Genomic DNA, 130781 nt, shown 5'->3' with positions numbered 1-130781 from the left:
TGTAAATCATATTGTTATTGTCTGCTTTTATTGTAGTGTTTTGTTTATGTATTCATGATGGGTTTATTGTATGTGTTGTAACCCACGTATTTATGTGTTTTTGTCAAGTTTTTTATTGTGCGTTTGTGTTAGAATAATTGTTGTTTCATTTTTTTGATTAGGGGATGGGGTTATGCGTAGAAGAGTGGGATTGGGGTCTCTCAAGGGCAGTCTGAGTGTATGCCTGTGTATCTGTTTTCATAACACTGGGCCAAATAATGGTCTGTATGTATTACTAGTGCAGTGCCCGTACCCCCCAAAGCACCCCCCCCCCCGCACACCCATATACACTGCACTCCGTCAGGTCCCCCCTGAAGCGCACTCCCCAAGTTTGAAGTCGATCCAACAAACGGTTCTCGAGATACGCGAAGGACAGACATAGTGAAAGTCCTGGAATTATTGTATAAAGAAGATATATATATATATATATGCAGTGCCCCTTCCCCCTGTCAACACCCCATGGGCGTCCCCCCCCCCCCCCCCACTGCACTCCCGTCAGGTCACCGTAAGTGCATTCCCCAAGTTTGAAGTCGATCTGACAAACGGTTCTCGAGATCCGCGAAGGACAGCCATCCAGAAGTCGATTGGACAGACAGTCCTGGAGGTACCTGAAAGCTGTGATGTTGTATGTAGAATTGCACAAAATTTACGACTGAAATATCTGGCGTTCCCAGTAACGCACGCGACAAGTTTGAAGTGAATTGGACGAATGTTTCTCAAGATAAACTGCTTTTTGTGTTGACACTAGGTGGCGCTGTCAATTTGCAGGAAATTCATCTGTTGCGTCCCCCTAAGCGCACTCCCCGAGTTTGAAATTGATCAGACGAACGGTTGTCAAGATAAACCACTTTTTGTGTTTCCAGTAGGTGGCGTTGTGCCAAATTGTATGAAATTCGGCACTGCACTCCATCACGTACTCCTTAGTACACTCCCAAAGTTTGAAGTAGATCCGACCAACGGTTCTCGAGATCCGGGAGGAACACACAAGGAACACACGCACAGACAGACAGACAGACAGACAGACGCACTGACAGCGACAATCTCACACAGAAACACACAGAACACACGCACAGACAGACAGACAGACAGACGCACTGACAGCGACAACACACAGAACACACGCACAGACAGACAGACAGACAGACAGACGCACTCACAGCGACAACACACAGAACACACGCACAGACAGACAGACAGACAGATGCACTGACAGCGACAATCTCAAGACAGACAGACGCACTGACAGCGACAATCTCATAATCTCCTGGCGGAGATAATAAAATATGTACATTGCAGCTATCGACATAGAGTTGTAGATGTTTATTGCAAGCAGTCTTCCCTCAGTCTTTTCCAACTCTGAGCTGTCTCCGTGGCTAGAAAACAACGTTGAAATTGAAATTGAAAATGAAATTGAAATTGATGACCGCAAATTCGCAGGTCCCAGCTAGCTATAATGGAGCCCTATGCTAATGCTAGCTACCTAGGCTAGCCGTAGCGCTCTGGATCTTTTGGGAAACAATGCGAAATAAGCGCTTTGCCCGTTTCCTCTGCTTCTCTCCTCTTCTTCTTCGAGCTAACTACACATTTAACCCTTGCCATTATCGTTTCATGAACAAACAAAGTAAAGTTGAGTAGTAGCAAGATTGCGTGAAGAATGTTGTTGTTTTTCACGACAGCCAAGCGCCCCCAGGGCCAGGCGACTCAAGCAATGAGCGGCAGCTAGCAGTAGCCTAGCTGCTGCTGCTGCTGCTGTATTTCTCTCTCAACTCGCTCCAGTCTCCTCAACTCTCTCTCTCATTAGGTTCAAAAGCCCACGCGAATCTAACGTTATATCCGTCAGTAATTCTGTCAGTTTTCTGCCAGCTAGTTAAATTCAACACACACACACACACACACACACACACACACACACACACACACACACACACACACACACACACACACACACACACACACACACACACACACACACACACATTGTTGGTCAGGATATGTAACGTTAACGTTAGCCTATTTGTTTTGTGCCGTTCAATATTGCTAGTGCTGTATCAACTTCAACTTTCACTTTGGAAACAGGCGAGTTAAATTCACAGTTGAAGACTTGTACTCACTTTGGGTTGAAAACAGGAAAGTCTTGTCTTGTCTTAAAAGTGTTCACAACAAAATAACTGACTTCTCATGCGCGGGGGACGCCCCGGCGACATTAAACAAGCGCACCCAGTGCAGAGAAGCACTAGCGCCGGGGAGGGGGAGGGAAGGCATCTCTGAGTCTGAACTGGTGCGCTCGTTTAATGCCGCCGGCACATCCCCCACGCGTCACGGTAAGTGGACTTGGTATTTTTTATTATTAAAACGGCAACAATTTAATTCAAACAGATAATTAATCACGATGATCCGATGTAGAAGGCTCAGAGGTCGATGGGGAGTCGGCCAATCACGATGGTCGATGCCATCGTCCATCGTGCCAACCCTAGTGTAGGCCTATCGACTGTATATATTATCCCTATCTCATAACGACACCATCACATCATATACCTGTTAAAAACAGAGTTTTGATCCAATTCAGGTTATTTTGTTGACTGGGGTGGGACAATAGAAACGTGTTTGCAGCGGGTAAACAGCGGAGACAAAAGAAAAGATTGGAGGATTTACAGTGGACTCAATTAAAACTTGGTGAAACACTGAGCTGCCGCCGAGGACAGAGAGAGATGGAGAGAGCTTGTGACAGATTGGCTGTGATGCCAACGACCCTCCGGGTTATAGCAGGTGAAGGTGATTAGCCTATTGCAAGTAGGCTACAATGTACAAGTTTTCTCAATTCATTTACCATAACCCCTCCTTGCGATGTGATAAAAGTTTCTCAGTGAATTATAGTTGATTGCCTCACCGCATAATCTGCTGGTTACCCAATTTTAGCAGCAGAATTTGATGTCCTGACGTGGCACGTCCGTGCGTAATGACGTTTCTGCGCTGCGCAGCGCGGAGATTATGGTGCGCTCAAGTGCAGCGAGTGTTTTAGCGCCTAAGAGGTGCTTTTCAAAGCTCTTAACGCAAAGTAATTGCGCGCTGCTGACGATAGGATAATGCCATCTATCCCCACATTTTAGCGCTGAAACGCCTGCTTTGGCATGTGACACGCCTATGCCCAGTACAATTATAACAGGCATGCGCTTGTGCCCACCCCCAATTACGGCGTTAAACGAGTGCAAACGCTAAATTACCGCTTTTGCAAGATAGGGCCCATGCTCTACTTGGAAATCTCAAAAATGTTTGCGGGCAATATCTGACGGTAGCCTAAATGGTACACAAGCCAAATAATGTGTTTTCAGAGCACTTTTTATTTTAACGATAAAAGGAGCTGTCCATCAGGGCTGTCTGCAATAGGCTAATTAACAAATAATAATATATATAATGAATTACAAATTAAATAACAGTATCATTCAACAATGGAGAAATGCATTCTCACAATAATAATAATAACAATAACAATAATAATAATATATTTTCCCCGCACAAAGATCATAATGTTTTGCAAATGATTTGGCGGCCCACTTGTACCTTCGTGGCGTAGCAGTGGGCCCTGGCCCACAGGTTGGTAATGGCTGGCCTACATGTTTTGACAAATAAAGCTCATCTTAATTAGAAACCCTTTATCATTTTAGGTTTTATCCTTTCTAAGGTCGGCTACTAGTGATGCGCGGGTCAGGGTTTTTTAAGGCCTGCGCCAACCCAACCCATCATTGGAGCCAGCCCGTCCCGCCCGGCCCGTTAAAATATCTGAAAATTCCGAACCCAACCCAACCCAGGAGCCGGCAATGGCCAATTTAATGTAATGTCTCCGCAGCAGAGCTCTCCAAGGTGTGCAAAGTAACTCTGTCTCTCTCCCCCCCTCTCTCTTTCTCTCTCTCACACACACAGACACTCACATGCGTGCGCGACAACAGTTGACTGCTCTGGATGCGTTGCGCGGCTAGTAGTAGAGATCGTAGATAGTAGTAGAGAACCTACTCACGTTGCAGTAAAGTTGACAAATAGATCACAGTCGAGTCCACAACAGAAAATCTGCGGTGGCATTCGTTTTATGGAGACTTCAAATAATAATTACAGCAAATAATCCTTCCAAAATGTTTGTTTTGAGAGCATGGCTACCTCATTGAAGCGTTTCTTTACTCCATGTAGGCTATAGGGTGCAGCAGGTGCAGATGGCTTCAGAGTCACCTTGTCTGTCTGATTGTGTGTAGGCCTACGTGTGTGAGAGTTCACGTCTTAATAAAGGGTTACTCTGCGTGTTTCACTGCTCTAAATTATTTAATAATGTTGCTTTGTCACGTTCTGAGCCTGCCCTGCGCGCCGCGCACCCGCGATATTTTCATAATTTGCCTGCGGGGTTTTGGGTGCTTTTCCTGGGGCTCAGAAAAACAACAAAAGAATATGAGTCATTATTAGGCCAGTTAGAGCCAACCAAAGTAAGCATGGAGATTCATAATCAGATTGACGGTGTTACAGAGAGCCAAGGTCACGCCCTCTTCCGAGTTAGGCCAACGGATTTCATCCACCATTTATTTTTCCATAGGCATTTCATAAAATGCTTATAAAAAACAGTTTTACTTGGTCAAACCAAGCGATTCAGCTATATTAAAAATCAGCAGAGACCATATAACATTTCAGTTGGACCAAAAAAGAATAAAAAAATAAAAAATTGACGTTTTATTTTTAAGTTTAGGTCCAAGTGAAGTGTTCTATGGTCTCTAATTATTCTAAATGAATTGCTTGGTTTGAACAAGTAAAACTATTTCTATAAGCATTTTCCGATACGTCTATGGATAAAAGTAGGGCAGATGAAATCCCTTGGTTTGGATGCCTGAAACGGAAGCGGCCATGACTTTCGCTCTCTATACAAATGAAAGCAGGCACTGACCTGGCACCCGGCCAAAGCCAAGGTAATAATGATGATGATAGCACTCAGGATGTAGTTTAAATCAGCCACTGCCGGCTCTTTCAGCTCCCCGCCGAAACGGAAACACTGGTACGTGTCTGTGGACGTATCATTGCTGCTTGCTGTCGAGCCATACTCCATGATGGCCATGGGCAGACCCACGATCAGCATGAGCAGCCACACCGCCATGCTAGCAGCCACGGCGTGCAGCGTCCGGTAGAACTCCACGCGTTCTCTCTGCTTGTAGAAGGCCAGGTAACGGATGACCAGGATGATGATGTAAAACATGAAGGCCAAGTACATGTGGGCATGGATCATACCACTCACCACCCTGTAACAAGGAACAGCATGGGTCATACCACTCACCACCCTGCAACAAGGAACAGCATGGGTCATACCACTCACCACCCTGCAACAAGGAACAGCATGGGTCATACCACTCACCACCCTGCAACAAGAAACAGCATGGATCATACCACTCACCACACTGCAAGAAGGAACAGCATAGATCATACTGTAGCACTCTCCACCCTGTAACAAGGAACAGTATGGATCATACCACTCATCGCCCTGTAACAAGGAACAGCATGGATCATACCACTCATCGCCCTCTAACAAGGAACATTACAGATCATATCTCATCGCCCTGTAACAAGGAACAGCATGGATCATACCACTCATCGCCCTGTAACAAGGAACAGCATGGATCATACCACTCATCGCCCTGTAACAAGGAACAGCATGGATCATACCACTCATCGCCCTGTAACAAGGAACATTATGGATCATACCACTCATCGCCCTCTAACAAGGAACATTATGGATAATATCACTCATCGCCCTCTAACAAGGAACAGTATGGATCATACTACTCACTACTTAGTAACAAGGAACATTATGGATCATACCACTCATCGCCCTCTAACAAGGAACAGTATGGATCATACCACTCACCACTCTGTAACAAGGAACATTATGGATCATACCACTCATCGCCCTGTAACAAGGAACAGCATGGATCATACCACTCATCACCCTGTAACAAGGAACAGCATGGATCATATCACTCATTGCCCTGTAACAAGGAACAGCATGGATCATACCACTCATCGCCCTGTAACAAGGAACAGTATGGATCATACCACTCACCACCCTGTAACAATAAATGGCATGGATCATGCCACTCAGCACATTTAGTAACAAGGAACAGCATGGATCATACCACTCAGCACGTTGTAACAAGGAACAGCATGGATCATACAACTCACTCAACATACTCATCATACATACTCACTCAAGGAACAGCAATTACTGTTCTGAAGCCATTGCTCTCTTAAAGGAATAGAGTATCACTGGAATGAGCCTGGAAGACCTGGATGCTAGCACTTCCGGCTCATAGGTGTAAAAGGTAATGGGGCTTTATGCATGGGGATTTCAGTTAAATGCATGAAATAAGGTATGTGGTAAAGTTAATGAAACAGCGAAGTTTGTGTTCAGCAAGATAATCTTTACAAATGAGGACCGCTCTTACTGTATGAAGACATTTGAAAATCACATCTACATCAATCACATCTAAAAAAAACACATCTACGCTTCAAAAGTAATAAAAGTGGTCCTCATTCGTGAAGCGCCCCCAAAATTCGGTAAATGCCCCCAGTTTGTAGACAGTGGGGGGAAAAGCCCCCAAATATGTTTTAAATTTCTTACACTGGACAGTACCCACCTACAGAAGCCTTCACCTAGTCTCCAAGACCCAGAGGCATATGAGTAGATCCTAAACGGCACGGTGAGGAGGAAGAGGCTGTGGATGATGAGCAGGTTGATGACAGCGGTGGTGGTGACGGACCTAACATTGGACTGCATGATGGTAATCATCAGAGACATGCTGACGCTGCCTCCAGCTAGCACCAGGCTGTACAGAGCCAGCAGAGCCCATCTGTAGCTGTCAGGCAGGGGCAGGCTGGAGCTGTTCGAGGTAGCAGACCCCTCCATGTCACCCTGATGGTCTAGTTCAGTTGTGTTGTCATCTCTCTTCTCTTCTCTTCTCTTCTCAGCTCTCCTCACCTCGTGTCCCTCTCTTCTCTTCAGGCTCTAAAATAAAAGACAAAATATTGATGTTGAGATGTACTGTGTTATTTGATATGTACTGTGTTCTTTGATATGTTTGATATGTACTGTGTTCTTTGATATGTACTGTGTTCTTTGATATGTACTGTGTTCTTTGAGATGTACTGTGTTCTTTGAGATGTACTGTGTTCTTTGATATGTACTGTGTTCTTTGATATGTACTGTGTTCTTCGATATGTACTGTGTTCTTCGATATGTACTGTGTTCTTTGAGATGTACTGTGTTCTTTGAGATGTACTGTGTTCTTTGATATGTACTGTGTTCTTTGATATGTACTGTGTCACTGAGAGCCAGTGTTGGGAAAGTTACTGAAAATTGGTAATTAGTTACAGTTACTAGTTACTTCTCTCAAAAGGTAATTTAATTACTTTATAGTTACCAGTTACTTCAAAGTAATTAGTTACTAGGGAAAGTAACTTTTGCGTTACTTTTAAAAGTCCGCTTCGATTGTTATCAATGCACACATTATGTTAGTGTTGCTGTGCCACAGTGTGGCATTGAACCTTCGCTTATTGGGGAGGCTTATAGCCTATCAAGGTCATTAGCCTCTGGGGCTCTGGCTGCAGCTCTCTCCCCGGACTAGGTCTGAGGATCAGAAACTGGGTAATCCTCTGAAGTTGTCCGTTATTTTCATGTCCTAAAGTAACTAGTAACTAGCCCAGTTACTATTGTAGTAACTGTAACTGAGTTACTGAATTTGAAAAAGTATTTAGTTAGATTACTAGTTACTGAAAAAAGTAGTTAAGTTACAGTAACTAGTTACTTAGTAACTAGTTACTCCCAACACTGCTGAGAGCAATGCTCTCTTTTTCAGGAGTGCCCTGTTCACACTCACAAACACATTCACACCTGGAAGCTGACCAGTACAACCACAGTCTGAACTGCTGGCCACTGAGTGTGCCTTGCACGCTTTGCGTAATTATATAAAATGCGTCGTTTGGAGACGAAAGTGCCTGGAATGAACTGCAGAGCCCTCGACGCAGGAAACTGAAAGTGCATAAATTATGAAAAGCCCTCCTTTAAGGGTCTTGCTCAAGGGCACCTCAGTGGTGGTAATGAAGGAGGGGCAATCACTGCTTTTCTCTTCCCCATCCAGATTTATCCTGCCGGTCCCGGAGATTGAACAGACAACCTTCTGGTCACAAACTTGCTTCTCTAAACTGCCCCTCGATTGTTAGAGCCATGCACAAAGCCTGTTCTTTTTATGCCTCCGCCGGCGAAGCCAGGCCGAAGGCATTATGGATCCGGGTTGTCCGTCCGTACGGCCATCCGTACGGATGTCCGTCCGTACGGATGTTTGCTAACGCCATATCTGAGGAACGCCTTGACGGAATTTCATCAGATTCGCCTTAAACATTCACTTAGGCTCAAGGATGATCTGATTAGATTTTGGTGGTCAAAGGTCAAAGGTCAAGGTCACTGTGACCTCTCGAACGCCATTTTCAAGCTTGTTAACGCCATATCTGAGGAACGCCTGGACGGAATTTCATCAGATTCGCCTTAAACATTCACTTAGGCTCAAGGATGATCTGATTAGATTTTGGTGGTCAAAGGTCAAAGGTCAAGGTCACTGTGACCTCTCCAACGCCATTTTCAAGCTTGTTAACGCCATATCTGAGGAACGCCTGGACGGAATTTCATCAGATTCGCCTTAAACATTCACTTAGGCTCAAGGATGATCTGATTAGATTTTGGTGGTCAAAGGTCAAAGGTCAAGGTCACTGTGACCTCTCGAACGCCATTTTCAAGCTTGTTAACGCCATATCTGAGGAACGCCTGGACGGAATTTCATCAGATTCGCCTTAAACATTCACTTAGGCTCAAGGATGATCTGATTAGATTTTGGTGGTCAAAGGTCAAAGGTCAAGGTCACTGTGACCTCTCCAACGCCATTTTCAAGCTTGTTAACGCCATATCTGAGGAACGCCTGGACGGAATTTCATCAGATTCGCCTTAAACATTCACTTAGGCTCAAGGATGATCTGATTAGATTTTGGTGGTCAAAGGTCAAAGGTCAAGGTCACTGTGACCTCTCGAACGCCATTTTCAAGCTTGTTAACGCGATATCTGAGGAACACCTGGACGGAATTTCATCAGATTCGCCTTAAACATTCACTTAGGCTCAAGGATGATCTGATTAGATTTTGGTGGTCAAAGGTCAAAGGTCAAGGTCACTGTGACCTCTCCAACGCCATTTTCAAGCTTGTTAACGCCATATCTGAGGAACGCCTGGACGGAATTTCATCAGATTCGCCTTAAACATTCACTTAGGCTCAAGGATGATCTGATTAGATTTTGGTGGTCAAAGGTCAAAGGTCAAGGTCACTGTGACCTCTCGAACGCCATTTTCAAGCTTGTTAACGCCATATCTGAGGAACGCCTGGACGGAATTTCATCAGATTCGCCTTAAACATTCACTTAGGCTCAATGATGATCTGATTAGATTTTGGTGGTCAAAGGTCAAAGGTCAAGGTCACTGTGACCTCTCAAACACCATTTTCAAGCTTGTTAACGCGATATCTGAGGAACGCCTGGACGGAATTTCATCAGATTCACCTTAAACATTCACTTTGGCTCAAGGATGATCTGATTAGATTTTGGTGGTCAAAGGTCAAAGGTCAAGGTCACTGTGACCTCTCAAACGCCATTTTCAAGCTTGTTAACGCGATATCTGAGGAACGCCTGGACGGAATTTCATCAGATTCGCCTTAAACATTCACTTAGGCTCAAGGATGAACTGATTCCATTTTGGTTATCAAAGGTCAAAGGTCAAGGTCACAGTGACCTAACAAATGCCATTTTCAAGCTCGGTAACGCCATATCTCAGTAACACATTGACTAAATTTCTTCACATTTGGCTCAAATATCCAATTCTGCACAGAAACGCCTTGATGCAATTTCTTCCAATTTGGCTCCAACATCCACTTGGACTCAAGAATGAACTAATGGCGGAGGCATAAGTCCGCGTTGCGGTCGTTCTAGTTTAGACTTGACTCTTTCCCGGCCATTGATGAGATGTTCCCTCATTTATACGACAACGCTTCTGCCTGTTATCTACTATTATACAGTAGAAGGCGCTGTTACACACCTTGTGAAATAGTACAGCACTTCCAGGTAAAAAAATAAGCGAAGAAGCTCCGTCAAAACCCGGAAGGAGAGGATAGATGGTTTCTCCCTTAGGATCACATAATGATACTGGCTGGTAGGAGTGGGCGATACCACAAAATTCAGCTTCGATCCAATACCAGGTACTATAGGGCCAGAATCACCGATATCGATACCAATACTTTTTATTATTAAATGCAGCTTCTGTACTTTCATGTAGGGGAGAGCAGTGTGTCATGATTTATGAGGTGAATGCATCTTCAGTAGGCTAAATCTGAATTCATTTATCAAAGATCAAGGATCAGGAAACTTTATTGTCATATGCAGCAAGCTACAGTACAATGCAAGTTAAAAGCCCCGGGCCATAACTTTGCTGATAGAAAATAAAATACAAAAAGAAACATGGTAAAAGTTAAAACACAAAAAAAACACAATAAAAATGATAAAGATCGACACAATAGAGGAGCATTCTAGTGGATGTGCAAACTGTGCACGTCAGAGAAAAAGGAAAAAAAAACATAAAGTGCAAGGTCTTTATATGTAGTGCAAAAGGGTCTGGTTAAAGTGCAGAAACAGGTGGACTATTTAGAGTTCATGCACTGTGTAGCTTGTGGGAAGAAGGTCTTCCTCAGCCATTCATTTACAGTATGTAGCACTTTGTATAAAAAAAAGTAAATGAAGCCCTTTTATCATCACTATTGTAGCGTCCGCCCCGGGACGTGACATGGAAGGAGGAGGCGATACTTGACTTGCAATTCTGTGCATTTATTGCATCCTACAACAGGTTACTATCAGCTGTAACCTACGCTAATAACAGGAGAACTATCCCAAGCACCCATCCCTTAACTGTCCACCCACAGACTCACACCACAGCAACGTTCCACTTCCTCTCTCACCAAGAGCCGCCTTTCAGTGCTCCTTGGAATCCTCCCACTGGTGCGTTAATGGCTCATAGGAAACTAGCAATGTCGTAGCACAACGTAAACACCTTTCTAGGTCGCCACACTATCCCCCCCTTTAAAACACTCCTCGTCCCCGAGGGACACAATAAAGCATGCACATGTACATCAAACAGAACAATTTTTTTCTCTCATTACATTACATTACATTACGTCATTTGGCAGACGCTTTTATCCAAAGCGACTTACAATAACACATTTTTGTCAGCAATAGAGCAATCAACTATGGAGCACAGTCTATGACAACTACAACTTCTGAAGGAACAGTGGTACAAGTTTAGGTTAGTGGTACAAGTTTAGGTTAGTATTTTTAGGAGGGGCGAGGTGACCTGCACTGGTGGAGGAGCGAAGGGAGCGCTGAGAGGTTTGGAACCTGACCATAGATTGCAGGTACAGGGGAGCTGACTGGTGTACAGCCCTGTAGGCCAGTACCAGTGTCTTGAATTTGATGCGGGCCGAGATGGGAAGCCAGTGGAGATCCTGGAAGAGGGGAGTGACATGAGAGAATTTAGGTTGGTTGAATACCAGACGGGCTGCAGCGTTCTGAATGAGCTGGAGCGGTCGGATGTCGGTGGCAGGTAGGCCGGCCAGGAGCGCGTTGCAGTAGTCCAGGCGGGAGATGATAAGAGACTGGACCAGGAGTTGAGTCACTTCTCTTGTGAGAAAGGGACGGATTTTGCGGATGTTGTAGAGAGAGAACCTACAGGAGCGTGCTGTCGCAGGTATGTTGGCTGAGCAAGACAGCTGGTTGTCAAGGATCACCCCAAGGTTCTTAGCTGTTTGGGAGGGAAGTACAGTGGTGTTGTCAATGGAGATGGAGAGATCTGCGAGAGGGCAGTCTTTCCCTGGGAGGAAGAGTAGCTCTGTCTTACCAAGGTTGAGCTTGAGGTGGTGGGCAGACATCCAGTCACCAATGTCTTTGAGGCATGCAGAGATGCGAGTCTCGATTTGAGTGTCGGAGGGGGGGAAGGAAAGGAAAAGCTGGGTGTCATCAGCATAGCAGTGATAAGAAAAGCCATGAGAAGAGATCACATAGGCAAGAGATCTGATATAGAGAAGGAAAAGTAAGGGGCCCAGGACTGAGCCCTGGGGGACACCGGTGGTAAGAGGACAGGATCTGGAGAGGGACCCTCTCCATGAGACCTGGTATGAGCGGTTCGAGAGGTAGGAAGCAAACCAGGAGAGTGCAGAACCTGAAATGCCGAGGTCAGACAGAGTGGAAAGAAGGATTTGGTGGTTGACTGTATCGAAGGCAGCAGACAGGTCAAGGAGGACAAGGACAGAGGAGAGGGATGAGGCCTTAGCAGTGTGAAGGGCCTCTGTGACAGCAAGAAGAGCTGTCTCAGTGGAGTGAGAAGCCTTGAAACCGGACTGCAGAGGGTCCAGGAGGTCATTTTGGGAGAGATAGAGAGAAAGCTGTTCGGACGCTGCTCGTTCGAGGGTTTTGGAAAGGAATGAGAGAAGAGAGACAGGTCTGTAGTTCTGAATAGCAGTAGGGTCAAGGGAGGGTTTCTTAACACATTGAGTGCCAGCGACGCCATATGGCGTCATTAGAAATTTACCGTAGGCTGCCAGCGACGCCAAATGGCGTCAGTAACTCCAAATTGTTTTTTTGACGGGGGGGGGGTGTCGATCTAAGCTTCTTACATCGCCTCTTACAATATTGTAGCTATTGGAGGTCTATAACCTATTTTACAAACCCATTAGGTGGCGACAGCACTCTCCTGATAAGAGAAAGTGGAGCCAAACACACAGAAGAAGTCGCTGGGGAAAAAGGAAATCGCATCGCATCCGTCCGTATGCATCGACATGCATGAAGCCAAACGCCAGCTGTGCCCGCAGCAGCTGCATCCGCTGTCACAACTGAGCACCTCCGTGTCCGCTGCAACAGCACATTCGCATAATCAGCCTTATTATTCTCAACTGGAAGCATGGGAGCCCGTGACAAACACACGCGGAACCAAAAAGCTGGATGTCACGCACCAAACTCAGCAGAGAGCCACCAGACACATAAGACACACCCAGGAGGAGGCGTGTGCAGTTGAGGGGGGGGGGGGGTGGGGGGGTGGGGCACGCAGAGCAGCATACACCTCACCCAGACAGACCCAGACATCAGAAAATTAGCTTCAGAGTCAGTGATGTGCTTGAAATGTTTAATTTCACAAAAGGCTCATTATCTCAGCTCGTAGAAAAAAAGGGCTGTTTTTGGTTCAATCAAGCTATCTTCTCCGGCTCATAACTAAAGAACGGAAAATGGGATCAATAAACTTTTTTTTGCAGGTGATAGAAGAGAATCTCATCGTTATTTGTCCGTGTTCAGTGTTACATAGTAATTATTAAAGAAATTATATGACTGTTTTAAAATGCATTGCGGCCTATGTGGCACAGCAAGCAACCTTTTGCCCAAGGGCCGTGGCACTCAAAGTGTTAAGCAGAGGCTTGACTCTTGCAGTCTTTAGAGCAGGCGGAACAAGACCAGAGGACAGAGAGGAGTTTATGAAGGTAGTGAGGAAGGGAGATATGTCAGGTGAGATGGTTTGGAGGAGAGAGGAAGGGATAGGATCGAGGGGGCATTAAGTGGCTCGGTTCGAGCTGATGAGTTTAAGCACTTCACCGGGAGAGAGGGGAGATAAGGAAGGTAATCCAGGGACAGCGGGCCGGGAAGCAGGATTGGAGTCAGGAGTGTTAGTGAGGGTGCCTGGAGGATGGAAGGAGGAGCTGATGTCATCCACCTTTTTAGTAAAGAAGGTTACAAAATCATCAGCAGAGAGGGAGGAGGGAGGGGGAGGGGAGGGAGGGTTGAGGAGCGTGGAGAAGGTGGAGAACAGTTTACTGGGGTTGGATGCAGAGGACTGGATTTCAGAGATGAAGAAGGAGGTTTTTGCTTTGGAGACAGCAGAGGTGAAGTTGGAGTGGATAAGGTGGTAGGAAGAGAGATCTTCAGGGTGATGTGATTTTCTCCATTTTCTCTCAGCTGCCCGAAACTCAGTTCGATAAGTTCGCAGAGATTCAGTCAGCCAAGGAGAAGGGGGAGAAGATCAGGCAGGCTTAGTGGTGAGTGGGCAGAGAGAATCAAGAGCAGAGGAGAGAGAGGATAGAAGAGTGGTGGAAGCGTCGTCAGTGGACAGGAGAGCAAATTGCTCGGCTGAGGGAAGCAAGAAGAGGACGGTAGAAGAGAGGGATTTGGGTGAGAGAGTTTTTAGGTTGCGTCGGGTGGTGGTAGAGTGAGGGGGAGATGGGTGGGAGGAGGGGAGGGGGATGGGAAGAGAAAAGGTGATAAAGTGGTGGTCGGATACAGGAAGAGGAGTCGCAGTGAGGTTAGAGGTGGAGCAGGATCTGGTGAAGACCAGGTCAAGCACATTCCCTGCTTTGTGAGTAGGAGGAGATTGAGAGAGGTAGAGGTCAAAGGATGAGAAGAAGTTAAAGGTCCCATTCCGTGCAAAAGCTGTTTTTACTTGTAAATGCATATATACTGCTGTCAGCCCTCCCTGTAACGAGTGGTCACACGCTCAGAACTGCCACAGTTGGATTTGTCCCTATCCAGCGTCCCCCTGCAGTCTCCTCCAAGCCACACCCCCAAACGTGTTGTTTGCCCAGAGAGGAATCTGGAGAGAATATCGACGTCACTAGCTTCCTCCTGCATACTGCGCGGGTCCCTCTCACACAAGCTACCTGCACCATTTAGTCTATAGCCACAAAATTAACACTTCTAGCTGGAGCGACGCCAACTGTACGTGATCCAGCAACTGCAGAGGTGCATTCGGTAAGTCTAGGCATTTTGAGATGTCCTCTTTAGCGTAGTACCGTTAAGTTAACGATAACTCGCAACCTAGCGTGCTGGTCCACAGACGCTAATCTGATTGGCCGCTGGGAGCCTGGGGCGGGCTCTCCCTCAGCGGCCAATGGGAACTGTTAGTTCTGAATATATTATAGAAACAGGCCATTCTTGGGAAGCGACCAGATGAGGAAGTGAGAACTCCGTCACAACAAACGGGGTTGCAATATTTTCGACAGATTAATCCAGAATCATGTTTTATGGACCAGAGACACACGTTTTTAAGAGGTTACAGCTGCACGAATTGGGACCTTTAAGGAAAGGCAGAGATTGTAAGGTTACTGGCTGGATGTTGAAATCTCCCAGAAAGATGAGTGGAGTACCATCCTCAGGAAAGACGGAGAGAAGGGTGTCCAGCTCGTCCAGAAAGTCACCAAGCAGACCAGGTGGGCGGTAGATTACCACAATGTTGAGCTTGATGGGTAGGGATATGGCAACTGCATGGGACTCAAAAGATGAGATAGACAGATGAGAGAGAGAGGTGACAGTGTAGGTCCATTTGGGAGAGATGAGGAGACCAGTGCCTCCGCCACGAGAAGGAGTAAGCAGCAGAGAGAGCTAGTAGCAGTGTTTTCCGGAATGATCCAGGTCTCTGTGAGAGCTAGAAAGTGGAGGGTTTGAGATAGAGCATGAGCCGAGATGGTCTCAGTTTTCTTAACAGCCGACTGACAGTTCCAGAGACCTCCGGCAATAGTAAAAGGACTAATTGTGCGCTTAGGGTAGGAAAGATTACCGGGGTTACTACACCTGAAGCTGCCGTGCCGTTACAACAGAACATCTATTTTTTTCCACAGAACATTTCCCCCCAATCCCCCATCAAGTCTCTGCAGTGACCCGGGGGCCTGTCCCAGTCTCTGAGGCCATAGTGACCCTGGTGGTCCCCCTTACGAGCAAGATTCTTCCGCTGCAGATCAGGGGTGGGAAGTGACCGGGGAAGTCTGGGGCGTACAACTCTAGCTCAGAGTCCTGCGTGGGTCTGATTTTCAAGACCCGGCCCCGCGACGTGCAATACTGACATATGATCAATCAGTACCGCAACCCACCCCGCCCCGCAACCGCATATATATAATCTTAATCTGCAGTGCAAACATTTTGTAGTGACCCTAACGACCCTGCCACCGTTTCACATGGGAGGTGAACAGCAGTCTTTCTGGCCGAGACTTGTCAGCTGATGTACGTTAATTAGCTTTTAGCAGCTGCTAGCTGACTAACCAGCTGGATAGCTCTGCTATCAGAGACTACAGACAGTTACAGCAAGCAAAGTGACTTACCAGCTATTTCCAAAATGTCCGGTATAATCCATACTGTCTTTATGATCGCTGTTGCAGGGATGAGGTTGAACACCTCTCCACTTTCACGGTATCCATCAGGCATGTTGTTGCCTGCTATGAAAACAGCCAGTGGTTGTAGTGGAGGCTAACGTTAGCCTACTACAGTATCTGTCCGACTCGTATTGTCTCCAATCAATGACCTTGACCTGAGCTGAGTTTTGAATGTTTTGTGCAGTCCATATAGCGTCACACAATGCACGGTATGCGTATACTTGAAACGATGCCGGTTATGTAAACAAAGCGGAAAACGTGCATCAGAAACTTTTCTCCTCTTCCAGTCAGACCAGCTGCCAGACACACCCCCTGCCAGACACACCCCCTGCCTCAGTCTGAGTGCAACAGAAAAACATACATGGCTCATATGTTGTCGTTGTTCCACGCGCCCCCCGTCCACATTTAGTTCATTTTTACCCACGCCTCGACCCAGTAATTTACAGAAGTGTATTTTTTACCCGCACCCCGCATTTTTTTGCGGGTACCCGGCGGGGCCCCGTGGAACCCCGACCCGGTGCAGGACTCTGCTCCAGCTCACTGGTGGACTGCTGCCCGTCTGCCTTGACCAGCGCGTGTTTCTGGGCCCAGTGGCTGAATCTCTGTGAGGGCACACTATCTGTCATGCCTTCTGGTTTTGCCCTTCATTAATGGGATTCTGGGCCAAAATATTTGATTGGTACTCTAGTCTAAGGTCTACAAAATAACCCTGCAGCCGGAGGCAGAACTCGCCATCTTCGGCTGCTCAGAGTCCTCTCTGAACTTCCCTACAGCTGTGCAACAATCTCTGACACTGGGGACAACTGTCGCCAAAAGACTCATTCTGAAGGAATGGAAGCTGTCCTCTTCACCTTCTTTTCAGGTGTGGCTTTTCCTATGTCTGAGACTGTTTGTCGTGTTCATATATAGTTATATTGTTGTCTGAGAGTGAACCAAGACAAATTCCTATCAACTATGTTGACATGGCAATAAATTGATTGAATCTTGAATCTTGACGTGTTTTTGAGATCCCCAAGCGGCCTGCCCCAGCGGTCGCATGTGAGCTTCCCAGCAATGCTTCTCTCAGTGCTTTGGGCACCACCACCCGCCACCTGTTCTCTCCTGTGGCTGGTTCCTTCCAGGCTCTCTGCAAAACCCCATTGCGCAGAGCCCCAAAGTCTGCCCACAGTGTCTTAATAGCGGTTGTGCTCCCCGCCACATTGCTCCAGGGTGGTTTCTGACCTGCCTCCACCCACTGCATGATTTTATTTTATTTTATTCTGGATAAAGAAAAACAACATCCAAGGGATATACATGTAAAAGTGTAAACACTTATTTCCAACACGGTCCCTGGTCTTGTAAAAACAGGACAAAAACAATAACACATAACATCATAAACAATATCATAAATCTATAATTACAGGCCTATAGTTATTTTGCTCCTTCATACTGCCCTTTTTTATATAAAGCTGTAACTCTTGCCTTTTTAGATTCTAGTGGGACCTTGGATTGTGAGATTGAGAGATTTATGATGTGAGTAACATAAGGGGCAATGACCTCTACGGAATGTTGGAGGAACCTGGCTGGGATGTTGTCATTCCATATACTGTATGGCTGGGCTTTCTGAGAAGTTTTGAAGGGTTTTTCCAACCAGGATGAGGGGAGAATAGAATAGAATAGTCTAATGGAATATCAAAAGTAATATCCGAAATAAATCAAGGCCATGGCCTTCCATTCCTTCAGGATGAGTTTCTTGGCAACAGTTGTCCCCTGTGTCAGAGAGCCCACACGGACATTTGATCAAATAAATAACATGACAAGTAGAACATGTGATGGCATCATTGATAGGATACTTTTTCCCAGTATGAGGATGAGAGAAGTAGTTACTTTTAACCATATTATTACATTGTGTTCTTTTTTACTGATTTTAAATTAGCATGTACAAGGCTATCTCTCAGATTACGTCCTCTTCGATAGACTATTAATGGTGGTTCTTTGATCAATAAATGGTGATGCTGAGCAAGAGCAGTGTGTGGGATCTACTTTCTTCAAGACCAAAGAAAATGCCAAAATGTGGATATTAGTGGGATTTTTGGCCAATCTAAAAGGGGCTTTAAGGTGATAGAGCCCTGATAGAGTACCGGAGCTTTCACACAAGACAAAAGGCGGAGGGATTTGTTTCTACATGAATCAAGACTGGTGCAACGATGTGAAAGTAATTTCACAATCTTGCTCTCCTGACCTGGAATCACTTTTCATCAACTGCAGACCGTATTCCCCTCGGGAGTTTACATGCCACCACAAGCCGATGTGCACACGGCCTAACACCGTCTCGCTGAGCTAATATTGGACGTTGAGAGGAAAAACCTGGACTCGCCCGTTATTGTCCTTGGGGATTTTAACAAAGGCAACCTCACTCATGAACTCTCCAGATATAAACAGCTCATTAAATGCCTGACCAGGGAGGACACATCTCTGGATCATTGTTACAGCACTAACAGGAAGGCTTATCACACTGTTCCCCATGTGGCTCTGGGTCAATCTGACCATGCTCTGATTCATCTGATCCTGACATATAGACAGAAACTCAAACTTTCTAAACCTGTTGTGCGGAGGTCTAAGAATTGGAGCAACACAGAGGCAGTGGAGGAGTTGCATGACTGCCTGGGTAACACAGAATGGGACATTTTCAAGTCTGCCTCCACCAGTCTGGACGAATACACAGAGACAGTGATGTCTGTGAAGACACTTGTATACCAACACGCACTAGTGTGAACTATAACAACGACAAGCAAAGTTCACAGCAAAACTCAAACCGCTTAATTTGGAGAAGGAAAGGGCATTCAAGTGTAGCGATAAAGACCGCTTCAGGCTGGCTAAGTACCAGTTTAGCAAGGCAATTAATGAAGCTATACGTGAGTACTCGAGGAGTGGATCAGCAAACCTCAGCCAACAACCACTCAACAGTATGGAAGGTTCTTAGGGAAGTCACAGACTACAAAGTAAGAACCCTAACCCCCATGCTATGAATGACCTCCAACTTGCAAATGAGCTAAATCATTTTTTTATTGCTCTGGCTGCATCTTTATTACCACGTTTGCAAGAACGCCGCCGATAAAGCCTTCCCAGTCTACACACACACACACACACACACACACACACACACACAGCAATAGCTCCTGCGAGATGCATGCTACATGACGCGTCACATACACTGGGTATGCACGTGCCTCAATGTGTAGTACTGGAGTCCACATGGAGAGGGCAGCAGGGGCAAAGAAGAAGAAGACGACGACGAGGCTGTGCCACCATAATGCTTTCAATCACAAATAAAGTCAGAATTTGGTTATCCATGTTGAAACGGAGTAAGGTTAGTCGAAATGGTTCTTCTCTCAACTCACACCCAAAGTGCATCACCATTGCGACACACTTTCTTCTTCTCTCGGTTTATAGGTGAGTCGCTGACACCTTCAAGGTGGTTACTGCCACCTGCCGTTTCAAAACTCTCTCCACATTCACATTCCAACCCGGATGTTGACCCGCTATGACAATAGCAGTACTTTGTGTAGCTCGCTTTCGCTTCATTTTCTCATCTCAGGTTGATTGATTGGCTTCCCCAACCAACCAAGCAGGCACCCAGTATACTAGTTTATCGAGGGCCCACCTGACTCTGCCACACATCCTCAGGGAAGGCCATAACAAAAGCCCCCCCACTGACTTGAGTGTCTCTCTCTCTCTCTCTCACACACACTCTGACACACTGTTCCTAAACAACAACAAAACAAATGTGCAACACTATGCTATTCCGTCAATACCTGCAATCCAAGTGCAATTCCAAGCTCATCACTCCTGCCACTTATCATGTAAATATTTTTGATAAAACTGTCTATACTGCTTATATCTACAGTATATCATGCACCTATCATGCACATATTTTTGATAAAAGTGTCTATACCTGCTGCTTATATCTTTAACTGTACATATCTGTGAATGGTTTATACTCTTTATGTTTATATTGTGTGTTCTTAATTGTATGTGTTCTAATCTATTACATGTTACTTGAGCACCATCGCACCAAGACAATAGCTGGGTTTCCATCCAAATGTATTGCAACTTTTAATCGAATTTTCAGAAAGTCGGCAAAATAAAATGCGAAATATTGCGCATTTCCATCCACTGCTATTTTGCGAATTATAGAGCTGTCAATCACCTCATGTTTGAGGCTGTCTGAGCTGCTGATCAGCTGCTAGACCCTATACAGCTCTATTAAACACATCTAACGTTATTCATTTAAAGTTTCTTGATGATCTACAAGTAGACAAAGGTACCATAACGCCATTTCTGGATTAGGCTACCAGGTGTGACTCGACAAGCATAACGTTATAATCCACGGAGCAGATAAGTGAATATAATTTCATTCAATTCTAGAACTGAGTCACGTTAAAATTAATATCCCAGTCTTCTTCTGTTTACCACGGCAGGTATTGTGCTGCATATTTACCATTATTTACCATGTGTAGCCCTATTGTATGTAGGCTACACAGCATGTTTTGCAGTGATCAAGGCAAACTGCCTGGTTTTTCAATGGAGAGACAACGGAATATCACTTAAACTGTTTCCACCGCACGTATCGCATTTTCCTTTTATCGATACACCCGACTTTTCTGCCTCCCTCAAGCGTGAAAACTTTTTTGCGAAATTTGGAGGCTTTTGCGAATTAGGCAGCATTTCCACTCCGTTTTTTATGCGCAAATTGAAATTTCGCATAAAAACAGGTGGATCGAAACCCGACTAATGTCCTAGTATGTGAAAACATACCTTGGCGAATAAAATCATTCTGATTCTGATTTCTAAATGTGGTGACTCGTTTACAGTTTAGATGGAGTGTCTAGCTTAAAGTATGAAGAAGCATTTAGAGTTCAAAGGAGGCTTCACATGGTTTCACATTGAACTGCTGTTTAAAACGAACAGCCCCCAGAAAACAAAAATGTTTTCAGCAGACAGTCCAATGAATCATATTGGGAGATTTGAACACAAGTTTGGTGACTTTTCTGCATGTTTGGTGACTATTATTGTCTGATCTTATTGTGGGTTGAAGCACTGGAGGTTTTGTTAAGTATTTTGAAAGCTTGTCATTAGCCAAGATAGGAAGGATCTGTTATGTTGTCATTATTCTGTTAATGTTGACACTGACTGAAGCAATGAGACACGAATGGATTTGGTACCATATTAAAGGGAAAGTTATTGGTTTGTTTTTGTTTGTTGTTGTTTTTTTACATGGAAAAACTTGTGATTGTCCGTTCCTTTTTCTTTTTTGACTTAGAGGTGTTTGTTTGGAGTGGGCAAGAAAACGCAGCAACATTCTAGAAGTCTACTGGGGTATAGCCGCATTGAAAATGATTTTGCCTACACAAAATGTAAACATTTTCAATAAACAATAATAACAACAACAATAATAGTAATAACAACAACAACAACAATAGCAATAATAATAATAATACCAGGTAAAGTGTTACCTTACGGGGTCATACTGTATTTTAGCCCTTCCCATAATGCGTTGCTTCAGTTGTTCTGGTCAATACAATACACTGCCTGTCGACTGCTACCATGCTTTCTTGCTACATTGCATCTAGGCTACTGATATCTTTGCCATACAACAGAGATGGTGTGTGTGAGAGAAGATGGGATGAACATTGGTTATTGGATTGTACTATATACAAAATCCATTTGAAAGAATTAAACACAGTGAATGGGCCATATCTTATGCCAAAGTACAAGTGCAAAGTGCGAGTTTATAGCACTCAAAATCTCCCTTTTGTCTTTTAATGATCACTGGGTCTGAAACACGTCCTTTGATGTACTGAGTGATGTGATGTGATGTGATGTGAGTGATGTGCTTTGATGTACTGAGTGGTGATTAAAAGAAGTAAAGGGAGATTTTGAGTGCTAGAAACTAGCAAAGATTTGCACTTGTATATATATATACTTATATATATATAAGATATAGCCCTATTTTTATTGTATGAGGGATCAGTGTTGGTAAACAAATGGCTTACTGGGGGCAACTTTATAATGGGGCCCTCTGGAGCGAGCCTTGAGTGTCTCTAGGCCATACATGGGCAAAATGTCCGGCTCCAGGGCCGGACCTAGCCCCTGGACCATCTCAATCCAGCCCCCAAGGTAATGAAAGAAAAACAAAACGACCCCCAAAAACTAAATAAAAGGCAGAATTATGTTAATAAATCTCATCTGCTACAGCCATTGGATTTGTATGACTATTATATCAGGAGATTGACAAGAAATTACCAATCACAATGGGAGAGAGGGTTAAAAATAGGGAGACTCCCGTGAAAATCATGAGTGTTGGCAGGTATAATCTCCAATGTGTGGCCCTTTGCTTACTTGATGTAAGTCAGTATGGCCCTCTTAAAAATGTTGCCCACCCCTGCTCTAGGCTGCGCTTTTTACTAAATTCACTTCACTTTAAAAACTGCGACAGTTCACACAGCTTTAACACGACATTATACATCAGACCCTTGAGCTACTTTGCTCTCACTCAGAATGTCAAAAAATAAGCGATGTGATGTATAGTTTTTGAGATATTAATATTTGCTTGGCACAACTCATACGAGTTAACTGCTGCGGTTCCGCATTTCCGGGTGGTCGTGATGTCACGCTGATTCGTCCTATAGAGATATTTTCTCAAAGAAGACTGTCACTGCTATCGTCCCTCAGTAGAATGTTGCATTGGAAGTCGGAAGTTCCCAGTTGAAATGTTGATATGTATGTATGTATGTATGTATATGTATGTATGTATGTATGTATGTATGTATGTACGTATGTATGTATGTATGCATGTATGTATATCTGTATATATATGGCTATATATATATATAGTCATTTTACTATGAAAGCAAAACATGTTGTCAAGTCATCAGTTACAGCATTAGATTGGAAATATAAATCCATAAATAAATGAATAAATAAATAAATAAGTAAATAAATAAATAAGCTCTAACCACAGAAGTCAATGCAAACCAACAGAGGAGCACACCATACACACATCTGTTTTAACTCCAAGGAGGAAAAAATAGGAGCGGATCATTTAGATTGCTGTCAATAAAGAGTGTCTGACCTATGAAGTGTGTAAAGGTGAATCAGGGAAACCTCGCATGTACAGTATTTCCTAATCAAGCTGTTTTGCCCGTGTCTCAGTGTCTGTGAGCAAAGTGTCTGAGTACAGTGAAAAGAAATTGGCTATCTCAAGTTTTCCCATGTAAGTGTCTGCCTGAAACCTGTGCAAATAAACTTACCTGGCTCGTTTTTGATGAACGCAAAAACTTTGAAACAGGAGAATCCTGACTGAAGCTACTATATATCTGAAGCTCTGTGAGTGTTGTGAAGTCACTCTACTGCTGGCTATTGCTGAGGCTAAGCCAATGATTAACCCAATCAGTGCTGCTCTTGAACTGCAACTGGAAGGGGAAGTACATGCAGAGGCAAACAATAAAAAAAAGACAATGCTTGTGTAGTGAGTGATATTCGAGGGGAACAAACTTTGCGGTTAACTGTGTGTAGCCCAATACTGTATCTACATGAACACCGGGAAATCTGCTGTGTGCAAATTAAAAAGTCATCGACAAGTCAGCTATCAGAGTCCATCAAAGCATACAGATATGAAACTGTCCAGGTTTATGATTCTTGACTATAACAGATTTAAGAAGACATTGTGCAGAGAAGACTCAGACATGAAGCAGGAGTAGCACTTCCCTGTACGTATAGAGACTGGATTCAAAAGAACAAAGCTAACCATTATGTGTTTGTTCTGTAAACTTCATTATGACCATAGGCGATCATTTTGACCTCACTGACTTCCCCAGGGTTCTAGACCTATTTTTTATTCTATATTTTCACATTTTGGTGTTGTTTTTGTCTTTTGAAAATATTAATGTGGTATCATAATCTGTAGTGTCTCTATTAATGCATTCATCTCTCAAATGGAGAGTTTGTAATCGAGTGGTCAAAATTACCACTTAGCATGGTACATATAGTGGAGTCCATGTAAACATCCATGCAATAAGTATATGTAAAATGTCCAGTCCTTAGGAGATGTATGGGGGGGGGGGGGGGGGTTGGGGGTGATACTGTCCATGTAAAAGTCCATGTATTAACTGTCTGTGGGAAAATGATGTCCATGGGGGGGCAGTCGATGTAGAGCCAGATTGATCAGGGGGCATGGGGGGAGGGGTGGCAAAATCCTGATATTGGGGGCTTTCTGGTCTCATTGAAGAAACGGATAGCAGTTGAGTAGTCCAACAGATATTAAATTTGACAGATTATTTCGAATGAAGTTGTAATCTGGATTCTTTCACTCAAAATAATCCAGATTGTGACTTCAAAATCCTGGGTATCTGCATGTGGTATTCTTGGACCTAATGCTAATGGCTAATGCTTTCGGGTCAGTACCACATATCTGTTATGGGAGGATTTTGATTTCTTCAGAGTGCCAGGTAGTATAAAGAGTTTATAGCATACTTTAACGTACAGATATTCAACTCTGCTTTACCACAGCAGAGTACACTACAGCTTGGCAGCAGCTGGAGGTAGGCATTATGGCAGGGTGTACAATTTCCCCTTTAGCTTTTACCATGGCAATGGAGGTCATTATTAGGGCTTCAAAATGGGTAGTGGGTGGCGAAAGGCTGCAGGGAAGAATGTGCCTCCCTCCATTTAGGGCCTTCATGGATGATATCATGACTATGACGTCAACCGCTCCATGTACTAGCAGATTAAATAGTAATAGTAATAGTAAATTAAATAGTAATCTGCAGTGGGCTAGGATGAAAGTGAAGCCAAGTAAGTCTAGGAGTATTTCAATCATTAACTCATTCCCCGCCATTGCCGTCTACCAACTTCCTTTAACAGACAACGCTTCCCCACCATTGACGTCACTGGACGACAATAAGTGTTTTCACCATCATGTGATACATGGCTCTCTTACTCACCTTGTGAAATAGTACAGCACGTTTAAAGGTGTACAGGAACGACCACGATTGTCTAACAAAACCAGGAAGCAGAGAAAAGCAACAATCTCCCGTCAGAAAAGGTCCATAACACAGCTCAAAGCGTGATCCAGCAGCTTTTATCGATACAGGTCCACACTCCATTACAGTGGGAAAGGGGGGGAGCCTCTCACTCAAACGTGAAGGATTTTCTTTTGACCACGCTGCAGGCGTTGACAGTAATCCAGTTCCTAAACCCTTGACACAGTGTAAATTTCAGCCGGTAGATTGCTCCTGACATACAGTAGCCTACACAGACAACCAGTCGCCCCCCAGCGCAAGACGAACGCGTGACCCGGCTCGCGTCTCTCAATAGACCCTTCTCACGGGGGCCATTTTGTGTCGAGAAGCCAGGGTAAACACAGGTGCAAGCAAAACACTAATGAGGGTTTCCAAATCCCAATCATGGAAGTTGGAAACCCTCATTAGTGTTTTGCTTGCACCTGTGTTTACCCTGGCTTCTCGACACAAAATGGCCCCCGTGAGAAGGGTCTATAGCGGGGTGAATCTCTTTTCTCACACCGGTGTTACGGTAAAAGCTGTGCCACCACAGGCGAGTTTGACCGGAAGGGGAAACCAAGTCATTATGGGGTTCATAGTTGAGTATAACACTGGCCAGTATCCACCATCAAAGGCATTTATTCTAGCCGTGAAGATGACTTCATTTACAAAAATTACGCTTTCTGGTCACAGAGTGGTGTTTTGGTGAAAACGACCTACATTCAGTTGTCGATAACTAAAGAACGGATGAAGGTAGAATCAAACTTTTTTCCCCTGTGAAAGTCGAGGCTCTCTTCTTTCTTTTGGGATATTCAGTCTTTACGTAGTCATAGAAGAAAATATTCTGTGGGTCTTGGAAAATTAATGGAAATGATCAAAAACCCTGGCGGTGGCGAGTGACTTTTTCTTAAAACCTCTGGCGGAGAATGAGTTAAAGGGAGGGTAGTAGGTAAGAAGTTTGTTATAAATGATGAGGTGGTGCCTACAGTGTTGGAGAAACCAGTCAAGAATTTGGGAAGATGGTATGATGCAATGCAAGTCTCAGTGATAAGGGACTGTTCGTTATTTATGAGAGGGGGGGTATGGTGCAGAAAGGGGGAGGGATATCAAATATTTTTTTGAGTACTGGGGAGGGACTTTTATTTTGGCTTTAGGGAGGGCTATACAACATTCATTTTTTGTATTTTGTATATATTTTAAATGCGTTTTTTCGTTCCAAAATTCGTGTTTACTCCCCTATTTATATCTATGCTTTACCTGTATGGTGACTGGACTTGGTATCTCCCATTCCTTCCTTTCACGTAAACCGCTGCTCCTATGCACTGTGTACAGGCCCTCACTCGGTCCTGCTGTTTGCTTGGTGCATTGACTGGAAACGTTTATCATCGCTTTATATTGTTTCAGAGCTGGAATTGTTGACACATATGCAGTTGGCTAGGCTCAGGGCCGGTTCGAACATATAGGCGACCGCCTAGGGCGGCACTTGAAGGGGCGGCAAATTGTGCGCCTTCACTTGCAGCTCTCCAAATATTCTCCAGCGCTCTGCCTCTCATGCTCTTCCCCGCTAGATCCATTCTCTCGCCGCTGTCCGCGGCACGAACCGCCCGCCCTACTATGCCTCTGATTGGCCTACCCTGATATTCTTACCCTAACCCAACCAATCATCACTCCTCATGCCTAAACAAGCACTACTACTAGCTAATCAGAGGCAGAGGAGGGCGGGTCATCATGTCTTCTCCATCCCGCTTGAATGAGGAAAAGGGACATAGCCTACAAGTAGACTAATTTACATCATTAACTTTGGGTTAAGGTAGCCTAGATGTGCTCATATGTGTGTACCAGTATTAGTCTAATCAGTAAATTAGCGCGATATTTCTAACGTTGTTTCTGGGTTCCAAAACAATCTGTTTCCCTGTGCGGTGCGCAGTGCGCACTTTGCCTGCCCATTCATTGGAGAGACCAAAATTCCAAGATACAATATCTGAAGTTTCTCAAAGTTGAAACTACCTCTGCAGTAGTAGCCTACAATGAAACAAGACAGACTTAATGGACTGGCAACAATCTCCATATAAAATGAACTGGCAGAGAGAATCCTAATAGAGGATGATTGGATTTATTTAAAGACCTTTGCTGACGCAGCCCCCGCTGGTGTCCACTTCTGAAAGGTAAACAAGCTTTATTTGCCAACAGCTCGTAACAACAACTCGCCTTGTTAAGTTGTGAATCTGCTGATGATATAGGCTATAGGCTAAATACATTGTGAGTCTTATATTACTGTGGTTGCGCCGCCGTGCGCACATTCCGTGTTTTATGCACATGAGAAAGTGGTAGATAAGAGAGATTTGCATAGTTTGAGGGTCTGAAAAATTTGATTATTTGGAAAATATCTGTGCTGTATCATGACTGCTGTGGTTATTGGAGTTATTATGCAGACCTGTGCAGACCTGTGGCGCGTTATTTTTGTAGGTAGGCTATATGGATGTGCAAAATGCCTGCATATTGCGTCATGCATACTTTGATGCTGGTATGGTGTTGCCAATTGGGGGCGGCATAATTTGTTCTCGCCTAGAGCAGCAGAATGGCACGCGCCGGCCCTGGCTAGGCTACTGTAGGCTTTATAGCTAGGAGGTGAGGCAGTTATTGGGCTGGGTAGCCTACTAAACGTTATATGCCCCCCGCCCCCTCTCTCCCCCGATGTCATAGGGCGCTATCAAACGTAACCAAATCATCGGAAAAGGTCATATTTTCTTCAATACTACCTTTGGTGTGAATATGATAAAGTGTGGTTATTTATGGTGGAGGGAGGGTCATGCATTTATCTCCAGTCACTCAGGGAGGGACATGGAAAAATATTTATAGATCTGGGGAGGGTGAAGGAAAAAAACGAAAACAAAGTCGCCCCTGCACCATACCCCCCCTCTCATAAATAACCAACAACTAAGGGACAGTTTGAGGAGTTGAGTCAGGAAATTATTCAAATCATTTCAAGTATAAGTAAGTCAGGGCTCCCAGGAAAGTTAAAATTGTGGTGTTTGCAGTTTCGATTGTTGCCTCGGTTGATGTGGCCACTGACAGTGTATGAGGTTCCCCTTTCAAAGGTAGAAAAGCTAGAAAGGTTGATTAACTCATTTATTAGAAAATAGCTAGGCGTCCCATGCTGCCTAAGCAGTGCAGTTTGTATGGTAAAGGCATATTGGAGTTGTCAGTATCTAGCTCTAGCCTGACAGAGGAGTTCAAGTGTGCTAAGGTTAGACTGGAAATGACTCTCACTCAGTCAAAGGATCCAGTGGTTAGGAGTGTAGCACCCACAGTTAAAACAGGAAGTGGAAGCCAAAAAAGGCAGTGCAGCCAGCAAGCACAGGCAGCTCTTAGACACAGGGATATCATAGGCCATCATTCATCTAGTTTGACAGTTATTGAGAGTTGATTTGAGTTAATGAGTTATTAATTTGAGTTTGTGTGGACCAGTGATGTCACTGGTCCACACTTTAACACTCAATAACTGTCAAATTAAATGACAGACTTCAAAACCGTTTACAGTTTTCTGATATACTACTGATGTTCTAATGATACAAAGCTGGTTGAAAATGGTGGTCTGAGCTGTGTGCCCCTCTGTTGGCGATTGCCTAAAAAGGCTCATATCTGCTGGAGTATAGGCTAAGCTGCTAAAGTCAGCTGAAGTGTAATACATGGCCCAGTGACCTCCCAATCTGAAGAATCTACTGGTCAGGCCACATCTGCAGCAGCCCGCTCCCTCTCATTTTCTTACTGATATTCCTGATGCTAACTATAAATGTGGCAGGTGTGCCCAATGTAATTTCACATATAAATGCCATACATGTAACCCATCCAGTGACTGGAAAACATTTCAAAACAAAGGTATTATCAGTTGTACTACACCCAATATTATTTCAGTGATGGGTAAACTTGGAAAATGTAGTAAGCTAAGCTATCAGTTACTCTTGATTAAATATAGCTAAACTACATTGAAGCTATCCCCAGAGAAATGTAGCAAGCTAAGCTACGAGCAACATGGCAAAAGCAGCTTGCTACATCAAAGCTACTTTTTTCTCACATTGAATCAACTTCATGTCAAAGAACAACTTTCCACCAAACAAATAGGCAGGCAAAAAAAAATCTCATTTTTATTGTTTATTATATTATAAAACACATTGAAACTCTCAGTGGCACAGTATTCAAAAACAGACAATAAAACCTGAACATCTTCTTCATCACCATGCCACCATGCCATGTTTCAAAGTTCGTTGCTGATGTGACTTCGCCAGCACATGACCTATTTTGCCCTACCCTTAAGCAATCGTCAGTCTTCATTACCTAAACCCAACCCAATCAGAGGCAGAGTAGTGCCGGGTCTTGCTGCAAGAGAGGCAAGGATGCTAAAAAGCAAGGATGAGACAACAACACTTGTTGTCCGTCATAATGGAACTGGAAGTGCTTTATTGGCTACACAGGCACGACATAATGCAATGTCTCCTCCTGTTTAATCCAAACCTCCAAATCTCCACTGCCTGCTTTGCTCATGGATTTTCTCTGGCGAGTAGCTTGTAGCTTTTGCAGGAAGCTACAAGCTACTTGGGTCTATAAATAGCTTAGCTACTGAAAAAGCGACTTGGTATGTAGCTTCGTTACTTGTAGCAAGCTACTGCCCAACACTGTATTCTTTATATGATTAAGTGTGTTTGTAGGTTTGTAGGCAACAGCATTGCCCCTCGCCTCTCATGGCCGAGGCGGGGGCTTTCGCATGGGGTGAGAAATAGTCTGACATAACGTAGCGTTAACGTTACTTTATTCTCCACTTCCTAGCTCTCACAGAGACCTGGATCATCCCAGAAAACACTGCTACTCCTGCAGCCCTCTCTGCTGCGTACTCATTTTCACACACACCCAGGCCCTCTGGCCGTGGTGGAGGCACTGGTCTCCTCATCTCTCCCAAATGGACCTACACTGTCACCTCTCTCTCTCATCTGTCTATCTCATCTTTTGAGTCCCATGCAGTTGCCGTATCCCTACCCATGAAACTCAACATTGTGGTAATCTACCGCCCGCCTGGTCCACTAGGCGACTTTCTGGACGAGCTGGACACCCTTCTCTCTTTCTTTCCTGAGGATGGTACTCCACTCATCCTGCTGGGTGATTTCAACATCCAGCCAGTAACCTTAAATTCTCTCCCTTTCCTTAACTTCTTCTCATCCTTTGACCTCTACCTCTCTCAATCTCCTCCTACCCACAAAGCAGGAAATGTGCTTGACCTGGTCTTCACCAGATCCTGCTCCACCTTTAACCTCACTGTGACCCCTCTTCCTGTATCTGACCACCACTTTATCACCTTCTCTCTTCCCATCCCCATCCCCTCCTCCCTCCCATCACCCCCTCACTCTATCACCACCCGACGCAACCTAAAAACTCTCTCACCTGACTCCCTCTCTTCTACCGTCCTCTCCTTGCTTCCCTCAGCCGAGCAGTTTGCTCTCCTGTCCGCTGACGAGGCTTCCACCGCTCTTCTATCCTCTCTCTCCTCTGCTCTTGATTCTCTCTGCCCTCTCACCACTAAACCTGCCCGATCCTCTCCCCCTGCTCCCTGGCTAACCGAAACTCTGCGAACTCATCGAACAGAGCTTCGGGCAGCTGAGAGAAAATGGAGAAAATCACACCACCCTGAAGACCTCTCTTCCTACCATCTTATCCACTCCAACTTCACCTCTGCTGTCTCCAAAGCAAAAACCTCCTTCTTCATCTCTGAAATCCAGTCCTCTGCATCCAACCCCAGTAAACTGTTCTCCACCTTCTCTACGCTCCTCAACCCTCCCCCCCCCCCTCCCTCCTCCCTCTCTGCTGATGATTTTGTAACCTTTTTTACTAAAAAGGTGGATGACATCAGCTCCTCCTTCCATCCTCCAAGCACCCTCACTAACACTCCCGACTCCAATCCTGCTCCTCGGCCCGCTGTCCCTGGATTTCCTTCCTTCTCCCCCCTCTCTCCGGATGAGGTGCTTAAACTCATCAGCTCGAACCGAGCCACTTACTGCCCCCTCGATCCCATCCCTTCCTCTCTCCTCCAAACCATCTCACCTGACATATCTCCCTTCCTCACTACCTTCATAAACTCCTCTCTGTCCTCTGGTCTTGTTCCACCTGATCTAAAGGCTGCAAGAGTCAAGCCTCTGCTTAAGAAACCCTCCCTTGACCCTACTGCTATTCAGAACTACAGACCTGTCTCTCTTCTCTCATTCCTTTCCAAAACCCTTGAACGAGCAGTGTCCGAACAACTTTCTCTCTATCTCTCCCAGAATGACCTCTTGGACCCTCTGCAGTCCGGTTTCAAGGCTTCGCACTCCACTGAGACAGCTCTTCTTGCTGTCACAGAGGCCCTTCACACTGCTAAGGCCTCATCCCTCTCCTCTGTCCTTGTCCTCCTTGACCTGTCTGCTGCCTTCGATACAGTCAATCACCAAATCCTTCTTTCCACTCTGTCTGACCTTGGCATTTCAGGTTCTGCACTATCCTGGTTTGCTTCCTATCTCTCGAACCGCTCATACCAGGTCTTATGGAGAGGGTCTGTCTCCAGATCCTGCCCTCTTACCACTGGTGTCCCCCAGGGCTCAGTCCTGGGCCCCTTACTTTTTCTTCTCTATATCAGATCTCTTGCCTATGTGATCTCTTCTCATGGCTTCTCTTATCACTGCTATGCTGATGACACCCAACTTTTCCTTTCCTTCTCCCCCTCCGACACTCAAATCGAGGCTCGCATCTCTGCATGTCTCAAGGACATTGGCGACTGGATGTCTGCCCACCACCTCAAGCTCAACCTTGGTAAGACAGAGCTACTCTTCCTCCCAGGGAAAGACTGTCCTCTCACAGATCTCTCCATCTCCATCGACAACACCACTGTACTGCCCTCCCAAACAGCTAAGAACCTTGGGGTGATCCTCGACAACCAGCTGTCTTGCTCTGCCAACATAGCTGCGACAGCACGCTCCTGTAGGTTCTCCCTCTACAACATCCGCAAAATCCGTCCCTTCCTCACAAGAGAAGCGACTCAACTCCTGGTCCAGTCACTTATCGTCCCTCGCCTGGACTACTGCAACGTGCTCCTGGCTGGCCTACCTGCCACCGACATCCGACCGCTTCAGCTCATTCAGAACGCTGCAGCCCGTCTGGTATTCAACCAACCCAAATTCTCTCATGTCACTCCCCTCTTCCGGGACCTCCACTGGCTTCCCATCTCAGCTCGCATCAAATTCAAGACACTGGTACTGGCCTACAGGGCAGTACACCAGTCAGCTCCCCTGTACCTGCAATCTATGGTCAGGTTCCAAACCTCTCACCGCTCCCTTCGCTCCTCTACCAGTGCAGGGCGCCTCGCTCCTCCTTCGCTACGGGCGCTCAAAAGTCGCTCATCCCGATCTCGACTCTTCTCCTCCCTGGCACCCCAATGGTGGAACGAGCTGCCACCTTCGGTCAGGACTGCTGAATCACTGCCGATCTTTCGGAAAAGACTAAAGACTCACCTTTTCAGGCTCCACCTGGGCCCTTCTTGATCTAACTTCTTTCTAAAAAAAAAAAAAAAAAAAAAACTAAACTAAAACTCGTACCACTGTTCCTTCAGGATTTGTAGTTGTCATAGACTGTGCTCCATAGTTGATTGCTCTATTGCTGACAAAAAGTGTGTTACTGTAAGTCGCTTTGGATAAAAGCGTCTGCCAAATGACGTAATGTAATGTAAATGTAATTCTTGTCAGAAAACACACGATTTGCATGTTAAAACAAGTTTGCAGCCTAGGAATAACTGGAAAACATTTGATTGATATATTAACGTCAGAGGAAGCCAGGATTAGTCAAAACGATATGAGAAATACACAGCACGTCTGCCGTGTGACTTTTCCGGGTTTATTGTCCTGCGTGGGGGGGTACAGGCGGAGGTAGGGGACGAATTTCGCGCGGAGTACAAGGAACTGGTGGACCGTTTTGTGGAATGGTCTGGTAACAACCACCTCCTCCTAAATGTGTCCAAAACCAGGGAGATTGTGGTGGACTTTGGTAGGACCAGGACTGCGCCGGACCATGTTTTTATCGGGGGTGAGGAGGTGGTTGAGGGTGGACAGCTACAAATACCTGGGCGTCCACCTGGACAAGAGACTGGACTGGAGCTGCAACACTGAGGCTGTACACAAGAAGGGGCAGAGCAGACTCTATTTCTTGAAGAAGCTTGGTTCCTTCAAGGTGTGCAGCAGGATGTTGCAGACCTTCTACCAGTCTGACCAGTTGACATGAGTGATTGTGTAGATGAGACTTTCCTGCCGGCTGGCCTGTGTGACTTGACGAGAGTTGGTGACACAGACCCCGGATGAGGATATGAGATCCCTGGTAAAGACTACTGGAAATAGCCCGGGGGGTGATTAGCAGTCTGATGTTTCTTTAGGGATCATATAATGACGATATGGATAGAAAACGACAAGAAAACTGTCTATTTACATGGAGTAATAATTAATGTGAGGAGAAGGCTCCAGGTTAAAAAAAACAGAAATTCTCCTTTAAAGTCTATAGATCCCCCGAAAAATCTATAAAACCCCCCATCTGAAGAACATAAAGGGGGAATTTCCCCCTAGTTTGCAAAGTGAATTTTAAGCTCTGGTAGAGCTTAGGTTGAACGTTGCTTCGGCGTCCTGTGTGAACAGGCTGTAATCCTCTCAGTAGAGACAGTGACCTTGAACTTTGACTGTTGACCTCCAAACTTTAATCAGTTCATCTTTGAGTCCAAGTGGACGTTTGAGGCAAATTTGCTCAAATTCTGTTAAGGCGTTCCTCAGGTATTGCGTTAACGAACATTGGACGGACGTACAGTACAGACCATTGATTGTATATTATCTGGATGAACTGAGCTCATTGGGTTTGACACGGCAAAATGAAGGCCACTTCCTGATATTGTTTGATTCCGTTTGATTGGATGAATGGATTTTCCTGGAGCATTGTGGGATATCTGTTCAAATCTGGAGCCGCGAATACAGGGGCGTGAGCATGGACTGTTCCCGCTAGCTCTTACGCTGGCTAACGAATGTTGCTAATGTTAGTTGCCTATGCTAGCTGTTGCTTGGGTAACTTTTAGCTCGAAGAAAAAGCCAGAGAGTATTATTTCCTCCAGACCTCGCGTCACCAGCCTGCCGCTTGAAATCTTCCTATCTTCCACAAAATCGAGGTAATCTTATTTTCTAACGTAATAGCATAACATGTCCATTTATCATTACAGGAGGACTAACGTTAGAGTAGTAGAAGTTACCGTGTTAATGTTAAACATTATTGCATGCTGTACAGATTGACGTAGACGGAAAACAAACGCAGTTCTGTTTACCTACATCTTTGAGATGAGGCAGAGCATATACTCATCTATATCCATCTAGCTAACATTAAATCAACTACCAATCAATGAGGAGGAACAAGGGGGTTAAACTCCTCTGGATAGTTTATCTCTCCATTTACGGGATTTACCAATCGCACTCGCACGTAGTGTTGGGTAAACAAACGTTAACGTTATACAGTGATTAATAGTTATACAGTGCATGATTAACAGTGCCATTCTTTCTTCAAGGGGTGGCCGTCCAGTACCAGTGATGTGGACACACAACAGAGGATCAAAGGATTTGTGAAAATGAATGCTATAATATTCTGCTCTCCTGAGCAGTAACATGTATCGCAGATACATATTACTGATGATGATTAGTTGTTTCAACATAGGATATTGCAATAACACTCAAGCCAAATGCTGACAGATTTGCTTTGAAACATTTGTAGCTAGTATTTGCCAGTGACCGGAGAATATTGTTATATTTGCTTGTTTTAATGCTTTTGTCAATAAACATTGCCAACAAAGATAGCCTTGTTGTATATTATCATGTATCGGAATGTCGCAAATATGATCGCAGAACGATCCATTAGTTGTCTGGTCAGAGGCAGGTTGGATAAAATGATCAGATGTGATATATTGTTTTTTTATTGGACCTTGTGTCTGTCAATAAAGTGATGATGATGATAAAGATTGTTGATGTCGAGTGAACACGAACAACAAACCGAAGATTGGGCCAGAGGACATGACGACGGAGAAACAACCGACCAACAGCCTGCTTCAAATCAACGAATGCTTTATATTTGAAATATATAATATATATATATATTGAAATGAAATGTGGTGATATCTGGTCGTCTGAAATCACTCTCTCTAGCTAGGCTAACTGGCAAATATTGTCATATTGTAACGAATTGGCGTGTCATAACTTTATAATAGCATTTGGTTACTGTATAGCCTGGATAATGTTAGCTAATGCTACCCAGCCTTCCATTGGCATATGCTGTCTTTAGCTTGTGGTAGTACAGTAATATTGTCTAGCTAGCTAGCGAGACAGACGAGTTTATCTGAAATCAGTGTGACAAGATCCCTGCTAATGCTAGCTTGTCTGCCTTTCTGTGTCACAGGGTATCTAGCTTGTTTACAGTATCTTAACAGACTATGCATTACAATGCTACCATGCAACATTGATATAATTCAAACAATGGTTCCTTTCCCATACTATGATGGGCTGGACTGTACAGTATTGCTGTGAAAAATAAACAAACGACCAGCAGCATTTAAATGTGCAAAAACTTTATATTTATTCTGAAATGTGGTGATCTCATGTCACAATATAACGTTATGCCCCAATGGTCTGCCCAGAAGCGTCACTTTACATGTATGGTAGGGAATTATTTTCATTATGTTAAACCAACATTTATCTTCCATAATGCATTAAATCATAATCACAATGCTATGAAGACATTAGCTAATCACCACAGAGGTGCACAGACCAGTTTATCAGATAATTTTGCCATAAAACGTGTCCAGGTAATCAGCTCTGAAGCCCCGGCTTGTATGGTCGCTACCCGTCCGCTAAAATCCATTTCGATATAGGTGTTTTTTTGATAAACTGACCTCATAACGGGGATCTATTCACCTTATGTAGCCAGGCCCGCGGGAAGTAGGGGTGCTGCAGGTGCTGCAGCACCCCCTAGATTTTTTCAAAAAAAAAAAAAAAAAAAAAAAAAAAAAAAAAAAAAAAAAAAAATTTTTACAAATGTAATTAAAAATATTTTGCAGTGCACTATGTTCCTTTCTTGTTTAAGAATGTTTCGGGAAATGAAAATGTAGCCTATTTAAATAGAATTATCAACAATAACAATCAAGGAAGTTACATGCTTGTAGGCTATAGAGAAGAAGAAGAAGCGCGCATGCACGCACATGTTGTGTTGAACCAACCAACAACCAATACGAATTGTTTAATCTGGCAATAAAGAAATGTGAACTTGACATGCTATTTTAATAGCCTACTCAAAAATGCACCTCCCACTATACAGCAAAGAGAGGAGTCAATGTTTCTTGATATATGCCATTCAGATCAGAATAGTTAGTCTAGTCATTAAGTTTGCTGATAATATTTCTCTCATGTTAAGTCTGTGTCATGTTAACTGGTGTATTCAGAGCAAATAGGGAGATATAGAGCATTATCATCATGCTATATATCTCCCTCTTTGCTCTGAATGAGTGAGAAAAGGAGAAAATACTGAATAATTACATCACAATAGTATCCTAATGTTAATTTAAAATGAGATATTCCTCTAAATATGGCAAAAAAATGTAAAAAAAAACACGTCAAATTTTTTTTCGGTGGGGCCCTAGCGGGCCTTCCTCCCAGCACCCCCTGCTTAAAATGACTTCCAGCGGCCCTGTATGTAGCTACGCTATTTGACCCGGTTGTGTGGTCGTGTGACGACTTCCGGCAAAAAGAAAAGAAAAAGAAAACGGCTGGCTGCTCCAATATAATCTAACTCTGAATTAACTAATAATTTGACCAATTGTATGTAACATAACAAATAAAAGCAAACGGCAATGTCTAAGAATGCAACGCCATGTAACTGGTTCGTTAATTCTCGCATTCCAGGGAATTATGTTAACGTATGGGTCTTATAGACGTAAGTGGCTCGAGCTGCACTCGGAGGAGAGAAAACCATCCCTAAGCTTTCTTTGTTGGAGTCCAGGTATGTTTTACAAGAAAGTGCTCGTCATCGTCGATAACGTTATCTGACCTGGCTAACAGTGGATACTCGCTTGCTTGCTGTGTACCGAGCTCAAAGTAGTAGGCTATGTTCTTTGTTTTACCCCCTGCACTGCCCGCTACAAAAACAACTGTCTTCTTCTGACGTTGTTATTTCGCGCCGTGACCGCCGGAAGTGTTAACACGACCCGGAAGAATTTGGCCCACCCCCGCGTATGAACATAAGGTGAATACTGTTACATGTGTCTACTAACATCATTAAAAGATCATAAAGATAACGCTGTTTCTGGTAGGTTACTTTTCATCTATGGCTACGTTGCTAGGCTAGCTAGCCTGTCTTGGCAACTGGCTGTGCTATGGTTGGGATCATCTGGTTTGCTGTGGCTGGTGTCAATCAAGGAAACCGGGCCCCAAAGGTTAGTCTTTTTTATCGCCTCTTTTACTCGAAATGGGACCATAATTTAGCAAACAGAGGCCATGAGAGCATGAAAAAGACTTGAAATTGTTGATTCAGACATAAACTCATTCGGGAAATTTGTTTATTTAAGACAGACAGAGAGAAGTCGGCTCATTTTTCCATTGAGGCCAATGTACGTGACGTCACTTCCGGACCGTGACGTGCGCCCTCCGGCCTGGCTGTCGCCGGCGGAGGCATAATGAAGCACTTTTCAAGGACTAAATTCAAATTCAAGCATATTCCTAACCTTGAAAACACACATTTCTTCTTTTAAATCAATCATGTCTATCCAACTACAGTTAGTGGACCTGCTGAGATGCTTGTTTACAATTGTAATTTTTTTTAGCATTTCTGAAGCACAGATGAGCTCAGAATGACACAAAAAGCATCACATAATAGTGACAAGAAAACAGGAATCAGCATTATAAAGTGACAGCTGCGTGTCTTGAAAAAGAAATGGCATCTTTGCTGAAGGTCTTTCTAGTCCTTTGACAGGTTCCTCCTGGCTGGGGAATGAATGACAATGACAATGGTGCAAAAGAAACCAGCCCATATGGCTGTGACACATGGTGACATCAGGGTCTATCTGAGCAGCTTGGCAGTGGCCATGGAGGTCATGGATGTCATGGAGATGGTGGGGACGGAGATGTCTCTGAAGATGGGCTGCGTGATGCCGGCGTAGGACGGCTTGTTTTGGCTCAGAGTCTCAATGATCATCTGACGCATTTCCCGGCTGGCATCCCCACGCACCGCCAACAGAGCCAGGATGTGCTCCTCCCTGGGGGGAGAGAGACCACACAGAGAACAACATTTAAAACTTGAATATCCACAAGACCCACTTTACAGCTGCCAATAACATGCTTCCTAATAAATAAATAAATAAATAAATAAATACTACATAAATAAATAAATAAATAACATGCTTCCTGGGTGATAGTAATCACTTAGAGCAGTGGTTCTCAAAGTGTCCTGGAGGGGTTTCCCAGGGGGTCCCCAGCAAAAAGGAAAATAATTGGTAACCCTTCCTTTTACAGTCCAGCAATTACCAGGTATTTACCTGGTAAAAGTATTTACTGGGTATTTACCTTGTAATTACCAGATCGTTGACCGGGATTTCCTAGATATTTTCCTGACAACGGTTATTACCTGGTATTTACCCAGTAATTATAGATTATAGATTATAAACCTCCAGTATTATCCATCAATTTGTGTAAATGTGACCGTGTTATGGTGATAATAACTCAAGATATTTACCAGGTAATTACCAGGTATTCACTCGACAATGGCCAGGTATTTACCCAGTATTTACTAGATATTAACCCAATAACAACCAGGTATTTACCTGGTAATTACTTGGTATGTACCCAGTAATTATAAACTTGTACCATGTACATTACAACCGTTATCAACCGTTACAAACTGTACTGTAAAAGGAAGCATTGTTTGTTTCCATGGTATTACCATGTTCTTAATGTATCATATCCTTTGGAATAGAATATCCCATTGTCCCTGCTATCAACACAAACTTGTACCATGTACCATGTAGATTTTGGTGGTCAAAGGTCAAAGTTGGAGGTCACTGTGACCTCAGGAACGCAATTTTCTAGCTCGTTAACGCGATATATCAGAAATGCCTCGGCAGAATTTCTTCGAATTTGCCTCAAACATCCACTTGGACTCGAGGATGTACTGATTAGATTTTGGTGGTCAAATGTCAAAGTTCAAGGTCACTGTGACCTCACGAACGCCAATTTCTAGCTCGTTAACTCGATATCTCAGGAATGCCTTGACGGAATTTCAGCACATTTGGGACAAACGTCCACTTGTTTAATTGTTGTTATTGAGTCAGTGAGCTTGAACTGTTTTTGGTCATGGGTTTCATACAAAGATCTAAAAGCAAAAAATCTTATCAGATGGGGGACCCTGGAACAAAATCTTATCAAATGGCTGTCCGTCTAATTTGTGTCAGTTTAGGGTCCTTGACATGAAAAATGCAGATCCTGTCCAGCATTGCTGTGGCAGAAAGCAGACGACAAACTGACTGAGGGACAGATTCCACTGGGCTGTTTTACGTCAACATCAGAGTCTTCTGTCTCGTCTCCATGCTGTATTCTTTCTCTGCGCTCTCCTCTGCTTCATCTCCTCCAAATTAACAACTTAGATTTTTCATTTTTAGCGAGCGGTCCATGTTTACATGCTTTCAAGTTCACATCATTGTAACGTTTATGCCAGCAATTAGCAACCTGTGAGCCTCAAAGGTATAATCATTTGAGCTGATTTTTTAAAAGAAATGTATTATTATTATTATGTATGGCAATGCATTTCTCCATTGTTGAATTATATATTTTTTAAATTGGGTGTGTGAGGTCACAGTGACCTTGAACTGACCACCAAAATGTAATCAGTTCATCCTTGAGTCCAAGTGGACGCTTGAGGCAAATTCGAAGAAATTCCATCAAGACATTCCTGAGATATCGCGTTAACAAGCTTGAAAATGGCATTCGAGAGGTCACAGTGACCTTGACCTTTGATAACCAAAATAGAATCAGTTCATCCTTGCGTCCAAGTCGATGTTTGAGCCAAATCAGAAGAAATTCTATCAAGCCGTTCTTGAGATATTGCGTTAACCAACTTGGGAATGGCATTCGTGAGGTCACAGTGACCTTGAAGTTTGACCACCAAAATGTAATCAGTTCATCCTTGAGGCCAAGTTAATGTTTGAGGCAAATTTGATGAAATTCCGTCAAGGCATTCCTGAGATATCGCGTTAACAAGCTTGAAAATGGCATTTGAGAGGTCACAGTGACCTTGACCTTTGATCACCAAAATGTAATCCTTTCATCCTTGCGCCCAAGTCGGCGCTTGAGCCAAATTGGCAGAAATTCCATCAAGCCGTTCTTGGGATATCGCTTTAACGAACTTGGGAATGGCATTCGTGAGGTCACAGTGACCTTTGACATTTGACGACCAAAATCGAATCAGTTCATCCTTGATTCCAAGTCGATGTTTGAGACAAGTTTGATTAAATTCCGCCAAGGCATTCGTGAGATATCGCGTTAACAAGCTGGAAAATGGCGTTTGAGAGGTCACAGTGACCTTGACCTTTGCCCTTTGACCACCAAAATCTAATCAGATCATCCTTGAGTCTAAGTCGATGTTTGAGGCAAATTTGATGAAATTCCGTCAAGGCGTTCCTCAGATATCGCGTTAACGAACATCGTACGGACAACCCGGATCCATAATGCCTCCGCCGGCGATAGCCAGCGGCTATCCCCGCATGGAAAAGTTGAACATTTGGAGGAAAAGTGCTGGTCGTCGTTGTTGATGTCACTGCAAAAGCCGGCAGGGCTCTGCTCTCGGGTATTTTAGACCGAGGCCTTGATTTGCATAAAATGTTTGAGTCCCCTCGCATGACTGAGCTGCAAACAGCAGGGAAAAAACAAAACAAAACAAAACAAAACAAAACAAAAAACGCTCCGTGTGCTCGTGCGCGTTGGATGCGCTCTGGACATGATTTCCAAAGCATTCTGATCTGGAAAACACATTCCTTATTTTAACGCAAAATGAATGCAGCTGAATGCAGCTTTAAGTTTACATGCGTGTGTGTGCCCCTTAAGTTTACATCAGTGCCTAGTAGGGATGGGCATTTCTAGCAAAAACACTATTCGAAATTCGCTGGCCAAAGTCGACTTTTAATCGAAATTCGAAAATAAAAATAAAAATGTAATTTTTTTTTAATTTTTTTTGTGAGTGAAATGTTGCATTGTCTCCCCTGATTCTAAGTCTAAGGCTTTATTAATTAATAGAAAAAGCTTCTGCTGTGGATTTTTAGCTCAAACAAGCATTGCACCACTGAAGTAAAGAACATGTTACATGACATTGACATTTTCGAAAATAAAAAACAGTTTTGACAATCATGAGTGGTTCATTAAATATTTAGTAGGCTCAGGTCTGAGTGCCAAAGGGGGTGCCAAAGGGGGTGCCAAAGTCACCCCCTCTCCCTCTTCATGGGATTTCATCCGCCATTAATTTTTCCATAAACCTTGCTTAACACATTCACTGCCAGCCGTTTTTTTTTTACTGTAGGTAGCTTCTGCCAGAGGGTTTTTTTGAGGATTCTGGCTCATCTTTCAAGACCTGAGGATTCTTTTCTGCTAAGATTTTGTGAACACAAAATATCTAAAAAGAACTACCGTAATAGAATGTGTGCTTTCTCTGTCTAAAAGAGTTAGTTTGTAGAGTTAGTAGTTATGTAGGCATTAGCACTTGAATACAGCATGGTTTCAGCATCTGAAAATTTAAGCTGAGATAAATAGCTTTTTGTGAAATTCGATAGAACAGTCACTTTAACCATTCATTTTTGGCATCAGTAAGACGTCAGACATCTAAACAATAGTTTTGAACAGTAATTTCCTCCATAACAGCAGGAAACACCCCTCTCCTTCGCACTCCTCCCTCCGTGTGTGTTCTTCTTGGCTGCAGCGGGCGTGTCACAAGCTCGTTTCTGTTGCTGCTGCTGCTGTGCCTGTCTGCTGGCGGCCGCTGGGCAAGTCTGGATGGGCTCGCTCGTTTCTTGGGGTTTGGGTTGAGAGCTTTGATGAAGCTTTTGCGATTCTGGTCTTATTTATGCTGCGTGTTTCAAAGTGTGTTGCACCCATAATCTATGATGCAAATTTGCAACCGCCAGCAATCAGCGCGAAAGCGAAAGCGTTTTCGCCAATCCATTCTACAGTATGAGAATGGTTTAATCGCGCGTTCCCCTGCAGTTTTGGCTCTGCTTTTTCTAGTTTGGAGAGCACTGTCGCCACTTAGTGGGTCGGTGGAATGGGTTGTACACGTTCGGTGGCTCCCATATTTATATAGGAGATGTAAAAGGCTTAGATGCACGTCCCACCGTTTTTTTTTTTTTGACGTATTAACACGTCATTGGCAGTCAACCGTTGGATTTTTTTTGACGTATCAACACGTCATTGGCAGTGAACGTGTTAAAATGCTTATAAAAAATGTTTTACTTGCTCAAACCAAGCGATTCGAGTACACTTAGAATCAGGGTAGACAATGCAACATTTCACTCACAAAAAAGACATCGCTGATGACATCATCAGTCTTATGACATCACTGATGACCTCATCAGTGAGTCTTATGATATCACTGATGACATCAGTGATGTCCCAATGCCTCCTATGGCATCATCAGTGGGACAAAAATTGAAACAGAGAACAAACAAACATTGCCTACATGCTCCCTTTTATAATATAGATGAGTGATGATGATGATGATGATGATCATGAATGAATGAATGAATGAACTACAAACTAACACCAAGCAATTTACGCCAGTGAATCAGCCGTGGGCGGGCTTACATTTACATGTAGATCCTATGAATCGCCATGCAAATAGAAAAAGTGCTAAAGACTGTGACTGATGGGGCTGGACACTAGGCAAGGCTAGTACAGCATTCTGTTGACATGTGGATATGGCTTGTATGAATGCTCACTTTGGATTATGGCACCAATGATTCCCACCTCAATTCAGATAAATCAGAACTTAACACAATCCAGATACAGGACTAATCTTTATGCCAGATCTAACTGCGGTCTAAGAGTGTGTTCGTGTCTGTGTCTGTGTACCTGATATCGGGGTATTTGGAGACCAGGGTGGAGACCTCCAGGTAAAGCAGTGTGGGGTCGGTCAGTTTGAAGACTTCAGCGATGGCAGCGATGGCATCACACAGCCGGTCGGTCTCTTCTCCCTGAACAACAACAAACAGGAAGTGAATACTGTGATCTCACCATGACATCAGGTTCTCTCACCGTGACATCAGGTTCTCTCACCGTGACATCACGTTATCTCACCGTGACATGACATTATCTCACCATGACATCACCCAAGCGACCATGACATCACATTATCTCACCATGACATCACAGTTCAATAGGATGACTTGAAGTGGTCTACTAGGCAAACAGTGGTTCTGGTCCCAGGACCCCCGCTCCATCAGTGTGCATTTATAATAGTGTTCATTAGCAGATTTCTAGAGTTACCTGATTATTCAAGTGTCATGTAAACGGCATCCTTTATGCAGCGGCTTCACTAAAGGGGACCAGATCCTCCGTCCATCTTTTTTATGTCGATGATCAGGACTGCTCCATTGTCTATCGAATCTACAATAGAAGTCATTCAGCTGATTTGCAACTGAAAGGTCATTCATGGTGTGTGGGCTTTTTTATTGTATGCTTTGTACGGATGCTTATTTATATTGGTTTTCTGAGGTCGAGACCCTGCATAAGCCCATCTAGGGTTTCCTGTCTATACCCGCACATTATTTTGTGGTTTTCATTTTGTCCATTTGTTTTTAAAAATGAGCAAATAAACAAATAAAAACCAATAGATAAATAAGCTGGGAGCGCGCCGGCTGCATTCTACTGCATGTAATACACTGACTGTCCCTTAAACTATGCCTTTTAGCGGAGTTAGGTAGGTGACTCACAGCATTGAGTTTTCTGAAGAGGAACTTGAACTGTTCTGCCTCTTTGATCATGCGGTCGGCTCCCTCTCTCCTCTCCTCGGCCGTCTTGAAGGTGATCCTCTTCTGCATCACGGCCTTGATGTACTCAACCACCACCCTGCGATGGGCTGAGCTCGTCATCTCCTGCACATATAAAGACACATCTGACCATTAGCCTGGATATTAGTGCTGCATGATTAATCGACTCGCAATCGCAATATCAGCACGTGTGATTACATAATAAAGGGCGCGATTATAATAATTAAAAAAAAAGTCTGTCTGTGTGTGTGTGTGTGTGTGCCTCGGCTAAGTAACGTGACACGCAACGCAGCAAATAAAGAAAGACACGTTTCACTGCCATCACACTGAATATGAACACTAGCGGGAGACTTCTCCCACTCCCGCAAATAAGTAATGTTATGCGCAATGTTAACATAAACATATAACATCTTACCGAGAGGGAGAGAGAGCAGCCATGATTGCTAAACAGCTAAGATAATAACTAGCCGATCAGAAAAGCATGTAAACAGCCGTGTGATCAGTGATAAAGTCGGTAAAAGAAGGAGAGATCTGCGGGTGCTTATGCAGAACTAGTGCACGTTTAAGTGTACAGTGAGCTGCTGTGATGAAGAATATAGCGAGATTAACAAGGTTGAGAGCAGAGAAAACACTGTTGCAGCTGCAGCAGCACCTCCAGGCTCCTAGCTAGCCAGTCACGACACCTTCAGGGTCCCTCCATAAAGTCTGCACGTTACTTCGCATCTCTCTCAAAAAAGAAGAGTCACGTGAGTGTGGCGTTTAAGGCCATCTGTAATCTGTCGCTACAAAATAAATAAACTGGGTGTGTATTACTCATTGTCTGTATTGGACAAACTGTCTGAGCCATCTGTGTGCTGTAACCAGTGCCCAATTCAGCCTCCCACTTTTTGAAGCCTATGCGGAAATCTCATTCTTTCAAATGGCCAGTGGGGGCCGCAGTTTGTGTAGCACTCCCCAGGAACATGTATTCAACTCTATGGGAAACGAGCCAACTTCTCTGTCTTAAATAAACACTTTCCAAATGAGTTTATGGTCTGAAAAAACAATTTCAAGTCTTTTTCATGCTCTCACACGCTCCGTTTTCTAAATTATAGCCCCATTTCGAGGAAAATAGACGACAAATGTGGGATAATAAGAACAGTAATACTAACAACATTGTTTGCCCTGATGAAGGCCATTGTTTGCTGGCCGAAACATGTTGGCGTGTACTTGTTTTTAATTGTTCTATAATGAACTAGCCATCTATTAAAGGTTTTTTACTTTTGTACCTGAAGAGCTGCCTTAGTTTCCCTTCTTTTTTCTATTTTGATGTCCCTCCAACTAAAGAGCACCTTCAAGGTCTAAGCCACACTCCTGATATCCACCTGAGCACTACTTTTTGCTGCCTGCTCTGCCAGGAAGTTGTTTCCTTCAGAGTAAAAGCATCAATTATGTCACTTCTGAGAGAAAAGGTTCTTTTTTTTTAGCTGTGCAGTGCAACAAATGCTTAGAGAAGTATAACAGTAGAAAAGTACAATATTATAAACACAGCACACACTGTACAGCCTTAAATCTATCTATCTCTGTATCTACAGTATCTATCCATCTACTATCTATCTATTTATTATCCCGACGTCGAATTGCCGCAATTGACTGTTAATGTGGTCAAAATAATCACTGAAGATATTCTATTTTTAATTTATTATTTTTTAGAATAGTCGAATATTCATATTGGACAGTCGAATTCGAGTCGACTGGCAGAATCCTGAGTCGAGGACAGCCCTACGGGAAATCGACCCAAATCTAGTCGGAGGTAACACAGGGGATCGAGCCTGCGACCATCAGAAGAAGCATGTGCTAGTGTACAACTCTCCTCAGAGTGGCAGAGGGGGTGGAGCAACGACCGGGACAGCAGGGGCAATTGGCCAAATATAACTGGGGAGAAAATAGGAGAAAAATCTGAAAACACTTGATCAAAAAAGGAGAAAGAATAAGGGCATGCTTCCTACCTGGTTGAAGGGTTTCTTGATCTTGTTGAAGTCATTGAAGTAGTCGTCTACAGTGACGCAGATGGTGTCCACCGCATGACAGCCAGCCAGCCACTGCCTGGTCAGCAGCTCGTTCAGGTGGTGCTGGGAGACAATTCAACACGACTTCAGACAAATAGCTTGGCACACTGCAACTGTAGATATGGACGTGTGATGAGTCATAATTAACACATTCAGTGCCAAGGACGTCTGTGCACGTCCTAAAAAAAAGTAACGTTCAGTGCCAAGGACGTCTGTGGACGTCCTAAAATCATAATTCATATTATTCCATAATTCTGCTGTTTAAGGTCGTACCCAGCCAGTGAGCATGAATCCCTTCAAGGGATCACACGGCGCCACCTTAAACATCGTCACAGGAGCTGCTCCACCCACCTCAGATCCTTTACTTTGTACAGGAGACAGCGGAGAAAGCCGTGGAAACCGATGCATGCTTTCTGCCAGAGCCGTATATATTGCTCCGTCTACAGCGAGAGTGGGCTCGGCTGCATCCGCGCTCACAACTGAGCTCTTATGCTTCTATCTATCTCCACACGATTTCCTAGAAAGGCAGCATCCGAAGCCGAACGGGCCAAGCCTTTTCGTTCAGTCGCGTTTGCCAGCGCGCATCATTTCCTTGATGCCCATCAAGGAAATGATGCGCGCAGCAAAGCTGGGATCTGTCCGGGGCAAAAACGAGTCGAGAAAGCAAACTCTGTGCGTGTGGGAGGAGCCCGCAGCTCAGAGGTGGAGAGGGGGGGGGGGGGGGGGGGGGGGGGAGAGGGGTGTGTGGCTGCACAGAAACCACACCACACGCCACCACATCAGAAAACACCAGCCAGAGTCAGTGAATGTGCTCGAAATTAGAGTGCAAAAGGTATTCATAAAAGGGGCTATATCTTGGAAAGAAAAAAAAAACGACAGAAAACCCATGAAAGTGCACTTTTTTGAGAGGCTGTAATTTCATAATGGAACTGTCTAGAAACAAAATTTCTTCTTTGGAAGAAGCAGGAGTGTTCAATCTTTCATTAAAGTCCAGCCCCGTTAATATAGCCATAATAGAAAAAATTCTATAGCTGTTTTCAACTGAATGGAAGTGAATCTGGCACAGGCTCCAGACAATTTTACTGAAGCGCTGTGGCACTGAATGTGTTAAGAGCGATAACACCTATCGGTGTTCGTTTCTTCAAGGGACTGACACCGGACTGATCTGATGACACCGGGCGGCAAGCACCAGGGACGGCTAACGTTATAGGAGACCCAACATGCACAATGCTCTCATGAAAGGCTGTGTGAATACAGTTTAAAGTGTTGTAACGTTAATCTTAGGGTACATGTATTTGTCAGTGCAATGGTAGATGTTCATGCTTGACAGGAGAATATTGTTATTTGCTTGCTTTTGTGAGAATAAACTGAGCAAAGATAATGTGCTACGTACTTCTGGGGTAAATCATGTAACGTTACATCTGAATCATGTATCGCAGAGGCATGGTTGGATAAAATGATAAGTTGTTGATATAAATTCATATAAAGATTGCCTATTTAATAGGCAGTCTCACTGCAGCTAACTGCAGTGCCTAACGTTACTACTGTTATGCTTATGGAACATTGTATGACTGTTCAGTTTGGTCGCATCCAGCTCACATCAACGCCAGGCATTAGACGGTACCGGTGGAGCAGGCTCTATCTGCATTTAGCTGCGGTGAGACTGCCTGTTATAACGTTAGCTTGATGCTAAACGCGGTGAACTAATATAGATAATTACCACCCAGCTCCACTAATAACGTTAGCGTCTTGTGTGGATAACGGATCCAGCAGTCGTAAATATGTCTAACGTTCCTACTATTACGGTTATGGAACATTGTTTGACTGTTCAGTTTGGTCGCGTCCAGCTCACATCAATCCCAGACATTAGACGGTACCGGGGGAGCCGGTCATTTCCTAGCTCATGCTAACGTGAGTATCCACTTCCCTGCAGCCAACACAAGCCAAAACACAACCAAACATGCCACAATAACGTCCGCTAATTCATCCAGAATCCTTCCTGGCCATCTCGAGGCTGATCTGGCCGATGAATTGTCCAAGTTGCCGTTTTCAAGTGACTTTTATGAGCTAACATTACAAATCAACCAACGCCTCTGCCAGGCAGCTGCAGTGCTTGCTTGTGCTTGTGCTTGATATCAAGATGGATTCTGGAGCAAAATCTCGTCAAGAGATCTCGCGAGAGAATCCAGCTGGCATGCAAGGTTAGTTAAGAAGACGAGCCCAGATCAAATCAAAGAAGTGTGACGATGGCGACTGGGATCATAGGAGAGAGATTTGAGCCTTTCACTTCCACACTAATGATTACAGGACGACCGCCCACTTGGCCCCATCGGGCTTCAAAACATGTCATGTGTCCCAGCTGTTTACAAGATGCAAGTGCCTACACAGCATGTCATTTAGATCAGCGTTTCCCAACTGGTGGGTCGCGAGGCCGTTTTGATTGGGTGGCGGACATTGGCCCAATTTTTTTTTTTTTTTTTTCATATTTCATTTGAGTTAAATTCAGATTATTGAAACTGGATTAGCCTGACCAGTTTTACTTGTTTAACAAGCTGAAGCATATGCTCTGCCTGTAATTCAAGAGAAGTCTGCCTTTTCATTTCATATTTAATTTTAGTTCAATTCAGATGATTGAAACTGGATTAGCATGGCCCCAGTTTAATTAAAAGTTATGACCAGTTTAACTAAAAAGCATAGCCTGCCTGTGATTCCTTTTTATTTCATATTAGTTAAATTCAGACTACTGAAACTGGATTAGCATGACCAGGTTAACTTGTTTTATTATTATTATTATTATTATTATTATTATTATTAACTTGTTTAAAAACATATAGGCATGCATGGCCGTAACTAGCTATGAGAACGGGGAGGTCCGGACCTCCCCTAATATTTCAGAGAAAAAAATAAAACAATCTGCATGGAAAAGCATGAAAAACACGGGATCGCTTTTATTTTAAGACGAAAGGCAGGTCAGGCAGGAAGTCATCTGACGCCGCGTCCGTGGTAACTTGATTCCGAGAGAGCAGCAGCATGGTGGTGAGTGATGACTGTCTGTCTGCCTGGCGAGATAATTGAAGGTGAGCGAGCTGCGAGACAGTGAGCGAGTGAACGACAGACAGTGAGTGACACTGACAGATTTTTTAGCAACAACCAAGAAAGTAAGTGTCTAGTCTGTCTCTTAAGTAATGTTACCTGTGTGACACGTTGGGATGCTACTGGCTAATCATGCATGATGCCAATTGCCAAGCTCCCGAAGTCAGGTATGCAGGTGGCTATATGCATGGTTTCAGTTTCATGACCCAATAAGTAACAAAAAGAGGTGGTGTAAAGTTAAAAACAACATAATATATTTTATTTTATTTTTCAATCGTCAGGAATAAATAAATGTCCCTCTGTATGTTTTTTTTTTTATTATCGATGACTTTGTGTGTTGTGTACGGCTTGGGTTGTGTACCTGTGTTTGTAGGTGTCATTTTGATATGAATTTGGCTAAAACAGTTTGTGTTTGTTAGTTACAATTATGTTGACAGGAGAGCTGAGCAGGTGGTGACATGAAAGAGAATATACTGAATAATGACATCACAACAGTATAATCCTAATGTTGATTTAAAATGATATATTACTCTAAATATGGCTAAAAAAGGGGGGGGAAAACCCTCAAATTTTTTCCACCGGCGCCCATGCTGGACCTCCCCTATTTCGGAACCCTGGTTACGGCCCTGTAGGCATGTAATTCAAGATAAGTCTGCCTTTTATCCCATATTTCATAGAGTTCAAATAAGACTTTCTGAGCATGACCAGGTTTGACTTGTTTAAATTTAAAAACATATAGGCCTGTAATTCAAGTCTGCCTTATTTCATTTGGTTTTTAGCCCTAGTTGCACTTCTGTTGCACTTTTTTGTTCATTTGAGGTTTATAACAGTGCATGAAGGCATTGTGTATTAAATTAATGTGCTATTTTTTGTGCAATAAATTTGAGTGGTTTAAAAAAAAATCAGAAATTTGGGTCGCGACTTCATGACAAGGAAAATAGTGGGTCCTGAGGCTACACCAGTTGAGAACCACTGATTTAGATGGTCCTGTGGACACGGGATTTGCATAATGACAGTGATAATTATATTAATGATGTGATAATAATTTCCACAATGCTTTTTTTTTTTTTTTATCAACCCCAATCTTTTTAGTCCATTTTACAGCCACTTAAAGTCCCTGGAAACCAGACATATTTCTTTATTATTTAGCATTTTGAGTTCATCACATCACAGGAACCTATGTTAATAAGCCACCAGCCAAATTTGAACGATGATGAACGTCGCAAAGTATATCAATTTAGGTTTGACAGTCATGGCAAAAGTAATGAGAATCAATTCGATTTTAGAGTGTATTTTCTCCCGCGGACTGTGTGGGCGTGTCCCGTCTGCAGCAGGTCTCCGGTCTCCTCCTCCGAGAGAGAGAGAGAGAGAGAGAGAGAGAGGGAAACGGGGAGAGAGAGGAGAGAGAGAAGGAAAGAGAGATGGAGTGTGTGTGTGTGTGTTCGCTCGTTGCGTACTGCAGAGAGGAAGATCGACTCTGCCGCTGCGAGTGAACAGCGCTACTGTGTGTGTGTCAGTGTGTGTGTGCGCGCGCGTGCGTGCGTGCATGCGTGTGATTCGATTAAATCTTATGACGTGATAAGATCATGCATTTTAGCTCTATGAGGAAATGGACCTACAGACCTTGTAGAAAAGTGTCGATTTTTGGGGTTAGGGTTGAAAGTAATGTCAACCACTTTCTGAACCACACAATTACTCACATAAGACCCTAAATTTAATAGTTAGAAGGTTTTTGTGGATTTTGGTTTCCAGGGACTTTAAAATTTGATTCTAGAGGCACTTGAGCTGCCTAATGTCCTGCAATAATCACCATGATATAGGCCTATTAAACATAACAGTTGAGGCTAATGAGGTAATTAGTTAAGCTAATTAATGCATTAATTCATAATTATTATATTATAAGTATATTTCTATGTGAACATACTTGTCTTAACACTCCATTTTAAAGCATTGTTATAGTGGTTTCAAGAAACTCTGATTTAATAAGCAAATTTATGCAGGAAAGTGTGCAATATATAATCAGATTATCTACTCTATGGGGTACTTGTGGTATCAATGTGAAGTTTCTATGATTTATTGTTCTCTAGTTATTGTGTTCACAAGAATGTGTCTATACAAAGACAGACAGACAGACAGACAGACAGACAGACAGACAGACAGACAGACAGACAGACAGACAGACAGACAGAACCATAGTGCCGGTGGAGATATCAATTTCAAAATGTAAATTATCAAAGTGAAAATGCACTCTCCTCATTTCATCTAGGTGGCACTCGAGTCATTCAACCCAACACACAATACAGAGAATATTAGTGACAACAGCAGATTCCGATGGCAAAATCATTCTGTCCAATCACAGCCCTTCTTACTTCCAGGTCCAGGAAGACTTCGTCGAGCAGGAACTGGCAGCCCTCCTTAGCCACCTCCATCAGAGTCTTCTCTATGGCAACATCGCTCACCGTGGGCTCTGACGACTGCGAGTACTTCCTCTTCAGACTGTTGATGGACTCTCTGAGGGAACACAGTGAAAGCAGGGCTGGGTGATATCGACAAAAACAAATATCACAATATATATATATTTTTTCGATTATTTTTTTGGGCATTTCACCTTTATTTAATTTAGATGGGATTTAGTAGGCAGACAGGAAAGGCGGGGAGAGAGAGAGGGGATGACACACGGCAAGGGACCGCGGGTCAGACCCGAACCCGGGTGGCCGCGCGAAGGACCGAGCCCCCGCGCCACCAGGTGAGCCACCAGGACGCACATATCACAATATTTTTAACCAAATACCGCAATATCAATACTGCAACAATATTGTACGGATGACCATTGGTGCTTTCACAAAATATTTACACAATGGGATTTTTGATAAAATAATCATCAGTAATGTGGATATAATGACTAAGTGGTTAAAGGCAAATAATATAACAGCTAGAACAGTCTGGTTAAAGCAGGACTAAACCCCCCAAATTTCTGGCAAAACGGGATTCTACTTGATTTGAAAACTCTGCAGGCAAGATGGCCGCCTATACTCCCTTGTACCCTGGCAGAATTCCTAGCCCATAAACTAACATAACTTGGCCAATAAGTATGTAACATACAAAATAAAACAAACAGTAATGTCTTCATTTGATGTAGAATGCAGAGGACATGTAACTGGTTTGTTAAACTTGCATTCCAGGAATATTGTATTTACTGCACTGCTCTAAATATAACGTAACTGGCGCGTGCCTCGGAGAGACTGTTCATCCTGGAACCCACTCGCTTTGCGCCAGAACACAATCAATTTGGGGGTGGAACACACCAGGATTGGCCAACGCCAACGGCAGTGCCCAGAACTGTCAAATCAAATCATCGACAGAGACACTTAGACCCGCCTCCCAATCCCAATTTTTGCACGACAGTGTATCAACGTGGCTATATCATAAATATAGCCATGTTATAAACAACTAACCAACCCTGATGGAAAAGGTTTTGCCCGAAATGGTTAAAAGTTATATCAATTTGGTCATTCAGTGGCGTTTTACTGCCATGTAACATAACTAACTAGCTGCTAACATTAGCCACATTATGCGATTACCCATGATGCATTGCGCTCTTAAAGGGCTCGTGCTAAAAACGGGTCCATTGGAGTAAATGGAGATGTTGCAACTGAACTACAGTAATAATCACATGAAAAAAACATTTTTCACATGAGTGGGGACTGGGGAAGGGGGGAGTGCGCAGGTTGTACCGTTTTGGAGGGCACAAAAAAAAGCAGGTTTGAACCCATAGAGGGCACTTATGCTGTTGAAAATGATAAAGATTGTAGAATATTATAAATTTGGTCTCAAATGTGGACATTTTTACCAGAATTCTTCACACACCACCCCAAAAGCCATATATATTGGTTAAAAGCTGAAAAAAAGTGTTTTGGGATTTAGCCCTGCTTTAAGTTCAGAAAATGACATCACTTTACTGTAATGCAGCCGCTTTCACACCGGCCTTGAAAGCGGTAAATGTTACAGAATATGTAATCCCGTCTCCGATGTGAAAATTATGAAAGCGGAGTCATGGATAATTGTGTTACGCCTTTCGTTCCGCCAGTGGAGGTAGTCATAGCGCCGGCTCGGGCTCCATCCCACCTCCACCTGAAAGTGTAGGAGTGGCGACACGGAACGATGCGAATGGTCAGCTCATTCATAAAAAAATTACAGGGAAACCACCTCACACAGCAAGAAAGGCATAAGTGAAAAAAAAAGTAGCCTATACAATCATGACTGCAACAGGGGCGCCAGGAGGAATGCTCCATGTCTACACTATGACTAAGTAGGTTAGGCTATTTATGCTCAAACGATGTTGACATTAGTAGGCAAAATTAATGGATATAATAATAAGCTTCAGAGGACGTCTCTTAGCGTGCATCTGTCTGTGCCGAGTTGGTCTGAGGATATTCCCTCTGTTCGTCTCTCCTCAAAACAATCCCAATTGGGGAAACCAGCTCCAGAACTGCAATCTGTCTAGCCTGTTGTGCGTTCCCTTACAAAAACTACTAACGTTATAATATTCATGTGCATTTATAGCCTACTATTCCCCCCGACAACGAGTAAGGTTATGCAGACAGAATTAGGCTACTTCATGGGCAGGGGCGGTTCTAGGCCTTTTTTGGGTGGGCTTTAGCCCACCCAAAAATAGTCTCAGCCCACCCAAAAAAAAAAAAAAAAAAAAAAAAAAAAAAAATCTCTCCAAATCCATGGTGGTCATTAGTAGCAGTTTCTGTTAAAATGATCTTTATTTATTATTTATTTTTGCTTTAAAACTATTTTTTAATTTTCTGCTTAAAGTTAATGAAAAAAAGTGGCATTCTTGTTTTTTCCCACAATAATTTCATAATACCATTTGTAATGCCACCGTTGTAGTGCTGTTGTTCAAAATTAAAGTACATTTTCTCAGATTTATTGGTGTCTTTCTAGTCACACAATTTAATAGTCAGTGTTTCCCATACACTGATCTATAGAGAGCCCCAGGAACGAGTCCGGAAATCATCGATGCTAACAGCCCTGGTTCTTCACAGTTTTCGCCTATGGGAGTTTTGAATGGGGTTTTGGCGCGATGCTTCTAATAATCTCTCTGGGCAACGCTGGCTTAATCAAACGCGAACCAGTGTTTAGTAACATCATCTTCACACATGAAGACCACTTTTATGAGTTTTGAAGCTTTTATGTGCCGTTAAAAGGGTGGCTAGCTAGCAAACGGCTAAATGAGACTACAATGTAGACGCGGATATTATACGTCATCACGAGTGAACGCGGAAATTCTTTCTCTCGCGCCTTCGCGTGGACGCCTATACGACACTGTGTGTAGTTCTGGATTAGCTTAGCACAAGCTTTTTACCTCTAGGGCTCGCAGTTATGCTTCAAAACTCATGAAAGTGGTCCTCATGTGTGAAGATTATCCCGCTGAACCTTGGTTCGCGTTTGATTAAACTTGCGTTGCCCACAGACATTATTTGAAGCATCGCGCCAAAAACCCATTCAAAAATACCATAGACAGAAACAGTGAAGAACCAGGAAGTTCGGGACTTCCGCATTCAGCCTACAAAAATACGTCATCCCTGGGGCTCTCTATTTGTGGTGGAACACCCTACATAGATTTTGACCCCCACAAATACTGCCACATATTAATTTCAACTAGTTGACTGCAAACTCCTGCTTTAGTGCTTACAGTATATTATTATCTTGTCGGAATATTATTCCAGCCAATAAGTTAGGAAGTTCCCTTTTGATTTAATTTTACTTTGTTTTGCCTACAAAGCAAAATGTTACTTTACTTGAAACTCCCCTGAAGTGATTTTGGTATTATTTATGCAAGCATAATTCTACCATATAGTAACCTGTATGCAGAATATATATAGTATATATAGGGAAACAATTATTTTTTCATCGCTGTAAAACCACAGAACGGTAAAGAAGATATTGATGTGTGTAGTTCTTCATAGATCTAGTCTCTTCATTTTGATCTCAAAGTGCGCCAGTTTGATCCATTTTTACTTGAAACTGTACAAAATTTTCTTCCGGGGGGGCATGCCCCCGGAGCCCCCTAGGGGTTCAGTGGTCCATGACCTTTGGGTGGGCTGAGCCCACCCAAAGCTCTGATGCTAAAACCGCCCCTGTTCATGGGAATAATTTGCTTTACAAAAAACTGGAACCAAAAGATAAGAATTAGCCTTGTCCCTAATACATAATGGTGCCTCTGTGATCCATAAAATCGATGAATATTGAAAGCCTTGTTACCATGCTGCATGTGGACAACACTTTATGCGTTGTGGGCATATTAAGGTGAGCTCTCATCAGACTCCTCTTTTATCCTTTGATGTTCTTAACGACCAGCTGCACGTTGAGTAGGGCTGCACGATTATGGCAAAAATCATAATCACGATTATTTTGATTGATATTGAGATCACGATTATTTAACACGATTACTCATTGACATTGAGAACATCATGAATTTATTGAACATTTACACTGCCTTTTTATTTAACATTGGATGTCTTTGGATTTTAGATATAATTGAAAATAAATAAGTGAAAATAAATAATAAAAGTGCAAAGATTTAGAAATAAAATAAAAACTAAAATAAATATACAGTATAGGCCTACTATGTTGCAGTGAACTGCCACAACCAACTGCAACTATTAATCTACATTCAATATGTTGGTAAACATCTGATTAGTCCTTAAACCTCAAAACTAACCAAATGAGAACACTAGTAACGTTCGTTTACATTACATTAAATTACTCATTTGGCAGATGCTTTTATCCAAAGCGACTTACGTCGTTTAGGTTCATAATAGGCTATTGTTAATGTTTATCTGTGAGCTCGTTAGCTGTTGAATATGCGGTCGCATTGTAAAGAGTGTCCTGAATCGATGACTGTATGCGGTGGCAGTAACTAGATGGGGCTTTGTATTTTTGTTCGTTTAGCGTTTATTGCTTGGTCATAGACCACTTTGTGAGTGGATTTCAAGTGATAGGTTGTGTTGCGGAGTGCTGCCACTACCGCGGCGCGCATATCTTGCACTGTTTGTTCCAAGTCTGTGGCTGTGATTGACAGGTGGGTCAAAACTCACATCGCAATTCCGTGCTGTATATTCGCATCGCTCTTGATGTGTGGACCTTTAAACTCGGCGAAACCATAGTGTTTCCACCCCACATACGTTGTTTTACCTCTCCTCTCGACCAGCGGCTCTCTTTCTGTGACTTCTCTCATCTTATTCTTGTGCTACTACGGAAATAAGCGGGGAGGAGAAGTGCAGTGGCTCTCTGTTCACATGACAGTCATTCCCAACTCGAGCGGTGTGTGTGTGTGTTTTGGGCTTTGGGGGAGGGGCCGAGCACACCGCTGCAAAGGAAAGGGTGCGCTCGATTTACAACACAAGACAGAACGAGAGTGACAAGAGCCGCAAAATCGTTGTATGTCGATTATCTTGTTTTCATAATCGTGGACAGCCCAAATCGTAATCATGATTAAAATTCGATTAAGCGCCCAGCCCTAACGTTGAGAGCTGCTGGCTACATCGGCGATGTTTGGTTGTTGAATTAATTAGTTGATCATACAGTAGCTTGGCTACACTAGCCTATGAAAATATTAATTTAGGCTACTAGGAGGAGCTGGGTGGAAATGCCTCCCCTCGCCTCATTTCAATCCGGGAGGGGTGGATGTCACCTGAAAGCGCACCCCGGGGCAGAAATATGGCGGGGCTGCTTGGCTCTGTGTGAAAAAAAGATTCTGTGGCAAGGCTGCCGGCGTTGCGGGCCTTCTGAATGGCAATATTGTGCAATCTCTGTGTGAAAGTGGCTAAACATTGTCGTGACAGCAAAGGTAAATAACCTTAATGTTAAATGTTTGTTTGATATGATCTGACGCTTGCTTGCATGTTAGACCAATGTTTGCTACTAACGTTAGCCTCTGTCTCTTTCCCTTCACGTTTGCGGACAATAGGGATTGCTTAGAAACTAACACCCGGGCTTTTATTGCTGCTATTACTACAGCCGTGTGTTATTACACAGCACACCATCGCTGTTGTGAAATAGCTCCGGACGCAGTAAAAACGGTATTAAATAGGCTATTAACGGTGGCTAGCGTACTCCTGCTGCTGCTATCACCAGGCTGTCAGTCACTTTTGACAGTAAGCATCATGGAAATGTCAACAATATGGCAGCGGTGGGCGTGACCGGTCGTGACTTACGTCAGCCAAATACTTTGTATAGAGCCTGATTTTGAAGTATTTCTGACCTGTGTGCTACACATATTTTTTATGTAGTCTTCTATGACGTGTTATTTGTAAATGTAATATTCTTGTAACAGTGTTTATTTATAACTAGACCCTTTCTTCTATCGTGGTTCATATAGTGTTTTTGTAAAATGCTTTATTGGATAATTGAATGTACTTCCGGTACGAATGTACATATAGCTGTCATTTCCGCCTGATACAGCACAACGCTGAGGAACGCCTGCTGGCTGAAATGTTCGTTGTTGCTATCTGATGACTGATTAAACCTGTGAAAGGACATTTAATGTGCTGGCTTATTCTCGCTCTTAGACATCACTTCCGAAGCCTGCTCCTCTTCAACCATCTCAGCATTCTCTTCAACCATCACCAGTGTCTAACCCAGGGGCCAAATGTATAAAGCATGTGTAGCTAGTCACGAAAAGTGTGCTGCACCACTTTCCACACAGGTATCCGAATTTATAAAAATCCACTGGCATTGAGAATTTGCATACCTGTACACCTCTCTCACACCATACGCAGTCCTACTGAAAGGGATAATCTAAGTGTGAATTTGGGGGACATTTTATTTTGGGTGTACACAAATTTCTATACCTATACACAGAGTTTTATCCAGGGGTTCCCAACCTTTTTTGGCTTGTGATGTCAAATAACTTTGACATCACAAAACTCTAGTGACCCCAGACAATCTGTTTCGAACATGTAATAGTTTGTAATACTACGGTGCAAGTAATTATGGCTCTATCCATGCTTAGTAGGCTTTAAATTTGTATCATTTAGCTGATGTTTTTGTGAAAACGTAGGATAAGCCGTTCACTTGTTTTAAACTGTGTGGTGTTTTTATTGTAATTATTTGTATTGATCAATTACTATAAATTTCAGGTGACCCCATTTGAATTCCATGCGACCCCACTTGGAGTCCTGATATATATATATATATATAGTTACAGATTGATATATATATATATATAGTTACAGATTGATTATATATATATATATATATATATATATATATATATATATATATATATATATATATATATATAGTTACAGATTGATATATATATATATATATAGTTACAGATTGATATATATATATATAGTTACAGATTGATATATATATATATAGTTACAGATTGATGTGAGGTCTCTAGACCATAGTTCAAGCAGAAGGCCATTCGTGCATAATCTAATCCGATCACCCCTGACGTCAATCAAGTTCTAGTATGACGTGGTCAGTCAAAGTCTTAGTATGACGTCCGTAATGACGTCAGATATGACGTCAGTTAATTCTCATATATATAGCAAGGGCTCTACGTCACCTCTCTCTCTCTGGCCGATCATAACAGTAGCAGCTTCACAGCAGTCCATCTCCCTTGAGCCCTCCTCCGGAGCGTTGTTTTGCACCATATCCGGAGACCGAATCAGCACCCTCAAGCCTTCTCTACCCGTGGAAATCCAACGCAGATATTCCCCGCATATTCCTCAACGCTTCCCACTCCATTCCCGGCATGTCGAGCTCCAAGCCAGAGCAGTCCATGGACAGCGACAGCAGCTCAGCCAACGAGACCCCGTTCCAGATCGGCCACGGTGCGTTCTTGCTTTCCGAGACGTCTGATGAAGACGTTGGCGAAGCGGCCGGACCACAGGCCGCCAACGCAGCCACGATGAAAGGGCCCGGCGCGCGTTCCCGTGGCACGGGGCGCGCCACTGCGACGGCCCTTGGAAGGAGAGCAGATGACGAAGTGCCGCGTGCGCCCGGTCGCCCAAGAACGCGCGCGAGCGTGCCAGAGGGGGAGGCCGCTCGGCGCGGACGTGCGAGAGGCCGCGGACGAAGATCAGCAGAGGCAGCCGCTCCGAGAGCGGGGAGACACCGGGGAAATACAGGCCGCGGGGCCACCGCGAGATGCCATGTCCTTCCTGGTCGCACTGACCTCCAGGCCGCCGCCCCGGAAGCGGAAACGGCACCATTCGCAGCTCCGCCGAGCCGACAGGGGTCGTCAAGAGCCATTCTGCTGTCCCTGCTAGATGCTAGCAGATCAGTGGATGCTCGTCTGAGGGCCCTGGAAACCCCCCCCCCCTTTCCCCCCACGTTGGCCACAGCCCAGCCAGCGCAGCAGCCGATCCCGCCCCCGCCCACGCAGCAAGCCGACGTGCTCCTCACCACCGCCCAACCCGCCCAGATGAACACCCTGGCGTCCGCCACGCCCGCCATCTCATTTGGTATGCCTTTTGTTTCTCCCTGTGCCGATGTGTCTCCCAGGTTGAGATCCCAGATTTTGAAGGGCAGAGACATCAATTTAGTTAGCATACTCCTGCCATCCCCCGAGTGCAAAAGGAAGGTCGGGGGTGACCCAGATGGCCCTGTCTATTTAAAGTCGTCCGACCCCCGCCTGTCCAAAGACCTCTCCCTATGTGACTTCCTGAACACGTTCGGCGTCTACCGCGACGTGATCTGTGAGGTGTACCCAGAGCGCCGCCACGAGCTAGATTTATATATAGCGCTAATAGTGGACCTCTACTCCAACCACGGTAAATTATTCTACCAGTATCATAAAGCATTCTCCGCTAAAGCCGCCCTGATGATCACCCGGGCTAATACGCGGCTTAACTGGTCCATTATGGACATGCAGATCTTCATGTCGCTGGTTAGCGGGCGGCCGGTGAACACCTGCTACTCGTGCGGCGAACCGGGGCACTCTGCACAATTCTGCCCAAAGGCGGCCTTTCAGTCCGGCGCCGCCCCCAGCCAACCCCCTCCTGGGCGCCCGACACCAGTGGGTCCTCCCAGGTGCATGCCCATTCCCCCGACTACCTTTGCAGATATTTCAATGAAAACGTGTGCACATATCCCAAATGTAATTTCCTGCACGCATGTAGCACCTGCGGGGACGCCCACCCCCGCTCCCGCTGCCCGCAAAGGACCCGCCCCCCACCAAACAAGAAATATTGATTTACATTGCTTTGAAAACACCACATGTACTGTAGGTGTCCCTCGTGTTTGATTAAATAAAGCGAGTTGATTGACAATCTACCTGGTCTGCGATCCGATCATCCCATCTTTAAACGCCCACTAATAACAATAGTAATAACACAAAAAAAAAAAAAAAAAAAAAAAAAAACCTGTCACCAACCCCTAAGTCATCCCCTAAGCCACTAAGTCACCAACCCCTAAGTCATCCCCTAAGCCACTAAGTCACCAACCCTAAGTCATCCAAGTCCAGCGCCAAGTCGGGAAGTCACTAAGTCACCGAGGCCAAGTTGGGAACCCCTAAGCCACTAAGTCACCAACCCCTAAGCCACCAAGTCACCAACCCCTAAGTCATCCCCCAAGCCACTAAGTCACCAACCCCTAAGTCACCCCCTAAGCCACTAAGTCACCAACCCCTAAGTCATCCCCTAAGCCACTAAGTCACCAACCCCTAAGTCATCCCCTAAGCCACTAAGTCACCAACCCCTAAGCCATCCCCTAAGCCACTAAGTCACCAACCCCTAAGCCATCCCCTAAGCCACCAAGTCACCAACCCCTAAGTCACCCCTAAGCCACTAAGTCACCAACCCCTAAGTCATCCCCTAAGCCACTAAGTCACCAACCCCCCTAAGCCACTAAGTCACCAACCCCTAAGCCATCCCCTAAGCCACCAAGTCACCAACCCCTAAGTTCATCCCCCAAGCCACTAAGTCACCAACCCCTAAGTCACCCCCTAAGCCACTAAGTCACCAACCCCTAAGCCACCAAGTCACCAACCCCTAAGTCATCCCCCAAGCCACTAAGTCACCAACCCCTAAGTCACCCCCTAAGCCACTAAGTCACCAGCCCCTAAGCCACCAAGTCACCAACCCCTAAGTCATCCCCCAAGCCACTAAGTCACCAACCCCTAAATCACCCCCTAAGCCACTAAGTCACCAACCCCTAAGTCATCCCCTAAGACACTAAGTCACCAACCCCTAAGTCATCCCCTAAGCCACTAAGCCACACCAACCCCTAAGCCATCCCCTAAGTCACTAAGTCACCTACCCCTAAGTCACTAAGTCACCAACCCCTAAGTCATCCTAACTCCTGGAAACAATCTACTCCCCATGGCTCGCTACATCAGGCTCAGGCCTCAGACTGGCCCCAGCGCCAAGTTGGGAAGCCACTAAGTCACCCAGGCCAAGTCGGGTCACCAACCCCTAAGTCATCCAAGTCCAGCGCCCAGTCGGGAAATCTCTAAGTCACCCAGGCCAAGTTGGGAACCCCTAAGTCACTAAGTCACCAACCCCTAAGTCATCCAGCACCTCAAGAGGACGCTCCAGCTGGTCTTCATCAGCTCTCCAGCTACACCCGCCCGGAGCAGGCGGCCATACCGTGGCCCAAAGAACCCTCCTTCCTCAATCGGCGAGCATGGCAACAAACAGTGTCCCGGGCTCCGTGCCAAAATGTCTCGTTGGTGGTGGCTCCCCGAAAAGCACAGCGCCCAGTAGGCGCAGTAAATCTCCCGGATCATTTTTGGGGGAGAGAGAGAGTCGAGAGAGAGAGTCAGGGTCAGTCAGAAGGCCAAGTCGTGCGGCGCGCAAGGCCCGACCGAGCTGGGAAGCGCCAGCCGCAACGCAAGTAGGGGGGTCAAGATCGAAGGCCCGACCGAGTTGGGAAGCGCCAGCCGCAAGTAGCCATAAGTCGTTAAAAAAGGTCGAAGGCCAGAAAAGTACAACCAACTACCGGTGCCCGCAGATCTCAATTAACCTCCGGTAATCAGATCTTCCTTTTGGGGGATCTCCTAGCCTAAGCAGATGCCCTCCTCTTGCCTCAAGAGCAGCGCCACTGGCTAATGGAGTCATGCGCCAAAGTATTTGCCATGCATGCCGATTGCTAAATAAAGTTTGTTAAATCTTACCGACTGGCCTCTCATGATTGAAGTGAGGTCTCTAGACCATAGTTCAAGCAGAAGGCCATTCGTGCATAATCTAATCCGATCACCCCTGACGTCAATCAAGTTCTAGTATGACGTGGTCAGTCAAAGTCTTAGTATGACGTCCGTAATGACGTCAGATATGACGTCAGTTAATTCTCATATATATAGCAAGGGTTCTACGTCACCTCTCTCTCTCTGGCCGATCATAACAGCAGCTAGCTTCACGGCAGTCCATCTCCCCTGAAGCCGTCCTCCGAAGCGTTGTTTTGCACCATATCTGGAGACCGAATCAGCACCCTCAAGCCTTCTCTACCCGTGGAAATTCCCCGCAGATATTCCCCACAGATCTCTCAACGCTTCCCACTCCATTCCTGGCATGTCGAGTTCCGAGCCAGAGCAGTCCATGGACAGCGACGACAGCTTAGCCAACGAGACCCTGTTCCGGATCGGCCACGGCGCGTACTTGCCTTCCGAGACGTCTGACGAAGACGTTTGTTTTGCCCCACCCACCTCCCCAGTCCGCCACCAACGAGTCGTGACTCCTGATCCCCCACGGGGGGGGGATCTCCTAGCCCAGTGGTTCCCAACCTTTTTACACCAAGTACCACCTGAGAAAGTAGTTGGCTCTCCAAGTACCACCATATGACCGACGTTAAAATACAGTCTATTCAGCCAGGCCCGTAGCCAGGGTTTGAGAAATACCACGGTCATTTTAGCGCGGCGTGGGGGGACCAGGGGGGGCTGTGCACCCCCGGATAGAAAATTTTGTCCATTTTAAAGTAAAATGCTTCAATCTGGTGCACTTTGAGAGCAAAATGAAGAGGCTAGATCTATAAAGAACTACATACATCATGTTAGATTAATATCCTCTTTACTGTGCTGTTGCTTTAAAATGATACAAAAAATAAATGTCTCCCCATATGATATAATTTATATTCTGCATACAGGTCACATGGCAGAATACTGCTCAATTAAATACAATGGCCCATCTACACAAACATCACTTACAGGGGAGTTACTTACCCATTCACTTCAATAGAACTGTCCCCAAAGTCTAGCCCCAATCTAGCCTCAATGCAAAATCTGAATGTTGTGAGTTATCTCTCTTCTATAGCACACAGAGAGGAAGCAAATTGTTGCATTTCCGAAAAATACGGTGTGGAAAATACCGATGTCATGACCTCAGTGTCCTCAATGGTAGCTACGGGCCTGTATTCAGCTATGCACAGTTCGCGCAGTAGGCACATTTATTCCAACCTGCAGCCTATGTGCAACCTGCAGCAGCTGCACTTGTGCTGGGTTGACTGTTGTCTTCACCTCCTTGTGCTTCATCGTTGCTGCTCTCCTCTACTACAGCTCTTTTACGATTCCCTCCCGTTTTGATCCACTTCATAATTTAAACATTGGGATTCCAGGGATCAAGTACCACCAGCAGGGGGGGCGCAAGTACCACCTACCTTGAGAAACACTGCCAATAATATTAATAATTATTATTATTATTTCACTTTCACATGTTTGAAAACTACTACTAATGACCACCATGGATTTTGCACAAAAACTAAAAAAAAAAAAAAAAAAAAAAAAAAAAAATTGGAATTTTCACAGAGCCTTCCAAGTACCACCAGCAGGGGTCGCAAGTACCACCTACGGTACGCGTACCGTAGGTTGGGAACCACTGTCCTAGCCTAAGCAGATGCCCTCCTCTTGCCTCAAGAGCAGCGCCACTGGCTAATGGAGTCATGCGCCAAAGTATTTGCCATGCACGATTGCTAAATAAAGTTTGTTAAATCTTACCGACTGGCCTCTCATGATTGAAATATATATATATATATAGTTACAGATTGATATATATATATATATATAGTTACAGATTGATATATATATAGTTACAGATTGATATATATATATAGTTACAGATTGATATATATATATAGTTACAGATTGCGCAGAGTCATATGCTCAATATCCAATTCAGGCTGGTATTCTATTGTCTAGGGGTTGACTGGTCTGGCATTATGATCTGATAACATGAGAACAGAAACCAATAAATCAGGCTGTTTATCGATCGAGATGCAGCCCAACTCACCCATTAGCTTTAGCTGATGTGGCCTCCAGGAGCATCCCGACACTGGGCAAGCTCCGACAATTGGATGCGTGAGGGATCCAAGATAGTCCTCACGTGATCAAAGGGTCCCGTAAACACGGGACAGGACAAAAATAACAAACAATGCAAAACTAGACATAAACTAGCATAAGCTATCAGCAACCTGCGTTGCGGCAGTGGCCGCCGCCATCTTCTGCGTACCAGACTGAACTCTCGAGGGCCGAGGCGGAAGCCATTTTGTGGACACCTATGGCAGCCCCATATGGACAAAAAGGCACCCTCTATACCCTTTAGAAGAGCAGACCACAGACCAAAGGATAAACAGCCAAAGCAAATAGAAATAAACATTTATCATATCTGATCCGTAACTGTGTGTGTGTGTGTGTGTGTGTGTGTGTCTGTGTGTGTGTAAACTCACTCTTCTTGGGTAATTGGTAATCGCAATTACATGTGAGAGGATAATAATTTTTAGAACATTTCATGATCACTTCAGCCCTAAAGGGGAAACACTAGTTTATGTATTTAATAAGGTAAGTCGTTAATTAAGATTGTAGTGTGTTTCTTACTTGAATGTCTGGCAGTTGTTAATGATGGCGATCATGTACTGCACGTAGCACTGAGGCAGCTGTCGGTCTCTCAGGTGCTCCTCTTTGTAGGTCACGGCCTCCTCTCTGTACCTACACACAACAAGAATACATTGCTTCATTTAGTTGTGTTAATATGTATTCACACTGCATAATTACATCTGGAAAACTGAAACCATTGATGCCCCTGGACATAACTGTATATGGTCAAGATATTTCAATTTGTCACTTCCTGATTTACCAATGTAAGCCTTGAGGTTTGAGTCAAAAATGCATTCAAAGGAGCAGGACTGTCGACTTCCAGTGGTGAGGCGAGCAGATGGCTGCTTAATTTTGAAAACCAACCCCCTTAATTCACTAATTGTCACACAAATTGTAATCCTTATTTGAATGAATCGGCGAGCAAATACTAGATGTCGAAAGAAACATGACAGACAAGAAAGGAAGAATTCACCGCTTAATCCTCAAACGTCGTCAGAAACCATGCATCAGTGCTTCACAGTATCGCTAAGGAAATGTCTGATTTCAGGGCATAAAGTGGACTTACAGAAACTTAAAGAAGAATTTAAAGGCTCCAACGGAAGGCTGCGGATTCTTGACTGGAGAACTGCGGCTAGGAGGCAGCACTGAGCAGACTGCTCATCCGTGATTCCATTTCATAATTCTCATTTATTTATTTATATGACTCATATGACTCGGGACCATGATGGTATTGGTCACAATCAAGACATACAATAACAACAAAATGATAGCACACGGCATGGCTAAAGCACAGCATATAGCATTTAAAGCAGCTACGAGCAAGATTTTCGATTGTTATTAAACAGTCTAAATTTAATATCGATGCCTCACATCTTACCTCTAATAGTAGACGAGACCAAACTGTTAGAATATAACAAGAGATGTTCGCGAGAGTAGAAAGCCCTTTGATGTAGCGGGGAAAGCCGTCCTTGTTTTGGGTCTGTTGCTAGGCAGATCGAAACGGTTTACGGCAGCTGTAAACAGTTGCCAGACAGAGCGAAACGGTTTACGGCCGTAGCAACAGACCCAAAACAGCTGCCCTCGCTACTTTCTGCTCTCGCGAACATCTCTCGTTATATTCTAACAGTTTGTTTGAAAGTAATTTTGTAATTTTGTGGTTATGGCCGAAGTGGTTGCTGCAAACCATTTAATTTCACTTCCTGATCTGCCCCGGCCCGCAGACAGACTAATCATCAACACTCGGCGTTGGTCTCCTCTACTATTAGAGGTAAGATGTGAGGCATCAACATTAAATTTAGACTGTTTAATAACAATCAAAAATCTTGCTCGTAGCTGCGCATGGTACAGTTTTTTTTTTTTGTAATTAACTCATTGAGTGCCAATGACGACTTTAGTCGTCAATTGATTTAGTAACGTTCAGTGCCAATGACGACTAAAGTCGTCAATTGCGTTTTTTGACGGGGGGATGTCGATCTAAGCCTCTTACATCGCCTCTTACAATATGGGAGCTATTGAATGTGTCTAACCTATTTTACAGAACCCTTAGGTGGCGACAGTGCTCTCCAGATTACAGAAAGGCGAGGAAAAAACAAAGAAGAAGTCGTTGGGGAAACGGAAATCGCATCGCATCCGTATGCATCGATATGCATGAAGCATAACGTTAGCTGTGCCTGCAGCAGCCAATCTGCTGCCACAATTGAGCCCCTCCGTGTCCGTTGCGACAGCCCATCCGCATGATCAGCCGTGGAGTTGTTATTATTCTCAACTGGAAGCATGGGAGCCGGTGACAAACAGACGCGGAACGCTGTAAAAAAGCTGGATGTAGCGCACCGGCCGCACCCTTCACTGTGCACAGCAGCAGAAAGCCACCAGAGACACTCCCACTACGAGGGGTTTGCAGTTGAGGCGGAGGGGGGGGGGGGGGGGGGGGGGGCACACAGAGCAGCACACAACACCCAGACAGACCCAGACAGCAGGACAGGATTGGCAAACGCAAGCCAGAATATCCGATGCCCACCAGCAGCAAATCAAGACCAGCAAGAAGCTGCAACCAGCAGCGCACGCAGGGGCCAGCGCTGCTGGTTGCAGCTAAAAAATATTATTCTGCCAAACAAAATTCCCTGGCCTTCACTGTTTTATTGAAGGAAATTATTTTTGAGGTTGAGGTTGAGGTGTGACTACATTAGAAAATATTAGCTTCAGAGTCAGTGATGTGCTTGAAATGTTTAATTTCACAAAAGGCTCATTATCTCAGCTTCTAGAAAAAAACGGCTGTTTTTGGTTAAATCAAGCTATCTTCTTTTTGCAGATGATAGAAGAGAGTCTCCTCGTTCTTTGTGCGTGTTCGGTGTTTACATAGTAATATCACACAATATTCTGTGGGCCTCGAGAAATCACTGAAAACGCTCTGAAACTCTGGCACTGGGAGCGTCCGTTCTCCAAAAGTGGCTGGCACTCAATGAGTTAACAGTTAGGACTCAGGATTCCTATGAAAATAACCCCAAAAAAACAAAAACAAAATTAAAACATGCCCCCAGGGCAGAAATATGGATAAAAAGGTGGCATTATAATGCACATGCTAAAAATGAAAAAACGCCATCTGGGCAGATAACACCTGTGATGTCACTCGGGCTACTGTGCTTACTGTAATAATAATAAGAGACAGTCAATGTGTAAAGCAGAAAACTTTCCAAAACACCCAGAATCAGCATTGCCAGACATACGGTAATTGTCATATTTGTACGATAATTATCGTATTTCTATCATTTTGACCCTCTGGTACGATAATTCAACACTGCCCAGAATGCATTTCGGCACTGAAGGAGCAAGAGAGAAATAGTTAATCGCGATTAACTATAGTTATCTTTGTATCGCATGTTTAAAATGCCATTATGTTGCATTTCAAAGCATTTTTAATTCAATATTAATAATTCTTACCAGTGTGTTGTGATTGGAAATCAAATGAATGCAAATAAATGTACTTTGTGATCTTGAATTTTAGATTTATTTTCAATTCAATAGAAGTGCAATGTAGACAGGAGGTAACAATGTCTACAAAATATATCTTGAACAGAAAATTAATGCACAATTGTAAACAGTGCAGTACATGCTCCAGAACCGATGCTTCCGGTGGCGGCGCTGAAGAGCAAAATGACACAGCCGAAGAAGGCTGTGTCTGAGCTAAAAACTTTGGCACTTCCATGTGAATAATGGTAGGTAAAGTTTTATTGTGATTGATAACGTGTATATCATGTGAAGCCATTGGAGCCGACCTCCCAGTGGCTAGAGGACCCGCGCCGCGCATCCGAATTAGATAAATCATAGATTATTGAAAGATATTCCATATTCCAGATTGAAATGCTATAACAGAAGTGGACTATTGGCCAGAATGACATGAACATTTGGACACTTATTCAGCGGGTATCTTGCATGTTGCATTCAGGTGCACTGATTTTTTTTTTGCAATTCCATCGTGGGCCACACAGGGGGCGCCCTTGGGCCGCATGTGGCCCGCGGGCCGCCAGTTGAGTATCACTGCAGTAGGCTATCTAGCCTAATAGGCTACATGAGGGGAAGTGAAGTGCTGGACATGTAATCTGACTCCAACAGCGTGGAAGTTGACCTGGACCGCAACGATTCACACAGACGGCAGCAGAAACAGTCAGTTTGTCTCCCCAATGCGAGACTCGGATCAATGCGGATCAATAAATAGTAGGAAATAATTTGCTCAGTTGGATGGCGGGCGGATGGTTTATGCATACACGTGGATTAGGATGGCATAAAAGCTTATCCGTGCATCTCTACTACAAAGGTTGCAGATCCTTAGGCTTCTATCCAGTCCTTTATATCTTCCAAACTGTGTTATTAACCCTAAAGATACAAATTGCCTGTCTATATTTTTGATTTACATACAACAGATACCTTTCCAGTTTAAGCTCTCGTTTAAATTCTACATACACATCACATGATGACATGCATCTGAGCTCACGTTGCCATCTTTCCAACATGGTGGCATACTGCTGCTAGATACCGGCTGGAAAAATTGGTTACCTTGCTAGGAAGCCTAGATTGGGGAGTTTATACGCAAATTTCGATTGTAGACGCTACAGTTCAAAAGTTATGGACCAAAAGGTGAAGAGGGCTGTTATAGCCCCACCATCACGTCAATAGGAGTATTTTTTTAGATCAGAGCAATGAGTAAACGTGGGGCGAGCCAAGGAAACCTGTGAAAAAATATTTTTGATTGCAGAAGCAACGGTTCTAAAGTTATGGACCAAAACGTAAAGATGGCTGTTTTTTCTCGTATGGACGTTTCGTCCAGATGGAACCAGCGTTCTGGGAGTATATACGTTCTGGGAGTATACGCTAATTTTTTAAACAGGGTCCCAGAGTGAACAAATCTGAAGACGCCACCCTTGCATTTCCGTTTTTACAACCCATACGCATCTTTCCTGAACCGATGACGCCATAGCCCCACCTCTCTCCGCCAGCAACAGCTACTGAACCTTTCTACAGCTGCCTCTTCCCATCAAACCCCTCCCCTCCCTTCATCGGATATTTCCCAGAAAGCTTAGCGGCGGCTAAGTTTTTACAATAAAACAAACAAAATCAGGCTAAACGTGTTAGATATAAATACTATTTATTTTTAATACAACATGCAATTCTGGAATATTTGAATATTGGACAAAATGAAATTAAATGAAATGTAAACCCTGAGTGTAACACACATACTCGGGATGCTCTATATATAGCCCTCGCAAATACAACGTATATAGTGAAGTGAGAGGTTTGACGACCACACGGTTGCACTGTGACGTCCACTCCAACAAGACTAGCTTACCGGTACTTGATGCCACTTTTTCAATAAAAACACATTTATGCCATGACTTTATATAATGTATATTTATGTTGCATCATTTAGCCTGTGCTGTGATGTGCAGGAGCGGCCAATACGCTGGGATGTGTTTGCAACATATGTCTAAAGATCATGGAAGTGGCTGGTATCAGGAATGTCACCGATAGTTAACGTTCTATATTGTAGGCTACAGGGAGACCATCAGCCCTGCTGAACAGCTCTGCATTTGCATAATTTTATTCATCGACATGGCAAACCTCGTCTAGAGTTGAGATACAGAGGCTACTAATAGTACCCTGCAAATCCAACGGTTTAACCTGCTCGCTACAGTGAGATACACATTATAGACTCTGTCCAAAATGGGAACAGTGGCTGGAAATTGTCTTTCATTTCTTTCATTTTTCTTACAGAAAAGTTGACATAGCCTTTTAGAGTCAAAGAAAATACATTTAAAAAGAACTGGAAAGAAATTGAACATTTAGAGACAGGACACCGACTACATGAATTAAAATAGATTTGTATGAATATTGGAATATGTCTAACTAACTTCTAACTATTAATTGTTTTCTTTATTGCACTATTAGCAGGACAATCGCATGTCTTAAAGAAGCAGAAACAGAGATTGCAAGCAGTCAGAGACACTAATTCAGAAAGGAATGCCAACAAGTCTGAATTTACCTGATGAGGAAGGTGTTCATCTGTTTGAGGCAGAGCTTAAGAACCTGCTCTTTGAAACTCTCATCTATCTGGGCGGCTACCTGCAGATTCTGCTCAAACATCTGACGGAAGGAAGGGAGAGAAAGAGATCAGGAAACCATGATCTTGAGATCAATAACCAGCATGTTTGAGGAGCTGTACCATGTGTGCTACCTGAAGACTACAGCAGGCAGTGTGAGATGTGTGTTACCTGAAGAGTGAAGATTATAGCAGACAGTGTACCATGTGTGTTACCTGAAGACTATAGCAGGCAGTGTGAGTGAGTGAGAAAAGGATCAAATATTGGTGGTTAAGACTGAATAATGACATCACAACTGTTAATTTAAAATGAGTTATTCCTCTAAACCTGCCTTCAAATGCCCAAAATTCTTCGTTCGGCCCCCAGCCCTCGGCCCTCAGCAAAATGTGGCCCTTGGTGAAAAGTAATTGGGGAGCCCTGCTGTAGTAGGTCCTGGGGTGGGGTTTGGTGGGTGTTGTTGTATTCTATTGTATTGTTTTGTACTGTATTTTGTCCTTGTCTTTGCACGTGTGTATTGTATTTTAAATGATGTATAAATAAAAACATTTGATAAAAAAATAACTTGTTATATAAGGATTTTTCGAAATGTCTATGGAGAAAATGAATGGAGAATGCACTTCTGGAGCAAGAAAAGTCACATGACTGTTGAGCTCTATAGCAGGCAGTGTAGCATGTGTGTTACCTGAACACTATAGCACAGTGGTGCCCAATTTGGGGCCCGCGGGCCAAGTTGGGCCCACGCTCCTTTTTTTTTTGGCCCGCCACGGATTTGGGGGTGAATTTTTTTTTTTTTTTTTGCAGGCCAGGCCACTGGGCAGTTGCCCGACGTGCCACGATTATGCAGTCCGCGCCTGAATGGAGATGTCGGGACTCTTCTATCTACGATTAACGTTAATTTTGTACAGCTGGTATTCTCTCTCCCCGACTCTATCACACGGGTGTGAGGCATTGCTATCTGAGGATTGATTGCTCCTGATTGGTTGGCTGAATCACCTGGTTGGGGGGTGAGCTCTGATATTTGATCCCTCCCCAGTCACTGGCTTTACACCAGCTCAGCAAGATGGACAGATCATCATCACGGCAGTGGCACACTGACAAAAGAAAGTTTAGGACGGAGTGGCAAGACGAGTATTTTTTTACCGAAGTAAATTCAACAGCGGTTTGTCTCATTTGCAGACAGAGAGTGGCTGTTTTGAAAGAGTACAATATACGTCGCCACTACGAAACTGATTTTCAAAGTACCTTGAGGATTTTTCAAGTTGTGAATTAAGTCAAATTTCTCTCTTGATTACAAAGGTGGAAAATACAACTGTTTTTAGCTGGGTGTTTACTGATTAAATGTTTAAGCTCCCCACAAATGCAGATGTTTTTTTAAATATATATATATATATATATATATATATATATATATATATATATATATATATATATATATATTATTATTATATTGAAATGTTATTTTAGATTTAGAATGTTAATTTTCTATAAAACACAATACATTTTAATGTAATTCCACAACGTTTATTTTTGGCCCTCGGCCCTCCACCCAGATTGAGTTTTGGCCCTTCATGGGAAATAATTTGGGCACCGCTGCTGTAGCAGGCAGTGTAGCATGTGTTACCTGAACACTATAGCAGACAGTGTAGTGTGTGTGTTACCTGAACACTATAGCAGACAGTGTAGCATGTGCGTTACCTGAACACTATAGCAGACAGTGTAGCGTGTGTGTTACCTGAACACTATAGCAGACAGTGTAGCGTGAGTGTTACCTGAACACTATAGCAGACAGTGTAGCGTGTGCGTTACCTGAACACTATAGCAGACAGTGTAGCATGTGTGTTACCTGAACACTATAGCAGACAGTGTAGCGTGTGTGTTACCTGAACACTATAGCAGACAGTGTAGCGTTTGTGTTACCTGAACACTATAGCAGACAGTGTAGCATGTGCGTTACCTGAACACTATAGCAGACAGTGTAGCGTGTGTGTTACCTGAACACTATAGCAGGCAGTGTAGCATGTGTGTTACCTGAACACTATAGCAGACAGTGTAGCATGTGTTACCTGAACACTATAGCAGACAGTGTAGCATGTGTTACCTGAACACTATAGCAGACAGTGTAGCGTGTGTGTTACCTGAACACTATAGCAGACAGTGTAGCGTGTGTGTTACCTGAACACTATAGCAGACAGTGTAGCGTGTGTGTTACCTGAACACTATAGCAGACAGTGTAGCATGTTACCTGAACACTATAGCAGGCAGTGTAGCATGTGTGTTACCTGAACACTATAGCAGACAGTGTAGCATGTGTGTTACCTGAACACTATAGCAGGCAGTGTAGCATGTGTGTTACCTGAACACTATAGCAGACAGTGTAGCATGTGTGTTACCTGAACACTATAGCAGACAGTGTAGCGTGTGTTACCTGAACACGATAGCAGACAGTGTAGCATGTGTGTTAGCTGAACACTATAGCAGACAGTGTAGCGTGTGTGTTACCTGAACACTATAGCAGACAGTGTAGCATGTGTGTTACCTGAACACTATAGCAGACAGTGTAGCGTGTGTGTTACCTGAACACTATAGCAGACAGTGTAGCATGTGTGTTACCTGAACACTATAGCAGACAGTGTTAGGGCTGTCACTTTTCATTCGAAATTCGAATGCAACTTCGAATGTGGGGGAGGGGTTCGTGTTCGATATGTAAATTGACTGTTCGATTTTTATTTTTTATTTTTTATGAACCAAAATTTACCCAACTGCTGCTTGCTGGTAATGTTAATCCCATGTCAGAAAAAGTCTCCAGATTTGTCGCGTTAGTCTCTTCTGAGAAAGATTGTCTCCAGGGTCTGAAAAGTTGTCTCGAGTTGGATGCAGCCAAGTTTGTGAGGCAGTGTTGTGACTGTGAGCGTCCAAGGTAACACGTCGGGCTGATGCCCGGTGGCCTGCAGTGGGTTGCACCAGCTGTGCGTAAGTTGAAACGTAAGCTAGTTTGAACGTAAAGTCTCACTAAGTCCGAGTTTACGCACTACTAAAAATATTTGGGTTGCACCAAGTGAAATAGTTACAACGTAGGCATAAGTTAGAACTTAAAATTTACACCTACGTCTTAGTAGGTGTAAAGTCCTCCGTAAAATAGCAGTTGGCACGGATTGCAACTTGGCACCGTGGCGCATCGTTGTTTTGCGTCCGCAACGCGCTCTCCGTGATAAATTACACCCTTTGATATTTATGACTCACGCTTTTGTTTCCCACAAGCTGCAGCACTGCATACAAATTAAAATAACCGCAACAATTTAGTGAGGCAGGATGGTGGTATAGCCTACAATACTGATGAAGAGCTCACAGATAAACGTTAACAGTAATATGAACCTAAACGAACGTTACTCAATAACGTTCTCATTTGATTAGTGTTGATGAAATATGAAAGCACTAATTTGCGGTGGGCAACATGTCCTGTTTTCACTCCACTTACTTAAACAACCGTAAATAAACAAAGTTTCCACCGTGCTTTTCACTGATTGGTCACAGATAGGCTACTGTACACGTCATTGTCTGCGACACTATTTTGGTTAGTATGGACTTTAGGGTCTACTAGTTAAGATGTACCTTACGTCTCCGTGGTGCAACCAAACAAAGACACAACTTTAGTGTTAAACTAACTAGTTTGAACGTAGCAGTTAGTGTGGACTTTACACCCTAACTTAAGACAGAACTTATGTTCAGCTGGTGCAACAGGCTGCTGGACTGAAAAAAAAAAAAAAAATATATATATATATATATATTTTTTTTAATTAACCAAAAAACTTCGAATATATTCGAACGAATTTCGGGCAATTAAAGTTCGTTCGAATTTTATTTTGGGAAAAAGTGACAGCCCTGGACAGTGTAGCATGTGTGTTACCTGAACACTATAGCAGGCAGTGTAGCATGTGTGTTACCTGAACACTATAGCAGACAGTGTAGCATGTGTGTTACCTGAACACTATAGCAGACAGTGTAGCATGTGTGTTACCTGAACACTATAGCAGACAGTGTAGCATGTGTGTTACCTGAAGACTATAGCAGACAGTGTAGCATGTGTGTTACCTGAACACTATAGCAGACAGTGTAGCATGTGTGTTACCTGGAAGACTATAGCAGGCAGGGTGGTCTGGTAGTAGCCGTCCTGGTCAGCCTCAGGCTCGGTGTCTTTCTGCCAGTCCTTCTTGTCTGTTTCCAAGGCCTTACGCAGCCAACCCGTTATGTTAGACTGCAGAGGAGGACAGCAACAGCAAAACAGACTAACTTTGGTTCATGATCCAGAAAGGTATGTAGCACTTTCATGCCAGAGTAACCTCGTTATTGTCTAGGGATTTTCCGATCGATCGGCCAGCGATTGGATTCGGACAATTTTCAGCCAAAATATGAGATCGGACAATTCCGATGCTGCTTTATATTTGCCGATTGCCAAAACCGACTGATGCAAAACATGTGAGCCATTTCTAGGCGCAGTTGTGGTCAATGGTCGCATGCAAACACAGCTAAAACATCTCAACAGTGTCATTATAGTGAGGCAGATACAACACATGCCAGGATCAAATACCTTGTGGGAGAAGCAACAAGCAATCCTTGCAGCCAGGGCCCAAAATTAGAGCCCGCCACCCGCCAATGGCGGGCATATTTTAGCTTTGGCGAGTTAGGTTTGGCGTCTCCCAAAATAGTCGTCATGTGTCCACCTAGCATCTTTTTCCGACTGTTAAACGCTGGGAGGGCGCTGGGGAGCGCTGACCCCAGCGCACAATATACAAGGAAGCAGTCTGAAACTAACGTTAGTTCAGTGCGGTAGTATAACATGAGTGGTTCCTGAGGCTGTTCCATTCTAGCTCTCCCATATAGGCTACCAAACGTGACTCTGGAATGAAATGCAGTCGTCAATTTAGCGGAGGTAAATTGACAGCCTAACGTCGGGCGAATCAATCAATGAATCAATCGCTCGCACTTGTTGCCGACACTCGTATGATACAGTATATATGAGGAGATAATAGTTATCATGTGTGTTTTGGCTGGCTAACACAAGTGCTTTGTGAGACTGTTTCACATGGCTCTCCCGTATAGGCTACCAAACATGACTCAGTCTGGAATGGAATGCAGTCGTCAATTTAGCGGAGGTAAAAAGCATCTTTTAACCTCGGATAAACTGACAGCCTACATCGGGCGAATGAATCAATTGTTGCCAAGCTCGTATGATGAGGAGATGAATCAAAATGCTTACCACCAATAAAGCCGAAGGGGAGCCGAGAACGAGTGCAGGAGAGCTAACGCAGGTGCCAGGTGTGAATGGGAGAGAAAGGTCCGTAGCCCAAGTTGTGCGCTGTCGTGTCTGCACTGAGACTGTCGCAGTTATTACTTTTAGCTGCGTTGTTTTTTTTACAACAATTTAAGCTCAAGATTGACTTGACATGTATTGATAATATTGACTTGACATTGACATGTATTGATTAATCAAGCATCAATCAATATATTAAAATAATTTGCTTCAAATTTTAATCTGGCCTCTTATTTAAGTGTGTATTCTTCAACGTATAAAAGTTCTGAGCCGTAATACCTTATCTACTTGAAATGTACTGAAAACATGGATATATGTGACACAAAAATGCGTTTTTTTTTGGGCTGATAAGAAATATGCCTGGCCGGTGGGTCAAAAAGTAAATTTCGGGCCCTGCTTGCAGCTCTCTTTTCGCATGTAAAACGGCATAGCTGTGGGCGGATACAATTCTGCTCACTCACTCACACACTTTAATACACAGTATTATTGCGTATTTTTGTAGTATGTCTGGCTACGTTAGCAATGCCATAGCGTCCACATGACCTTGGGTCCACATGCCTGTGCTGAATGTCGGTCGAGTGGTTAACGTTATATGCCAGTTTTATCTGACTCAGCCGCCCTACATACAACCATATTTTCATTTACTCGATTAAAATACTGCCAAACTGCGCTGGCTTTATGAGATGCCATCTCCCTTCCGCTCGGTAGGCTCTCGATTTATCTGTTGTCTATTGTTGATGCCTGAAAGGAACTAGCGCAGGTTTCTTTATATCCGGGCATTCGAGGAGGGTGCCTACAGTAGTGGCTGGTGGCAGAGCTCTGGCTGGTGGCTGGTAAGGACACAACGCTCACGCCCGCATTGTTGATTATTATGATAATTTAATTATGCGTTTAACCGTCTAGTATTTCTCGTGCCGACTAGTGAGGGAGTGGGCGTTTAAACGTTTAACCGACTAGTCGTCGGCATCCCGAATTAGTAGTATGACTGTATTAGTATTGGTTTGTGTGATACTTACTGTGAAGGTCTGAACGTATTTACTGAGTAGCTCGTCCACCACCTCCTGAGGCAGCAGAGGCTCCAGATGGTTGATGTCACACTCTGAACGAAGCTCTGGATGACCCATCATCTCCTCGCTGAAACACACACACACACACACACACACACACACACACACACACACACACACACACACACACACACACACACACACACACACACACACACACACACACACAGGATTAGCCACAGCAGATTAGATCACATGCGATTCCGAATACTGGATGACCAGTGGGACCAAATGCTGGACCTGGTCCACTCAGCTTCCATGTGTGCCAGGCATGGCTTATTACAGTGTAAGGTTCTCTTCAGAGAACACTATATAAGTGCTTCAGAGTACACTATATAAATGCCAGATTGGCAAAAATGTACCCGGGTAGCACTGACTACGTTTACATGCACACAATATTCCGGTGTTTGCCCATATTCGGAAAATGTTCCCGTTTACATGCAGCCGTAGCTCGCCCTCGCCGACATGTGAGGGAGGGGTGGAGAGAGAGAGATGCAGTTAGGTAGAGTTTTTCTGTTGAGAATAAACAGAGCAGTGCTATTCTTACCAGCATCACTTTGTCCATTTCAGGAGCTTGCTGCTGGAAAGTTTGGCGTTGCGATTATATACACATCCAAGTCTTTCATAAAAAGTAGGCTAGTAGCCTACGTTATTACCTCGCAGGCTCGCAAGCACTTTGGACTTCCGTGGGCAACCAAACGATGTTTCTCATCTCCTCCCGATCAGAAATGTGAGCTTTTCTGTTCGCATGCCAGAGATGACAGATTATAATAATTATATCGCCTCTTCTAGCGCTTTCTAGCACACATCAGTTGACCACAAACATGCAACATGCGTCGCAAACTGCGGTAAAAGCCCTGATTGAGACACATATTCCGAATGCGCTGCATATAGGGATGCATCGATTATAAATTTTGATGTACGATTATAGTCTGAGAAAAAACCACGATTATCACGGTTTCACGATTATTGTTATGGACGTATAAAAATCACATGAGCATTCTTTAAATAGAGGTTTTATTGTATTTCCCCCACAATCTTAACAGTTGCTGCCTTCGGATTAAAAAAAGAAGAAAGGGCAGATGTACTCAGATGTGGCTCTGACCTAATCAAATCTAACTGACATCACTATTGTGAACATAAAACAAACAACATTTCTGATATATGATTGTTTTAGTAAAGTGTATCACTCAATAGTCAATACAAAAAATATTTTATTATTATTTTATAGAAGCGAAAGTCTATAGCTGCTTAGTCTGCAGAAAAAACACAAAAGGCATAGTAACTTATTGGCATCTTACTGGCAACTAAATGGGCCGTCTGAATTTTGCATTGGGGTCAGTTCTATTGAAGTGATGATGGGGCAGGCATGGAAAGCCTCACTATAAGCCATCATGTGTCGTTTCACTTTTTACTGGAAAATGCTCCCTCTAGATTAAAGAAAGGACACTCTGTGGTGTTGACTGGTGTTTGGTATGTAAATGTGCGCATTTGTTTTCGTTGTCTCAGTCAGATCATGACTGCCAAGCAGCTAGCTACGTTAGCTTCACGTTATTAGGCCTACATGTAACGTTAGCGGGTTGCTTTTGGAGTTGACACAAACCCTTGATGTTTCTTTTTGTGTAAAGCATGAGGTTCTCTATGGTTTACGCCAGCTCTGGGAGCATGAAGTGCTTTAAATGCGGGGATGTTTGGTCACAACGAGCTCGAGGACCGCTGCCTGTTGAACTATGTACGCTAGGCCATGGCCAGCTAGCTAACATTAGCCACAACAGCTAACGTTAACGTCATTGACTGTATGTTAACGGTAAACAAATCCGCTGCCTCCTCCCCATGTTTGGTTTAACGTAACACCAGCTCAGACTTTCCCCTAATCTCAGAAACCTTGCGGGACATGTATTGCAACATTTATTTTGGTGCTGGCGTCCATGGCTAGGCTACCGACTGACTACTACTGGGAGACATGGCAGCTGCCTGTGTTTGGTGCCTCCGCTAAATAGTCCGTGCGGGAAACGAAGCGAGAGAGACAGGTTCTTCACGGGAGTTTTAAACTGACGAACTGTTGTGAAACAAAACACTCGGTGTAGCGGAGCCTCTGCGGTTATATAACCGTGACGTTTTAAATCGTGGTTAACACGTTGAGTGCCATAGCCGAGATATCTCGTCTTACATAATCCAACGGTTAAGTGCCATAGACGAGCTATCTCGTCTTACATAAACATTTTTTTTTTTTGACGGTGGGACATCAATCAAGTGAGGTCTCCAGACCATAGTTCAAGCAGAAGGCCACTCACGCGTAATCCGATCTCAACGTGGTCAAAAATCCTAGTATGACGTCTGCTATGACGTCAAACATGACGTCAGTTAATCCTCATATATATAGCAAGGGTTCTACGTCACCTCTCTCTCTCTGGCCGATCATAGCAGCAGCAGCCCACGGCAGTCCATCTCCCTTGAAGCCGGCCTCCGAAGCGTTGTTTTGCACCAGATCCGCAGACCGAATCAGCACCCACAAGCCTTCTCTACCCGTGGATATTCCCATTCCTGGCATGTCGAGTCCAGTCATCGGTCCCCTGTCCCGGAGCGGCCACGGAGCGTACTTGCCTTCCGAGGTGTCTGACGAAGACGTTGGCGAAGCGACCGGACCACAGGCTGCCAACATAGCCCCCCGCGCGCCACTGCGACGGCCCCGGTAGGAGAGCAGAAGACGAAGCGCCGCGCCGCGGACGCCCAAGAACGCGTGCGAGCGTGCCGGAGGGAGAGGCCGATCGGCGCGGACGTGCGAGAGGCCGCGGGCGAAGACCAGTAGAGGCAGCCGCCCCGAGAGCCGGGAGCCGCTGGGGAAATGCAGGCCGCGGGGCCGCCGCGAGACGCCACGTACTTCCTGGTCGCACTGACCTCCAGGCCGCCGGGCAGATTCACGGTGATTGACGGGAACCGGCTTGGAGAAGCGCTGAAGCCGGAGCGCCGTGGCATCTCGGGCACTCTGGGCAGACCGAAAGGTCCATGGGGCGAACGGTTCATTCTGGCAGCAACAGCTGAAATGTAGTGCAATTTGCTTTCCCTTCCAAATCCAGCGACGTAAAATAATCCATTCACGAAAAGAATAAGCACTCCCAGGAATTCATGGACGATAAAAGTTTAACGTTACATGCAGTCAAGCAGAAAGTCGCACTCGGCAGTAAAACTCGCATCCATGTAACATTAACCCATCGGGTGTCCTGTTCTTTCTGTCACGAAGACTATAATCCACCAGATCACATGACGTTTTTCATCAAGTCTTTAATCCACCGTCACACTTCAGGACATCCTCTTAATCCAAAACAGAGTGTGAAAAGTAGCTGTCTCTCTCCTCGTTGTGGTGTTTGTGAAACGGAGGTTCACGGTAACCAGAGACCTTTTATCGTAAAGATGCGACAGCACACAGACAATCCGCCATTTTGGAGACTAAGCTTCTGCCCCAGCAAGGAGCCGTATTTCAGGCCAAAATGGCCGCAGCGCCGTTTTCAAAAAGGCACTATATACTCTTGCCTTCTCATTCTCAATTATCTTTGCTGTTACACGCAGCTGAGTTCGTTTATTTTCCACCTCTGGGTCCCCAGTGACCCCATGTGACTGATGGTGACTGATAAATTAAATTAGGAAGCTTCTGTGATGATGACAATGATAATTTCTTAACTTTAGCCGATCTGAGGGGGTTTATTTGAACAACAATCTTAAAAAAACAACTCCACTATCACCCCCCTTCCTGGAGCCCGACGACACCTTCATAATACCAGACTCGCCGTGTGGGGACACTGCGAAATACGAATCCGGTACATAAACGGACTCGATCCGGATCCCCTCCCTCTGATGGACCTGTGCAGGCGCTCCGTGCGGGCGGCTCTAGGAAGGGACCGCCTGAGCGGAATCCACGGACTGCCCCTGCCCGCCTCTCTCAAGAGCTACCTGCTCTACCAAGGACGAGGTTGACGACCACAGCACACCGAGCATACCCCGGAGGACCAGTCACCCGTGGACGCGAAAGGACCCATGAGGAAAGTATCAGTACTTCAGCATTTAAACGGGCAATCTACCAGTCCAGTAAAATCAATTCAATAAAAAAAAAAAAAAACTTTATTAGTCCCGCAAAGGGCAATTTAAGGCATGAATACTGCAAACAAGCTGTACTCTGTACACATCCAAAAACAATACAAAAAACAAGACAATACAATAAATGACACTGATAAAGCAAGATCCCTGATTACAGTGTATCCAACACCACAAAGGAATATAGGTGTCACATCAATACAAATTAATTTCAGTCAATACAATCCAAGTGCATATTAGACTTGTTCAAGGGTTCAAATCAAAAGGTCAAGGTACAGACCTAGTCTAGATAAACTGACCACTTCTCGTACTGTGGCTGTTCACCAGTCGAATGGCCTCTGGAACCAAACCAAACTTCCTTCTGCTTGTTTCACAGGCAGGCTGTCTAAAGCGCTTTCCTGATGGCATTAAGTCAAAACAGACATGAAGGACATGCGTGGAGTCATTGATTACCTCGTGCGCTTGGCCTGTGATCTGACTATTCTACCCAGCGGGCATCTCAGCCTGCCTATCTCCGACGCCCAAGCGGAAATCGCTTCTGGCAAATGGCCAGCGGGAGTCACAATAATAATAATAATTATAATAATAATAATTACAACAATAATAACAATAACCACGCAAGGGGCCATTCTAACACCCCTGGCCCACGGAGCTTGTCTGAGCATCAGCTAGAATGAGTGTTACTGCATAACTTCGGACCAAAGCCAGACGGCCCAGGGAATGCTGACGTCTTTCCGTGTTAAGCTACCCGGTCTTAATACACCACCTCCTGTTCTTAACGAATTTCAACACAACATAGCATAGAATAACTAGTAAATGCGCTAGAAGCAAAAAATAAGTGGAATGTCTAAGTAGCAAAATACAAAACACGTCAGGTAAGTATACATTCCGTGTCAATTATCATTATTGCACCCGGGACTATATTAAGTCGGCTTGCCCTATACGCCACACGTGGCTCAGCCAGGCACAGTTAACCTATCGGCTGGCTCAGTCTCAGGGAGACTGAGCGTCTCCGAGGTGCTCTTTAAGAAAGGCATTAAATAGACTAATGGCCACAGGCAGGAATGATTTCCTGTGCCTCTCCGTACTGCATCTAGGTGGAATCAGTCTCTCACTGAACGTACTCCTGCGTTCGACTAGCACGCCGTGGAGTGGGCGCGAGTCATTGTTCACGATGGAGCGTAGCCTGGACAACGTTCTCTTCTCTGACACCGCAGCCAGAGAGCCCCGCTGCCCCAGCACACAATAGCATACAGGAAGGCACTAGCCCCCTTCTGCCCTTTCTCGTTCATGGCTCACTACGTCAAGCTCAGGCCTCGGACCGGCCCCTCGGCTCCCCTGCTCCTCATCGCACCCTGTCACCACACGACAAGATCCCGGTTCACCCTGCACCTCAAGCAGACGCTCCAGCAATGCAACCCCCGACGAAGGACTACTCCAGCCACTCCTTCAGGATCGGAGCGACCACCTCGGCCGCCGAGCAAGGAGTGCCCTCCGCCTCCCTCCAGCAAACGGGCTGCTGGCCCTCATCGGCACATCGTCATCGCCCGGAAACAATTCCCCCTTCTGCCCCTTCTCGTCCATGGCTCACTACGTCAGGCTCAGGCCTCGGACCGGCCCCTCGGCCCCCCTGTTCCTCATCGCACCTTGTCACCACATGACAAGATCCTGGTTCACCCTGCACCTCAGGCAAACGCTCCAGCAATGCAACCTCCCGACAAAGAACTACTCCAGCCACTCCTTCAGGATCGGAGCGGCCACCTCGGCCGCCGAGCAAGGAGTGTCCTCCGCCTCCCTCCAGCAAATGGGCCGCTGGTCGTCATCGGCATTCTCCAGCTACATCCGCCCGGAGCAGGCGGCCATACTGGCGGCCCAAAGAACCCTCCTCCCTTAAATCGGTGAGCATGGCAACAAACAATGTCCCGGACTTCCGTGCCGATGAAGAAAATGTCTCGTTGGTGGTGGCTCCCCGAAAGCACGGCGCCAGCAAGGCGCAGTAAACTCCCCGGCTCATTTTTTGGGGGGGAAAGAGAAAGAGAGAGCAGAAAGTCAGGGTAGTCGCGCCAAGGCAGCCAAGTAGGCCAAGCCGGGAAGCGCCAAGCTAAATTCTAATGTACCAAGATCGAAGGCCCGACCGAGTTGGGAGCGCCGGCCGCAAATAGCCGTTAGCCGCTAAAAGGTCGAAGGCCGGAAAAGTACAATCGCGAAGCGCCAAGGCGGCCAGGTAGGCTAAGCTGGGAAGCGCTATCGCGAGGTGCCCGACCGAGTTGGGAGCGCCAGCCGCAAATAGCTGTAAGTCGCTAAAAAGGTCGAAGGCAGGAAAAGTACAATCGTGAAGCGCCAAGGCAGCCAGGTAGGCTAAGCTGGGAAGCGCTATCGCGAGGTGCCCGACCGAGTTGGGAGCGCCAGCCGCAAATAGCTGTAAGTCGCAAAAAAGGTCGAAGGCAGGAAAAGCAAGATCGAAGGCCCGACCAAGTTGGGAGCGCCAGCCGCAAATAGCTGTAAGTCGCTAAAAAGGTCGAAGGCCGGAAAGTATGATCGCGAAGCGCCAAGGCGGCCAGGTAGGCCAAGCTGGGAAGCGCTATCGCGAGGTGCCCGACCGAGTTGGGAGCGCCAGCCGCAAATAGCTGTAAGTCGCTAAAAAGGTCGAAGGCAGGAAAAGTACAATCGTGAAGCGCCAAGGCGGCCAGGTAGGCTAAGCTGGGAAGCGCTATCGCGAGGTGCCCGACCGAGTTGGGAGCGCCAGCCGCAAATAGCTGTAAGTCGCTAAAAAGGTCGAAGGCAGGAAAAGCAAGATCGAAGGCCCGACCAAGTTGGGAGCGCCAGCCGCAAATAGCTGTAAGTCGCTAAAAAGGTCGAAGGCCGGAAAGTACGATCGCGAAGCGCCAAGGCGGCCAGGTAGGCCAAGCTGGGAAGCGCTATCGCGAGGTGCCCGACCGAGTTGGGAGCGCCAGCCGCAAATAGCTGTAAGTCGCTAAAAAGGTCGAAGGCCGGAATAGTGCAATCAACTACTGGCGCCTGCAGATCTCAATTAACCTCCGGTAATCAGATCTTCCTTTTGGGGGATCTCCTAGCCCATGCAGGCGCCCTCCTCTGCCTCAAGAGCAGCGCCACTGGCCAATGGAGTCAAGCGCCAAAGCATTTGCCATGCACGCCGATTGCTAAATAAAGTTTGTCTAATCCTACCAACTGGCCTCTCCTGATTGAAGTGAGGTCTCCAGACCATAGTTCAAGCAGAAGGCCACTCACGCGTAATCCGATCTCAACGTGGTCAAAAATCCTAGTATGACGTCTGCTATGACGTCAAACATGACGTCAGTTAATCCTCATATATATAGCAAGGGTTCTACGTCACCTCTCTCTCTCTGGCCGATCATAGCAGCAGCAGCCCACGGCAGTCCATCTCCCTTGAAGCCGGCCTCCGAAGCGTTGTTTTGCCCCACCCACCTCCCCAGTCCACCACCAACGAGTCTTGACTCCCGATCCCCCACGGGGGGGGGATCTCCTAGCCCATGCAGGCGCCCTCCTCTGCCTCAAGAGCAGCGCCACTGGCCAATGGAGTCAAGCGCCAAAGCATTTGCCATGCACGCCGATTGCTAAATAAAGTTTGTCTAATCCTACCAACTGGCCTCTCCTGATTGAACCCCTTTTACGTCTTCTATATCACTATTGGAGCAAGAGAATGTGTATAATCTATTTTACCGACCACTAAGTGGCGACAGTTCTCTCCAGACAGAGACAGAGAGAAAGCCACAGCCACGGGACCCGTGGCTGTGGCTTTCCGTGCTGGAGAAAGCATTCTAATTTTCAAGGAAATAGCTGGGCGTTTTTTTGACGGTGCTACGTGGATCAATGCCCCCCGCGTCTCCTATGGAGATATTGGAAGTATTGAATGTGTATAATCTATTTTACCGACCAGCTAGGTGGCGACGGTCCTCTCCCGACAGAGATAAAGTCAACCAAAAGCAGCCGCCTCCCGCGGAAATGGCTTGGCGATTTTACAGTCAGAAACGAACGAGCCTCATTCTCATACTGTAGGCGGGGACGCTTTCGCACTGCTGCGGTGGGGGGTTCCAGAAATGGACTGGGTGAGCAGCATAAAGCCTAGAGTCGCACGGGGCTTCATCGGGGCTCTCAAACCCAAGAGACAGTGAGACCTATCCACACTCGCTGCCAGGGAGAGAGGCTGCTCAAACTCGCTGCTCAAACTCCCAGCAGCAGAGCACTCCGCAGCACAGACGGAGGGAGGAGTTTGGAGACACACACACACTCTCTCTCTCAAGAGAGAGAGAGAGAGAGAGAGAGAGAGAGGAGAGAGAGAGAGAGAGAGAGAGAGAGAGAGAGAGAGCACACAGAGTGGGAGACAAGGGCACCCATAATCACAGGCACGTGAGGTGGTTCTAAAAATCCATTTATCTCCAAACTCTCTGAAAATCTCTGAAACCATGCTGTACTCAACGGCTAATATCTACATAACTACTAACTCTGCAAACTAACTCTTTTAGACAGAGAAAGCACACATTCTATTAGTTATTTTTAGATGATTGGTGTTCACAAATTCTTAACAGAAAATAATCCTCGGCTCTTGTAAAATGAGCCAGAATCCTCAAAAAAAAACCTGGCACAACTTACCTACAGGATTGAAAAAATGGCTGGCACTCAATGTGTTAATAGTCAAACCGGTTAACCCCTGCATCCCTAGCTGCATACATGATCAAATAATCCTCCTAAAAACCCAAATAATACTGGAATAACCCAGATGTCTTAATCGGAAAATGCTAAATTCGGAAAACGGTCGAATTCGTTAAATGCAACTAGAATCTGCTGTTTACATGACCCTTATCAAATTCTGAATATTGTCATTTTCCGAATAATAGTGGAATATTGTGTGCATGCAAACGTAGTCACTGATACAGTATCTGCAACAGGCGTACACACTCGGCCGCCGACCATACTCATGTTTTGATCCTGTCCAAACTGATCAGATTTCTGGCGCCAAATCTTTAACACACTTGAGATGATATTTGGTATGGACCTTAACCCTGGACCTCTTACGGCCCTATTTGGGATCTCACCATCTACAACACTAGTGCTGCACGATTAATCTAATCGCAATCGCAATCGCGATGTCAGCACGTGCGATTACATAACCGCAAAAGTGTGCGATTTTTTTTTCTTTTTTCTCACGTCTTTGTGTGTGTGTGTGTGTGTGTGTGTGTGTGTGTCTGTGTGTGTGTCTGTGTGTGTGTGTGTGTGTGTGTGCCTCCTCTAAACTAACGTTACATGCGACGCAGCAAACACACGTTTCTCTGCCATCACACTGGGCATCAACACTAGTGGGAGACTTCTCCCATGCACTCCCGCAAATAAGTAATGTTATGCGCAGCAAGGTTCACAAACGTAACATTTTACCGAGAGGGAGAGAGAGAACATCCATGAACAGTGAGCTATGCTAATACCTAGCTAGCTGTTCAGAAAAGCATGTAAACAGCCGTGTGATTAGTGAGAAAGTCAGTAAAATAAGGAGAGAGCTGCAGGTGCTTATGCAGAACTACTGCATGTTTAAATGCACAGTGGGGATGACCCGCTGTGATGAAGAATATAACGAGATTAACAAGGTTGTTAGGAGAGAAAACACTGTTGCAGCTGCCAGCAGCAGCACCTCCAGGCTAACTAGCCTGTCACATGACGCCTTCATGGTCCCTCGATAAAGTCTGCAGATGCACATTACCTCGCCTCTCTCTCAAGAAGTGTCAAGTGAGTGTGGCCTTTAAGGCCATCTGTCACTACAAAATAAATAAACAGGGTGTATCATTGTATTACTGGACAGACATGTAACTAACTTTGCACTCTGAGCCATCTTCTATGTGCTGTAACACAGTGTAGTTTCTATTTTTCTGGTGTTTCTTTTTTACATGTTTGGGACAGGCAAAAATTAGTTTTAATATATTTTAAATTGTAATATATTTAATGTATTTTAGTCTGTGATACGTGAAACCGTGGTATTTTTGTCCAAGGTTATCATACCGTCAAAAACTCATGCCGGCACATCCCTAGATACCATTTGTTTATTATATCGCAATCACAATCACAAATCGCAATATTGTCCACCATAATCGCTAATCGCACCTTTCCCCCAAATCGTGCAGCACTATACAACAGCCAATCTCCCATCGTCAAAGCAGTGTGTCCTGGCCTTTACTACTCTGCTAGCTAGGCGCCGAATCCTATTCAAGTGGAAGCATGGCTTTCCTCCCTCACACAATAGGTGGTTCAGGGAGATTCTAAACACATTTAACTTGAAAATATTTGATTTTCACTTAAGAACCCCAGCAAATCATTTGACAAGAGCCTTTTACCAAATATGTGAATACGGCTACCATACACCCAGATGACGATTAGGTCAAGCTGACACCCCCCCCCACACACACACACACACATATTCTTCATTTTATTATTTTTATTTATTATATTATTATTATTATTTTAATATATTTCATTTATCTCTTCCTTTTCTTCTATCAATGGGTGGGTAGGTTAGGTCAGATTTGATAGATCTAAGGGTTGGTTTATGTTGTTGTTTGTATGTTTGTGGATTGTGGATTGTTCTCTGCCAGGCATGCAGCATAAGTTGCCATGGAGATCTATCTTGGTAAGAAGTGAACTAGTGTCGTAGCATGGCAAACCAAGGGTTAAACCTGAAGTTACCTCGCTAAGCCACTTGGTGTCGTGCTACAGGCCCCTGGACAGTATCATCGTTTGTTGGTCATCAGACTGGAGCAAAAATCAATAAAAAGATTTGAGAAAGATCACATGCCATTCCTAACCGTTCATGCTGCTGCTGCAGCCAGCTGTGTGTGTGTGTGTGTGTGTGTGTGTGTGTGTAGTGCACCGTTTTTTGTTTTGTCCCCCTCCCCCAGTAAAATGTTGTTGGTGCCAATGGCCAGGTAAGTAGTCATGAGCTGCTGATGTCATCAGAATGAGGCCATCCCATTGGCTGAGACCTGAGCTGCTACAGTATGTACCTCTTATATGTGTTGAGGACCCAGGTAAGTAGGGAGACGATCTCATTAGCTTCCAAGTCTTCAGCAGTCAGCTCCGTGACTCGGGATGACACAGCATGATGGTACAGGCTGAAGAACCTGGAAGAGACATCCATCCATCCATATGCTGTCAAACAAGAACCTCAAAGCTCAAGGCAGTTCATCATTCGTTCAAATTTAAGGTGTCCAAACTTTATTTGAATGGGGACCAGATTAGATATTGTGAAAATACCTGGGGGGCCAGCTGCTTTTCACAGCATATGGGTTATTTTAAAAGAAATCACATACAATAGAATTGTACTCCAAGGATTTTTTTTCCTCAGTGCCATGATATTAGTCCTTAAAACACACGTTTCCTGAAAATCGCACGGTTCAAAAGTCATAAAAGTGGTCCTCGTTTGTGTGTCTGCTGAACACAACCACTGCCATAAACCTTTGTTTACCCATTGATACCTGATGCAGCATTTGCGTGTATATCCCTCATTTGTGTGTGTATCCCTTTGAGACCGCGAACCGCGTAACCACAGACCTTTTCATGCATTTTAGCAAAATCCCCATTCTAAAACCCAACAGTCTTTTCCTTTGCCTTTGTCGCTTCACATTGAACTCTTTCATAACAGCGACGGTCTCTTGGCAAGTGAGACAAACACATAACTGTTCCAACTGAAAAAATCTTCCACTTTCCAGCGGCCCTCACTATAAACTTTACGCTTCTTTGCTGTGACCATATCTGCCACCCAGTGGGACATGTCTGTTGCTAGGTAACTGCTTCTTTGCTGTCTGCCGTCTGAAAACATTAGTTCTGCCTGTGTTGTTCCTACTTGGTGTTTGTCTCCAAACTGTATGATAGAGCCAGCATCGTTAGGTGAACGGCAAACATGCAAAGTGAACTTGCTTGATTAACCTATACTGTGTGGAGGGACAGATAATAGTATATTTTGAGACAAGCCACAATTGGACCCTGGGCCGGACTTTGGACATGCCATGTGCAAGTTGCAGGGGTGCCCAAACCTTTTTAGGATGAGAGCTACTTGCAAAAAATAAAAACTAGTCACAAGCTACTTCTTTTCCCCTTGCCCCCCCGTACATATTTAGCACATTAGCACACAGCATTATATGATTTGTTTAACATTATTTAATAATGTTATAATGTTAAAGCTGCATTCAGCAATGTTTTTGTGTTAACATAAGTGTTAAATGGCTCTATATTCTGACAGCAATCACTGAAATAGAGTGTTTGTTTCTGTCCTCTAGCTCTCTCCTGTAGTCCTGCAGGCAGTGCAGACTAGGGATGTTCATTTTGAAAGTTTTCCAAAATCGATAATCGGTGAAAATTAACGATCAATTATCGATTATCGATCATATTAATACTTTTCAATTTTCAATTTTCAATTTTTTTTTTTTACAAAATGAATGCCTATGGCAGAAAATACGAAAGACAACGTGTTCTCCTCAATGAACTCTTTATTTCAATGTGTCTCCTCTCCAACACTGCTGTCCCCGGCGCATGCCGGTGTGAATTTCCCATGTTTAAAACAGTTTTGTTGGCACAAAGGCCCGTGCCCAGCCAGAAAACTAGAGACTATATGAAGCTCCACCTCACGTTAGTCGGCTGTGCAATGGAGTGGGGCGAGGAGGAACGAATTCCACCCAAACCTAGTAAAAAAAAAAAAAAAAATTAATAATTAAAAAATCGATCCAAATGCCACAGGATCGATTCCAATCCTTAACGATCAATTATCGATTTTCGATAATTGATGAACATCCCTAGTGCAGACTCACGTAGAGACTCACGGATGGCGGCATTGGATTTGGGGTGAAAAAATACATACACAAGTTACTGTCATTTTGCAGTCAGTTTGGCAGCCTGTGTTTTTTTCCTGGACATTATCTGTAACGTTAGTTAGTAACGTGAGGTCGGCTCCTCTCGCCCGATACGCTCAGCCCCACTGCTGCTATATGGGTTTGAGGTGCCAACCTGCACCAGCCTTATCACACTCGCCGACGGGGGCATCTTCTGATTGTAACGTAAATTTAATTCCTCCGAGACCAATTCAAGTCCGATTCACATTCACTCCCGAGTCGAGTCCGAGTCATATTGACGCCAAGTCTGAGACGAGACCAAGACCGCCAAAAATCGTTTAAAAAATTGGTCCGGGGGCCACAATTGGCCCCCGGGCCAGACTTGGACATGCCTGAGTTATAGGAGTTATACTATAAGTTATACTGTAAGTAGTAAACCTATTTTTTTATTCCAGTGAATGAAATAGCCTACATGTAGATGTACATTTTGCATTTTTCTTTCTTTCTTTAGTGATAAGCAGTACAGGACCTCACAGGCTGTGCATAAATTAATGCTGTAAATTGCACAAGGCACCCTCTAACCTCTAAAAATATAAATGTTTAGTAGGGGTGTCACGGTACACAAAAATCATGGTTCGGTACGTACCTCGGTTTCGGGGTCACAGTTCGGTACAAATTCGGTACAACGGGGGAAAAGGAACAAATCCCAATTTCTAATTTCTAATTCTTCTGAATTCTGTGTTTTGCTTTTTACGCTCATTTTACCATCAGAAATCGTGTCTAATAAGTGGGAATGAATAAATGTCCACAATTGACAAAAGATCTAGGGCCTAGGGCTAAACTACGGCCTGTGGGCCAACTGCGGCCCGCTGCCCATTTATAAGTGGCCCGCCATGAATTTAGAGGGGGAAAAAAAGGAAATAAATGTTTTTTTTCGTTTTTCTGTTTTAAAGTTTAAAACGGAAAATGAAAACGAAAAAACGAAAATGGGGAAAAAAACAAAAAGAAAAAAATAAAGAAAAACAAACTGAAAAACAAAAAACAAAAAAAACGATTCCCCCATTTCGTTTTTTCAATTTAAAACCATTGAAAATGGGTTATACTTGAGTACCCTGACCTGGTCTATTTATTTTGAAACATGTTTAATACTGAATGAATGTTTAATACTAATGTTATGTTAAATTATGTCTGTCTTAACCTGTTGGCACAGGAAAAGAACATTTGAAAACATACAAATACCCATTGTAATAGGTGAGCACATCAATAAACTATGTGTCATATATTTATTTAGGTAGAAATTACATTTTTGATGGCACAAGGGTTGCCTGGTCCAATTTTTTTTGCCGCGCTTAATATTGTTTGGCCCACGACTCCTTATATTTTTCTGTATGCGGCCCACAACCAAAAAAGTTTGGCCACCCCTGATCTAGGCAATCCACACAAAAAAGTTTTACTCTACAGCAGCGGTTTTCAAAGTGTGAGGCACGCCTTCCTCTCAGATGTCTGTATTCCAGCTGTTTGACAGGGCAAAGGCATTTCCCCCCACTTTAAATCTTTATTGTACACAAGTTTGTAAACAGAGTGCATGTGGAGTTGTCAGACAGCGGGGGAGGGGTGGGTTTCACTTTCCCAAGTAAGTAACATTACTTGAGGCGAGTTCATTGTTTTGTTTACCATATGAATGATTACGTTTGGTGAGCCGTCGTCGATCATCGATAAAAAGTAATTATAATGGATTATTGGAACTTGACAAGGAGTCATCCCCTCTTCCTCACCACATCTTGCTTGTCATCTCACGTGATGTAAGTTGCTTGTTTATAAGTTAACAGCTTTGTCAGTAATAATAATAATAATACATTTAATTTATTGAGTGCTTTTCTAAAAACTCAAAGACGCTTTACATTACATAGGTTAAAATATCAAAGAGAACAATATATTAAAAACAAGAATTACATAGAATAAAATCAAAACACAAGTAATGACTAGGGATTTGAACTGGGGCAGATTGGTGCAGTCACGGATGTGTTTTGGGAGTGAGTTCCAGAGGGAGGGGGCAGCAATGGAGAAGGCTCTGTCACCCCAGGTCCAGCGCTTGGTCCTGAGTGGTGGGGATAGGAGGTTAGCATCAGAAGAACAGAGGCTGTGGGAAGGAGTGTGATGGTGGAGAAGGTCGGTGAGGTAGGAGGGGGCTTGGTTGTGGAGAGCTTTATGGGTGAGGAGGAGTTTGCACTGGATTTGTTGTGGGACAGGGAGCCAGTGGAGGTTCTGAAGGACAGGGGTGATGTGTTCACGGGAGCGGGTGTGGATGAGGAGGTGTGCAGCAGAATTCTGGATGTACTGTAATTTGTTGAGGACTTTGGAAGATGAACCGTGAAGAATGCTATTGCAATAGTCAATTCTGGAAGTGATGAAAGCATGGATTAGAGTTTTGGCAGCAGGGAAGGAGAGTGATGGGCGGAGACGAGCTATGTTTTTTAGATGGAAAAAGGCAGTTCTGGTGATCTGTTTGACGTCGTGATCGAATGAGAGGTTGCTGTCAAAGATGACTCCAAGGTTACGGATGTGTGGTGAGGGAGACAGGATTGAGTTGTCGATGGTGAGGCGGAAGTTGTGAGCGGCTTTGGTGAGGGAGTTTGGACCAATGATGATCATGTCCGATTTGTCACAGTTGAGTTTGAGGAAATTTGTTTGCATCCATGATTTAATTTCAGTGAGGCAGTTGACAATAGGCATGGGTCGGTGTGAAAATTTTAAAACCGGTTCGATATTGCTCTTACCGAATACCGAATCTAACCAGTATACTGAATTTTGCCACTAGGTGTCACACTTTGAGCAGTGCTTCCCAGTTTATGCGATTAATGACTGTAGTGCGACTCCAGTCCACTTGGTGGCGATAATTCATCTCTAAGCTGGTTTGCCAACCACCAATAACTTAAGAAGCAGAAGAAGAAGAACGAGTTGTTTTGTTTATTAAATGACCGTCTGCGAGATATAAGTGTAATGAATGAATGATCATACTTGACCACATGTCCGTCAGCGCGAAGTTATGGCCCTCTGAGATCAAAATTTGAACCTAATTTTTCTGTTTGTTGGATGATGCCAACCTTAGAGAAATACTTTTAACCTGGTGGATTATTGGTCGATCATCAGAAAAATGGATTTAAGATTCCTTTTCCACAGTTTTGAAGAGCATCTTTAACCAGGTGAGTGGTGATTGCTGCACGCCTTCCTACATTGTAGCACTGTCCCGTTTAGCGTTATATTTTCATCTTCACCCCAAAACTCACGTGCGCCATCTCCCCCTCCAAAATATGATCTAATTACGTTCATGTAGCTGCGATCGCCTAAGCAGTACGGCTCTCAGTGACTCCCTCATGAGCCTTCGTTTCATTCTGTCAGGCTGGCTTGACCGAGCAAGTCTCACTTCACGTTAGTAAACACAACACAGCCGGTGAGTAATAACACATAACGTTACGTTAGCCAGAACCTGTCAGTAATGTTAATACCCACGTAAATCAATGCGAGCGTCGGATTGTGTGTGTATGCCAGTTTATAAACAAAGTAACTATAACTAATAAACATTAGATGAATCATGTTGTCATGTTGCTCATTACTAATGCAATACAAGTTGGATTTAACCCTGTATCATAGGCTGCCTTTTAATTTACCAGTTCCTGGCATAATGAAACATGTTGGTTCAGACATTTTGCATGAAATCAAACCGGTTCCGGCTTGTACACTGGACCGGTAAAACCGGAAATCGACCCATGCCCAGTTGACAAGGGTGGAGTGAGTTGCAGTGGTGATCGATTTGGTGGAGATATATAGCTGGACGTCATCGGCATAGCAGTGGAAGCGGAGACCATGACGGCGGATGATGTTACCAAGGGGGAGGAGATAGAGGATGAAGAGGAGAGGACCAAGCACCGAACCATGGGGGACGCCTTGGGACAGAGGAGCAGTGGAGGATAGGGGTGTCAAAAATAATCGATTATACGATGCATCGCGATGCGGACGTGCACGATTCTGCATCGATTAACAAATATCAAAAATCGATTATTAAAAAAAAAAAAAAAAAATTATAATTAAATAAAATAGAATGTAAGTACATGCAGTTGTTTATTTTAATTATGGATCATAATACAATGCAATTCCAAATGCACTTTTATTTTAAAAGTAGCCACACAGTGAGAAAAAAGAAAGTGAGAAAAAATAAATCATGTATTGCGGAAAAAGTGATGCATCGATTTAACACATTGAGTGCCACAGCGCTTCAGTAAAATTGTCTGGAGCCTGTGCCAGATTCACTTCCATTCAGTTGAAAACAGCTATAGAATTTTTTCTATTAGAGCTATATTGAGAGGGCTGGACTCTACTGAAACATTGAACACTCCTGCTTCTTCCAAAGAAGAAATTTTGTTTCTAGACAGTTCCATTATGAAATGACAGCCTCTGTAAGAAGTGCACTTTCAAGGGTTTTCTGCCGTTTTTTTTTACTTTTCAAGATATAGTGACTTTTATGAATACTTTTTGCACTCTAATTTCGAGCACATTCACTGACTCTGGCTGGTGTTTTCTGATGTGGTGGCGTAGTGTGGTTTCTGTGCAGCCTGCTCCCTCCACCCCCTCCACCCCCTCCACCCCCTCCTCCACCCCCGAGCTGCGGGCTCCTCCCCACACGCACAGAGTACAGACTCGTTTTTGCCCCGGACAGATCCCAGCGCGCAACAAGGAAGTGCCAAACGCGACTGAACGAAAAGGGCTTGGCCGTTCGGCTTCGGGTGCTGGCTTTCTGGCAGGGAATCATTTGGAGAAACAGATAGATAGAAGATAGATATAAGCAGAAGAGCTCAGTTGTGGGCACGGATGCAGCCGAGCCAACTGTCCGCTCCGCTGCAGACAGAGCAATCAATACGGCTCTGGCTGAAGTATGCATCGGTTTCCACTTTGATCACGGCTTTCTCCGCTGTCTCCTGTACAAAGTAAAGGATCTGAGGTGGGTGGAGCAGCTCCTGTGACGATGTTTAAGGTGGCGCCGTGTGATCCCTTGAAGGGATTCATGCTCACTGGCTAGGTACGACCTTAAACAGCAGAATTATGGAATAATATGAATTATGATTTTAGGACGTCCACAGACGTCCTTGGCACTCCTCGTTACTTTTTTTTAGGACGTCCACAGACGTCCTTGGCACTCAATGTGTTAAGATGCATCGCGATGCATCGTGATGCATCGTTTAATCGAATCGAATCGAATCGTTGACAGATGAATCGTAATCGAATCGAATCGGGAGGCCAGTGAAGATTCACAGCCCTAGTGGAGGAGGTGCAATTGTTGATGTTGATGAACTGTTGTCGGTTGGTGAGGTATGATTTGAACCAGGAGAGGGCAGTGCCAGTGATGTTGAGAGAGAATTCAGTGTTACGTGCAGTGTTACGTAACATTACATTAGCAAGCTTACCTTATTGGCTTGGGTTGAATGTTGACAGAATTTGCAAAACAGCTTATTGCCTGAGTCATACAAGTCATTAGGATACTGCCCTTCACTGAAGTCAGGGCTTAGCGCGGAATTTCGTAGCTTTTTTGACGACGGTAAAGGGGGAGCAGCTGGATGCTTCGATATTGTTGTGGTTTTGTGAAGTAGCATGGAAGCGACGTACAGCTTGTAAACACGCTGGAGCGACTTCCAGAAAACGGAATTTCAGCCCAGTTACGGCATATTCTGCAGTATTCCATGTTGTACGGTGGGGTACGGTGGTGCAGTGGTAAGCGCTGTCGCCTCACAGCTCGAAGGTCCTGGGTTCGATTCCCACCTGGGACGCTGTGGGCGCTGGAGTTGTGACCCCCCATATCTTCAGTGCCTACTGCCCAGGTGGGCTATCTCGTCGAAAGGGCCTTTCTGTGTGGAGTTTGCATGTTCTCCCCGTACCCCCCAGGGGGTTCCTCCGTACATAACCCCCCACTAAAAACATGCAGAAGATCGTCATCCGACCAGTGACGACAACATCTGAAGTTGGTCCAATGATGGTCCAATGAAGGTCCCCGGATGCTGGAAAGAAATAGCGACCACTGCTCCTGGCCTGCCCCCTGGAGGAAAGGACAAGCCTGGATGGGTCAAATGTAGAGGACATATTTCACCGGCCACCGTCAGCATGAGTGTGTGTAGTGGCCGCATGCATGTGTTGTAGTGTGTTCGTGTGACAATAAAGACGGGCTGCCGTCTGAATTTTTTTTTTTTTTTTTTTTATCGTGTACAGTTGATTCCATTTTTATTGGTCGGATTGTGTTGTTTTGGTGTGTCTTCTTCTGTGGCGTTTACGAGGTTCAAACAGCGTTTAGGTGCAGTGTTTCCCATTCATTGAGACATTTATGGCTCACCGACACAACGGGATTTTGACTGCTACAACAGATGTTGACGGGTCCCCCCCCCTCGCAAAACACACAGGACAGCGGATTGATGATTGAGCGATATCAGGGCCAATCAGAGGCAGAGTAGAGTCGTTTTCAAGACACGTGATCGATTAAATGCATCGTGATTCGTTGTGGGGCACAGGACTGCGGGCACGTCATTCTGGGCAAGCTTGGGACGCATTCATTATTGAAACACAGACAACATGCACACTCCTATCCACATTTGCAAACACAAATATGAGCCAATATATTTCCTTGACATTGGCTTGATGAGAAAACAATGCAGCTCTCTCCCAGACTCCCACCTGGCACCGTCAGGCTGTCCTCACTTGCTGATCAAAGCAAGTAGCCTACTAAACGCTGTTCATGAGTTTGCTTGTTTAATTCATTGATATGTGTGAAGAATTCATTAATATATGCGAACATTAATAGTGGGCACTTATCACCAAATAGCCTAATACAGCATCATCTCCTTGTTGCATTTTCAAACTTGCAGATGGAGGAAAAGAAATGATTCAACTTTACTTGTTTACTCACCAATGTGGCTCTCTTCCAAATAATCCAGCCACATAACTATGTCCTTTCATGAAATTATTAAATAGCAGGAGGACACTAATGGTTTGGAAAAGTGCCATTTAACCACCCGCGCGCTCACGGCATGTTCCGGAAAATGAGCTGGGAGCTGCTAAACTACAGCCGCTCTGCCAACAACACGGACCTTGTACTAGAGCAGGGGTGGCCCGCCATGAATTTAGCAACAAACTTTTTTTTGTTGTTGTTGCTAAAAAAGTTTTTCCGTTTTAGAGTTTAAAACTGAAAAATTAGAAAACGGAAACGTAAACGGGGAAATAAACGGAAACGGAAAAACAAAAACAAAAAAAATGATTCCCCTCCATTTAGTTTTTTCCATTTAAAACCATTGAAAATGGGTTATACTTGAGTACCCTGATCTGGTCTATTTTTTTGTCTGTTTATTTTTTTACATTTTTAATACTGAATGTTGGTGAAATTATCTGTCTTAACCTGTTGGCACAGGAAAATAACATTTGAAAACATACAGAAATACCCATTGTAATAGGTGAGCACATCAATAAACTATGTGTCATATATTTATTTAGGTAGAAATCTTTGATGGCACAAGGGTTTTCTGGTCTAATTTCTTCCTCACTTTCAGTGTAAACAGGTTGAAAACTGCCACGCTAAATATTGTTTGGCCCCCATTTTTCTGTATGCGGCCCACAAGCAAAAAAGTTTGTACTAACTAGAGGCTGGGATGGTAATGTTTCCGCGTTCGCGGGAGTGCGCTCATAGTAGATAATTGTTGCTAAACATGCAGGCCGACCGGCTAGCATCTGGGAATGTTCAGGAATTCACTGCATGTTTAGAAATAGCTTTTACGTCTTATGTTCATTTACACACAGAAATGTAATTGTGTTGTGGTACCTGTGGAAGGTGTTGTAGTGTGGAGGGAAGCATTGCACCATGAGGTTCTTGACGATGCGGAGGTCATCCAGAACATACTTCCTGGTTATCTCCAGAAGACGGACCAGCCACATCTTGTCTGCCTCCCTGGTCACTGACTGAGTGCCCTCGATGCGGGTGCTGACAGTACCCTCCAAGACCTGCCAGAGAAACGGGTGAGAGAGCAGTTCATAGGTTTACACTTTGGGATTGCAGATTTGCACTAAAAAAGAAAAAACCATCTCATCACTGATTATATCTGCATCAACATTATAACACATCTTTAACTCTTTTCCTGCCATTGACGTGATCCAACGTCATTTCCAAGACAACGCTTCACCGCCAATGATGTGATTCCATGGCAATCTATGTTTTCACTGTCATATGATAGATGGTCTCTTATGCACCTTGTGAAATAGCACAGCACTTCCAGATTTACAAAGAAGCGATGGTGATGGTCCACTAAAACCAGGAAGTAGGGCTGCAACAACTAATCAAATCATAAAAATAATATTATTAAATTAGCTGGCAACGAATTGGGTTGCGATTCGTTGGGGGGCTATATATAATTATATATACGTTTATATTTATTTACTACATTGGACTTGCTGTGTTTGTCGTAGAGCTGGCCACTTCCTGTGTCTTGGACTGACTACTGTATGTCGCGTGTTGTCTCCATGGAGACGAAATGGGAGCCCCATGCCGGCTCTAAGATGGCGGAGGTGCTGAAAACTTTCCTAACTAAACTCTATCTAAAGTATGGAAACATTTCACATTCTTAGTAGAACGTGTATTAGCTGAAAAACTATGAAAATCGTGCGTTAATGACAAACGGTAACGTAACGTTATGGATGAACATGGCTCAACGAGCAGGGCAAGCTGGTTAACGTAGATGTAAACAAGATTAGACACGTGTTTTCAGTAAGGAAACGTGAGGAGACAAACGTCTCGTTTAACGTTATCTAATAGCCGATGTCTGCTGCTTGTGATCCAGCTTGACGTGTGTGTGTGTCACTTTCAAGGAGAAAGTGTTACTACTGCAGAAATGACCTTCAAGGTAGCCTATTAGAAGCAAATCCTGTTAACACACCTTACGTACAGTAACACACAACGTAGTACGTTGTTATTTTTTTTATATACTATAATACAATAATTTTTCATTATTGTTTAGACAGCTCTGGTTGAGTCAAGCAGCACTTTTGTGCACTAATATTGTCAATTTGGGAGATCTCCCTCAATGTCTCGCTCTCTCTCTCCCTCAGTCTCTCCCCCCTCTTTCTCTCCCTCAGTCTCTCTTGTGTGTGTGTGTGTGTGTGTGTGTGTGTGTGTGTGTGTGTGTGTGTCACTGATGACATCATCAGTGATGTCACAATGATGTCACAATGCCTATGTATGACATCACTGATGGGATCACTGATGACATCATCAGTGATGGTATGACATCATTGATGACATCACAGATGCCATTAGGCAATTAGGGCAATCACCTAATAATTAAAAAATCTGGCTCCGTCAGGTCACTAGCACGGGTGCTTTTTACACCCCCTGAAAATTTCAGCCGGATCGCACATAAATAGCTGTGGTCAGCCAAAATTCTTGAAACAGACAGAGATTGCCAACATTGCCAAATTTATAGATAGATAGATAGATAGATAGATAGATAGATAGATAGATAGATAGATAGATAGATAGATAGATAGATAGATAGATAGATAAATTGATTGATTAACATATTCATAGAACAAAATAGTCTGTGGGTCTTGAAACATTAGTGAAAATTATGAAAGACGCTGGCAGTGGCTGGCAACTTGTTTTGTTTTTTATGCTGGTGGGTTAACGACCCTGGCAAGCAAAATGCACCAAAACCTTCCAACTATGTAATTTAGGGTCTTATGTGACTAATTGCAAGCCTCAAAAAGCCAACGCAAATCCTAAATATTGCCATTTCCCTGTTTTCACTGCTTTTTGAAGCTGGGGTTGAAGTGGGCGATACTTAGGGATCACATCGTGTTCTTTTAATGCGTTTCAAAAGTCTGATCACAGCAGTTCTTTCTATGTACATTAAACACATATGCTCATGTTTTTGTATCTGTTGGTGGGCTATTTTCGATGATTTTATGACATTTATGGGTCTTTGGCGAACGCAGCTCTCAATTCGGAAATCTCTCTCTGAGCTGTGCTGCTGCGCTCTCTCTCTCACTCTCCTCACACACACACTCACACACACACACACACACAAAATTTCCATAATCGAAAATCGGGGAAAATTAACGATCAATTATCGATTATCGATCATATTAACACGTTCACTGCCATTGACGAGATATCTCGTCTTACAAAATCCAACGGTTGACTGCCAATGACGAGATATCTCGTTGCTATACGCTGAAAATGTCACGTTCACGTCGTTTTGATCGGGTAAAGCGCAGCGTGCCTGTGTGCGCTGTTGCAGCCCTTTTGACGGAGCCTGCCGACAGATTTTCCAAGTCGAAAGTCTGTCTAGAGAGATTAGTGAATATGGAATACAGTATGTTAGAAGTTTTCGCCCCTGTCCACGGCTTGTTCGTTTTTGGCATGTTTAGCATGTTTGCTAACGTCATTTCGTGTTCTACAGCTTGTTCTAACGTGTTCTACAGCTTAAAAAAACGCAACGGTATTTGCCAATGTGGCTAGTGGTTAGAAACGGGAAGGTCTTGTACCAAGTGGACTGAAAATTGGCAGCACATCTCTTCTTCTTGGGACGTGTTTCATCCTTTTTTTCCAGTGGCAAAGCGAGAGCTTGAGCGAGTGCAGTGACGCAGTTACTGCGTCACTCGTCACTGCCTCTGGCTTGGGTTGCCAGGTACCACGACATATCTTACAAATCGGAAGATTAGCAGGAGGAATGACCAATCGGGAGCACAGCGGGAGAAATGGTTAAAAATCGGGAGACTCCCGCATAGATCTGGAGTGTTAGCAGGTTTGCAATTTGACTTGAAAAGACGTCATTTACTCCCTGTTTTGAGCTGAAATCTACACTGTAGTGTATCTACTAGCCAGGTCTCGTGACCCTGTTCACACTCAGCTGTGGCTGTGGCTGTGTCCTGACGCGGCCGGTCTCCATTTCTCCAAACTGGGACCGCGCCGGCTGCATTCTACTGCATGTAGTACACTGACCTCATACAAGCCCACATCAAAACATCCCAACTATTCCTTTAAGAGCGAAACCCAAAAGTGTTTCCTAAACAGCAGCGAGTCAAGTGCTCCATCCAGAGAAAGCTCAACTCACCAACATTTGATCTTTTGCCTGTCTCGTACCTTTGGTAGTGAAGTCCTCAAAATTCAATGACCTCTGGCAGAAAGATGCAAAGTTACAGAGGGAGTTGTTTTTTCTCTCTCACACACAACTGTGACTTTATTTATCAGAATTCAGACTTTACATCTTGGAATTCTGCCTCTTTTTTTTTAACACGTTCACTGCCATTGGCGAGTTGACTCGTCAAAAAAAATCCAACGGTTGACTGCCATTGACGAGTCAAGTCGTCAAAAAAAAAAAAAAAAAAAAATTGACGGTGGGACGTGGATCAACGCCCCCCACGTCTCCTATAAAAATATTGGAGCCACCGAACGTGTACAACCCATTCCACCGACCCACTAATGGCCCAATCCCACCGCAGCTAGTAGCGCGGTCCCGCTCCGCTCGACTCGACTTTTGGTCTCATCCCACCGGTATAAACCGGCCCAGCTCGGTTTGATTTGGGGCTGAGCTGGGCTACTTTTAGTACCTGCCTCGTCGGGGTTCTATTCTGCCAACCCGGGTCCATACCGTGACGTGAAAACATTGTAGGCGACTGATTGGTCAGGCAGAATCGTGTTTACTCTCTATATCCTACTGACTGTGAATGCAGCGCTGCATACCAGTTTACCTTCTTTTCTCTTCTATTATGCTTTTCTATCAGTCTTTTGTTTTGCTGCCTTCGCCTCTGGTGAAATAAAATCGGCGCGGTGGTTTCAATTGTCCAAAAGTCCGCTGCTCTGAAGCGCTTGTGTAGTTAGTGCTGCGTCGGCTCCGCTAGGCCGCAGGCGCCTGGTGAAGCCGCGGTTTTGCCTGGTGAGAGGCCGCGGGGGTAGAGGCTTCACTCTAGCGCAACCCCCGTCCCTCGCGCCCGTCCCTCGTGCAGCGCTTGTGAGTTTTGACTAACAACAAAGTGATATCCATTCTCCTGGTCGATTGTCACTTTTGCCCATGTACACTGTAACACCCGCCCAACATGCTGTGATGCTATGAGCTGGCTGCTCAGGCCAGGATCAAGGACTGTGATCATGCCAGCACTGCTCTCTCTCTCTCTCTCTCTCTCACACACACACACACACACACACACACACACACACACACACTGTAGGTAATTTAGAGGCACCAGTATTTCATAAACAGTTTAAAAGTTCTGTGTATGGATTTAATTGTAACGTTATGTTATAGCCTATTTCAGAACATGGGTGGAGGGCAGATATGCGGTCGCTGTGACGACCAGGTGTGGGCGGGGGCAGATGAAGGGCGGTCGAAGCAGAACGTCCATCGGGTTGAAGCAAGTAGAGCCGAGTGGTGACGGGCTGTGCAGGGCTGTAAAATGTGGTGGAATTGAGCCATAAGTGGCGACAGTGCTCTCCAGACTAGAAAAAGCAGAGCCAAAACTGCAGGGGAACGCGCGAGGAAACCATTCTCTCATACTGTAAAATGGATTGGCGAAAACGCTTTCGCGCATTATCGCGCTGGGAGCTTGCGGTGGGGGATTGCAAATTTGCATAATAGCTTATGGGTGAAACACACTTTGAAACACGGCAGAAAGCCCACAATCGCACGCAGGCAGCTTCATTGCAGCTGAGCTCAACCGAAAACCCAGAAACGAACAAGCCTCATTCTCATACTGTAGGCGAAAACGCTTTCACGCTGGTGCACACGGGCGCACAACGGTGGGGGGTTCCCAAAAATAGACTGGGTGGAAAACACACTTTGAAACACGCAGCATAAAGCCTAGAATCGCACAAAGCTTCATCAAAGCTCTCAAACCCAAGAAACGAGTGAGCCCCATCCACACAAAGTTGGGCCGCCAGGTTGCTGCTCACTGCTCAGACAGGCAGTAGAAACTGCTTGTGACAAACGCTGCTGAAAGCCACCAGACACGCCCACGGAGGGAGGAGTTTGAAGGAGAGGGCGTTCAGAACTATATTGTTTAGATGTCTGATCTCTCACTGATGCCAAAAATAAATGGTTAAAGTGACTGTTCTGCCTGTTTGATTGAATTTCACAAAACTGCGATTATCTCAGCTTTCAGTCTCAGACGCTGAAACCATGCTGTACTCAACGGCTAATATCTACATAACTACTAACTCTACAAACTAACTCTTTTAGACAGAGAAAGCACACATTCTATTAGTACTTTTGTGAACTTTGTGTTCACAAAGTCCAAGCAGAAAATAATCCTCGGCTCTTGTAAAATGAGCCAGAATCCTCAAAAAAACCCTCTGGCAGAAGCTACCTACAGTTAAAAAAAAACGGCTGGCAGTGAATGTGTTAATAATCATATTTTTTTAATTTATTTTAATTTATTTTTTTACAAAATGAATGCCTATGGCAGAAAATACGCAAGACAACGTGTTCTCCTCAATGAACTCTTTATTTCAATGTGTCTCCTCTCCAACACTCTGCTGCCCCCGGCGCATGCCGGTGTGAATTCCCCATGTTTAAAACAGTTTTGTTGGCACAAAGGCCCGTGCCCAGCCAGAAAACTAGAGACTATATGAAGCTCCACCTCACGTTAGTCGGCTGTGCAATGGAGTGGGGCGAGGAGGAACGAATTCCACCCAAACCTAGTCCGCAAAAAAAAGAAAAAAAAAAGAAATATTTTTTAAATAATAACAAAATCGATAAAAATTCCACATGATCGATTCCATTCCTTAACGATCAATTATCGATTTTCGATAACTGATGAACATCCCGATTTCATACGTTTTATAGCGTAGGCTATGCTATGCAATGCCGTGAGAAATATACAATAAGTTGTTGCTGTATAAATAAAGGTTTTATTGAGGAAAAAACGCATTTGGTATGGTTTGGATTTTTTTATTTTTTTTATTACAATTACTCGATTGATTGCTCGTTAACGTGACCAATGATCGAGTTTGGAATTTATGGAAAATGTGCATCCCTACACTCAACTATGAACCCCATAATGATTTTGTTTCCCCTTTCGGTCAAACTCGCCCGTGGGCACAGCTTTTACCGTAACACTGGTGTGAGAAAGATTCACCCCGCTCATTAGAGGGAAGCCCGGGTCGCGCGTTCGTCTTGCACGGGGGGACGACTGGTTGTCTGTGTAGGCTACTGTATGTCAGGAGCAATCTACCGGCTGAAATTTACACGGCGTCAACAGTTTAGGAACTGGATTACTATTTCCTGAGGACAAGTGACTTGTGGACGTGTTGCATGCAGGTTGCGTGGTGCGTGGTGAAAACAAAATCATTCACGTTTGAGTGACAGGCTGCCCCCCCGCTGTAATGGAGTCCAATCCAGTCCAATGGAGTATGGATAAAAGCTGCTGGACCAGCATCTGAGCCGTGCCATGGAGCTGTGCTATGGACCTTTTCTGATGGGAGATTGTTACTTTTTTCTGCTTCCTGGTTTTGTTAGACAATCATGGTCGATCCTGTACACCTTTAGACGTGCTGTACTATTTCACAAGGTGAGTAAGAAGAACATCTATCACATGACGGTGAAAACACTTATTGCCGTTCGATGACGTCAATGGCGGGGAAGCGGTTTTTTAAATAACCTTTAGAGACGCCAATGGCGGGCAATGAGTTAAATAGCTTAGATTACCCAAATAGCTTTATCCAATATTACACAACTTATACTATTACTATACATCCAGCTTTGAACACTAAGCCACTTAAAAGTGGATGAATAGACTGCTATAGCTGCTCAAAATAATCTGTGGTTGGTGATCAATCGGTGATTGGTCGGGCAGATATTTCTCATAGGTGGCAAAAAAAAACTTGATCGGTGCACCCCTACAAAATATGGATTGTTATTGATTACTGTTGGTTCTGAAGTATACTACTTTCCTCTATTTATAATTGATTTCTTGATGTGTGTTGTGAGACTCATTTACAAATGTACCTGATGCAGGCATTTCCTAGCCTATAGCTCATTGCCTGCAGGGACACTTCTCAGGTCTAATTTGAGGCAGTCTTGTCTCAGTCTAATTATTTATCGGATTATTGTTTGTCCCTACCTATTTCCTATCTTTGTGAGCCTCACCTTATTGAAAATATATGTTCTAATTATTTGATAACAGATCTTCTAAATACGTATTGTTTTTCATGTATCGCTTAGCCTGCTTTTTATTGATGATTGATGTCTTGTGATGCCTCATAGCCTATTTTCATGCGGGGAGTTTCATTGGCTATGACACTACAGCCACTTCTTATTTAAGATGGCTTCAGAGTATCTGTAAACCATTTGTTTGAAAAAGGTCTGAGACCGAAACGTCAAAATAAATCGTCATTGCAAGTTTGGACAGTGTGCGGGATTCTCTTTTTACAACTTTTGCTGACTAAAATCGACATAAAAAAGTTTGGAGAGACATTCAACTCCATTATCATTATCATTATCATTCAAATTAAATCAATTGGCACGCAATTGCAGCAATTAGCCAAGCAGCACTTTGAGCATCTAAACAGCATGTATCTGGTCTTTCCCACCTTCCCTTTCTTTCCCCTTACCGTGAACATCTTGTCCTTCCAGTGTTTGGGTCGCCCCGGTGGGATGAAGCCGGTCTGCTTCTTGCGGTCCAGCATGCGTCGATCCACCTTCTCCTCGCGCTCGATGATGCGAATCACAGAGACCAGCATGGTGGGGTCACGGCGAACCGTCACCATGGAGCGCTGGAGCACCATCCACAGCTGCTTGGCCAGCTCGTCTGACAATGCCTGCACCTGACAGAACGCAAGGAAACCGAACAAACAGCTGATGCAAAGGTCAGTGGAATATGAGAGCACTTGCATGTGCAACCATTAGGAGAAAAGATCACTGCTGCTACAAATAATGACAAAAACAAACAAAGATGTTCAACACTCAGGCCCGTTATCAACTTTTCTGTTCTATTTAATAAAATGGGATAGAATGGGAGTGCCGCAGTGGAACACATACCATTAAGGTTAAAGGAGAAGGCAGGTGTTTTTTAATGCATTGTACAGTCAACAAATCCTATGAAAATAACAAAATCAACAATGATTTTGTTGTACCAGCAAAGCAAGTCTGGTCCATGTAGCCCAATGCAGCCCAGCAGCCAGAGAACGGCATTGTATTAATTAAGGCCAGTTTACACCAAAGATTTGCAACAAGACGCAACCATTTTAGAACATTGCAGGGGAAAGTTGCAGCGGTGTAAACTGGCGCGTCTCATCTCGACTTCAGCCGGCTGATGGCGTTGTCAGCAATACAAGGGTGTCAAGTCGCAGGGGCTGGTTAGTTGCAAGTAATTGCAAGTTGCAACTCGGCTGGTTGTGAATCTTTGGTCTAAACTGGGCTTTAAACAGCTATTAAAAAAACGTCACAGAACCGTACAGCCGCTCTGTAGCATATTACATCATCATAGGGCTGCACGATTATGGTCAAAATTATTTTGATTAATATTGAGATCACGCTTATTTAAAACAATTACTCATTGACTTTGGGAGCATCATGCATTTATTGAGCAAAATATTATATATCTAAAAAATAATGTAATTCTTTGAACTGCCATCTTCTACCCAGGAAGATTAAAACATAAACGGACAAACGCGCCGGCTCCCTCTGCGCTCTCAACTCAAGCTGAAACTATATGAACCACAGCGTGTTTGGACTTTGGCAGAGGGGCGGAGCGCACCACTCTGAGGGAAACGAGTGCGCTGGATTTACAACACAAGAGAGCAACACAAGAGAGCAACACAAGAGAGCAACATTGCTAAATGGAATGTGACACATTTTATCACGATTTTCAATTTTCTCGTTTTCATGATTGTGGGAAGCCAAAATCTTGATCACTTGATAATATTCAATTGATTGTGCAGCCCTACATCATCACCATGCACCGGGCCAAACAACTTAATAAGCCAGCGGTAAACATGTTTTCTATCTCAGGAAAGTAGTTCCGTTCTGTAGCACTGAAAATAGTCCCCAGGGATATGAAGAATTTGTTTTCATTTGAATTTGATTTGGTCATAGCTGTTGCCTGACAATTGTTCATGCTAACAGTTAGCACATGAAAATACATCATTTAGAGTCTAAATGATGTATTTTCATGTGCTAACTGTTTCAAGTTAAAACAGGGTCTAAATTTTAGACCCTGTTTACAGTTACAGTTAACATTTAAGCTAAACACAGGCTGTAAATGACATATGTCAAGTCAACTTGGCATGTCAGGGCTGGTGGAGGCTTGGATTATGCCAGGTGAGCAGTATGGAAGCATTTTATCTATTTTTTCTGTTGTTGTTTTTTACGTTTTTGCTCATAGCCCCCTTCACACTCAGCAGACAGCTCTACTTGCCCGCCGCAGCCGGTCTCAATTTCTCCAAACTGGGACCGCACCAGCTGCATTCTACTGCATGTAGTACACTGACTGTATACAGGTACCTCATAGGACCACACTTCAAACATCCCTTTAAATTTAAGTCCTAATCCAGCGACAGGGTGGCAAAATATTGGAAGTCAGTATGTGCTCCAAAGATCTTTCACAGTGACAATTCAACAGCCTAGTACCATAGTATGTGCAATATGCGTGGTGAACTAACGTCTTCGAAGTAGATGCAGATGAGATGCATGTCACTGGCGTTCTTGCTGTCCATACGGTACTGCTCGTACATCAGGTCGTCCCGTGAGCACTCCAGGTCCATCAGCTTGCGGTGGGCATGCAGCAGCTCCGACTGCTCTATCAGCTGCTGCGTCTCTTCCACTATCTCTGGTACTGAAGAGGAGGGTGGAGAGAGAGACATGTCAGAAGATAGACGGAACATATCTCTGGTACTGAAGAGGAGGGTGGAGAGAGAGACATGTCAGAAGATAGACGGAACATATCTCTGGTACTGAAGAGGAGGGTGGAGAGAGAGACATGACAGAAGATAGACGGAACATATCTCTGGTACTGAAGAGGAGGGTGGAGAGAGAGACATGTCAGAAGATAGATAGAACATATCTCTGGTACTGAAGAGGAGGGTGGAGAGAGAGACATGACAGAAGATAGATAGAACATATCTCTGGTACTGAAGAGGAGGGTGGGGAATAGGGCTGTTGAAACAAATTTCGGGATTCAAATATTATTCGATTTGCATAAATATTAATAAAACTCGATTGGAATACGTCTATTTTTTATTTTTTATATGGCGCATCTATATAGGACGAATCAGCGCAACGTCATTTTACAACATTGTATATTGAAAACTCAGACCCAAAAAGGATTGATACACTCACTGAAATCATTTCTCCAAGGACGCACGTTTGCATCTGGGAGACTGTTGCCACCCTTGGTTGATAATGGACAGTATTTACCATGTTTTTCAAAGCACTATAATCACGGTACCACGGTAATCACGGGTACCACAGTTTTAATGATAATGAAAATTTGAAACAGTATGGTTATCGTAAGGAATTTTATCAGGGTTATCATTAAAACCGGTTATCATTACATCCCTAATTAAAACGATCTTGTGAGTAATTCTCATAACGCCATTCGCCATCAATCTGTCACTCAAACCTCGAAGCTCCTCCCCTACCTCCGTCTGTCGCCCCTCAGGCAGGACTCTATACCCGGAAAAGACACACAGGCAGATGCGCTGTGCATTTCTGATATCGTTTTGTTTAATCCTGGCTTCCTCTGACGTGAATAGTTCAATAAAATGTTTTCGAGTTATCCCTAGGCTGCAAACTTGTTTAAACATGCAAATCGAAGAGATCCCACTGTTCGTGCTCCGCGCTCCCCCACGCAGCTCGTGCACGTGTGCCATTGCGCAGCTGCTCAGCCGGCAGAGAGTGCTTCCAAGTCGGACTGATAACATAAACAACAACATTTGAGCTTATCCAGGTAAGATATTAACAATGTAATGACACATCCAGCGGGAAACTGACTATAATGAAGACATGTGCCAACTTTGATGACGTGGTGTTCAGTATTTTAAGAGCACAGCACACCACACTGACGAGGGGAGGGAGAGAAAAAAAACTACTGCTCGACTTGAGGAATCTCCGTCGACTCACGGGTCTCTCGACTGATGATCGAATAGTGGACTTTTAGAAGACAGCCCTAGCGGGGACCACACACAGGACCACACACAGGACCACACACAGGTTCTAACTCAACGGAGCTACTGCGCAGAATCAGGCAGCACAAATCTGGTGGATTCTAGCTGCAACAGAGGATACTGCGAGGAAATAGAGACGTGGCCTCCATGTTTCTATAGCTCAGTGACAGTAACAAGGAAAGACAGAACAAAGCCAGGGGAGAGAGAACATGGTCAGTAAGAAAAGTCAAGATCAGATCCACGAAACCACGTCATTAGTTTGACTCAGGCCTTATTCTATGCTCTTGCAATGATCCAATTTCCCCTGAAAGGATAAATAAATGTAAGTACATTTTGTGTTGCCATTTTCCAGGTCTCTTCAGCTCTGCTGTATTTGAGATGATTCTAGAGCTCTTCCAGCATGGGGAGCCAGCTAGCTGCATTTGAACACAGCATCCTTGACATTTTTCAGGTTGAAGCAAACTGACCATCCTAGCACTGCTTTCATGTACCTGAGAAGATGTTCTTGAGGTTTTCCACAGCGGAGGCCAGCTGGCTGTGTTGGACCACGGCATCCTTTACGTCTTTCAGACTCTCGATGGTGTTGATGCTCTGCCTCCAGTCTTTACTGACGTCAGCCAGGGAGCTCTGGATGTCTTTCACATCCACCAGAGCACTGTGCAGCTGGCTCAGCCCAGTTCGGACACCGTCAAGCTGGGACTGGATAGCTGCCTACATGACAGTGACACAAATGATCAAATAGTATTATTACTGTATGCTTCCCAGAAGCGCCAACATATTGTCGCTGTTGTGCCAGGACCTCGAATCTCCCTTTTTTCACTTTTTTACTTTTTGTCATAAATCAGTGTCATTGGTCACCCTTCACGTCTCTGTGTGGTTTTTACCAAATGCAACCAATGGAAAAGCATTAAAACGAGCTTGTGAGTAAATGTTGTAACGCCATTCGCCCTCAATCTGTCAGTCAAACCTCGAAATTCGTCCCCTACCTCTGTCTGTACCCCCCCACGCAGGAATAGTAAACCCGGAAAAGTCACACGGCAGATTGTGTATTTCTCATATCGTTTTGACTAATCCTGGCTTCCTCTGACGTGAATAGATCAATCAAATGTTTTCCAGTTATTCCTAGGCTGCAAACTTGTTTTAACATGCAAATCGGAGTGTTTTCTGACGAGAATAAAGTAACGTTAACGCTACGTTATGTCAGACTGTTCTCATCCCAGTGCCAAAGCCCCCGCCTCGGCCATGAGAGGCGAGGAGGGCTGCTGCTGCACACGCCCCCGCGGCCCGGAGCTTGGGGCTCGTGCATGAGCATACCACTCTCTCCCGCCTGACTGGCCGGGAGAGAGTGCTTCCAAGTCGGACTGATAATATAAACAACATCATTTGAGCTTATCCAGGTAAGATATTAATAAAGTAATGACACATTCAGCGGGAAACTAACTATAATTAAGACGTGCTAACTTTGACGACGTTTGGTTCAGTATTTTAAGAGCAAACAGGTTTTTTTTACTTCCTGAAAAGTTGCTGTTTTGGAGATTCAAGGTCCTTTTAACCATTTCGATTTCCACTTTCCATACGGACCCCCAGCATTGGTTAGTTGTTAACGTATAACGTTATAACGTACTCCGGTTTGCGGGCTGAATACAGCCTCTCACTGTCATGTTGAAAGTAATTTCTGCACCGCAGCGAACATAACATACTAGGGATGTTCATCAGTTATCGAAAATCGATAATTGATCGTTAAGGAATGGAGTCGATCATGTGGAATTTTTATCGATTTTGTTATTTTTTTTGCGGACTAGGTTTGGGTGGAATTCGTTCCTCCTCGCCCCACTCCATTGCACAGCCGACTAACGTGAGGTGGAGCTTCATATAGTCTCTAACTCTAACTAACGTTACAGAGTACAGACCATTGTTAGTATGTTGCTGCTCACGTTAATTTACTGCGTGCATCATTTAACAGTGCTATTCGGCTGTTTACATTCTTCTGTTTGCGTTCACGGCCATGTAAGATGAGATCAAAACTAACGTTACAGACCATTGTTACAGTCTGTGACTGTTAGCTGCACATTACTCCAGTGATTAAATAAATCCATGTCCTGTAAAAATACTGATCCTCCTCAGTTTAGGGAAAGGGTTCATACATACAGTGATGAATCACGATGATCAATTTTGCACACCATTGTACTGTAAGATGATGATTTTATGTTGGACTGCTGCTAAACTCAGTTGACATTAGGGCTGTGAATCTTCACTGGCCTCACGATTCGATCACGATTCAGAGGGCTACGATTCGATTGGATAACGATTATCGATGCATCTCGATGCATCTCGATGCATCTTAAATCGATGCATCACTTTTTTTCCCGAATACATGATTTTTTTTCTCACTTTCTTTTTTCTCACTGTGTGGCTACTTTTAAAATAAAAGTGCATTTAGAATTGCATTGTATTATGATCCATAATTAAAATAAACAACTGCATGTACTTCCATTATATTTTATTTGATTATATAAAAAAAAATATATATATATATATATATATATATATATATATATATATATTTATTTTTTATTTATTTTAATAATCGATTTTTGACATTTGTGAATCGATGCAGAATCGTGCAGGTCCGCATCGCGATGCATCTTATAATCGATTATTTTTGACACCCCTAGTTGACATTGCACAAGGTTTTTGGTATTCCTCCTGAAAGTGACTTGAATTTTATTTATTCTACTATTTTATTTTGAATTGCACTATATTCATTTTATTTGAGGACAAGCTCTTGCTTTAATTTTATTTAGATTTTATGTTGGACTGTTAAAGAGAATGAGATGGTTAAATAAAATACTGAAATTGAGAAGTTTTTGGTTATTTATTTGTTTTGGGTAAATTTATTGTTATATAATAAAAATAATAATAATAATAATAATCGTTAGATTAATCGACTAATCGAAAAAATAATCGTTAGATTAATCGATAAGAAAATAATCGTTTGGGACAGCCCTAGAGTGAATAAATTAACGGACAGGTCAGCCTTTTGCCACTGTGAGAAAACAGTGTGAGTGAATTAAGGAGGGGAAGGAGGATTAGGCATTAAGTACTGAACTTGTCTGTGGATTAACAGCCCAACAACAGGGTTTCTGCAGGTTTCAACAAGTTACATTTAAGACCTTTTTAAGACGTCTGTGGACGTCCTAAAAAAAAGTAACGAGAAGTAGGGCTGTCAATCTCCCTCTATAATCAAATTCGAATTTCAGTGCTTTATACATTTTAATATTCGAATTATATTCGAATATTTTAATTAATTTTTAATTGAATTAAAAAAAAAAAAAAAAAAAAAAATTTGGTCTGAGTGAATTGTTGTCTTCTCTTATGTTATGTTCTGATTCTAAATATAGCTGAATCTTTGGGTTTGACCAAGTAAAGCTTTTTCTAAGCATTTTACCAAATGTAGATGGAAAAGTGAATGGTGGATGAATATTCAAAATAATATTAGGCTTATCACAAATAGTCCAGCAATGATGTTTATTTAAGAAAACATGTTCCTTGTACAATGTACATACATTCATTGCATTAGAAAATAGGTCAGATAACCAGAGCTTAGTTAATATTCATCAGTGATGTATTGGTGCTGTCTGAAATGCTAAAATAAAATAATTGATAATAAAAAAAGACACAGCCTTTGTTTGAGCTCCTTATCAATAAACAAATAAGTAAACTTTGCCAAAACAACAATGAGCCATGAACAAAAAAAAATCAGTCACGTATTGCACTTAAGAGCTACATGTTTACATTCAGTATAGCAGCTTCAACAGTCAACTTCAGTTAACAATGAATGAACATACATTTTAAGAGCTACAGGTAGGTTTACATCAGTATAGCAGCTTCAACAGTCAACTTCAGTTAACACTCTTTTCTTCAAGTATGTTGTCAGAACTTGTCACTGTTCTAGTGTTCTAAAAAAATAATAAAAAAAAAAAAAAAAAAAAAAAAAAATCGTTTTTTTTTTAAATTAATAATCGAATTTCGTTCATAATTATTAAATTCGAATAATATTCGAATATCAAAATTCGTTTCAACAGCCCTAACGAGAAGTGCCAAGGACGTCTGTGGACGTCCCAATATCATAATTCATATTATTCCATAATTCTGCTGTTTAAGGTCGTACCCAGCCAGTGAGCATGAATCCCTTCAAGGGATCACACGGCGCCACCTTAAAAATCTACACGGCAGCTGCGCCAACCTAAAACCTTGGCGCTCAGATCCTTTACTTTGTGCAGGAGAAAGCCGTGATCAAAGAGAAACCGATGCATGCTGCAGCCAGAGCCATATAGATTGCTCTGTCTGCAGCTGACAGTTGGCTGCGATCCGCGCCCACAACTGAGCTCCTCTGCCTCTGTCTATCTGTCTGCATATAGTTTCTCCACACGATTACCCGCCAGAAAGGCAGCACCCGACGCCGAACGGCCAAACCTTTTCCTGCAGTCCCGTTTGGCATTTCCTTGTCGCGCTGGGATCCGCCCGGGAGCCGCCGTCAGCCGCCCGGCGCAAAAACGGAGGCTGCGAAAATAGACTGTGTGCGTGTGGGGAGGAGTTTGCAGCTCAGGGGGGGAGAGGGGGGGAGAGGGGGGTGGGGCACGCAGGCTGCACAGAACTACACCACGTCACTACATCAGAAAATATTAGCTAGAGTCAGTGAATGTGCTTGAAATTAGAGTGCAAAAAGTATTCATAAAAGTGACTTTATCTTGAAAAGTAAAAAAAGACAGCAGAAAACCCTTGAAAGTGCTCTTCTTTCAGAGGCTGTCATTTCATAATGGAACTGTCTAGAAACAAAATGTCTTCTTTGAAAGAAGCAGGAGTGTCCAATGTTTCATTAGAGTCCAGCCCTGTCCATATAGCCCTAATAGAAAAAATTCTATAGCTGTTTTCAACTGAATGGAAGTGAATCTGGCACAGGCTCCAGACAATTTTACTGAAGCGCTGTGGCACTCAATGTGTTAAGACCATGAATGCAATTTAAGACCTATTCACGTCCATACTGGCAAGAAAAAAAGAAAGAAAAATAAATAAATACCGCATCGCGGTTGTATGCCTCCGCCAACAAGTGAGCATCGACTGAGATGCCTTGTCAGTTGAGGCCTAAAATTTAGATTATTGGATTTTAGACTTTTTAACAGCCCATGAAAACCTGTGAAAAGCCACAGACACGTCACCTTGAGTCTGGCCTCTACAGAGGCCTTCTTGCGGGCCTCTCGTCGGCGGTACTGCTCCACCTTGTCCAGCTGGTCCGAGCGCTGCAGCATGCCTGCTACACGCTGCACCGCTGTGGCAACCGCCTCCCGATTGGTCTCCTCCATGGCAACACTAAGCAGCATCAAATACCACTGTAAACACAGCATGACAAACACCAGTGTAAACACAGCATGACACAAACAAACACCACTGTAAACACAGCATGACACAAACAAACACCAGTGTAAACACAGCATGACACAAACACCAGTGTAAAGACAGCATGGCACAAACACCAGTGTAAACACAGCATGACACAAACACCAGTGTAAACACAGCATGACACAAACACCAGTGTAAACACAGCATGGCACAAACAAACACCACTGTAGGGCTGCAACTAACGATTATTTTGATAATCGATTAATCGGTCGTTTATTTGTTCGATTAATCGATTAATCGGATTAAAAAATGCACTGATATTGTTTCCATCCGTTTATTGAAAAACTACTTTTTTTTTGTTAAACAAAAACTCACCGGGCTTTGCTACATCTAATAGCTTTGACAGGGCATGAACGAATACAAAATACATACAAATGTATGGTGTAAGTGCAAAAGATATCTTCATATTCACATCCTCTTTAGCGTAGTACCGTTATGTTAACGATAACTCGCAACCTAGCGTGCTGGTCCACAGACGCTAATCTGATTGGCCGCTGGGAGCCTGGGGCGGGCTCTCCCTCCGCGGCCAATGGGAACTGTTAGTTCTGAATATATTATAGAAACAGGCCATTCTTGGGAAGCGACGAGATGAGGAAGTGAGAACTCCGTCACAACAAACGGGGTTGCTATATTTTCAACAGATTAATCCAGAATCATGTTTTATGGACCAGAGACACACGTTTTTAAGAGGTTACAGCTGCACGAATTGGGACCTTTAAGTCTCTCTATGCTGTCTGATAGCTAGCAGGCAACAAACATTTTTAGGGTTAGGTATGTATGTGTGTGCTTTGGTAATATAGTATGTAAACGATTTAGTTCATCTAATTCATTTGATGTAAAACTAAAACATAACAATCAAATTAGGGCTGGGCGAGATGGATGATTTAATATTCCATAGCTCTGACCTAAGCAAATCTGACATCACTATTGTGATATAATATTTTTTTTAGTAAAGTGTATCAATAGTCAATACAAAAAATAATGGCTTTTATAGAACCGAAAGCCTAGCTGCTTAGTCTGCAGATAAAACATAAAAAATTACATTTAGACTCTTATTGGCATGACGGCAACATTAAGCGGTCTGAATTTTGCATGGGGCCAGTTCTATATAGTGAGGCATGGAAAGCCTCACTATACGCCATCATATCTGTGTCGTTTCACTTTTGACTGAAAAATGATGCCTGTAGTCTAGATTAAAGAAAATACATGTATGTGATGTTGACAATTATGTAGGCTATGTGCGCATTCGTTTTCCTTATAGATCATGAGTGCTCCGCAGCTAGCTACGTTAGCTTGCATGTAACGTTTAGCGTTAGTTGATTTTGGAGACACAAACCCTGGACGTTTCATTTTGAGTAGGCTAATGCATGAGGTTCTCTATGGTTTACGCCAGCTCTGGGAGTATGAAATGCTTTAAATGCGGGGGTTTTGGTCGCAACAAGCTTGTGGAGCGCTGCCCTGCTAGATAGCCTAACCAGCTAGCTAACGTTAGCCATCATCACAACAGTTAACGTTAACGCCAAAACAAATCCGCTGCCTCATCCCCACGTTTGGTTTAGCGTAACGCCAGCTCAGACTTTCCCCTAATCTCAGAAACCTTGCGGGACATGTATTGCAAATTGCAATAGTGGTTGTTTTGTTATAATTTGAAACTGTCAAACTGGTGCGGACGCGTGATTTCGAATCACACATAGGTTAAGGACGGGTGTGTCTGACGTTTTGGCCCTGGCCATTGTAGAGAGAATTTAGATGTTGTTATACCCCTCCTAGCCATAGGGGGGCGCTAAGTGCATAAAGCTACTCTTTGTTGTGAGACTTCAGAAGAAGTCCATAAAAGGAAGTGGTTAACAGGAAGAAGGGGTCATTCCCCAGGAGCAGGGAGAGAGAGGGGGGTGAACCACAGTGCTGTGAGACTTTGTTTTGTAAATAAACCTTTTGTAATACTTTTACCTTCTAGTTGCATTGGTTTTGTAAACTTAGAGTTAAATTCCTCACGACACCATCCTAGGCTCAAGGCGGCGGCCTCTGTGCTGCTGCTGCTGCTGCTGCTGCATGCTGGATAGAAATCCTGGAGCGGAATCATGGAATGGAGTGCTTATATCGGAGCCTTGGATCGGTCATTTTCGCTGGAATCCGATCCGATCCGATCCATGTTTTTTGGCTGATATCGCGCCGATATCCGATCACATGATCGGATCGCAGCATCTCTATTTGCAATACCTCAAAATGAAGATGTACGTCTCTGGGTTCACCAGGAAAAAAAAAGTGAGCTTTTAGCATGTTCTGTACTCTACTTATATCCATTTATATACACCCTGTTTTCACCCAAAAGGTCTCTCTGAGATGACAAACAGGAGAAAAGGCAATTTCTGTAAAATACACATTCTCAAGCAGAACTCGCTCTCAATTCTTTTATTTTGAACTGTATTGACATCAGACATGTAAATACTATTTGTTATGACACAAATGAAAATATATATATATATATATATATATATATATATATATATACACATGAAGTGCTTTTTTTTTACATTCAACAATACAGCAGTGTGAGTGAGTGTGCAGACACACAGACAGACAGACAGACAGACAGACAGACAGACAGACACACACACACACACACACACACACACACACACACGATCCCCCTTCGTTGCGTGATTTCTAACCCCACATAGGATAAGCAATAACCACGCCCTGTGGCGCCGGGATTGGCCAGGAGCAACACTGGAGGGCACGCAGCCCAGCGATTTCATGAACCAACTGAATAGCTCTTGAGAACGGACAGCGGGCTGCTGTGACTGCCGCTTCTGGCTTGTTAGCTGTTCGTGTGTTTATTTTGTTTTGTTCTGGTCCACCCGTCCTCGTCCATGTCTCCCTGTATCCTCCCTGCTATTTGATCGTTCCCGTTTTCCCCTCGGCTATTCAACACGTCCTCACCGCCCTCTGATCGATCATTTCCTCATTCCTCCGATGATCAAACGCATCTCTGGATTACTTTCTCCCGTTTTCTCCGGCTGGCACACAGGAAAGCGACCAGCTCCTGCAGCGCGCCAGGGGCGTTTCAATGGCGTTTCTCCTGTCTGCACATAGTGCACAAGGAAGCGTTTATCCGTTTTCTGCTTTTCCTCTTGCTCAATTTCAAAACAACAGCTGCGGTATGTGTTTGTTCACGTGTTGTCTTAGATGCTAGGGACCTGATTAGAGCTGTCACGATTCCTCGAGTACCTCGAATAACTCGAATAATTAAATTGATCGAGGCCAAAATGATTCGCCTCGACACGCATCTGAGTAATAGAAGAGAGTGGGTAAAATAGAAATTCCGACGGAACCTTAAGGCAACACGCGAGAGCGCGTTACGTCATTACGTCACTCTACCTGAAAACATCAACAAACGGGTCCACCCGAAAATGTGGCTACACTTTCCCAAGATAGACTCAGACAACACTGGTTGCAACATTTGTGATGTGAATTGCAAAGCTGGCCAGGGAAACACCTCAAACTTGAGGAAGCATGGTCAAACACAAGATATATTTACAGTAGCTAAATGCTGAAGACTGTAACGTATTACTAGATAGGCTGAGGGTGAATGAAGCAGGCAGCGCACCGCAGGTAACGTTAGCAGCACCTCCTCAGCTGTAACGTTGAGAGAGGCATCGACTACAACATCAGGTAACGTTATTTAATTAGCTAGCGTTAGCTGGATAAGTTGTTTCACTGCCGTTGTAGTTGTTAGATAACGGGGCTTTTCACTGTCTTCACAACGACTGCAAAACAGAGATCGTTAACGTTAGCGTTAACGCTAACATTGCTGCAGTAATTGTCAAGGGTTTAACAGAACGTATTTCCTCAGCCTGTATAGTAGCTATCAACATGAAATAAAAAGCATTTGACAGCTTAAACCCGTGGCTTTTTATTTGGAAGGGTTACATTTGCCGTAATCTTTATTAACATTTCTTAAAATGCATTAGAATCTTTTTATTTTTATTTTTTTGGGTTAAAGATCTTTTTTTTTAAATTAACATTAGAGCAAATATAATACGAAAAGCCAAAGGGTTAAGCTCTCAAATGCTTTTTATTTTATGTTTCTATGTACTACAGAGCCTGAGATATGAAGGCTTTAGTGAATACCGACCGCTCTCTCTGAGAAGTTTGGACAGGAAGTTTGGTGTATATTTACGATAAGCCTTTGAAAACACAAAAAAGGGTTCTTATCCGATTACTCGATTAATCGATGGATTATTCGGTAGAATACTCGATTACTAAAAGAAACGATAGTTGCAGCTCTAGACCTGATACTATGTCACAGGCTGAGGAAGTGTTTGAACTACGCCCTGCAGTAATAAAAACAAAAACACGTCAAACACGTCATTGGCCCTCTGGGCTATTCCTGATAACACGTCAAAGACGTCATTGGCCCTGAATGAGTTAACTGGCCCCTCGCCTTCTATCATTTCACGAAAGTGGCAAAGCAAGTTGAGTATCCCTGACCTATAGGGAGAAATTTAGTTTGTCATTGTAAACCCACAGCACAGTAATGATGACATGTTCTTCATAGATCTAGCCTTTTAATTTTGCTCTTAAGCTTTCTCAAAGTACACCAAATTCATGCATTTTACTTTAAAATGTTTAAAAAAATCTCACGGGGGGGCATGCACCCGCACCCCCCTAGGGGGTAGGCGGTCCCCCACCACAAATTCTCAAAATCCTGTGGGAAACACTGCTCAGGACCCACTATTTTCCTTGTGATGAAGTCGCGACCCAAATTTCGGATTTTTTTTTGAACCACTCAAATTAATTGCACAAAAAATAGCGCATTAATTTAATACACAATGCCTTCATGCACTGTTATAAACTCCAAATGAACAAAAAAGTGCAACAGAAGTGCAACTAGGGCTAAAAACCAATTGAAATAAGGCAGACTTGAATTACAGGCCTATATGTTTTTAAATTTAAACAAGTCAAACTGGTCATGCTCAGAAAGTCTTATTTGAACTGTATGAAATATGAAATAAAATGCAGACTTATCTTGAATTACATGCCTATATGTTTTTAAACAAGTTATATACAATAATAATAATAATAATAATAATAATAATAATAATAATAATAATAATAATAATAATAATAATAATACAACAAGTTAACCTGGTCATGCTAATCCAGTTTCAATAGTCTGAATTTAACTAATATGAAATAAAAAGGAATCACAGGCAGGCTATATGATTTTTAGTTAAACTGGTCATAACTTTTAATTAAACTGGGGCCATGCTAATCCAGTTTCAATCATCTGAATTGAACTAAAATTAAATATGAAATTAAAAGGCAGACTTCTCTTGAATTACAGGCAGAGCATATGCTTCAGCTTGTTAAACAAGTAGAACTGGTCAGGCTAATCCAGTTTCAATAATCTGAATTTAACTCAAATGAAATATGGGGGGGGGGGGGAGAAAAAAAAAAAAAAATTGCCAAAAAGGCAACGAATCGATAATCAAATTCGTTGCCAACGAATTTAATAATCGATTTTAATCGATTTAATCGATTAGTTGTTGCAGCCCTACACCACTGTAAACACAACATGACACAAACACCAGTGTAAACACCGCATGGCACAAACACCAGTGTAAACACAGCATGACACAAACTCCAGTGTAAACACAGCATGACACAAACACCAGTGTAAACACAGCATGACACAAACAACAGTGTAAAGACAGCATGGCACAAACACCACTGTAAACACAGCATGGCACAAACACCAGTGTAAAGACAGCATGGCACAAACACCACTGTAAACACAGCATGACACAAACACCAGTGTAAACACAGCATGGCACAAACAAACACCAGTGTAAACACAGCATGACAAACACCAGTGTGAACACAGTATGACACAAACAAACACGACTGTAAACACAGCATGACAAACACCAGTGTAAACACAGCATGGCACAAACACACACCAGTGTAAACACTAGGGATGTCACGGTATTCGGTATAATACCGAACCGTACGGTACGCCCTGCACGGGACAATCCGCCCTCATGTCCCGCGGGACTTCGGGTTGCTTGCAATTGATTTTGCATTGACGCTTTATTTTAGTGTGCTGCCGCCTGACTGCCTGTCTGCCTGTCCAAGGCAGGCGAAAGCCCGGCCCCGCAAGTTAATGTCCAATCAGTAATCAACACTGTTGTGCCTCGACCTGCTCAACCTCTCTCAGGACACAGGGAGAGAAGAAAGGAAATACACAAACATGGCGAGCTCTAGTGGAGGAGTTGAAAGACAAACTTTTGAAGAAGCACCGGCTTCATTCAAATCTTCAGTGTGGGATTACTTCGGTTTTGCTATCGAGTACAACGACGAGGGAGTGAAAACAGTGAACAGGAATTTCACGGTTTGTAAACGTTGTTTGACACAGGTCCCATACGCTAATGGCAACACAAGCAACATGACAAAGCATCTCCAGCGTAAGCATCCTGATGTAACGCTTCATGCACACAGGACAGGTGAGCGACTCGAACAGGCAACAGCCGCAAAAAAGCAACTGTCTATCAAGAACGCATTTGAACAGACGTACCGGGCCTCTTCAGACAAACACAAGAAACTAACCAGTGCAGTGGGATTGTTCATTGCTAAAGATTTACAGCCATTTTCTGTGGTTGACGATGCAGGGTTTCGACATTTAGTTAAAACGCTCGACCCACGTTATGCTTTGCCCTGCCGAAATCATTTTAGTGGCGTTGTCATCCCCAGCCTATATGACAAAACGCGCAAAGCAATTGAGAACGATTTGGCTCAAACACAAAGCCTCGCACTGACCACGGACAGTTGGACCTCCCGGGCAACGGAGAGTTATATGACTGTGACAGTCCACTACATGTTGGATTGGCAGATGAAAAGCGCCGTACTGCAGACTCGTCCTCTATATGAAAGCCACACGAGCGCACATTTAGCAGAGGAGTTGGGAAATGCAGTGACTGAGTGGAAACTGGAGCGGCCAAACAAGACCATACCCGTCGCCACAGATAACGCTGCAAACATTGTGGATGCAGTCAAAAAGGCAGATGCACTGGGACCACAGATCGGCTGCTTTGCGCACACTGTGAACCTCGCAGCCAAGAAGGCAGTGTCAATCAACGCGGTGTCCCGCCTCCTTGGGAAAATAAGGACAGTTGTCACCTTTTTCCACAAAAGCACCACAGCCCACCATGCACTGACTGTCAAACAAGAAATGTTAAACTTACCGAAGCACAAGTTAATTCAGGATGTGGTAACTCGGTGGAACACAGCACATGACATGTTGGAACGATATGTAGAACAGCAGCCTGCTATCTACTCTGCGTTAACAATGGACAAAAACCTGAAGAGTCACTGCAAGGACATTGCATTGCTGACTGATGATGAACAAAAAATGTCAGAAGAACTCATTGAAGTACTCAAACCACTGAAAACTGTGACAAAACTCATGAGCAGTGAAACAATCCCCACCACATCAATGATCCTCCCGCTGAAGGAAATGATTCTCAAAGCCATGGCACCAGGAGAAGACAGCAGAGCAATCAAAGAAGTGAAAGAAGCCATTGCACGGGACCTGAGAAAAAGGTACACACACCCTGATCTTCAGATGTACCTCCAAAAAGCCACAGCCCTGGATCCCAGGTTCAAATCCCTGCCTTCCCTTGAAGAACCCGCCCTTGACAGACTCTACAGGGATCTTGCCACAGAAATCCTGGAGCATGAACCACAGGTATGAATTAATTATGTTTTTGTGTAATTTTATGATTGCAAATTTAATGATTATTTTTATTGTCAAAATGCATATACATCTGTCAAAAGGATAAAATAAAAAAAAGCAGGGGAGCTTATCTCTAATGTAATAATTTAAATTGAGTTCACAGGAGCAGAGTAGACATTTATAGCTTTTATTAAAAATCTTCAATATTTGTCATTGTTCTTGCAGAGTCAAGTGGAGACAAGGTCATCCACAGAGGGAGAAGAGCCTCCAAAGAAGAAGACGGCTATGGCAGAGCTATTTGGGGAGGTTTTCAAGAAACAAGAACAGGCCAAGCCTCTTTCCCAGATAGTTGAGGATGAAGTTGCTTCATACAGATTAGCAGCCTCCATTGATGTTGATGCTGATCCTTTCATGTGGTGGAAGACAAACGAGAGCAAGTACCCCCATGTCGCAAAAGCTGCACAACGTTACCTCTGTGTCCCAGGGTCTTCAGTTCCAAGTGAGAGAATTTTCTCCACTGCAGGGGACATTGTCAGTGCAACCCGCTCTCGCCTGGCACCAGACAGTGTTGACAGACTCATCTTCTTGCAGAAGAATCTTTCAATAGCAGATTAGTAATAGCATTGCACTTTACATAGCAGATGAGTGAGCAGCATTGCACTTTACATCCTGAATGTAGCATTTACTAAAATATTATTTTGTTCTGTTGTTTTTCAAAGCACAAGCTATTTCAGAATTTATGTTTGTCAAAATAAAGTGCTAGGAGCTACTGGAATTTTTTGTTTACATTTTATACTTTTTTTATACATATGTTATACTACTGTTGTAGTCAAGGAATAAGAGTTTTATAACATTCAGTGTTATATTGTTCAGAATGTGGTCACTTTAAATTGGTTACCTCAGCTAGGAGCTACTTGAATTTTTTGTTTACATTTTATAATTTTTTTATACATATTTTATACTACTGTTGTAGTTAAGGAATAAAAGTTTTATAACATTCAGTGTTATATTGTTCAAAATGTGGTCACTTTAAATTGGTTACCTCAGCTAGGAGCTACTTGAATCTTTTGTGATTTTCACTGTTGTGAAATTCTGTTTTGCTGAAAAAACAAATAAAATTTGTACTTTGGGATAAAAAAAAAACGGCTTTCTTTATGCATAACATGTACCGAAACCATACCGATACCGTGGCCCAAAAACCGAGGTACGGACCGTACCGTGGGCTACCTGTACCGTTACACCCCTAGTAAACACAGCATGACAAACACCAGTGTAAACACAGTATGACACAAACAAACACCACTGTAAACACAGCATGACAAACACCAGTGTAAACACAGCATGACACAAACACCAGTGTAAACACAGCATGGCACAAACACCAGTGTAAACACAGCATGACACAAACACCAGTGTAAACACAGCATGGCACAAACACCAGTGTAAACACAGCATGACACAAACACCAGTGTAAAGACAGCATGACACAAACACCACTGTAAACACAGCATGGCACAAACACCACTGTAAACACAGCATGACACAAACACCACTGTAAACACAGCATGGCACAAACACACACCAGTGTAAACACAGCATGAGAGAAACACCACTGTAAACAGCATGGGCCCTATCTTCGTACAGGCGATATCCCCTATTTGCGCTTGCGCACCTGTTTGCGGGTGCCTTAAGGCAGGGAAGATAGCGGTCTGCCTTGCGCATTTGTCCAGGTGTTATGCCGAGTTTTGCACCCCCGCCCAGCAGCATCCCCACCTCACAAGAGCATATTGTAATGATTTATACAGAGATGTAACTGTTTAAAAGTGATATAATTGTCTGGTAGACGTGACCTCCCTGATTTCTAAGTTAAAACAGCGCCGAAATATGTTGAGGATGCAATTCTCGGCAGGGATGCGGAAACGTTCACGGCACGTGTCGCAGGCGCAAATTAGAGCCGTGCCAAAATCATCTGTGCCCCAAAATGCCTGCGCAAACAGGATTTGGGCGGTCTTAACTACCAGAATTATTCACAGGCGTGGCCAGGCAATGCTGGGCATTACGTCAATCAAAACCATGGGCATTACGTCAATCAAAACCATGGGCATTACGTCAATCAAAACCAATCAGATTCCCGTCTCGCGATCGCTGTGTGCCTTTGAGGCATGCAATATGCTGTAATTCTCTCCATGCGTAATAGGGTGGACTCACTCGTGCCGAGGACAGAGAGAGATGGAGAAAGCTTGTTGACAGATCGTCTGTGGTGCCAACGACCCTCCGGGTTATAGGATAGCAGTAGGTGACTGAATAGCCTATTGCAAGTAGGCTACAATGTACAAGTTTTCTCAATTCATTTACCATAACCCCTCCTTGTTGCGATGTGATAAAAGTTTCTCAGTGAATTATAGTTGATTGCCTCACCGCATAATCTGCTGGTTACCCAATTTTAGCAGCAGAATTTGATGTCCTGGCGTGGCACGTGACGTCCCTGCGTAATGACGTTTCTGCGCTGCGCGGCGTGGAGATTATGGTGCGATCAAGCGGGTTAACCAATTAACTTTGGATGTAATCGAACAAATTGCGGGTCAATTAAAGTTCGTTCGAACTTTATTTTTGGAAAAAGTGACAGCTCTACTGTGCTTACAGTGATGTTTGTTTGTGGCATGCCGCTTTGTTTATCGGTACAAGTTACACCCTTTTCTGAGGCTTAGATCCCACTGATCAATATTAGCCTCAGAAACTCGACTATTCACTCGTTGACTGAGACCACTCAAACTAACGAGTGGTGAATAGTTGAATTCTGAGGATAGTAAATAATTTATGTCAAAAGACCACACACACACACACACACACACACACACACACACACACACACACACACACACACACACACACACACACACACACACACACACACACACACGCCTGGGCGCACCAACTGAATTACTCTTGATAGCGGACATTGAAATAAATGATGTACGTTCCTTAATGTAATATATGAACGCTAATGTGGCTTCATTGGATCAACATGCAACCAATATTATTATTTTATTTATTTTAGTAATTATGCTAGTCAACTTGTACCCAGCAATCGGACTTGTGCGGATTTGTTTATCCTCGGAGTGAAAGACTCAAGCCCCATGAGAAAAATGGGAAGAGGTCCAGCGTTATTTAGGTTTTAACGTTAAAGTGCAGTTACTGTCCAGTAACTGTACTGTGCAGTTATTTTACCTTTCTCCATTTCATGTTATAGTTCTGAATAGAAGGCATTATCTCCCCAAGTTTGCCTATGCAGATGCATATCTGAAATGGAATACCTTGAATAGGCTAATATGGTCTAAAAAATATGATCTTTCTCTTTAGAAAATCTGATTTGATTGCAAGACTCAAACACAAGCCTGTGAGAAAAAAGAGACAAGGTTCACCTGCATCAACCAAGAAGAGTGATTCCTCAGAGTTTGCCCATCAGGTGCAGATGCAAATGCCCAGGCATTAATTCCACTCATGTTTGATTACAGGGGTGTGGGGATCACAATGCAGTTTCTACTACAATGTATTTATAACATTCGTGTTGTAATATTGGTTGCATGGTTTAGGAACTCACAAAGTTTGTTTGCACTATTGAACAAAGGAAATGTGGCTTCGGGTGGGCTACAGTCAAGCGATATTCATCCAATGAAGCCACGTTAGCGTTTGTATGTTACATTAAGGAACTACGTGACTGACCATCATCTATTTATTATACTAGGCATCGATTCCTAGGCTCGCCCGCCCTGCAGCTTCACCGCTGTGCGGGCTCACTTGCTCTTATGACATCACTGATGTTACAACTTCCCATCACTGATGACATCACCACTGCTCTTATGACATCACTGATGATGTCACAATGCCATGGCCGAGCTCGCCCTGCAGCTCGAATTCTGTGCGGGCTCATCGCTCTTATGGCATCACTGATGAATGACATTACTGATGTCACAACTTCGCATCTTATGACATGACTGATGACATCATCAGTGATTTATGACATCACTGATGTCACTATGACATCATCAGTGGGACAAAAATGGAAACAGGCCCACATTGCCAAATTTATAGATTATTTCAGGGGTGTCAAACTAATTTTAGTCCACGGGCCACATGCGACCCAATTTGGTGTCAAGTGGGCAGAAAATGAAAATCAATAATCAATAATAACCTATAAATGACAAAACCTCAAAATTGTACTGTTTCTTTTAGTGTAAAGAATTACAGGTACAACCCTAGAACACATAGGGTTATCTCAGCTACCATCAAGCACATTATCTACTGTCTGTACTGTACTGTGCATTACAATCAGGGCTGTAGTGGAGGCGGGTAAATGCATGAGGGCAAACAAGGTGGGTAAACTACTCACATTGGATAGTTTACCCACCTCTGTTTTTATCACTCCATCCCTGTTTACAATTGATGGCAACTGTGCAATTCTCTATAGTGAAGCAAAGGTAATTCTCAGTGCAATTTTCACACTTTGCAAAGTCATCAAAGTCAAAGTCATCCGCATTGGACCCTTTGGGGGGCCGGATCTGGCCCCCGGGCCGCATCTATCTATCTAAGATAGATCTATCTATCTATCTATCTATCTATCTAAGATAGATAGATAGATAGATAGATAGATAGATAGATAGATAGATAGATAGATAGATAGATAGATAGATAGATGACGCGTGGATGCAGAGTGTGCGGGAGATTTGCGCTATGTGTGAGAGAGGGTCTGGTGAGGCAAGGTTATTGCGAAGCCTGAGCTGTCAAAAATGAGACTGGGGCGTATTGGCTTGAATGCTGCGTTGGCGGGCGCAGGGCGTGTTCTTCCCAGTGGGTTCCATAATAACGCTTCTATGAGGTTTTCCGATTAGTAAGGCAAAACATAAATGTGGACATTTTGAATGGAGTTTGGCTTGAGTTATCGCTGTGCAACAGAGAATAGCACCATTCGGGCATTCAGGACTTGGTGACAAACTGTAACTGTAGAAACTGGCTAGTAACGTTAGCTAGACGTTTTCGCCTCCAGTAGAGCAGCGTTAACAACAGTCAGCTATTTTAACAAATCAAACTGTATGTAACGTTACAAGTTTGACATCGGCATCAGAATCCTCCAAAGCCGAAAGCTAACTAAAGCTAGCTAAAGCTATTGTCAGACAGATGAGGGACGGGGAAAGGACCAGTTCCCCCGCCTGTGAAACGAGCTTGGCCCAGATAAACAAACTTACCTCCTCAGCGTTACGTCAGAGACGTGGATGAGACGAAGAAGCGCTGTGTATCTATAAAAACATCATATTATTCACCAAACACCAAGCCAAACACTTGTTAGCTCCACTTCCTGGTACACAACTCCGCCCAGCAGCAGCTGACTGGACGAGATCTCGCGAGAGCAAGCCCTGGGGCCTTCTTCTTCTTCTACTATTGTTTTATGGCGGTTGGCAAACAGCTTATTGTGCATTACCGCCACCTACTGGAGTTTGATGTCTTTTTCATAGTGTTATCTATTTACAGTGTTCATCACGTATACCCCAGTGCCTCTTCTTCTTCTTCTTCTTCTTCTTCTTCTTCTTCTTCTTCTTCTTCTTCTTCTTCTTCTTCTTCTTCTTCTTCTTCTTCTTCTTCTTCTTCTTCTTCTTCGGAGTTGATTGGCAGTTGGCATCCTTAAATGGTGCATTACCGCCACCTACTGGACTTTGATGTCTTCTTCATAGTTAGGTTAAGTTATTAAGTTGTCCTTTATTTATCCCATGGGGAAATTCACCATAGTGCAATCTATTTACAATGTTCATCATGTTCATAGTGTTCCCATTCATGAAACTGTATGACCATTCTATGACCCAGACGCACTTGTCTGAGTCTGTGGAAATTCGCCCCTCAGCGCTTTCTCAATCTCCTCTCCGGAAATGTCAACAATATTCAGAAACCTTCTCGCCGCGTCCATCATCATCGTAATCTTTTCCTTTTTTCCTTTGACCTGTTCTGCACAATTGATCACCATGGCCATGAACGTCAGAAATCCTCTTTTGTCCACACATGTTTTGTTCAATTCCCTTCCGTTTCTGCTCTGGTTCCCTTTCAACTTCCTCCATTTGATCATTTCTCTCCACTCTTTTAACCGCTTCAGCATAAGAGATCCCATTCACTTCTAATCTAATGTTGTTCACTTTCACTTCCTGTATTCTCTTTGGGCACTGTTTTGACCCTGCGTGATGGTTTCCATTGCAGTGTGTAGGCATGTCGCCTCATCTTCCCCTAGCGTACACTGATCTACCTCACAACCTTCCTTCCCACACCTGACACCTCCCACATCTACTGACCCCTCTACACACAGCAGCTACATGGCCATACACTTAACAGTAACATTGCAGTGGAGCTCTCTCAAACATCCTTAGTCTACCCTATAACAACAATAATCAACATAAACTCGTTCTGGCAATTCTCCATCAAATGTCAAACACACTGACGTACTATCTTCCCTTTTCCCTTCATGAAATCGCGTCATCCTCTAAGCCTCAATCACACCTTGCACATTGAAAAACAATTCCGTCTCTACCGACAGAGGAACTCCACTCACCACTCCCTTCTTCCTTACCTCAGTTCCAAATGGAAAACAAGTAATGTAAGCACGACCAGCTCCAAACACTTAAATTTTCTCCAAAGCTGTATCTCTTTGTTTCTTTGATACACACTCTATTATAACCATTCCACCTCTCATAACCCTAACCAACCTAACCTCCCCAATTTTCTTTTCCACAAACTTCCCTACTCTATGATGATCAGCAAACAGTCCATCCTCCTTTGTTAACGCAACCATCCCTACCATAAACTCCTCTCTCTTCCTCACTGATCGACTATACTCACTATCAGAACTTAACATCGACTGCTTTTTCTTTTCATTTAAACCGCCACTATCTCCCGCTTCATCATCCGATTCTATTTCCTCTACGTCTGCCATATTTCTTCATCCTGGTTGCTTGTTTCTCTCACGAGATCTAGCGAGCCTGTCAAAGCAGATCCAGCAAAAAATCTGAATTGAGCACTAAACGTTGCTGTGTGAACGTAGCCTTAGTCTACAATTTAACAATGAGGAGTAGAGTTTATACACACAACTAAGGAGACTTATGCCAACAAAACTGAAATAGCTCAAATAGAACATTAAACGGCCTTGGCAACTTCAATATCGCATTGGTGATTTCATCAATTCCGGTAGCTTTTTTCAATTTACATTTAACTATTGCATTTTTATCTCATCCATAAAAAAGTTTGCGTTTAAGTATTTATTACAGCTCTTTAAATCAGCATTCATATAATTTTCCATTACCTCTTTTATATTACTAATTTCCATAAAAAAGGCTTCGTCAGAAGAATGCTTACAACCAGAAAACAAATCAGCAAAATCATTTTCCCATTTTTGTAATACCACCCCTAGAACAGAGCTACACTCGCCATTTTTAATGTGACCTCCATAGGTATATTCCTAGGTTTTCTGGGGCCCAGTTAATTTTGTTCAAGAACTGTTGAGGGTTATGGGTTTGTAGATAGTCAATATGCTACATAACGAGAGGCCTCTGTTAAACTTACGCTTCAGTGTGTACCGTCTTGTCAAATTTGGTTTGCTTTTCCCTAAAATCTATTCTCAGTCCCTCCCTCAGATTTTTGTCTTAGAAACTGTTTCTCAGCTGTTCTCACATTAACCCACAGGGATTGCAGTTCAGGGTTCCAGTAGGGTTTGAAAGATTTTATAAACCCTTCATGACCAATACCTTTCTTCTTGGCACAGTTGTTCAATGATGAGAAAATAGTCAAACAGCTTATTATACCAGGCATCCAGACGCCCAGGGGCGGACTGGGAAAATAATTCAGGCCGGGCATTAGATACCAAGCAGGCCAGGCCGATATGGGCCGACGTGCGTGCCGGCGTCCGAAGGCCGAGTCCAATTTTACAATGAGATGCACCCACTTTAACCCTGAATAAAGTAATAAAGCCACTAGTAAACCAGTAGGCGGCGCCTGGCCTGCTGTTCAGTGAGTGGCCTGACTGCGGG

At 43.9% G+C, this 130781-nt stretch overlaps 2 protein-coding genes across 2 annotated transcripts in view; both read right to left on the bottom strand.

Annotated features, from left to right (window-relative positions):
- Positions 1-6967, bottom strand: part of LOC310792003 (putative G-protein coupled receptor 141) — a gene marked incomplete at both ends in the record, with an annotated part of 10732 nt that extends 3765 nt beyond the window's left edge. Inside the window, 2 exons of the mRNA XM_083653685.1 lie at positions 4958-5306; positions 6699-6967. Of these exons, the coding sequence (XP_083509811.1) occupies positions 4958-5306; positions 6699-6967 (618 nt within the window). The remainder of the gene's footprint in view (positions 1-4957; positions 5307-6698) is intronic.
- A 30194-nt stretch (positions 6968-37161) lies between these two features.
- Positions 37162-128090, bottom strand: exoc3 (exocyst complex component 3). Its single transcript, XM_083653897.1, has 16 exons — positions 127965-128090; positions 114743-114913; positions 110015-110234; positions 108021-108193; positions 105972-106184; positions 98193-98371; positions 88520-88636; positions 77355-77472; positions 75157-75282; positions 70973-71073; positions 65440-65550; positions 51977-52118; positions 46455-46577; positions 44410-44571; positions 43550-43671; positions 37162-38697 (listed from the first exon to the last, which is right to left on the bottom strand). The coding sequence occupies exons 2-16, from the start codon at positions 114902-114904 to the stop codon at positions 38502-38504; spliced, it is 2265 nt and encodes a 754-aa protein (XP_083510023.1). The 5' UTR covers positions 114905-114913; positions 127965-128090; the 3' UTR covers positions 37162-38501.
- Between the last annotated feature and the right edge of the window lie 2691 nt (positions 128091-130781).

Source organism: Poromitra crassiceps, assembly GCF_964638095.1.
Source record: "Poromitra crassiceps genome assembly, chromosome: 17".
In the NCBI taxonomy this organism is placed as follows: domain Eukaryota; kingdom Metazoa; phylum Chordata; class Actinopteri; order Beryciformes; family Melamphaidae; genus Poromitra; species Poromitra crassiceps.
Note: the sequence above shows the minus strand (reverse complement) of the source record. Positions and strands in the feature narration are given on the sequence as shown.

Coding starts and splice junctions, on each gene's coding strand:
- exoc3 (XM_083653897.1), bottom strand. CDS start 114,904: ATGCTGCTTAGTGTTGCCATGGAGGAGACCAATCGGGAGGCGGTTGCC. Junction 106,185..108,020: donor TCTGCATCTACTTCGAAGAC/GTTAGTTCACCA, acceptor GCGTTCTGTCAG/GTGCAGGCATTGTCAGACGA. Junction 65,551..70,972: donor ATGAACACCTTCCTCATCAG/GTAAATTCAGAC, acceptor TGTTGTGTGTAG/GTACAGAGAGGAGGCCGTGA.